General features: G+C 45.3%; 1 protein-coding gene and 2 long non-coding RNA genes across 3 annotated transcripts; 2 read left to right on the top strand and 1 right to left on the bottom strand.

The window, feature by feature from the left end:
• The first annotated feature begins 287 nt into the window (after nt 1–287).
• On the top strand, nt 288–56,705 carry LOC121003313 (branched-chain-amino-acid aminotransferase, cytosolic-like). The gene is made up of 11 exons (XM_040435053.1): nt 288–596; nt 35,697–35,774; nt 35,868–36,068; nt 43,580–43,690; nt 46,116–46,235; nt 47,870–48,033; nt 50,254–50,396; nt 52,927–53,012; nt 54,751–54,891; nt 55,605–55,679; nt 56,185–56,705. Exons 1-11 carry the CDS (start codon nt 522–524, stop codon nt 56,221–56,223), a joined length of 1,233 nt encoding a protein of 410 aa, XP_040290987.1. The 5' UTR covers nt 288–521; the 3' UTR covers nt 56,224–56,705.
• On the top strand, nt 14,921–27,226 carry LOC121003327. Its single transcript, XR_005779462.1, has 3 exons — nt 14,921–14,932; nt 24,944–24,948; nt 27,122–27,226. It is a non-coding gene; the product is annotated as an uncharacterized LOC121003327 (long non-coding RNA).
• On the bottom strand, nt 16,064–32,980 carry LOC121003322. Its single transcript, XR_005779461.1, has 3 exons — nt 32,888–32,980; nt 19,593–19,737; nt 16,064–16,109 (listed from the first exon to the last, which is right to left on the bottom strand). It is a non-coding gene; the product is annotated as an uncharacterized LOC121003322 (long non-coding RNA).
• Nucleotides 56,706–144,179: the final 87,474 nt, after the last annotated feature.

The raw sequence follows: 144,179 nt of genomic DNA on the forward strand, positions 1-144,179 counted from the left end.
AGCACAGGGGTTATATTACAGCACGGGGGGGTGGGGTGTAGTGCAGCACATGGGTTATATTACAGCACAGGGGAGTGGGGTGTAGTGCAGCACAGGGGTTATATTACAGCACAGGGGGAGTGGGGTGTAGTGCAGGACAGGGGTAATATTACAGCACAGGGGGTTATATTACAGCACAGGAGGAGTGGGGTGCTAGTGCAGCACAGGGGTTATATTACAGCACAGGAGGAGTGGGGTGTAGTGCAGTACAGGGGGAGTGGGGTGTAGTGCAGCCACAGGGTGAGTGGGTGTAGTGCAGCACAGGGGTTATATTACAGCACAGGGGGAGTGGGGTGTAGTGCAGCACAGGGGTTATATTACAGCACAGGGGGAGTGGGGTGTAGTGCAGCACAGGGGTTATATTACAGCACAGGGGGAGTGGGGTGTAGTGCAGCCCTCCGTAGACATGTGTGGCTGGCTCTGGCTCCGCCCGCCTCTTTCTCTCCAGTCTCCTGGGGCTCGGACAGGCGGGTAGAAATCTTATGAGCGGCTCAGAACACGGATCCTGCAGGCGCACTCACGGACATGGCAGCCGGGGCAGCTCTATCGGAGCGAAGGTGAGTGCTGACAGCACGGAGGGCACCGGATGCCAGGGATCCCGGGGGGAGAATGATCCGGTGCACAGGAAGGAGGGGGTCTGCCCGGTCCAGTCCATACAAGTTCACAGAGGGGCACCCGGGTACTCGGCACTCGCCACATCCGATCTGCTCTCAATAGACATTGTCACCTCCATGGCTGATTCACTGGATGATAAGCAGAGGTGACCAGGGAGCAGTTAGGATTAGGTGGTGACTACACAAGAACTGCCCCTCCCCCACACAGGTCTGGTCCCCAAGTTCATAGATGCCTGTGTTTCTGACATTTCCCAGGTCCCATGCTGCTCATCTATGTGATAGGGTTGGTTAGTTAACTGTTAGTACATGGCGTGCTCATACACATAGGGGCTCATGCACAAAGGCATGTTTTTTGTCTGCATCCAATTTGCATCTTTTGCAGGTTGGATGTGGATCCATTCACTTCAATGGGTGCTGCAAAAGATGCCCGGACAGTACAGAGTGTGCTGTCCGCATCCGTGTGTTGTTCCATGGCCCCGCCAAAAAATAGATCACGTCTTTTCTGGTCCCCTTCCCTGCCTGCCATTGGCTGCCCCCCGACATCGGATGTTTTCATCCGCACATGGGGAGAAGCAGGTGCGGCGAGCCAGGTGAGTAGAATTAGTCTGAGGGGAATTTGTTAGTGTTGGATAACCCCTTTAAGGCTACTTTCACACTAGCGGCACGGACCTCCGGCAGGCTGTTCCGTCTACCGCTAGTGACCGTGTGCCTCCGGACTGCCCGCTCCGTCCCCATTGACTATAGCGGGGGCGGAGTTCCGGCGAGGCACGGCGAAGAGGCTGCCAATGGGAACGGAGCGGCAGTCCGGGGGCGCTCGGTCACTAGCGGCAGGACGGATCCGACAGGCTGTTCACCCGACGGAACAGCCTGCCGGAGGTCTGTGCCGCTAGTGTGAAAGTAGCTAAGTCCACTTTCTACCCTTCCATTTTGGGGTAGGTTCACACCTCGATTTAACCGCCGGACCCTATTGGACTATAATGAGATCTGGGCCTGGTTTTGGCCCGGACAAACACCACTACATGCAACGTCCGGAAACTGCCTGGATCTCATCATGGTCAATGGGGTCCGGCAGTGAATGGCGGTATCTGGCTAGGCCGAATCCGGTTCTCTTCTGTTCTCAGCCTGCAGGATCAGTTAAAGGGCTCATGCACACGACTGTTGTGGATCCACAAAATACGGATGACATCCGTGTGCATTCCACATTTTGCGGAACGGAAGGGCTGGCCCCTAATAGAACAGTTTTATCCTTGTCCGTAATGCGAACAGTAAAAGGACATGTTCTATTTTTTTGCGCAACGGTCATACGGACACGGAGTGCACACTGAGTCATTTCCTTTTTTTGCGGCTCAATTGAAGTGAATGGTACCGCATACGGGCCACAAAAATAACGGAATGAGCACGGAAAAAAAATGTGTGTGTGCGTGAGCCCAAACAGAGGTGTGAACCGACCTTTAGGGCTGAAGCACACGACTGTATGTATTTTGCAGTCTGCAAAACACGGATCTGCCCAAAAAAACGGATGACATCCATGTTGCATCCATATATATTTTTATTTTTTTGCGTTATCCATTGTAACAATGCCTGTCCTTGTCCGCAAAATGGACAAGAACAGGACATCTGATTATTTTTCTTGCGGAACGGACATATGGACACTGAATGTCATTTCTTTTTTTCAAGCCCCATTGAAATGAATGGTTCCGCATACGGACCTATAAAAAGTTGTGTGTCATTCGGGACTTATATGGAGTAAAAGCCGCGCATGCCATGCAAATGGCAACACAAAATCCAGCATGTCTGGTTTGGGGATGCGCCTAATCTATGTCAGAAAACTGGCATAAACAAAGATAAATGTGCCAGGACTGCTGACCACGCCCCCTTTCCAAAAGAGAAGGGAAGGTGGCATAGAAAAGCCACTTGCGACAAAATTTGGTCACAATGGCATAAAATTCCTCAAAATATGAGTCTTCGTGGGCTGAATGCGGGCTTCTAAGAACCTGTACACTGACAGGTGCCAACTTAGGCCACTTTCACATCAGCGTTTTGCATTTTGGTTTGGAGATCCGGCAGAGGATCACAAAACCTTCCGTTTTTTCCCCTTCCTTGTGAATGGGGACAAAACAGAACAAACCAGATCAGGATGCATTCCGTTCCAGTTTGTTCAGTTTTTGGAACAAACCGGATCTGGAATGAAATGAATGTAGGTCAGTGGTGCCGGATAATTATTTTTTTTCCGGTATAGAAAAAAACGGATCTGGCACCCTTTGACTTGGGCCTCATGCACACGGCCATTGCCCAGCTGTGGCCGTATTGCTGCCCACAAACAGCGGGTCCCATTCACTTGAATTCTAATTTTAAGTTGCATTACTGAAATAAATTTTGCACGATTATTCTAATTTTTCGAGTTTCACTGTAGTCGGCTGACAGTGGATTAATGCGTTCACACAATGGTGTAAAGTAGACCTGGCTTAGTTTCCCAAAGCAACCAATCAGATTCCACCTTTCATTTTTCACAGCTCCTTTGGAAATGAAAGGAGGAATCTGATTGGTTGCTATGGGCAACTAAGCCAGTTCTAATTTACACCAGTTTGATCAATTCTCCCCCAGTTTGATCAATTCTCCCCCAGTTTGTTCCAGAAAATCCGTTCACTGCTTTTGAACAATGTTATTTCTGCAAGCCCCGTACCAATGAATGGAACAGTTGCAGAAATTTCTGCAAGGAAAATCTGCTTGTGTGAATATACACGGATTTCCTGTAAGCACAGCCTTGTTATACATGTGTATTTAACTACAGGTGAATTGCATCGGGCAAGATTTATCAAAACTGGTGTAAAGGAAAACGGTTTAGTTGCCCATAGCAACCAATCAGATTCCACCTTACATTTTCCAGAGGGCTCTGTAAGGTGGATCTGATTGGTTGCTATGGGTTTTCTGTTACACCGGTCTCCCCCGTTGAGTCGTCACTTCTCCTGTAACGACGTCTCTGATGAGACATTCCAGTGTATTCTCGTGACTGCTCTGCCTATGGTTGTCATAGGTCACTGGCTGTAAAACTGAACACAGCCTTCGAGGACTTCCTGAAGGTCACCCTTTAGCTGAGGCATACTACCGGGAGCTGCTATATATATATATATATATATATATATGGTACATGTGATACAAGCAGTAATTACTACCTATTTCCCTGTGTACTGACTGACCTACAAGTTGGATCCTGCTGCATACACATGAGCCCACTGGTAGCTGGGGTTGTTCCTTCTGTGTGGTACGGCTCTAGCTGAATTATAATAAACTGATTACTAATTACATATTATATAACTGTTGGCTGAATTCCTGTTTGGCTGCCAGCTATTACTCCGCTCTCAGTAGAGACAGGTGAATTAAAGGGGTTCTGCACTTTGTTTCAACTGATGATCTATCCTCTGGATAGATCATCAGCTTCTATAGATCATCAGCTTCTGATCGGCGGGGGTCCGACACCTGGGACCCCCCGCCAATTAGCTGTTTGAGAAGGCAGCGGCGCTCCAGGAGCGTTGCGGCCTTCTCGCTGTTTTACCGCTTGCCTAGTGAGGTCGCAACTAGTATCACTGGCTGGGCGGGGCTAAGCTCCATTCAAGTGAGCAGAGCTTAACTAGTCATGACGTCAGTGGGCCGGTGGTAAACAGTGAGAAGGCCCGGCGCTACTGGAGCGCCGCTGCCTTCTCAAACAGCTGATCGGCAGGTGTCGGACCCCCGCCGATCAGAAGCTGATGATCTATCCAGAGGATAGATCATCAGTTAAAACAAAGTGCAGAACCCCTTTAAGCCTTAGGCCTCATGCACACGAACATTGTTTTTGGTCTGCATCGAGACGCAGTTTTGGCTGCTCGGATGCAGACTCATTCACTCCAATGGGGCCGCAAAAGATGTGGACAGCACTCCGTGTGCTGTCCGTTCCGTGGTCCGCAAAAAAAAAATAACATGTTCTATTCTTGTCCATTTTGCGGACAAGAATAAGCAGTTGTATTAATGGCTGTCCGTGCTGTTCCGCAAATTGCAGAACACACCCGGACGCCATCCGTGTTTTGCGGACTGCAAAACACACAACGGTCGTGTGCATGAGGCCTTATTCACACAGTCAGTGTTTTGATCAGTGATTGTGAGCCAGAAGCAGAACCTACACAGAGATGAGGTATAAGGGAAAGATTACTGACTGTGGTTCAGTAAAAAATAAATAAAATCAGAGGCATACACTACGTTGGTCCGTGATGTGGATCAAACACACCCATTGAAGTCTATAGGTTCGTGAAAATTCACTACCACAAAACGGATAGTGAAAGGAAGAACATCCCTCGGCGCAAAGAACCAACCAGGTGCAGATGAAGAATCTTCAAAATGTTTATTGCAGAATCACTACGCGTTTCGGGGACCACTTCCCCTTCTTCAGGTGAATAATGTTGCATAAGAAACTTACCAAACAACCTGGATATATATACACTCGAATAAAGAATTATTAGGAACACCTGTTCTATTTCTCATTAATGCAATTATCTGGTCAACAATCACATGGCAGTTGCTTCAATGCATTTAGGGGGGTGGTCCTGGTCAAGACAATCTCCTGAACTCCAACTGAATGTCAGAATGGGAAAGAAAGGTGATTTAAGCAATTTTGAGCATGGCATGGTTATTGGTGCCAGACGGGCCGGTCTGAGTATTTCACAATCTGCTCAGTTACTGGGATTTTCACGCACAACCATTTCTAGGGTTTACAAAGAATGGTGTGAAAAGGGAAAAACATCCAGTATGCGGCAGTCCTGTGGGCAAAAATGCCTTGTGGATGCTAGAGGTCAGAGGAGAATGGGCCCGACTGATTCAAGCTGATAGAAGAGCAACGTTGACTGAAATAACCACTCGTTACAACCGAGGTATGCAGCAAAGCATTTGTGAAGCCACAACACGTACAACCTTGAGGCGGATGGGCTCCAACAGTAGAAGACCCCACCGAGGTACCACTCATCTCCCATTACAAATAGGAAAAGAGGCTACAATTTGCACGAGCTCACCAAAATTGGACTGTTGAAGACTGGAAAAATGTTGCCTGGTCTGATGAGTCTCGATTTCTGTTGAGACATTCAAATGGTAGAGTCCGAATTTGGCGTAAACAGAATGAGAACATGTATCCATCCTCTGATGGCTACTTCCAGCAGGATAATGCACCATGTCACAAAGCTTGAATCATTTCAAATTGGTTTCTTGAACATGACAATGAGTTCACTGTACTAAAATGGCCCCCACAGTCACCAGATCTCAACCCAATAGAGCATCTTTGGGATGTGGTGGAACGGGAGCTTCGTGCCTGGATGTGCATCCCTCAAATCTCCATCAACTGCAAGATTGCTATCCTACCAATATGGGCCAACATTTCTAAAGAATGCTATTAGCACCTTGTGGAATCAATGCCACGTAGAATTAAGGCAGTTCTGAAGGCAAAAGGGGGTCCAACACAGTATAAGTATGGTGTTCCTAATAATTCTTTAGGTGAGTGTACATACAACCCTATACAAACAATCAGGGTCAAAGGGGAGGTGGGCGGTTTCCAAAAAACAGCCCCAAAACTTATTACTGGAGACAATTTGTGAAACTATTAAACAAAGGCAGATACACATTGCCACAGGGGGCCTTTATGTTATGAAATATGTTTAATGTTGTTATGAACAAGGGTACCGCTACTATAAAGGTACTTGAACGTCACCCTTTGATACGGAGCATCACCGGGTCACATGATCGCAAACGTGGTCACGCAGAGTGATCATGTGATGCATCCGGCTCCCTAGCAACATGACGTTCCTGGGCTGGCAGAGCAGAGGGCCCGGCGCTCGGGAGGAAAACCGCGCCATATGCTTGCTGGGCTGCATGAAGCGATGGGAGCCGTTCGCCAGAGTTGGGGGCTGGGGGCGTCACGAAAGAGGTTGAGAATTAAAATAAAATATGAAGAGGGGTTGGTTGTCACGAATAGACTACAGACAAAGTCAATAGTATAATATTAAGACCTTACGAAATAGGCTAAATAAATACAGGTTTAACGTGAAGAGAAAATCTTTACAGCACAGTGTTTCACGCCATGCGGCTGAGCAACACGAGGTCGATTTTTTTCTGGTTTTAAAGTTACACCCAAACAGGTAGAATAACGAATGTCGTAATGTTATCCAGACCCTCAGGAGGCGAGAAATGTTCTGGATTTTCAAGCTAAACTGCCTTAACCCAAATGAAGCGTTTGAAATAAACCTATAATTTTATGTAACCTGACAAATGTATATGTGTATGCACAACCTTTTTATTATGATGATTCTTTTTAGGCCTCTTTCACACAGGCGTCGTGTGTGAGGGCCGGATAGGATGCGGGTGCGTCGCGGGGGGAAAATCGTGTGATTTATTTTTTTTGCCTGCGATTGCGGTGAGTTTTGTATGCGGTTGCGTTCTTCAGTTTTTCCGCACGAGTGCAATGCATTTGAATGTGGTACCCAGACTCAAACCCGGACTTCTTCACTGAAGTTCGGGTTTGGGTTCGGTATTCTGTAGATTTTAATATTTTCCCTTTATAACAGGCATCCTCAAACTACGGCCCTCCAGATGTTGCAAAACTACAACTCCCAGCATGCCCGAACAGCCTACAGGTATCAGCCTACAGCAGGGCATTGTGGGAGTTGTAGTTTTACAACAGCTGGAGGGCCGCAGTTTGAGGATGCCTGCCTTATAACATGGTTATAAGGGAAAATAATAGCATTCTTAATACAGAATGCATAGTAAAATAGGGATGGAGGGGTTAAAAATTTTTAAATTAAAAGCTCACCTCCTCCACTTGTTCGCGCAGCCCGACTTGTCTTCTTTCTTCTTTGAGGACCTGGGAGAAAAGGACCATGTGATGAGCGCAGGGATGTCGCCAAAGGTCCTTTTCTCTCAGGTCCTCAAAGAAGAAGAAAGAAGATAAGCCGGGCTGCGCGAAATAAGTGGATGAGGTGAGCTTTTAATTTTAATTTTTTTAACCCCTCCATTCCTAATTTACTTAGCATTCTGTATTAAGAATGCTATTATTTTCCCTTATAACCATGTTATAAGGGAAAATAATAAAGATCGGGTCCTTATCCCGATCGCCACCTAGCAACCGTGCGTGAAAATCGCACCGCATCCGCACTTGCTTGTGATTTTCACGCAGCCCCATTCACTTCTATGGGGCCTGCGTTTCGTGAAAAAACGCACAATATAGAGCTTGCTGCAATTTTCACGCAACGCACAAGTGAAGCGTGAAAATCACGGCTCATGTGCACAGCCCCATTGGAGTGAATGGGTCCGGATTCAGTGCGGGTGCAATGCCCGTGTGAAAGGGGCCTATCTATTATGGTACTATAATTTATTCATGCAGTTTTAGCTATGAAAAATACATTATGTATTTATTAATATTTATTATTTTTTATATGCATCCTGTATGACATTTAAAATCTTTTATTATTATTAATTATTATTCTTCCCCCCTTTTTGAGGTGGGTCACAAAGGATATGGGGGTCACTTTTTACATAAATATCACTCTTGAATTATGTTTTGTTTGTTTGGTTTACCCCCCTTATGAAGTTTTTTCATATACATTCTATATACATTTTTTTTTGTTTTCTCTTTTTCATTTCAAATATAATTTTTTAGCCCTCTCAATCTCACCCCTTCTAGTCTATTCTGCCCAGGAGCGTCATGTTGCTAGGAGCCGGATGCATCGCATGATCACGCTGCGTGACCGCGTTTGCGATCATGTGAGGCCGCGATGCTCCGGTATCAAAGGGTGACATTCAAGTACCTTTATAGTAGCGGTACCCTTGTTCATAACAACATTAAACATATTTCATAACATAGAGGCCCCCTGTGGCAATGTGTATCTGCCTTTGTTTAAAGGGATTCTGTCACCTCTCATAACACAAATTCGGATTTTAAACCAGTCATGCTCCACAGCTTACCTTGAATCGGCTGTGCTGTTCTATATTGTAATCCGTCCAGTAGTTTTGCAGAAAAACGACTTTTATAATTATGCAAATTAACCCTGAAGGTGCCCAGAGGGGCGTTATGTTCCCCTTTGTGTGCCCAGTAACGCCCCTCTTACAGTGCCCAATAACGCCTTCCTCCAGAATCCCTTGCGCCGAGCCCAGTGACGTCGATGCTCGCTCTTCCCTCAGTCTCCAGCAGATCGCACTGGCGCAGCCCTCAGTGGGTACTGCGTCTGCGCGAGACTTCGCTCGGCCGTCAGGGAGGGGGAGGAGAGGGATGAGACGCTGTGGGCGGTTAGGGATTTTGGAGGAAGGCGTTTTGGGCACTGTAAGAGGGGCGTTACTGGGCACACAAAGGGAACATAACGCCCCTCTGGGCACCCTCAGGGTTAATTTGCATAATTATAAAAGTCGTTTTTCTGCAAAACTACTGGACGGATTACAATATAGAACAGCACAGCCGATTCAAGGTAAGCTGTGGAGCATGACTGGTTTAAAATCTGAATTTGGGTTATGAGAGGTGACAGAATCCCTTTAATAGTTTCACAAACTGTCTCCAGTAATACGTTTTGGGGCTGTTTTTTGGAAACCGCCCACCTCCCCTTTGACCCTGATTGTTTGTATAGGGTTGTATGTATATCTATATCCAGGTTGTTTGGTAAGTTTCTTATGCAACATTATTCACCTGAAGAAGGGGAAGTGGTCCCCGAAACGCGTAGTGATTCTGCAATAAACATTTTAAAGATTCTTCATCTGCACCTGGTTGGTTCTTTGCGCCGAGGGATGTTTCTTCCTTTCACCATGTATTAATTCTCCGTGAGGGCCCAGGCACGCTCATCCGAGGAGACCTGCATCTGTGGCTGCATACCAACCTCTCTCTTGGGGATTGATTTTATTTCCTACACGCCGTCAGTAGTGTTGTGCCTATTGCTTCACCACCCTTTAGGCCTCTTTCACACAGGCGTTGCGGGAAAATGTGCAGGTGCGTTGCGGGAACACCCGCGATTTTTCAGCGCGAGTGCAAAACACTGTAATGCGTTTTGCACTCGCATGAGAAAAATCACGCATGTTTGGTACCCGAACTTCTTCACAGAAGTTCGGGCTTGGGATCGGTGTTCTGTAGATTGTATTATTTTCCCTTATAACATGGTTATAAGGGAAAATAATAGCATTCTGAATACAGAATGCAAAGTAAAATAGCGCTGGAGGGGTTAAAAAAAATAATAATTTTTTTTAACTCACCTTAGTCCACTTGATAGCGCAGCCGGCATCTCCTTCTGAATTCTTTCTTTAGGACCTGGGTAAAGGACCTTTTGATGACGTCACTCCGGTCATCACCATGGTAAAAGATCATGTGACGTACCATGTGATGACTGGAGTGATGTCATCAAAGGTCCTGTAACTGTATTTAATGCTCACCACAGGTCCTATTCAACAAAGGAGACACAAGGAGATGCCGGGCTCCGCGAGCAAGTGGATTAAGGTGAGGTAATTTAATTTATTTTTTTTAACCCCTCCAGCGCTATTTTACTTTGCATTCTGTATTCAGAATGCTATTATTTTCCCTTATAACCATGTCATAAGGGAAAATAATAAGGATCAGGTCTCCATCCTGATCGTCTCCTAGCAACCGTGCGTGAAAATCGCACCGCATCCGCACTTGCTTGCGGATGCTTGCGATTTTCACGCAACCCCATTCACTTCTATGGGGCCTGCGTTGCGTGAAAAACGCAGAATATAGAGCATGCTGCGATTTTCACGCAACGCATAAGTGATGCGTGAAAATCACCGCTCATCTGAACAGCCCCATAGAAATGAATGGGTCGGTATTCAGTGCGGGTGCAATGCGTTCACCTCACGCATCGCATCCGCGCGGAATACTCGCCCGTGTGAAAGGGGCCTTAAGGTGAGCCTCCAATTTGGAGTTTATTTTACCATTTCCTATGCATTTTCACCCTCTTTTTTTTTTGTTTATTTGGTAAACAAACGCCTGAGAATCTGATACCACAAAACGGATGGCATTCATGTTAAGTCGTTTTTCACTGATGGTAGGAGATGCTCTGGAAATTAAAGTAGCACTCCCACAAAAAAAATTATTCCCTGACCTGCTAGAAAGGTACATGATGTAATCTGTAGTGAATGTCATTTTCTTCCCAGTGACTGTATTTGTGAGTTATAACCTCCCATCTGATCCTCAGCTGTGTCATGTGACCAACACTCTGATCTCCAGCTGACACAGGACAGGAAGTCAGTTACTTCTCTATTCATTCCTATGAGACTAACATTGAGGCTCCGATAGGAATACATAGATAAGCTGACTTTCTGTCCACACATTAAAAGCTGTGCTAGTTGGAAAGTCAGAGTGTTGGTCACATGACACAGCTCTGGATCAGAAGGGAGGGGATAATTCTCAAATACAGTCACTGTTAGGCTCCATTCACACGTCCGTGGTGTGTTGCGGACCCCTCAACACACCCGCCCGGCACCCCTATAGAAATGCCTATTCTTGTCCGCAAGCTGCGAACAAGAATAGGACATGTTCTATCTTTTGCGGAGCTGCGGACCCGAAGATCGGGGCCGCGCTAAGCAAATTCGGATGCGGACAGCACAATGTGTGCTGTCCGCATCCATTTCGTCCCCATAGAAAATGAATGGGTCCGCACCCGTTCCGCAAAATTGCGGAACGGATGCGGACCCATTTGCGGACGTGTGAATGGAGACTTAAGAAGATTACATTCACTACAGATTATATATGTACCTATCAGGTCAGAGAATAAAATTTCTTATGGGAGTGCTACTTTAATTTTCAGCATGCTGAGCAGTGTCCGTGAAATACAGATGACACACAGACCAAACACTTATCCTTCACAGATATCAAACGGACACAGAAATGTGAACGAGGCCTGTCGATGTGAAAGTAACCTTAGCCATTGCCAGTCATCTCTGGAGGAGACTTATCTCCCTGAGAACAAAAAGAATGGATATGTTGAAATCCAACTTGTTCAACCCTCGTCTGTCTGGACATCGGCTGTCTGGGGATAGACCCCATAAACACCAGATGGTCAGCTGTGTAAATCAATGAGGCCAGCCTGAAGGGGTTATAACAAGTTATCCCCTATCCACAGGGCATAATAACTATCAGATTGGTGGGGCTCCCACCACTTGGACCTCCACCAATCACTAGGATGGAGGCACTGTACACTGTGGAGTCCCCCTGAAATGGACGGAGTAGCTGGTTGGAAATGCACCACCGCTCCATTCTTATCTATGGGAGTGCCGTAGATAGACACGCGCTGTACTCGGCTATCTCCAACGCTCCCACTGAAATTAATAGAGCGGTGGCACGCATTTCCACCCAGCTACCCTGTCCATTTCAGAGGGCTCCACAGGGTATGGGGGCCCTATTCTAGGTGGGGGTCACAGTGGTAGGACCCTCACTGATCTGATAGTTATCCCATATCCTTTAGGGGATAACTTGTTATAACCGGAATTCCCCTTTAACCACTGACTCGGGCAGTGGGAAAAGCAGTTAACTGTTTTCTCCCCTGGTAATAGTTAACTGTTCTGCCCGAGCTGGGCTCAGGCAGAAAGTGTAGGGGGAATGGCTGCTTTAGCTGCTGCTATCTTCTGAATAGTAGCAGGTAGGAACATGCGACTGGTCTTGTTTGAAAGCTGACATTCAAGAGGAGGAGATGAGATATCAATGTTAGGGCTCTTTCACACTTGCGTTCTTGTCTTCCGGCATAGAGTTCCGTCGTCGGGCTCTATGCCGGAAGAATCCTGATCAGGATTATCCTAATGCATTCTGAATGGAGAGAAATCCGTTCAGGATGCATCAGGATGTCTTCAGTTCCGGAACGGAACGTTTTTTGGCCGGAGAAAATACTGCAGCATGCTGCGCTTTTTGCTCCGGCCAAAAATCCGGAACACTTGCCGCAAGGCCGGATCCGGAATTAATGCCCATTGAAAGGCATTGATCCGGATCCGGCCTTAAGCTAAACGTCGTTTCGGCGCATTGCCGGAGCCGACATTTAGCTTTTTCAGAGTGGTTACCATGGCTGCCGGACGCTAAAGTCCTGGCAGCCATGGTAAAGTGTAGTGGGGAGCGGGGGAGCAGCATACTTACCGTCCGTGCGGCTCCCCGGGCGCTCCAGAGTGACGTCAGGGCGCCCCAAGCGCATGGATCATGTGATCACATGGATCACGTCATCCATGCGCATGGGGCGCTCTGACGTCACTCTGGAGCGCCCCGGGAGCCGCACGGACTGTAAGTATACTGCTCCCCCGCTCCCCGCTCCTACTATGGCAACCAGGACTTTAATAGCGTCCTGGGTGCCATAGTAAACACTGAACGCATTTGGAAGACGGTTCCGTCTTCAAATGCTTTCAGTACACTTGCGTTTTTCCGGATCCGGCGTGTAATTCCGGCAAGTGGAGTACACGCCGGATCCAGACAACGCAAGTGTGAAAGAGGCCTTAGAAATCAAGTCTGGAATAATCGTGGGTCAAACCTGCTTATACTTTCACTTTCAGTTGCATTCACTGCATCCCGATTTCTATCAGTGATATCTTCTCATGTACTTAGGATATTGCTGTCATTCTGGTATTTTCATTCTGGAAAGCTTGGAATGTCAGCTTTCAAATAAGGGCTCTTTCACACTTGCGTTGTCCGGATCCGGCGTGTACTCCATTTGCCGGAGGTGCCCGCCGGATCCGGAAAAACGCAAGTGAACTGAAAGCATTTGAAGACGGATCAGTCTTCAAAATGCGTTCAGTGTTACTATGGCAGCCAAGACGCTATTAAAGTCCTGGCTGCCAAAGTAGTAGTGGGGAGTGGGGGAGCAGTATACTTACCGTCCGTGCGGCTCCCGGGGCGCTCCAGAATGACGTCAGAGCGCCCCATGCGCATGGATGACGTGTTCCATGCGATCATGTCATCCATGAGCGTGGGGCGCCCTGGCGTCACTCTGGAGCGCCCGGGGAGCCGCACGGACGGTAAGTATACTGCTCCCCCGCTCCCCACTACACTTTACCATGGCTGCCAGGACTTTAGCGTCTTGGCAGCCATGGTAACCATTCAGAAAAAGCTAAACGTCTGATCCGGCAATGCGCCGAAACGACGTTTAGCTTAAGGCCGGATCCGGATTAATGCCTTTCAATGGGCATTAATTCCGGATCCGGCCTTGCGGCAAGTGTTCAGGATTTTTGGCCGGAGCAAAAAGCTCAGCATGCTGCGGTATTTTCTCCGGCCAAAAAACGTTCCGGTCCGGAACTGAAGACATCCTGATGCATCCTGAACGGATTTCTCTCCATTCAGAATGCATTAGGATAAAACTGATCAGGATTCTTCCGGGATAGAGCCCCGACGACGGAACTCTATGCCGGAAGAAAAGAACGCAAGGGTGAAAGAGCCCTAAACCAGAGATATGGGCAGTTAAAGCAGCTGCCCCCCCCCCCCCCCCCCCCCCCCCCCCCCCCCCCCCCCCACCCCCCCCCCCCCCCCCCCGTCAGTCTGCAGGAGAACAAGGGAGCAGCTGCAGAGCTGACAGCCTGCAGGAGGAAAGGAAAAATAGTAAAAATATATAGAAATGTAACATTATCATCACTGTACGGACCTACATAATAAAATTGTTACTTTTACCACACAGTGAACACCGTAAATAAATTCCACAAAATAATGTAAATTTTTTTTTTTTTATTGTTCCCACTAAAAATTAAATAATGAAAGTTATTTAGTACACTATATATGCCCCAAAATAAAATAAAAATTTTAGAAGAATTTTTTTAAAAGTTTATCACTGCTGGAGCACAAAGGTGGAAAATAATATTATTCGTCCTTAAGGCTAAAATTAACCCCTTCACTACCGAGCCACTTTTCACGTTAAATCCCAGGCTGATTTTTTGCAAATCTGCCATGCGTCACTTTATGTACTAATAACTTTGGAACGCTTTTACTTATCCAAGCTGTTCTGAGATTGTGTTCTCGTGACACATTGTACTTCATGACAGTGGTAAATTTGAGTCGATATATTTTACCTTTGTTCATAAAAGAATCCAAAATTTACCAAAAATTTGAAAAAATTCACAATTTTCTAAATTAGAATTTCTCTACTTTTTAAGACAGATAGTAATACCTCATAAAATAGTTATTAGTAAACATTTCCCATATGTCTGCTTTATTTTGGTAAATGTAATTTATTTTTTATTTTTTGAATTTTAGAAGCAATTTTTCAAATCTTTAACAAAATTGTTTTAAGCACCAATTCAGTTATACAGTGATTTTGAGGTGTTTTCGTAATGGAAACCACCCATAGATGACCCAATTTTATAATGGTTTTATAAACTACACCCCTCAAATTATTGATGTTACAAACTTTGTTAACCCTTGACGTGTTTCACAAGAATTAAAGGAAAAATGGAGGTGAATTTTCTAAATTTCATTTTTTTTTGTAAATTATTTTTGTTAATCATTTTTTTTTCTTGCAAGATGGCAAGAGTTAACAGCAAAATAAACCTCAATATACAGTGGATATAAAAAGTCTACACACCCCTGTTAGAAATGTCAGGTTTCTGTGCTGTAAAAAAAAGAGACAAATATAAATCATTTCAGAACTTTTTCCACCCTTAATGTGACCTATAAACTGTACAACTCAATTGAAAAACAAACTGAAATCTTTTAGGTGGAGGAAAGAAAACAAAAAAAAAAACTAAAATAATGTGGTTGCATAAGTGTGCACACCCTCTTATAACTGGGGATGTAGCTGTGTTCAGAATTATGTAATATATATATTATGTATATAATATGTCTGGGCTATGGGGTAGAGTGGCAAGACAAAAGTATTTTCTTACGAAGAAAAACATCCAAGCCAGGCTACATTTTGCAAAAACACATCTGAAGTCTCCCAAAAGCATGTGGGAAAAGGTGTTATGGCCTGATGAAACCAAGGTTGAACTTTTTGGCTATAATTCCAAAAGATATTTTTGGTGCAAAAACAACACTGCACATCACCAAAAGAACACCATACCCACAGTGAAGCATGGTGGTGGCAGCATCATGCTTTGGTTTTTCTTCAGCTGGAACTGGGGCCTTAGTTAAGCTAGAGGGAATTATGAACAGTTCCAAATACCAGTCAATATTGGCGCAAAACACTTCTGCTAGAAAGCTGAACATGAAGAGGAACGTCATCTTTCAGCATGACAACGACCCAAAGCATACATCCAAGTCAACAAAGGAATGGCTTCACCAGAAGAAGATTCAAGTTTTGGAATGGCCCAGCCAGAGCCCAGAACTGAATCCGATTTGAAAATCTGTGGGGCGATCTGAAGAGGGCTGTGCACAGGAGATGCCCTCGCAATCTGACAGATTTAGAGTGTTTTTGCAAAGAAGAGTGGCAAATCTTGCCAAGTCAAAATGTGCCATGCTAATAGACTCATACCCAAAAAGACTGAGTGCTGTAATAAAATCAAAAGGTGCTTCAACAAAGTATTAGTTTAAGGGTGTGCACACGTATGCAACCATATTAATTTTATTTTTATATTTTTTCTTCCCTCTACCTAAAAGATTTCAGTTTGTTTTTCAATTGAGTTGTACAGTTAATAGGTCACATTAAAGGTGGAAAAAGTTCTGAAATGATTTATCTTTGTCTCATTTTTTTTTACATCACAGAAACCTGACATTTTAACAGGGGTTTGTAGACTTTTTATATCCACTGTGCATCACTCTGATTCTGCAGTTTACAGAAATACCCCATATGTGGCTCTATGGGCACTTGGTAGTGGTCAGAAGGAAAGGAGCGTCATATGGATTTTGGAGGCAGGTTTTGCTAGAATGGTTTTTAGGCACCATTTTGTATTTGAAGAGACCCTGACGTACCTCCTACAGTGGAAACCCTCAAGTGACCATTTTGGAAACTACACCCCTTAAAATATTAAAGGGAATCTGTCACGTTCTTTTAGCATTTTAAGCTTTCAACATTGCCATGTTCAATAAAGTACCTTATTTCTTGCAGTGGTCTTCTTACTTTATTTCGTTTTGTCATTTTGATAAAAAAAAGCTATTTTTCTGATATGCTAATGAAGCTCCAAGGCGCCCAGAGGGGCTTTTTTTCCCCCTCTCTGGAGCCCAGTAACGCCCCCCTGCAGTGCCCAGCCCGCCTTAATTTGAATCCCAAAAACGCCTCCTGATCCTGAAATAACCTCCCACAGCCTCGGAAAACGGTTCCGCCCCCTCGCCACGTCATCATCTTCTACCTTCAAGAAATGCCCCGTTCTTCTTCCTGTTGGCTGCCAGAAATCTCGCGCAGGCGCAGTACCGCCTGCAGCCTGCGCCTGCGCGATCATCAAGCTCCTGAGGGCAACAGCCTCAGGAGCTTGATGATTGCGTAGGCCGCAGGCGGTACTGCGCCTGCGCAAGATTTACAGGAAGAAGAATGGGGCATTTCTTGAAGGTAGAAGATGACGTGGCGAGGGGGTGGAACTGTTTGCCGGGGCTGTGGGAGGTTATTTCAGGATCAGAAGGCGTTCTTGGGATTCAAATTAAGGCGGGCTGGGCACTGCAGGGGGGCGTTACTGGGCTCCAGAGAGGAAAAAAAACGCCCCTCTGGGCGCCTTGGAGCTTCATTAGCATATCAGAAAAAGAGCTTTTTTAATCAAAATTACAAAACGAAATAAAGTAAGAAGACCAATGCAGGAAATAAGGTACTTTATTGAACATGGCAATGTTGAAAGCTTAAAATGCTAACAGCAGGTGACAGATTCCCTTTAAAGGGGTACTGAGGACTTTGACCCACTAAGCGTTTTACAGAAGTTGGAAACCCTTGGCTGTGAAAATAAAAAGTTTCATTTGTTCCAATAAAATGTTGCTTTAGCCCCAAAGAAAAAGCACCCCATAATTTGTTACCCATTTTCTCCTAAATACGGCAACACCCCATGTGTAGTGGTAAACTGCAGTGGGGACACATGGCAGGACTCGGAACGGTAGGAGCCCCATATGGCTTTTGAAGCAGATTTTGATGGATTGGTTTATGGGTGCCATTGGTTTTTATTTTTTGAGTGATTTGTCTTATGTGGGAGTTCATTTTTTGCAGGATGAGGTGAAGTTTTCATTGGTACCATTTTGGAGTACATAAGACTTTTTGATCGCTTGGTATTACACTTTTTGTAAGGAAAGGTGACAAAAATAGCTGTTTTGGCATAGTTTTTACGTCGTTCACCTGACTGGGTGGATGATGGGATATTTTCATAGAGCCGGTCGATATGGACACGGCGTTACCTAATATGCCTAAAGAAGGCATCAGGCTGCCGTCCCAGTTATCAGGTCAGAGCATCGCGGGGCCCTGATGGCAGCTCCCTCCACAGACATTGCACATGCCGCGGTCAGCGCTGACCGCGGCACATATGCCCCGGCATCAGTGTTTTCAGGAAGCACAGTGTGCATGAGGTAAGAAGCAGCCTGGCCATCTTGGATAGCTTAGGTAAAACTAGAAAATAACGAGAAAAAAAATAAAATAATTTTTGTGGAGGGCAAAACCACCCATCCCTACATTCTTGGTAGGCATGTCCTGGTAGTTTATGTTACCGCTTATGCCAGTGGACATCATCGTCACAGTAATATCGGACCACTCAGACACTGAATTCATATAAAGGGTCTGATTTGCTGTGCACTCAGGGCAGTCACTGAGTACGGTATGGCCCACAAGCTGCACTTGTGGGGGCCTGTGAGGGTTTTTTGCCCCTGCAGACCTGCTTAAAGGGAGTCTGTCATCACAGTTTCACCTTTTTAACCCTTATAGCTTTCTAGCAGCATTACAGTTGATAAAAACATTACCTTTATAAGCAATCGTGGACTTATAAAACTGGCAAAAATCATCTTATTAGGATATGCAAATGAGGGCTCGCAAGTGCCCAGGGGCGGCGTCAACCTCGTAGGTGCCCAGGCAGCTCTGCCTTATCGTCGCTTCCCCCCGCCCAGTCTTTCCCTCTGCCCGCCCATCTTCTTACTTCTCTCGCCGAGATCCCGCGCCTGCGCGATGAGTCCGTCGGCCGGCGCATGTGCACTGCGATGTCCATTCCTGGTACGGCATCACAGTAATTAATGCGCATGCGCCAGCTAACTGGGAAGGGTTAAAAAGGTGAAACTGTTTCCCTTTAATCACTGGGTCCTTAAAGGGCTTACAGGATAGAATAGGATATTAGATTGGTGGGGGTCCTACCGCTGGAACTCGCACCGACCATGAGAACAGGGGCCCTGTAGCCCCTGCAGCCCCCCTTGAAGTGAACGGAGCGATCGCTCGCACGTACGTGTGATCGCTTCATTAATTTCTATGGGAATTCTGTAGATAGCCGAGTACAGTGCTCCACTATATCCGGAATTCCCATAGAAATGAATGGAGCTGCCGTGCGACTGGCCGCTCCGTTCATTTCAGGGTGGCTGAAGGGGGTACGGGCCCCTGTTCACGTGATTGGGGGGGATCCCAGCGGTAAGACCATCACTGACCTTAGGCCTCTTGCACACAAACTTATTCGTTCCGTGCATTGTGGACCGCAATGTCCGTGATCCGTCCGTTCCGCAAAAAGATATAACAAGTTCTATTTTTTTTTTTTTTGTGGAACGGAAGCACGGAACGGAACCACACGGAAGCACTCCGTAGTGCTTCCGTGGGGTTCCGTTCTGCACCGCATCTCCGGATTTGCGGACCCATTCTAGTGAATGGGTCATCATCCGTGATGCGGAATGCACACGGCTGATTCTCCGTGTATTACGGAACCGCTATATGCGGCCTGCAATACGGCCACGGAACGCATACGTTCGTGGGGAAGAGGCCTTATAGTTATCTCCTATCCTGTGGCTAGGGATAGCTTGATACAACCGGAATAGCTGTTGCTGCATTACCTTTGCATTGATGTAGGTATTTTTTTTTACACTCATATACTCACTTTTTCCCCAATTATAAAAGTTCCACAGCGTTATGAAAATAGCCTTGGCTCGAGCTGATTTCTGTTACATGCTTCAAAGGAAGCATTGCATTGCCATTTCTGCAGATCCAGATTGCTGTCTTCAGAGGCTTCATCATTTCTGTTTCTGCAGGAAAAAAAAAAAACATGAGAGAACGCCTTGAAGTGATTTCTGTGTCCCAGCTTCCCTTATATATTATTTCTTTCTTTGTTTTTTTTATTGCCATGGTTGAACATAAACAATATAACTGGTGACGTCCTCCTGTTGACATCAGATCCTTGCGGTCATATGATAATTTCCATGCGATATGCGGGTATAGCATCAGAGCCTCTGGACGAGGAGGTCATGTGATTGACTGGAGATGGATGGCACATAACCAGGGTGTGTAGTTACCACTTCACCATGGCCTCTGAACAGAGTATAGCGGGCAGAATCCCTACTACGCCAATACTGGTAAATGACCTATTTTTGTCCTTTTCTGTTAGAAGGTTTTTATGAAATGCTAAGATCATGGGTAAGTATGGGAGTGCACAGATTGCTGCAAGTGAACAGGCATGCATGGATCGGCCAGAGGTTAAGTGACTACCAGTCAATAGGAATTTTCATAGACTTCAACGGAAACGGCTCATGAAGTTAGCAAATTTCAAAGCATGTTAGGGCCCTATTACACTGGCCAACGTTCGGCCAGTACGAGTGCCGATGGATGATAATGCATTAAGTGGCGCTCATTTGCGCTGGTCTGATTACGCAGGACAATGAAAACTGATTGTTGGAGGAATGATCGCTACCGCGGTTGTTCCTGCCTTGTTCTGTTCAGGTCATTATCGGCAGCACATCCCTGATTACACATGTAGATGTGCTGCTGCTGATCGGGCATCTTTCATTCTGGTGAAAGATGCCAGTCAGCCGATGAACGGGCAAACGGCTGATCGGTGGCTCAATTATAGGGCCTATAAAAAAGGGAGGACAGCGTTACTGGGGGTGTGATGCCACGTCCCGCCCACAGTGCACCTAAGACTAGTTTTAGACGAGCGTTTCCACGTCTGAGCGATACTTCCTAGCCAGAGCACTGATCCTGTGACACGGATTTATGGCATTCTAATAATCTATAATACTGTGGGTTCCTGCCCAACCCGTGCTGTAATGCATTGTACTCGCATGAAGCCATCCCTACAGTTCATTAACAGTGGAGGCTGGGCAGAAACCCACAGGATTATCAATAATTATAATGCCATGAGTTCGTGCCACAGGAGCAATGGTTCCGCATTAAAAAAAGAGAAATCTCATTAAAGAAATCTCACCCACTTTGCTGGTACTGCACAAAAATCCCACGTGTGCAGACAAATTGAAAGCAAGATTAATTTCGGGTTTACGGGACAGCATTTTCACAATAAGGGCTCATGCACATGACCGTTGGATGTTTTGCGATCTGTACGTTTCGTATCCGCAAAACACGGATACCGACCGTGTGCGTTCCATATTTTGCGGAACAGAACAGCTGGCCCCTAATAGAACAGTCTTATCCTTGTCAGTAATGCGGACAATAATAGGACATGTTCTATGTATTTGCGGAATGGACATACGGAAAAACGGAATGCACACAGAGTTGTTTCCGTTTTTTTGCGGCCCTATTGAAGTGAATGGTTCTGTATACGGGCCACAAAATGAAACTGAACAGACAGGAAAAAAAACGTCCGTGTGCATGACCCCTAAGGGTAAGTTTTTTTTTTTTTTTCCAGGCACCTACGCTACGTATGCTTATTAAGATACTTTTTTTGGGGGAGCTGACAGTCTCCCTTAAAGGGCTCATGCACACGAACGTGTGCCGGCCATTCTGTGCATATCAGCCAGTCAATGAGCCTTTAGCCAATCAAATGGTCATGTGATCCAAGCCGGGATCGCAGAATCGGCAGATCAACTAACTGAAGGGTAAGTAACTGCTGAAAGTGTATTCTCGCCACAGGCCTGGAGAACCCGTTTGAAGGGGTATTCCAGTAGGTACAAGTTAGCCCATATCCTACCGCTGGGACACACACTGATCAGGAGAACCGGGGCCTCGTACCCCTGCAGGCTCCTTGCTGCTCCCCTAAAATGTCCAGAGTGGCCGGTTGCACATGCGTGCAGCCGCTCCGTTATTCTATGTCTCTGTGGGAGTTCCGGAGATAGGTGACAATACTCCGGAACTCCCGTGGAAATTAATGGAGCGCCGCACCACTCTGGTAATTTTAGGGGAGCACCAAGGGGCCTGCAGGAGGTACGGAGCCCCCAGTTCTCCTGATCATTGGGGGCCCTAGCGGTAGGACCACCACCTATCTGATAGTTATCCCCAATCCTGTGGATAGGGGATAACTTGTACCTACCGGAATACCCCTTTAAGTCCTTCCTTTTTCCTCATGGTAAGTTATATATGTACTGTATAATGCCTCATTTACTGTCAGTGTTCGGTCAGTGATTTCCATCAGTGATTGTGAGCCAAAACCAGGTGTGGCTCTAAAGACAGAACAGGTGCAGATCTTTCCCTTAGGGCTCATGCACACAAACGTATTTTCTTTCCGCTTCCGTTTCCGGGCTTTTTGCGGGCCGTATGCGGAACCATTCACTACAATGGGGCTGTAGAAAATACAGAAGTTACTCCGTGTGCATTCCGTTTCCGTTTGTCTGCATGGCCGTTCCGCAAAAAAGTAGTGCATGTCCTATTATTGTCTGCATATCACAGTCCGGGGCCCCATTCAAGTCAATGGGTCCACAAAAAATACGGAACGCACACGGAACACATCCATATGTCATCCGTATTTTGCGGATCCATACTGTAGAAATGCTATGCCCAGCCAATATTGCTTATGTGTTTGGTGATTAATAAGTTACAGTTTCTGTATACGACCTGCAAAAAGCGGATCAAATACAGAAACCATACGGATATGTTTTGTTCAATAACGGAACAGAAGAGGACTTAAATCAGAGAGATAAAACCTCAGATACGGAACAACGGATCAGTGAAAAACAGACCGCAAAACCACAACGGTCGTGTGCATGAGCCCTTATACCTTATGTCTTTGGAGGCTCCAGTCCTGGTTTTGGCTCACAATTACTGATGACTGACATGTGAATGAGTCTTCATACAGTACAGATGACCATGCACGTGTGTGACTATCTTCATTGAAGTTTATGGGAGCACTGAAACTTTTGGCTAATTCAGCATTTCACATAATCTACAAGTGCAGAGCGCCCTCTAGTGGTGTTAACTGCATATGTAATTACAGAGCTGAACACTAGAGGGAAGCATTGTTACCAGTTTCCAGTCTGTTCCTCTAGTCCAGGGATCGGCAAACTGCGGCACTCCAGCTGTTGTAAAACTACAACGCCCAGTCTGCCTACAGCAGGGCATGATGGGATTTGTAGTTTTACAACGGTTGGACAGCTGCAGTTTGCCCATCACTGCTCTAGTCTAACTACACTCAGGTCTTGTTGACATTGACATACAATACTTCCTATCTGTATTTGCAAGGTCCTGAATAAATGTCATCAAATTGGTAAAATCTCGATTTTTATACACAGTCTACATTTCTAGATCACCATTCTTTATCACGTTGCCTTAAACCAAACCTATATTCTCCCATAGAAGTTCTGGAAGTGTGTTATATCAATATATCACTGCACAACTGAGATACAACCACGGTGTATGAACATGATGGACCTGCTGGATTTCCCTGTAATCCTCAGTGACGGCTGTGCTGTCTTTCTTTCTCTCCAGGCCTCCCCTGTTCGGCCGCCATGAGTGCTGTTAATGTCGATGCCCAATAGCAGTGAATTGTCAATGGCTGAGGTGGCATTCATTGATGTTGGGGAACGCCCATCTGAAAGTTCACTGCTATCGAGCGCTGAGGCTAATGCGACCGATAGTGGCCGAACAGAACATAAGTCAGTGATGATGGGTATGGTATGTGAGAACGTGCCCAGTCCCCTTTAAGGCTACCTGCTGACATTGTAGATTGGGATACTTTCACAAATGCGTTGTTATTTCCGGTTATTGACATCCGGCAGAGGATCTCAATACCGGAATTAAACGGATCCGTTTAGATTTTGCACATCAGGATGCATGCGTTCCATTTAGATGTGGTTGTGTGAAATCAAAATGGAAAAAAACTGATCCGTCACCATTGACTTACGGTTGCGTTTTTTTTTTCTTCTTTTTTTTGACCGCAGCTTGCAGCAGTTTTGTGTCCGGTCACAAAACAGAATGCTGACTGAACGGAAGACATCCTGATTCGTCCTGAACGTATCTCTTTCCATTCAGAATGCGTGAGGACTAAACGGAAATTTTTTATTTTATTTTTTCCCCCGGTACTGAAATCCTCTGCCGAGTCTCAATATCGGTAAAACGACGACGCAAGTGTGAAAGGCTTACACAGATTTTCCGCACAGATTTTCAGTTTTATGGAAAAAATGCAGCGTAATACAGTTACCAGCAAAGTGTACGAGATTAGACAAATCGCATGTACACGGCTTTTTTCTTCTATGCAGTAATTGACCTGCCTGGCGGATTTTGATATCTGCAGCTTGTCAATTCTTTGTGCGATTTTTAGTGCGGCTTTCACACTCTTCAGTGGGAGGGTGAGACCTGTGGCAAAATCGCATCAAATCCGCAAAAAATATCCACAAGTAACATTTACAAATTTGGTGTGGAGATGCACCGTTATCTGCACGGAAATTCATGCACACGACCGTTGTGTGTTTTGCGGTCCGCAAACCACGGATCAGCAAAACACGAATGGCGTCCGTGCGGAACGGCACGGACAGCCATTAATATAACTGCCTATTCTTGTCCGCAAAACGCAGACAAGAATAGGACCGGTTATATATTTTTTTTGCGGACCACGGAACAGAGCAAAGGATGTGGACAGAACACGGAGTGCTGTCCGCATCTTTTGCGGTCCCATTGAAGTGAATGGGTCAGCATCCGAGCCTCCAAAACGTCCGTGTGCATGAGGCCTAAGGCTCGGTTTACATCCCAGTTTCGTTTTTTCGTTCTAACAGGAACAGCAAAAGATGGGCATAACATGGGGGGGGGGGGGGGGGTCCTGACCAGAGTAGATTTCAGGTTCAGGTGCACCAACAGTGGAATATGCGGTACATTTCTGTAGAGTACCCTTTTGTCCTCCGTTCTGCCTACGTCAGTATACTGCAGAAAACCAGCATGGAATAGTGTAGTAGACTGCGCTATTCCATCCTGCAGTGTCCTGTAAACAAAAGGATCTGTAATGGAGGCCATAATAGCCTGGGGGTGACGGATGTCTCTGTATGGCACCCGTCACTGGCCAAACCCTTCTGAGAGCTCCAGTGACGTCTCTGCCCATAAAGGAACTCCCGAGGCAGGCAGACTGCAGAGGAGAAGGCAACCCTGGGGCCCGAACACTGGTCATCCCTGGGAAGAAGAGCAATATTTTTATTTATTTATCTATTTATTTTTATTAAAAACTAAGATATGTGTGGGAATGCAGAAACCTCCCATCTCCCTCTCCGCTGTGCTGCTTGTTCAGATCCCGGTGTAGAAGAACAGCCTGTTCTGCTTTCCACACAGCGATTTGCAGATGCTTCTCAATAAATTAGAATATCATTGAAAAGTTAATTTATTCCAGTATTTCAATTAAAAAAGTGAAACTCATATTATATAGATTCATTACACACAGAGTGATCTATTTCAAGCTAGTATTTCTTTTAATGTTGATGATTATGGTGTACGGATAATGAAAGCCCAAACATTAAGCCACGGTCATCATGGTTTTAAGGTGCGTTGCGGGAAAATGCGCGATTTTTTTTCCGCGCAAGTGCAAAACGTTGTAATGCGTTTTGCACGCGCGTGAGAAAAATCAGCATGTTTGGTACCCGAACCCGGACTTCTTCACAGAAGTTTGGGTTAGGTGTTGTGTAGATTTTATTATTTTCCCTTAGAACATGATTATAAAGGAAAATAATAGCATTCTTTATACAGAATGCTAAGTACAATAGGGCTGGAGGGGTTATATAATAATTTAACTCGCCTTAATCTACTTGTTCGCGCAGCCTGGCTTCTCTTCTGTCTTCTTCATTGCTGTGCAGTAGGAATAGGACCTTTTGATGATGTCACTGCGCTCATCACATGGTCCATCACATGATCTTTTACATGATGATGGATCATGTGACGGACCATGTGATGAGCGCAGTGACGTCACCACAGATCCTTTTCCTGTGCACAGCAAAGATGAAGACAGAAGAGAAGCCGGGCTGCGCGAACAAGTGGATTAAGGTGAGTTAAATTATTATTATTATTATTTTTTTTTTAACCCCTCCAGCCCTATTTTACTAAGCATTCTGTATTAAGAATGCTATTATTTTCCCTTATAACCATGTTATAAGGGAAAATAATAATGATCGGGACCCCATCCCGATCGTCTCCTAGCAACTGTGCGTGAAACTCGCACCGTATCCGCACTTGCTTGCGGATGCTTGCGATTTTCACGCAGCCCCATTCACTTCTATGGGGCTTGCGTTGCGTGAAAAACGCACAAAATAGAACATGCTGCGATTTTCACGCAACGCACAAGTGATGCGTGAAAATCACTGCTCATGTGCACAGCCCCATAGAAATGAATGGGTCAGGATTCAGTGCGGGTGCAATGCGTTCACCTCACGCATTGCACCCGCGCTGAAATTTAGCCCGTGTGAAAGGGGCCTTAGTATCTCAGAAAATTAGAATATTACCGTATTTTTCGCCTTATAAGAAGCACCTGCCCACAAAACGCACCTAGGTTTTAGATGAGGAAAATGAGAAAAAGTATATTTTTCATCAGACCCCCAATGTTAATCAGTCCACGGCTCAGACCCCCAATGTTAATCAGACCTTAGATCAGACCCCCAGTGTTAATTAGACCTTTGTTTAAACCCCCAATGTTAATCAGACCCTTAAACAGACCACCAGTCAGACCCGTAATGTGAATTAGACCCCCAAACATACCTCAGATCAGTCTGCAAGCAGCTGGCAGCAGGTAAGTATGAAAAGGCACCATGGGAATACCCCTTTAATTAGATCTCTGCTCAGACATCCAATGTTGATCAGACTCCCGAACAGACATTAGATCAGATACCCAAGTTTAATTAGACCCTGACTAAGACCCCCCAGTCAGACCTCAGATCAGACCCCCCAATGTTAATCTGACCTCATATCATCATACAAAAACCGCTCCTGACATCCAGCACTCTTCCTGCCGTGTTATGTTCCGACATCGCACAGCGTGAGGTCACGGAACGTGCCCATGTCCTTGCGCTGTATTCACCGCTCCCTGGACTGACTTGTACAAATAAGCACTTCCTTAAAGGAAGCGCTCATTACTATTCGCTTCATAAGACGCAATGACTTTCCCCCCATTTTGGGGGAAAAATATTGCATCTTATAAGGCGAAAAAGAGGATATATAAGAACAATAAAAAAAGAAATATTTTTAAAACAGAAATTTTGGCCTACTGAAAATGCACAGTACTTTTTTGGGGCTCCTTTTGCACGAATTACTGCATCAGTGCGGCGTGGCATAGAGGCGATCAGCCGGTGGCACTGCTGAGGTGTCATGAAAGCCCAGGTTGCTCTGCATTGTTGGGTCTGGTGTCTATTCTCTTCCTCGTGACAATACCCCGTAGATTCTCTATGGGGTTCAGGTCAGGCAAATTTGCTGGCCAATCAAGCACAGTGATACTGTGGTTATTAAACCTGGTATTGGTACTTTTGACAGTGTGGATAGGTGCCAAGTCCTGCTGGAAAATAAAATCTGCATCTCCATAAATCTTGTCAGCAGAGGGAAGCATGAAGTGCTCTAAAATTTCCTTGTAGATGGCAACGCTTTGTACTTGATATAACACAGTGGACCAACATCCGCAGATGGCATGGCTCCCCAAACCATCACTGACTGGAAACTTTACACTGGATCTCAAGCAACTTGGATTGTGTCTCTCTTCCTCCCGACATTGGGCCATTGATTTTCCAAATGAAATGTAAAACTTACTTTCATCTGAAAACAGGACCACTGAGCAACAGTCCTTTTTCTCCTTAGGGTACTTTCACACTTGCGTTTTTCTTTTCCGGCACCGAGTTCCGTCAAAAGGGCTCAATGCCGGAAAAGAACTGATCAGTTATATCCCCATGCATTCTGAATGGAGAGCAATCCATTCAGGATGACTGATCAGGCAAAAGATAAAACCGCAGCATGCTACGGTTTTATCTTCAGCCAAAAAAACTGAAGACTTGCCTGAATGCCGGATCCGTAATTTTTTTCTATAGGAATGTATTAGTGCCGGCATTCAAAATACTGGAATGCCGGATCCTGCGCAGACCGAAAAAAAGGTGAAAAAAATAAATGCCGGGTCCGTTTTGCCGGATGACACCGGAAAGATCGATCCGGCATTTCAATGCATTTTTCTGACTGATCAGGCATTTTTAAGACTGATCAGGATCCTGATCTGTCTTACAAATGCCATCAGTTGGCATACGTTTTGCCGGATCACTCTGCCGCAAGTGTGAAAGTACCCTTAGTCCAGGTAAGACCTTTCTACCATAGTCTCTAGGTCATGAGTGGCTTGACACAAGAATTGCCACAGTTGTAGTCCATGTCCTGGATACGTCTGTGTGTGGTGGCTCTTGGAGCACTGACTCCAGCCGCAGCCCACTACTTGTGAATCTACCCCAAATTCTTGAATGGCATTTCTTGACCATCCTTTCAAGGCTGCGGTTATACCTGTTGCTTGTACACCTTTTTCTACCACACATTTTCCTTCCGCTCAACGTTCCATTAATATGCTTGGATACATCACTCTGTGAACAGTCAGCTTCTTTAGCAATGACCTGTTGTGGCTTACCATCTGTGTGAAGGGTGTCAATGACTGTCTTCTGGACAACTGTCAAGTCAGCAGTCTTGCCCCTTATTGTGTAGCCTCCTGAACCAGACTGAGGGACCATTTAAAGGCTTAGGAAACCTTTGCAGGTGTTTTGTGTCCATTAGAGTGTGACACCATGTGGTAGATTTATCAAAACTGATGTAGAGCAGAACTGGCTTAGTTGCCCATTGCAGCCAGTCAGTTTCCACCTGTCATTTTTCAGAGCTCCTTTAGAAAATGAAAGGTGGATTCTGATTGGTTGCTATGGATAACTATGCCATTTTTCCTCTGCACCATTTTGATAAATCCCCCCCCCCCCCATGAGTCTACAATATTGAACTTTTTCACAATATTAAAATTTTCTGAGATTCTGACTTTTGGGTTTTCATTAGCAGTAAGCCATAATCCTCAACATTAAAAGAAATAAATGCTTGAAATAGATCACTCTGTGTGTTATTAATCTATAGAATATATGAGTTTTTACTTTTTGAAATGAATTACTGAAATAGATTAACTCTTTGATATTCTAATTTATTGAGATGCACCTGTACACATTTCCAGGGTTGCGGTAGGAGGATAGAGGAGATATAAATCCTCACTGTATTTCCGAAGGTGGGGGAGGGGGAGGGGGGGGTCTCAGAGCGTGAACACACTTCATCTGCTGCAGATGGTGGTAAGGCAGACTGAGTGAGGGCACCATTGGAAGATAATGACCGAGGTCAAGCTGGTCATCTTCCATGAGGGAGAAGCTTGGAATGCCCTGCAATCCTGTGCTGCTGATGGCTTAGGACTGGTAAAGAGGTGGAGGGGATGTATGAGCCATGTATCGATCAATACGTTACAGCCTTCTGTTAGAGGTACACGTCGGGTGTCCTCCTGGCTTCAAAAACTGCAGCAAGAAACCTGCCTGTGTGACCATACCCTAAAGACGTTTTTGCCATGTATATATTCTGTATATTGTGACACCAGTGCGGGATTGGTTGTGGAGGATAAGTATTTTTCTCCAAGATTCCTTTCCTGTTAGGAAAAGTATGAAGTAGCAGGCGAGAGACTCTTAGGCCCCTTTCACACGAGCGAGTATTCCACGCGGGTGCAATGCGTGATGCGAACGCATTGCGTCGGCACTGAATCCGGACCCATTCATTTCAATGGGTCTGTGTACATGAGCGTTGTTTTTCACGCATCACTTGTGCGTTGCGTGAAAATGCGGATGCAATGTGTTTTTCATGGATGGTTGCTGAGAGATGTTGTTTGTATACCTTCAGTTTTTTTATCACGCGTGTACCAAACGCATTAAATCGCATTGCACCCACACGATAAAAACTGATACAAAACGGAATGACCTTGCTTGCGAAATCGCGCATTTTTCACATTTTTTTAACGCATCCGGACCTAATCCTCTGCAAGGGGCCTTACCTGTGAGGTAATTAATGCAGGGGATGGATATTTAAAGGGGTTATGCCAAAATTGATGAAAAAAATAAAATAAAATCAGACATCATGTAGTACATGACAATCTATTTTTAATAAAGCTAGACCCACCAGAGCTCCCCCTTTCATTGCTCCAGTTCCTCTGCTAGATTTATTTCAGGCTGTGTTCTTTTCAAGGGGCATGTACTTTCTGCTGCAGCTCTTTCCCTGTATCTGCTAAAGAAGATATGGCTGGTGGCAGTTGAAGATAGGCCCCATTCATACAACTGTATTGCGGATCGGATGCGGACCTATTCATTTGAATGGGGCTGCAAAAAAATGTGGACAGCACAATGTCTGCATCCGTGTGTCTGTTCTGCAGTCCCGCAAATAGATAGAACATGTCTTATTCTTGTCTGTTTTGCAGAATAGGCATTGTAACAAACACTGATGCAACATGGACGTCAAACGGACGTTATCCGTATTTTTTGCAGATCCGCAAAAACATACGGTCGTGTCAATGCACCCTTAGGTCTCATGCAAATCCGCAAATCACAGATGCCGACCATGTGCGCTACATAATATATGGAACAACCCATGATAGAAATGCCTATTCTTGTCTGCAAAATGGACAATAGGTCATGTTTTATATATAATAAAAATTGCAGGGCCACATAACGGAGCAATGAAGTGAATGGGTCCGCATCCAAGCCGCAAAAAATGCGGACCCAAACAACGGTCGTGTGCATGAGAGAGTGAGACTGAGGCGAGCAAGAAATCAGGAAAAGAACAAACAGCAGGTGGCGCTGTACAGATACATTTTATAAAACGGCAGTGGCTGTCCAAAAGTTTATTATATACAATTACAAAAGTATTCTGATTCGGGTGCTGGTTTGAAAAATGTATCATTTTCTTTTGGACAGCCCCTTTAACAGCGCCAGGAGGGCAGTTAGCGCACTATCTGTGTGAGAGTTAGGCCTCATGCACCGACTGTGGGGCCGCCGCCGCATGTGGATGGCTGACCCATTCACTTTGATGCAGGGTGCACACGGCCAGTGGCCGTATTGCAGCCCGCAAAAGCCCGCAAAAGCCGTGTGCATGAGCCCTTAAGTATGAGTGAAAGGTTGCTGGAAGTCTTTATCTGCGCTAGCAGAGAGACGCGCTCCAGCTATAAGGCCTTATGCACACGACAGTATTATGCGTTCAGTATACTGGCTGTTTTTTGAGTTCAGTATGCGGTACATATACTGAACCATTCATTTCAATGGTTCAGCAAAAAAAATTGAAGTGTCTCCGTGTGCATTGCGTTTCAGTATTTCCGTACCGTGAAAAGATAGAACATGTCCTATTCTCGTCCGCAAATCACGGTGCTTGGCTCCATTCAAGTCAATGGGTCCGCAAAAATAAACGGAACACATACGGAAATGCATCCGTATGTCTTCCGTATCCGTTACGTTTTTGCTGAACCATCTATTGAAAATGTTATGCCCAGCCCAATTTTTTTATGTAATTACTGTATACTTTATACTGTATATGGCATACGGAAATACAACGGATCCGTGAAAAACGGACCGCAAAACACTGAAAAAGCCATACTGTCGTGTGCATGAGCCCTTTGTATAGTAAGTGCTGGACAGGCCAGGATTTGTTTTGCTGTTTTTTGATTTCTTTTATGCTTGTTTCTGAATAAAACCTGACTACGTGTCAGCTTGCACTGATAACTTGCCATTGGCTTACTTTGGATGGCGCAGATACATGTCCTTTTTCCCAGCAAAGGACCATCCTGAGGAAATCTCACAAAATGTATATTTCAGATTTATTGGATTAGCACTGGTGTTAGAAAATGTGGCGAGCCTGTCGCCCGCCCAGCAAACAGGACTGTGAACAGAGCAATCTGTTTTCCAAGGTCGCAGCGCCCGATCACAGGTTGTCTGCCTTCCATACAGTCTCTTATCTGCCTTGGTTTGGAAACAGATTCACACACTGAACCAGCGAGCAGAACACATGTATTTAGTAGTTGATCTTAAAGGGGTTCTCTGGGAATTGTATATTGATGACCTATCAGGATAGGTCGGGGTCCAACTCCCGGGACCTCCACCAATTAGCTGTTTGTAGAGGCCACAGCGCTCCGTGAACGCTTAGGCCAGTGACCTCTTCTTCATCGATTACATGGCCTAGGCGCAGCTCTGTCCTATTCAAGTGACTGGAGCTGGGCTGCAATACCAAGCACAGCCGCTATACAATGGATGGCGCTGTGCTTGCTGAGCAGTGAGGAGCGCCACAGCTGATTGGCGGGGGTGCCAGGAGTCGGACCCCCGCTGATCTTATATTGAACGATATTCTGAGGATAGGCCATTAATATCAAATTCTTGGATAACCCCTTTAAGTTGAAACTCCAGGTTTGGCCAAACACCCTCAAGTTTAGCAGAGCAAAGAAACGTGTTGGGGGTCATCATTTTACGCCGGTCTTTGACTCATCCCTGCGCTGACAGAGTATGTACATGATTTATGACCGCATAAATTAGACGCGTACGGCAGTCCATACGCCTCACGTGAAAATCTCCCGCACTCCCTGTGGCCAGTCGGGCCTGTGCGCAGCCTCGCCATTCATTTCTGTGGGCGTTCTGGAGTACAATGCACATAGTGGAAGCCCCCAGAGGAATAATCTTTGAGGAGACATGCGCTGTGATATATGTATCTGTACTGTATAGATGATTTAGTTTCTCATGGCATGCTGCTGTCACAATATGCTGGGAGTTGTAGTTTTGCAATGACTGGAAAGCAGCACCTCGGTTCTATTTCACGCAGGTGTGGATTTCCTGCTGTCATATACAGCTTATAATAATGTTACTATTCACATCAGATGTCTTTATCGCGGGCCACATTATCCCCGACATATATTTAGTGGATGCCCTGTTCCCTATAGAAGCCGTGAGCGTCCTGTCTGGTGCTATGTAATAATGTACTTACCTTCCTCCTGCCTGTAGCTCCTTTCCTATTCTCCATCACTGCCAGGTGACCAGACTCCAGGGGAGTGCGCATCTGTCAGCTCCTAGGGTCCAGAGTCCAGGATACTGAGTAAGCTATGAACACCGTCCTCTGGTTGATTGGCTTGGGTGGAGGAGAGCCCTTCCACAGCCCACCTTAAAGGAGGAGTCTGCATGTCAAGGGGCTGCTTCTCACGCCACTAAACTTGCTGAGCTGTACAGAATGCAAATCAGCCATTTTGCCTTTTGTACCCTGTCTGCCAGTGGGACATTACCTCAGTGTGCTGCCAGAACTATAATTAATGCGTCGCTGTTAATCCCTCTGTGGAAAATTAGGCCAAATTCCTCCAGCCATAGTTGGAGCGCCCACAGAGTGAGAGACGTCGACATTTAAGCTAAAGTGTTGGGCCTGGGTCACATTGTGGGAGTATTTTATAGCATCCGGCACTCCAGCTGTTCTGAAACTACAACTCCCAGCATGCTCCATTCACTACAAGTACAGCATAGTACGTGTGCATGCTGGGAGTTGTAGTTTCACAGCATCTGGAGTGCGGAAGGTTGCTGACCCCTGTTATAGTTTATTCACTCTTTTCCCCTGTGGTGGTGATGCATGCTGTAGGTGTTTTTCCTCTTTAAAGGGAACCGGTCATGAAGATTTAGGCCCCAAATCACCAATAACCTGTTATCCAGAACGGTGACCGCTTCACAAAGATATTCAGAGAGATTTGGCGTACCGCAGGAAAAGGAGTCGCATGGGTAGAGCCACAAGTCACACTGGCTGGTCCTTATTTTGGTCTAATTGATGTCCCACAGGCCAAGTGTGTCATCTTGAGCCACCTCCTGTGGCATCCGACACGTGCACAGTAAAGTCAGGTGTACGGCCCTCTGCTTCTTCATATGCACACTGCACATGCGCCAGATGAAGCTGTGGGGCCTGTCAAGTTGCCACAATTTTTTGAGGGAATCTGGGAACGAGGCTCTACAGATGTGAACAAAGCCTAACCGAGTACCTTGATATGAGTGCCTTCCTTCAGCCTCCATACGTATAATACAAACCTTGTGATTACCAAGATACCATCAACTCTAAAATCACATGGTGGATACCCTGAGCCGACTGATGTAACATAGGAAAGAGCGAATAATGGGGGAGATTTTTCATCCCTCTACTCCACTCCAGTAAAAAGATGGCAAACCGTGGGTTGGCGACTCTTTAAATCACATAACACAAGTGGCATTTCTACGCCGCCTTTGCCACTTTCTGAAAAGGAGTGGTGTGGATGGGGCCATGATGACTCAAATCTATACGCTCGGAATTTAAGGCTAGGGCTACACGGCGACACTAGTCGCCAACAGGATCATGATTAGCAGTGATCCCATAGAAATGATTGGGATCGCCTCGACCGTTGCAAAAAATCGGGCAGTGTTGGAATTTTTTGCGACTGTTGCAGCAATCCCGTTTATTTGTATGCGATCACCGCTATTCAGCAATCCTTCACCACATCTGTTGCACGACCAGTGTCGCAGTGTAGCCCTAGCCTAAGAGGAGACGTGCGTCTCATCCTAAATGAAATGCTTCCTTCAGTGCAGTAGGGAAGATCATCATACAAATGTCGGTCTTGATAAATGACCCCTCTTGTGTAATGTTTACAATGAAGAAAGTGAGTTTGAGGGTCCTCACACATATGAAAATTGTAAAAATGTCAGAATAAGGTCTCATGCACACTGCCGTGGTCCGCAGTGTTCGGGCACCAACCGTAGGGCCGTCGTATGTGGACGCAGGGTCCATTCACTTGAATGGTGTCCGCATCCAACGGTCTGCGCTGCAGAAAAGTAGTTCATGTACTACTTTTATACGGTGCGGAAGCAGGGACAGGAAACCCACGGAAGCAATCCATGGTGTTCGGTGGGGTTCCTTGCCTCCGTACCACACGGCACCTTCCGGCACACAGTTTGAGAGATTTATCAAATCGGTGTAAAGGAAAACTGGCTTAGTTACCCATCGCAACCAATCAGATTTCACCTTTCATTTTACAAAGGAGCTGTGAAAAATGAAGGTTGGAATCTGACTGATTGCTACGGGCAACTACACCAGTTTTGATTAAATCTACCTCAGTCTGTCTTACCACACGTTTTCTTCATGGTATTGTCAATATGCCTGAAAAACGCCAAACGCTACAGCCTGCTGTGAAAAAAAAGCCAGAAAGACCAAAAAGGTTGCCTAATTAACAAAAATGTGAGTAGCAAAAAAACACTTGTGTGTCCTGTGTTTCATATTTCCCATAAATCGTCAGCTAACAACCGGACTCTTCCCCCTCCCCCCAAGTAGCAGATGTCAGGAGAAAGAAGGGTTGACTTTAAAAATGACCAATTATTCTGTTCTCTTCAGGGGAGATAATCTGCCAGCAGAGGTTTCTGGCAGTGGAGGCTAGGCATGCATGTGTCCACCAACAGTTGTCTAATGGGTATAGCCGGCTTTACACCTTTAAGCTACTTGCACACAAACGTATTTTTTGTTTTCGTGTCCGTTTTTGTTTTTTTGCGGATAGGATGTGGACCCATTCATTTCAATGGGTCCGCAAAAAATGCTGTGCTGTCCGCATCAGTATGTCCGTTCCGTAGCTAAGCAAAAAAAAAAAAAATAGAACGTGTCCTATTCTTGTCCATTTAGCATATGGATGTCATCCGTTTTTATTTTTTTCGGATCCACAATTTGCGGACCGCAAAACACATACGGTCGTGTGCAATATCTGTATATTATTTACCTATACCTTAATTTTGCTCTCCTTCCTTAGGTTTTGGGTAGACAACTAATATCTGTTCAGCGCAGTTGGCCTATTACCTCATGGAGAGCGGCAAGCACAACATTTAAGGTGAGGAGTGCAATGTGGACATAGCTGGAGATAATGGAAGTGTGTGTGGAGTCACGTTCACAAGAATGTCTCCTTGTCCCTTCTTCAATTTAGTCGGCAGACCTGAAAGTGGAACTGAACAAACATCCTAAGAAGAAGCCGGCGGTGTCAGACTTGGTGTTTGGAAAAACATTTACTGACCATATGCTGACCATAGAATGGACCAACGAGAAAGGCTGGGGAAAGCCACTCATTAAGCCCTTCCAAAACCTTTCCCTTCACCCCGCTACTTCTGCACTGCACTACTCAGTGGAGGTAAGATGTCAGGATCCAGGACGTAATGGCATGGAAATGGAGCCTTCTCCGGTGTAGTGGCAGAATCTGATTTCAGTGGTCGGTCACTGAAGAGTTAAAGAGGACCTGTCACCTCTCCAGACATGTCTGTTTTAGTAGCATCCCCCAAATAATAACAGTTCTGGAGCATCTGATCTTATGTCATTGATGTGACATTCCTTTATGCTAGAAGTTATGAATGAATTTCTAGCGGGTTGCAGTGAAGGTCTAGATGGATGTTACCAACTGGGGATGTGTCCCTGCACAGTCTGACACTGGCAGCACGATTGCCTGGAGTCAGACAGTGCAGGGACAAGGTGAATACAAGTAGTAGCTAAGACAGACATGTCGGGAGAGGTTACAGGTTCTCTTTAACCTGAAGGAGTTTCTGAGAACTCACAAGTTAAACCATGCAGCGCACGGGTTGCTCTACAGCAGGGGTGCACAACGTTTCCTGGTTGGGGGCCACATTGCCAGAATGAACCAATGACGAGGGCCGAAATTAAAATTTAAAGGTGTATTAAAAACTGAAATATTGTACTTATGGCATATTGAACACACATTGTATACCATTAATGTCCAGTTACACTTCCAGGACTCCCATCTAATGGCAGAAATACATGTAAGCAGCCACAAGACATAGGCATACAAGTCTGTTACCAGATGGTTGGGGGCCGCACAGAATGGTATCAAGGGCCGCATGTGGCCCCCGGGCCGCAGGTGGCCCCCGGGCCGCAGGTTGTGCACCCCTGCTCTACAGCAAGCAGTTTAAAGGGATTCTGTCACCAAGTTATAGGCTATAGAGCTGCGGACATGCACGGTTAGATCGCCACTAGCATGTCCGCAATATACCTGTCCTATAGGGATGTGTGCTTTTATTTTCTTTAAAATAGGATTTTAGAGATATGTAAATTAGTCTTGTAAGGTGCCCAAGGGTCTGTACGAACCTTCCTGGTGTCCAGCCATGCCCGCCTGTGAAGGAGCCCAGCACCGCCTATGTCCTCCGAATCTCCTCCTTTGGTCACCGATAGATTGCCATAATCCCGCGATGTGCGAGCTCGCGCATGCGCAGTGCCGGTATAGTGTTCCTTCCCTGTGCTGGCATCAGCCTCAGGGAAGGAACTGCGCATGCGCAAGCTCGCGCATCGCGAGATTACGGCAATCTATCGGTGACGAAAGGAGGAGATTCGGAGGACATAGGCGGTGCTGGGCTCCTTCACAGGCGGGCGTGGGCACCAGGAAGGTTCGTACAGACCCTTGGGCACCTCACAAGACTAATTTACATATCTCCTTTTTTAAAGAAAATAAAAGCACACAGCCCTATAGGACAGGTATATTGTGGCGATCTAGCCGTGCACGTCCGTATCTCTATAGCCTAAAACTTGGTGACAGAATCCCTTTAATGAATATGAAAGACCTGCAGCTTCCCCTACCTTCCAGCTGATCTTTCTCCATAGGCAAGTGGGCTGGGCTTCACTGGAAAGGAGGCTTGGTGTAAGATGCACCATTTTGCACCAGAATTTTGGTGCATTTCTGGCATAAAAATCAGTCTCATTTTAGGCCAACCAGTAGCTGGTATAGAGTCTGTGAAATGTGTCTATTCCTGCACCAGATTTATCATCCAGCCTGAGCCCCTGTGATAAATCTGGTGCAGTCTAGACAGCCGGTCTAAGGTTACACCATCTATAGGATTAGTAAAGCTCGGCCTTTCTAGTGGCATTTGGGGAAAAGTATGATTAGTGTTCGCTATTTTTGTGGTGTACAAAAGTTGCATATATGTTGCAAATGCCATTTTGCTGCAAAACTTGCAACTTTTTCTCCTTCTCTGCCACCCTTACCACTTTACAAAAAGTGGGCATTAAAAAAGGGTGAAATCCACAGAAACAATAGACATGCTGCAGATTTCTAAATCCATATAACACAATAAGAATGGAGGGCTCAAACACCCTGAGGAATGGATAGCGGTAGGTTCACTGCCAACTGGGTCACCTACCCAGTGATAAAGAGAAATTCAAAAGATGCAAACAGGCAGGCACACCACATTAAAAGATTATTTATTGGTAAACAATCAATAATAAAATTGAATCAACATATACATGATTGTGAAAGACTAAAAAAAAAAATTTAAAAATACTATACTGAACACCTTAAAATAAAATAAAATACACACCCTACAATGTAACAGTATAGTGCACTATACATTCGCTGGTGAGGTAAGTATATAAGTAGCTCATGCAGATATATCATGTAAACATACTCCTAGGTATATAAAAATCACACCATGTTGGGCAATATATCACAAGCCGTAATCCATATCTATATAGTCACTTGACTGTCACTTCCTGAAGGAAGATGGTATATCAAATATATATCAGGTGATTGCGACAAAAGTTTCCAGTAATAGATAAAGGCAGATCAAAAGGGTTTGTTAATAGTTCAATGTATAAGACTTGCTGTTACATTCACAGTTTGTTGGGGTCAGTTCACCATCTCTTTCAATAGATGTTCACTGTATTATTTAATAAATTGTTGCCTCTTTGAGGCGAGGACGCTGTGCTACGATCTCACGCTATTTCCGCGATGTCTCGTTCTCACACAGCAGTCACGTAGTTTGTTCAGCTGACCCGGTCACGTGATTCGGTCAGCTGACCCAGTCATGTGATGAATTTTTGGTCAGGTGATCTTTTCTGAAGGTCCTGCTCACAGGTCCTTGTAGGTTGGTCTCACCCTTATTGAAGAGTAAGGTTAAATCTTTACTGGCAAAAATGTGAAACATAAAGAACAGCTGTATTCTTATTCCTTTTGGTCCGGACCAGTAGAAGAAATATGGCGATGGAGCACAAACTTAGACGCGTTTCGAGGCTACTTGCCTCTTCCTCAGTGGCTACAGAACTGTGCTCCTCTTTGTATTCTTTTATAGGCCTCATAATTAAGACACCCATAAGACCCGGGATGGATCCATACAAAATTCATGGAAAATGTGGTTTGGAGTTTCATTCATTCTATTTTCACTTGTTATCTGCATCTTTTGTATACTTATCTCAGCTTCGTATACATTAGTAGTCCTATGGTCAAAACAGCCTTGTATTCTAAATATATTTATTTGACTGGTGAATACCAGGCTGTTTTGACCATAGGACTACAAATGTATACGAAGCTGAGATAAGTATACAAAAGATGCAGATTACAAGTGAAAAATGGAATGAATGAAACTCCAAACCACATTTTCCATGAATTTTGTATGGATCCGTCCCAGATCTTATGGGTGTCTTAATTAGGAGGCCTATAAAAGAATACAAAGAGGAGCACAGTTCTGTAGCCACTGAGGAAGAGGCAAGTAGCCTTGAAACGCGTCTGTAAGTTTGTGCGTCATCGCCATATTTCTTCTACTGGTCCGGACCAAAAGGAATAAGAATACAGCTGTTCTTTATGTTTCACATTTTTGCCAGTAAAGATTTAACCTTACTCTTCAATAAGGGCGAGACCAACCTACAAGGACCTGTGAGCAGGACCTTCAGAAAAGATCACCTGACCAAGAATTCATCACATGACCGGGTCAGCTGACCAAACTTACGTGACTGCTGTGTGAGAACGAAACATCGCGGAAATAGCGTGAGATCGTAGCACAGCGTCCTCGCCACATGAAATTATATCCTGAAAAACTACACGAGTGTGATGCCCTATTAAAGACCTGATATACCACGGAACAACCATAGTGGTAAGAGCCTCAAAGAGGCAACAATTTATTAAATAATACAGTGAACATCTATTGAAAGAGATGGTGAACTGACCCCAACAAACTGTGAATGTAACAGCAAGTCTTATACATTGAACTATTAACAAACCCTTTTGATCTGCCTTTATCTATTACTGGAAACTTTTGGCGCAATCACCTGATATATATTTGATATACCATCTTCCTTCAGGAAGTGACAGTCAAGTGACTATATAGATATGGATTACGGCTTGTGATATATTGCCCAACATGGTGTGATTTTTTATATACCTAGGAGTATGTTTACATGATATATCTGCATGAGCTACTTATATACTTACCTCACCAGCGAATGTATAGTGCACTATACTGTTACATTGTAGGGTGTGTATTTTATTTTATTTTAAGGTGTTCAGTATATATATATATATATTTTTTGTATATGTTGATTCAATTTTATTATTGATTGTTTACCAATAAATAATCTTTTATCTAACACAAGCGACAAAAGGTGGCGTGCCTGCCTATTTACATCTTTTGAAGATTTCAAAATCCGCACGGCAGGTCAATCTCCACGCGGAAAATATGTGCAAAGTGTAACTTTTCCAGCTCACCTGTCCGGTCTTTATTACTCCCGACTTCTGATGCCTTGGGTGAGTCCCAGGTACGACAGTGCAAAAAATGAAGAAAGCGGCTTCAGAATAGAATGAAAATTCTCTTAAAACTTCTCCTTTTATTGCAATATATATAACAGCAAACACATCCACATCGTATGCAGTGATCGTTAACGCGTTTCAGACATCTCGTCCTTAATCTTAACAATGTATCGCCGTTGAGAGCTATATTTAAATGTGTACTAACCCTTCCTCTCAGAAACCGAGGGGAGGAAAGAAACGACTCCATTGGTCACTCCATCATGATAACACCTGTTACCTATATACACACACATTACATTGCAGGTGCTCTTCACACTGAGCTCAGGTTTTCCACCAGGTTAACCCTTGCCTTCAATTAATCTCTGGGACATGAACTGCTGTCTCCACATTCGGGCTTCAATATCCTGGCTAAACAACAACCGCACAGTGTGAACAGCAACATCCCATATTATAATAAAAAAACATAGTAACTAACCCTTCAATGGCCTAATTCTACACCATATAAACTTATATAGGGATCCATATAACCAGCTTGGAGCAAATTCTCTTACATTTATTTCAAATTATTGATATACATACATGAGTTCTTTGTTTCAAGTTCAAACCCTCAGGAACCCTGGTATTGAGCCTAAAAATCCAATAAGCCTCACGAAGGAGGAGTTTTTTGCGGTGGTCACCACCTCGCAATGGTGCAAAAACTGTTTGCCAATTTTATATGACGATGAGATATTATATGATGCATTGAAATCTGGATGTCATATAGTCTCAAGGAGGGCTCCAACTTTGTCTAACACCCTATCGCCTTCTCTATTCTCATCCAAAAAAAATATTAATAAGGAAAGTAACTGGTTAAGTTACAGTGGTTTCACCAAATGTGGTAGTAGCCCTTTTTTAAACGTGTAATTATGTTATCTCAACCAAAAACTTTGAGAATTTTGATCATTCTTCTACATTTTTGATCAAAAGCTATATAAACTGTAATACTACTGGTGTGGTGTACGTTATCCGTTGTGTAGAATGCGACCTTATGTATGTGGGAAGCACCATACGTAAATTTTTTAAATAGGATACTAGAACATCTCAATTATATTACAAATCCCACTGCTATAAATATTTCCAATGTAGCTAGACATTTTATACAGGTTCACGCCCGTAGGACAAAGGGTTTTTGTGCCTTTGCGGTGGAAAAGGTTTTTGCACCATTGCGAGGTGGTGACCACCGCAAAAAACTCCTCCTTCGTGAGGCGTATTGGATTTTTAGGCTCAATGCCAGGGTTCCTGCGGGTTTGAACTTGGCAAAAAGAACTCATGTATGTACAGTACAGACCAAAAGTTTGGACACACCTTCTCATTCAAAGAGTTTTCTTTATTTTCATGACTATGAAAATTGTAGATTCACACTGAAGGCATCAAAAATATGAATTAACACATGTGGAATTATATACATAACAAACAAGTGTGAAACAACTGAAAATATGTCATATTTTAGGTTCTTCAAAGTAGCCACCTTTTGCTTTGATTACTGCTTTGCACACTCTTGGCATTCTCTTGATGAGCTTCAAGAGGTAGTCCCCTGAAATGGTTTTCACTTCACAGGTGTGCCCTGTCAGGTTTAATAAGTGGGATTTCTTGCCTTATAAATGGGGTTGGGACCATCAGTTGCGTTGAGGAGAAGTCAGGTGGATACACAGCTGATAGTCCTACTGAATAGACTGTTAGAATTTGTATTATGGCAAGAAAAAAGCAGCTATGTAAAGAAAAACGAGTGGCCATCATTACTTTTCCGAAAAATTGGGAAAACTTTAAAAGTGAGGGCTATTTGACCATGAAGGAGGGTGATGGGGTGCTGCGCCAGATGACCTGGCCTCCACAGTCACCGGACCTGAACCCAATCGAGATGGTTTGGGGTGAGCTGGACCGCAGAGTGAAGGCAAAAGGGCCAACAAGTGCTAAGCATCTCTGGGAACTCCTTCAAGACTGTTGGAAGACCATTTCAGGGGACTACCTCTTGAAGCTCATCAAGAGAATGCCAAGAGTGTGCAAAGCAGTAATCAAAGCAAAAGGTGGCTACTTTGAAGAATCTAGAATATGACATGTTTTCAGTTGTTTCACACTTGTTTGTTATGTATATAATTCCACATGTGTTAATTCATAGTTTTGATGTCTTCATAGTCATGAAAATAAAGAAAACTCTTTGAATGAGAAGGTGTCCAAACTTTTGGTCTGTACTGTATATCAATAATTTGAAATAAATGTAAGAGAATTTGCTCCAAGCTGGTTATATGGATCCCTATATAAGTTTATATGGTGTAGAATTAGGCCATTGAAGGGTTAGTTACTATGTTTTTTTAATTATAATATGGGATGTTGCTGTTCACACTGTGCGGTTGTTGTCTAGCCAGGATATTGAAGCCCGAATGTGGAGACAGTTCATGTCCCAGAGACTAATTGAAGGCAAGGGTTAACCTGGTGGAAAACCTGAGCTCAGTGTGAAGAGCACCTGCAATGTAATGTGTGTGTATATAGGTAACAGGTGTTATCATGATGGAGTGACCAATGGAGTTGTTTCTTCCCTCCCCTCGGTTTCTGAGAGGAAGGGTCAGTACACATTTAAATATAGCTCTCCACGGTGATACATTGTTACGATTAAGGACGAGATGTCTGAAACGCGTTAACGATCACTGCATACGATGTGGATGTGTTTGCTGTTATATATATATATATATATATATATATTGCAATAAAGGAGAAGTTTTAAGAGAATTTTCATTCTATTCTGAAGCCGTTTGCTTCATTTTTTGCACTGTAAATGAGATTTGTCAGATCTCATTCACTTTGCTGGCGCTGTATTACCTCTAAAGTCTGCACATGACCCACAACGTGTGCGGGTACCCTCCCTGTTTCCGGCACCTCCTCAGAGGTGTCATCATATGCCCCTTCATCTGGTGAGGAATAGCCTTTCATAGAGGGGCAGATTTCTTTTTACAGATGTGTGGGTGAATCATGGCCGGCACTGAGGGTGCCATATCTGGGTGCTCTTCACATCATGGAGATCCAGTGTACGTAGGGTTGTAGCCTGCATTTTTCTTTTGTACTGCAAAGTTTCTCTGTGTCTTTTGTAGCTCTTTGAGGGTATGAAAGCTTATAGAGGAGAGGACAATCAGGTTCGTCTTTTCCGACCTATGTTGAACATGGAGAGGATGCATCGGACGGCACTACGAGCTTGTCTACCTGTAAGTCTTTGACTGTATGTTCTCAGATAAAAGAATCACTGATCTGTGTTATTTAACCTCTTCATGACATACAAAAGGAGAGTTTGAGGGGATACAATCAGGGCTTATGGACACAAAGCACTGGGTCCACTGAAGGGCCTCAAAACTGTTTGACCATATTCCCAGTTGTTAGGGTATGGTTAGCTACACCACAATTACTGCCATTGTGTTGATAGGCTAATGTATTGCTATATAGCTATATGTAAGTATGTTAAAAAAAAATTTAATGAATGAAAAGGTCATGTTAGTTTTCTTAGTTTTTTTTCCAGTTTTTTTTAAGCTTTAAAATCAAACGCTATGTCTAAAGACATAACATAGTATACACTTAGCCTGTGCAATAAATGCTTATGATCAGTGCATGCTGTAATAGTTTTTTTTTCCAGCATTTTTGCCAGTATGAATATTAATATAGATTAAATGGTAATCCAATACTGTAACATGGCACCTACATAAAGTACCGCTCATCCTGAAAAAAAAACGTACAGCTACGTAAACCCCCCCCCCCCCCATAAAATCATTATGGGGGAGATTTATCAAAACTGGCTTAGTTGCCATTAGCAACCAATCAGATTCTGGGCTCATTCAGACAACCGTATGTTGCTTTTTGCATCTAATCCGCATTAGATGCGGACCCATTCACTTCTATGGGGCCCTTTTCTGCCGGTCCATGGCCCCGCAAAACAAATAAAACATGTGCTATACTTGTCTTCCATCTATATGTAATATACAGCATATACAGTCCTGATCAAAAGTTTAAGACCACTTGACAAGGTTCCAAGTAGAGCTTTAACATGCAACAAGAAGAAATGGGAGTGAGACAAAACATTTTTTAAGAATTCAATTTAATGAAAACAACGAATAAACTGAAAAGTTTAGGACCACACCTCCAAAAAATAACTAAACCCCCCCCCCCCCCCCTCCCCAAAACAGAAATCCAACTTCCAAACATGAACTCAGTAATGAGTAGCTCCGCCGTTATTGTTTATCACTTCAAAAATTTGTTTTGGCATGCTTGATGCAAGCGTTTCCATGAGGTGAGTGGGAACATTTCTCCAAGTGGTGAAGACGGCCGCACGAAGGCCATCTACTGTCTGGAACTGTTGTCCATTTTTGTAAACTTCCCTTGCCATCCATCCCCAAAGGTTCTCCATTGGATTTAGATCAGGGGAACATGCAGGATGGGCCAAAAGAGTGATGTCATTCTCCTGGAAGAAGTCCCTTGTCCTGCGGGCATTGTGTACTGTAGCGTTGTTCTGTTGAAAAACCCAGTCGTTACCACACAGACGAGGGCCCTCAGTCATGAGGAATGCTCTCTGCAACATCTGGACATAGCCAGCGGCCGTTTGACGCCCCTGCACTTCCTGAAGCTCCATTGTTCCACTGAAGGAAAAAGCACCCCATACCATTATGGTACCCCCTCCACTGTGGTGCGTAGAAAACATCTCAGGTGGGATCTGCTTGTCATGCCAGTAACGTTGGAAACCATCAGGACCATCAAGGTTACATTTTTTCTCATCAGAGAATAAAACTTTCTTCCACCTTTTGAATTTCCCATGTTTGGTGCTCTCTTGCAAAGTCCAAACGAGCAGTTCTGTGGCGTTCAAGGAGACGAGGTCTTTGAAGACGGTTTTGGTTTTTGAAGCCCTTCAGTCTCAGATGCCGTCTGATGGTTATGGGGCTGCAGTCAGCACCAGTAAGGGCCTTAATTTGGGTCAAGGATCGTCCAGTGTCTTGACGGACAGCCAACTGGATCCTCCGGCTCAGTGCTGATGAAATTTTTTTGGGTCTTCCACTTGACTTTTTTGTTCCATAACCCTCAGGATCATTTAAGAAATTCCAAATGACTTACTGCGTCCCACCTTAGCAGTGATGGCGCGCTGTGAGACACCCTGCTTATGCAGTTCAACAACCCGACCACGTTCAAAAAGGGAGAGTTTTTTTTTGCCTTTGCCATCACAACGTGTGACTACCTGACAGAAAATGACAATGAATCCACATCTTTGCACAGATTTCGCCTTTTAAAGGCATGTGGTCCTAAAATTTGGATAAGCTGAAAAACAGCCTGTTTCAGTTTAATCGTTATTTTCAATTAATTGAATGCTCAAAAAATGTTTTGCCTCACTCTCATTTCTTCTTGTTGCATGTTGAAGCTCTACTTGGAACCTTGTTAAGATCCAACAATGTAAAATATGATTGTAATATATAACCTAAAGATAAGGCCTAAAAACCAAATATAATCAGGTGATCAGTAAAGGCCTTGTCCTTCCATTTGACTTACTCTTGCCCCATTGGAAGCAGTTATGTCCATTTTTTGTTTTCTTGTAAAATATGCTGAAAAAGAATAGTGTCCCATCAATGATATTCAGTCTCCTGTATCTTTTCTCAGTCCTTTGACAATGCAGAACTTCTAGAATGCCTAAGAAGACTTATTGACCTCGACAGAGACTGGGCTCCTAAATCTACTACCGCTAGTCTCTACATTCGACCCACCTTTATTGGCACAGAGGTAGATTTTGCTTTTACTGTTATACTATTTATGTATTGCTTTTGATAACCTCCCTTGGTGGCACAGTGTTCTGCATTTTGTGAAGGACGGCACGTCACCTCTTTGCTGCATGTCAGGAGAGGGCAGTTTGGAGTCTATGAGGTTGATGTCACTTTGGAAGGTCACAGTTTTTGTTCCATTTACTACAAAGTGAGGTGTATGAATATAACCAACTTATATGATATTTGTTTGTTTTATTTTTTCCTGTTTGTTAGAATTTATAGCTTTCATGGTCATTGTATGACATTTTGGATGTTGTATGTGTTTGTATTGTAAGCACACCCACAATTTTTTTTTCTTTATTTTTAGAACAGTTAGGACCTGATAAAATAAATCTCCTTGTGCTCAATTTCCCTTTAATTATTATTAAAGCATTTGTGCAGGGGTTATATATATTGGTGACCTATCTTCAGGACAGGTCACCAATATTTGATCAGCGGGGGTCCAACAACCGGCACCCCTGTCGATCAGCTGCTTGAAGAGGAGGTGACGCTCCATGCGAGCGCTGCTTCCTGGTCATTAGGGTCCATTTACACATCCGTGTGTGTTTTGCGGATCCGCAAAACACGGACACTGGCAATGTGCGTTCCGCACATCGTCGGCACTTAATAGAAAATGCCTATTCTTGTCCGCAATTGCGGACAAGAATAGGACATGTTCTATTTTTTCGGGATTGGAATTGCGGACCCGGAAGTGCGGGTCCACATTTCCTGATCCGGGCAGCACATCATGCGGCCCCATAGAAATGAATGGGTCCACAATTCCGTTCCGCAAAATGCGGAACGGAATTGCGGATGTGTGAATGAACCCTTCCTGCGCGTAGTCTCCCCTTGTACGGTGGTGCAGTGTAATTAAAAGTACTCGCTCCATTCATGTTTATGTCTGTCAAATCATTAGAAATAAGCATATTAGCTCATGTCAGCCAAACCAGAGACTCGTCTAAATGTAAGAGTGACCTGTTTGTGAAAGCTGTTTTGGGTTTTCTTGGCCTTCATCAGTACAGAGCAGGTTAGTCGTTGGCTGGATGAGATGACTCTTTGAAGAGACCCAGCAGATGTATGAAGACTTCTTTTCAACGGGTACCCTGTCCTGTACTGACAGAGGGCAAGAACTTTAAAACATCTGTCTACAAATGGAAATCTCTGGTTTGGTTTGACGTGAACTAATTTTTATATATTTTCTCATGGACCATTGTCTGATAAAAAAAAAAAATACTTCATATACATAAGACTTTTGTCATCTGAACTTGACGTTTGTGGTGGCACCAGCCTAAACACGCATAAGTGGAGCTCCTGACTCTTCCCAACCATCTATCAGGGTAGAGAGGGATCAGTGTTCTTTTGGCTTTCTCCTCTCTCCTCAATGAAAACACATACATGCTTGACCAGGTGTGTAAGTGTATGGAGCAGTTGGCAGCATTCAGGGGACAGCTGTTGAAGGTGTATGGGCACCTTAAGTCTCCATACGCCTGCTAGGTCTCTTCTCAATGAGGACTATTCCCCCCCCCCCCCCCCCTCTCTTATCCAAGTATTGATATAGGCTTCACAGGAAAAACAGAATTTGCCTCCTTAAATGACTCTGCTGTCTTCCTACAGCCATCTCTAGGTGTCGCAAAGTCCAACCATGCATTACTGTATGTCATCGTTGGACCTGTAGGACCATACTTTCCATCCGGAGGATTTAGTCCAATTTCACTTTTGGCAGATCCAAAATATGTGCGTGCCTGGATGGGTGGAGTAGGGAACTATAAACTGGGTGGGTAAGTAACACTTTTTGCTTTACTTTTTTGCTGTTTAATATGAATATGCTACATTAAATTTCCCCGATAGTTTGTGGAAAACAAAAAAAGTTGCACTGTATTTCAAAACTGCGGTAACCCTTGTTTAACACTGCAGTTATTAATGTCCGCCCACTGTCCATTATGGCATATCATTTGCATAATTATTTTTAATAAGCTTTCCTTTTTCTCATGAGAACCCCAGACAACTGGATATATGGCCAGTATTTGTTATTGTTAACCCGTTAACGTTTTTTATTTTACGTTTTTTACTTCCAGCCTTCTTAAAGCCATAACTTTTTTTTATTTTTTCATTCACATGAGGGCTTGTTTTTTTTTGCGGGACAAGATGCACTTTCTAATGGCACCATATACGGTTGCATAAAATGTGGTGGGAAGTGGGGGAAAAAAATTGCTAATGAGGTGGAACTATGACAAGTAATCATCAGATAGCTTGTCTCATTAGCATTGGCGTCAATGAGAATTTCACAATGTTCCTATGGAGCCCTGCCACAGCCAGGAGCTCCATAGAAACTAAGATGCAGCAGCCTCCTGTCACACAGGAGGACAGTGGCTGCCACATATACGCTCGATAGGGGGAACTGGAGCACACCCCGAAGCATGCTTCTGGGTTATAGGGCATCTGAAGGGTTAAAAGCCTGCGACCGGCATTACCGCTGGTCTCAACATTAGTGTTGGGTGTCTGCTGTATAAATACACATGCAGGTGGGCGCCATTTTTAAATGCCCGGCCAACGACGTAAATTTATCTTGGGCGGTTAGGAAAGGTTTAAAGCGTTTTTTCGGGGGTAGTATATTGATGACCTATCCTCGGGGAAGGTCGTAAATATCAGATCATTGGGTGTCTAATACCCGGCAGTGCTGGGTGTCAGAACCCCACCGATTAGATATTGATATTTCATCAATATTCTACTCTGGAAAAGGCTCTTTAACCCTTTATTTTTTTGTTCAATTGTCTTTTATAAAGAAATATACCAGAGTAATGCCTGTTCTATACATTTTCCAAACAAAGAAGTATTATGAGACATAAGTATTATGAGAGACTCTTTAACCCTTTAATGCTCTCCAACACACCTTTTTTTGTAATCACTAAAGGACTTTATTCTGTTGCAACCTCCTTTTTACAGTGCTCTGGTGTCCTGCGCTGGGTGGAGCAAGTGTTTGATCCCAGTCCTTAAAGGGGTTGTGTCACCATAATTATTATTATTGTACTCCCTTATATAGTGCTGACATATTCCGCAGCGCTTTACAGGCATTAGAATCAAGCTGTTCCCAATGGGGCTCACAATCTAAGTTCCCTATCAGTATGTCTTTGAAGTGTGGGAGGAAACCAGAGTACCCGGAGGAAACCCACACAGACACGAGGAGAACATACAAACTCCATGCAGATGTTGTCCTTGGTCGGAACCCCAGCGATACAAGGCAACAGTGCAAAGCACAGAGCCACCATCCTAACACCAGGATGCCACCTGCACCTAGAATAGGGACCCCAAAGTGAACGAGAGCACACCGTATATGCGTCACATGCTGTCCATTCACTTCTATAGGTGCTGCGAAAATAGCTGAGTGAGCATGCCCGGCTATTTTCACGAGTCCCATAGGAATGAGTGGAGAGTACTCCACGCAAGTGCAGCCACCACTTTGTTCACATCTAGGGGACTGCTAGAAGTAGCGGGGCCAGCTTTGCTATTTTCAGGACTCCCATAGAAATAAATGGGTGACCGCGCATGCGAGGCTGTTCTCCATACACTTCGGGAGGCTCATTCTGGTGATTGGGGCCGGTCCCAGAGGTGGGACCGGCCCCGATCTGACTTTGGTGACGTATCTTGCCTGAGGTGAGACAACCCTTTCTTGCTTTTTGGATGTCATGTTCAAAGATCCCAAGTAAAAGAAAAACTACACATACAGTAATAGGTACAGCCGCATGTGTAACAACCACGTTATTTGCCCTGCATGGAAAATGCCGTAAATAAAAAATAATAAAGCTGTTAGAATTGCTGTTTTTTGTACATATCGCTTTCCAAAAAATACAGTAAAGAACAATCATATATGTCCCAAAATGATAGCAGTGAAACACATATGTTGGTAGGAGACTCTGCACTAAAAAAAGATTAATAATTGGTTTTGCATCTAGTGAACATTTTATTTTATTCTTGACCCCTGAATATTTACTTCCACACAGAAACTATGGACCCACAATTTATGTGCAACATGAAGCAACAAAGGAAGGATGTCAGCAAGTACTATGGCTATACGGTGATGACCACCAAGTGACTGAAGCTGGTACTATGAACTTCTTCATGTACTGGATCAATGAGCAAGGAGGCAAGTCCTGTCTGTCAAGGGATGGGCCAGTTTGAACAGCCGTTTTACCTCTACAGTTATTAATATTAATAGTACTAGCTGAAGGACCCGGCTTCACGCGGGTATATTTAATCTATTTCATTTAATGTTTGTGTGTGTTGTTCGAAGATATCGACAGTATCCACTATAACAGTGACATCTACAGCACCTCGCCTCCTAAACAGTGACCTCCACAGCCCCAAACCCCTTAAGACTGCCCCCCCCAACAGTGTCCCATTTCCTTAAAATGGGACCTCCACAGCAGCCCACCCCCTTGACAGTGACCTCCACAGGGGCCCGCCCCCTTGACAGTGACCTCTACAGCACCAGCCCCTTAACACTGACCCTACGTTACAGTCCCCTTAGCTGACCTCCACCATTCCTGGCCCCCTTAGCAGAGACCTCCACAGCGACTGCCCCTTTAACAGTGACCTCCACAGCACTCCGCTCCCTTAAATGTCATCCACAGCGAGCTTTTGTTGGTTGATAAAGGACATATGACCGTGTGTATGGCAGTTGGGATATGAAGAGAAAGACCTGCAGGCTTCTATTGGCTAATGTAGGTCATGTGATGTGCCATTATTGCATGTTTTTGGAAATATCTCAGGAACGGTACGTGCTAGAGAGCGGAGACCCGGTCTAAAACATTCCCGGACACCTGATGTACCTGTGTGCCAAATTTCGTGATTGTAAATGCGATGGTGTGGATACCTTTAGCAGACATGCAAACATACACTCAGCTTTATATATTAAATAGTATATTAATAATAATATTAATTAGTATACTAACGTCCTATAAATAGGATAAATGTAAATCATGCTTTAATTCTCTGTGTAGTAAAACTCAAAGCCTCCTGTTAAAGATACCCCTTGAGATTAGCTTTTGTCTTTTAAGGGTGTATTAGACACCCTGATCAGGCAGACGATTGTCGGGAGGGAAGCATTCCTTCCTGGCAATCGCCTGCTCACTAGCAGAGAAGACGGCTGCTATTACATGCAGCGATCTCTGCAGCATGGGGAGAAGCGATCACTATGCCATCATTCGTCTCCATGTTGTACAGTGGTTTGCCGGCGGCAGATCATAATTAGGCAGCACAGTCTGCTGCAGGCAAATCCTGATCGGGCAATTGGCGGCAGTATTACACTGCAAGATGATCGCTAACGAGCGTTCATGCGAACGCTCGTTAGCGATCATCGGGTAGAAAATCTGCCCATTTTAATACATCCTTTAGTTTCCTAAAAATATTTGAATAAGCACAGTCGTTTCAACAGATGTTACAAGTGAAGATACTTTATCATATATCTTGTTAGAGAAAAATGCCTGTGTTCCCCCTTAGAAGCTACTTCTCCTCTATCTTCTGCACTCCTCATTCACTCTCAGGAGAGACAGAGACAAGATGGATTTTTCTCACTGAGGGATCAGGTTATAGCTGGTTCTCTTAGAAGTCAATGGAGAGGGCAGAGGCAGGAGCAGGCTGCAGAGATGGAGACACTGCTGCAAGTTCTATTGAGTGTTTTACTGTCTCATCCCGATGCTGATTTTGCTGCTACACTACTCAGTACTGTAATATAATGTTCCCAATGCTGCTCTACCTGTCCTGTGTATGGGAGATATTATAGCAGCTAGTCTCCACCCCTAATAGGAAAAGATGCACACATAAAATGACCAGAAATGGTGTTCTCCCTTATATACACACAAGTAATGACTGATTCTGAAAAGTCAAATGAAACAGCAAGTATGTTTTTAAGGAATTGTCTATGAGTAGAAAAACATGGCTACTTTCTTCCAGAAACGGCAAGATGTTAAACATAACTCTGTACTTCTCAATTTGTGATGTGCGCAAAAAATATTTAATGCATACAACAGAAAACGGTTACAAAATGTAATGGCTGATTTACATGGCCCCATACTGTGGAGACGATCACTACATGTAAATGCAGCTCTTCACCTCCACTGATGAGTACGCAGTTGTAGTGAAGGAACACTTCCTTCCCAAGAATAGTCTGCTAGTCAGAGCAGTGTAAATGCACCAGATAATCACTAATGAGTGTTAATAGGAACGCACGTTAGCAATTATCTGGCGGTGTAAAGGTGCCGCACATTACACGATGAACAAGTAATTGGATCGCAGGCACTTAAATCGTCGTTTGCCGGCAGCAGATCGTGCTGTCTAAACACGCCTGGCTGCCAGCAGACAATGATTCAATATGGGGGACAAGCGATGGCAATAATGATCGCTCCCCCCATACTGTGGATGAGATCGCTGCATGTAAATGCGTCTCCTCCAAGGACGAGCAGGCGGTTGTCGGAACGGAACGCTTCTTTCCCGACAATCGTCTGCTCAATTGTCCCATCTAAAAGGACCATTACAGTACATAGTAAAAGATATAAAATAGCACATGGAAAGTGACTAGCAGGCGGCAGAGGGTACAAGTGTGTGTGTGAATGAGAGTATAGCTGTTTTTGGAAGAAAGCAGCCAAGTTTGTCATGGTTTTTCCCTTTGGTTGTAGAACAAGAACTTGTAACGCCACCACTAAGCGGGCTAATCCTCCCCGGAGTGACAAGACAAAGTCTGCTGGATCTGGCACGGCAGTGGGTGAGTTTCAAATGCACAGGACAATTTCTATCTACAGTGGCGGAAATAATTATTTGACCCCTCACTGATTTTGTAAGTTTGTCCAATGACAAAGAAATGAAAAGTCTCAGAACAGTATCATTTCAATGGTAGGTTTATTGTAACAGTGGCAGATAGCACATCAAAAGGAAAATCGAAAAAATAACTTTAAATAAAAGATAGCAACTGATTTGCATTTCATTGAGTGAAATAAGTATTTGAACCCTCTAACAAAAAAAGACTTAATACTTGGTGGAAAAACCCTTGTTTGCAAGCACAGAGGTCAAACGTTTCTTGTAATTGATGACCAAGTTTGCGCACATTTTAGGAGGAATGTTGGTCCACTCCTCTTTGCAGATCATCTCTAAATCCCTAAGGTTTCGAGGCTGTCTCTGTGCAACTCTGAGCTTGAGCTCCCTCCATAGGTTTTCGATTGGATTAAGGTCCGGAGACTGACTAGGCCACTCCATGACCTTAATGTGCTTCTTCTTGAGCCACTCCTTTGTTGCCTTTGCTGTATGTTTTGGGTCATTGTCGTGCTGGAACACCCATCCACGACCCATTTTCAGTTTCCTGGCAGAGGGAAGGAGGTTGTCGCTCAGGATTTCACGATACATGGCTCCGTCCATTTTCCCGTTTATGCGAATAAGTTGTCCTGTGCCCTTAGCAGAAAAACACCCCCAAAGCAAAATGTTTCCACCCCCATGCTTGACGGTGGGGACGGTGTTTTGGGGGTCATAGGCAGCATTTTTCTTCCTCCAAACACAGCGAGTTGAGTTAATGCCAAAGAGCTCTATTTTGGTCTCATCAGACCACAGCACCTTCTCCCAGTCACTCTCTGAATCATTCAGGTGTTCATTGGCAAACTTCAGACGGGCCTGCACATGTGCCTTCCTGAGCAGGGGGACCTTGCGAGCCCTGCAGGATTTTAATCCATTGCGGTGTAATGTGTTTCCAATGGTTTTCTTGGTGACTGTGGTCCCTGCTAATTTGAGGTCATTAACTAACTCCTCCCGTGTAGTTCTAGGATGCTTTTTCACCTTTCTCAGAACCATTGACACCCCACGAGGTGAGATCTTGCGTGGAGCCCCAGAGCGAGGTCGATTGATGGTCATTTTGTGCTCCTTCCATTTTCGAACAATCGCACCAACAGTTGTCACCTTCTCTCCCAGCTTCTTGCTAATGGTTTTGTAGCCCATTCCAGCCTTGTGCAGGTCTACAATTTTGTCTCTGACATCCTTGGACAGCTCTTTGGTCTTTCCCATGTTGGAGAGTTTGGAGTCTGCTTGATTGATTGATTCTGTGGACAGGTGTCTTTTATACAGGTGACTAGTTAAGACAGGTGTCCTTAATGAGGGTGACTAATTGAGTAGAAGTGTCTAACCACTCTGTGGGAGCCAGAACTCTTAATGGTTGGTAGGGGTTCAAATACTTATTTCACTCAATGAAATGCAAATCAGTTGCTATCTTTTATTTAAAGTTATTTTTTCGATTTTCCTTTTGATGTGCTATCTGCCACTGTTACAATAAACCTACCATTGAAATGATACTGTTCTGAGACTTTTCATTTCTTTGTCATTGGACAAACTTACAAAATCAGTGAGGGGTCAAATAATTATTTCCCCCACTGTATATGCCATAGATGTCTATAGCAGGAAACCCCCTCTAGTAATACATTGTTAAACTGCTGTACTATTCTTGTCAATCTTGTCTCCTGCAGGGTGAGTTTAAGGTTTCCGAACGTTCGTTTACCATGACTGACGTGGTGAAAGGGCTGCAAGAGAACAGAATAAAGGAGATCTTTGGCGCAGGAACCGCCTGTGTGGTTTGTCCTGTTAACCGGATACTTTACAATGGAGAAGTGAGTGCTAAATGCTTATTTTAACCCGTTTATGACTGGGTGATTTTTCCATATTTTTCTTCCCCTGCTTTTGTTTTTTTACTCCCAGCCTTTCCAAAACCATAATTTTTACATTTTTCCATTCACATAGCCATATGAGGTTGTACTTTCTAATGGCGCCATTTAATATTGCATACAGTGTAGTGGGAAGCAGGAAAAAAAAATCCAAATTGGACGGAATTATAAAAAACAAAACAAAAAAAAAAACACAGTTCTGCCACAGTTTTCTGGGTTTTATTTTTACGTTTCCTGTGTGGTAAAACTGATCTGTTACTTTGCATTCTTCAGATCAGTACGTTTACAACAATACCACATGTGTATCGTTTTTCTTGTGTTTTAATACTGAAAAAAAATTTAAAAAAATCTTTGCATCCCCATATTCTGACCCCCATAACTAGGAGTGCACGCTTCTGGTTCTTCACCTCCCAGACGCCATGGTCACATTTGAGCATTTCATCTGAGGGGTTAAATGTGTGTGATCTACGTTATCGTCGACCGCCTACATTAGTCCCAGGTGCCTGCTGTTTAAATTGTAATTTTACCTTTGAAATTAAAGGCCAAATCTGGACTTTAAATGGATGAGTGTGTTCTATGGAATGCCTCACCACACATTGTATGTTATGCAAGGCTGTATTCCTCTGATCTGATGGCTGACTGGTATACCCTTTTTTCAGAATTACCTCATACCCACCATGGAAAATGGACCTGACATAGCAAAACGCTTCTTAAAAGAGCTTACAGACATTCAGGTATGTTTCCTTCTAAACCCTCCCAAAAGAGAACGTGCCAGCTAAAGATGAGCGAATTTCATGTTATGAAATTCGTTCACACTTCATTTGGTGGTAAAAGCAGAATTGCGTTATGGATTCCGTTACCACGGACCATAATGCTATTCTATGACGGAAGGTATAACGGAATGCCTTTGGAAGCATTCCATTATTCATTCCGTCATAAAAGAAGTCTATGGGCTGCAAAACGGATCCGTCCCGTTTCCATTATGCAGGGGACGAATCCGTTATACAGGCCATAGACTTTTTTATTATGACGGAATGCCTCCCGTCATAGAATTGCGTTATGGTCCGTGGTAACTGAATCCATGACGCAATTCTGCTTTTACCACCAAATGAGCTGACATATTGAAGGTGGCCTCCTTCTACACAGATGAGCTGTCACTTTCTTTCATAGACTGACAATGTTGATGAGAATAATGTTTGTGTAAAGTAGTATCACAGTCTTCTCTCTGTCTTTTTCCAGTATGGCCGCACTCCCAGTGACTGGGTATACCTTGTGTGATGCAGATGAGACCTCACGAAGACTTGTCCATTCCAAAGCATCAAATTTATCAACCTCTTGGATTTTATTAATGTGTTTTTACTTAGGGCTCATCAAGAAATGGTAAAACAAGAGTGTCTACCTCCAGCATTGAAGTCTCTTCATCCATCGTTTTCTAGTCCTCCCAATATGACGAACACGCGGCCTCTTGTAATTTATCGTATTCAATTGTATTATGAAATTATTATCTTAGATGATCTAGGAATACTGTGTGACAGTAGATTAGTAGAGGCTATGATGGTGGTGCGGGCTTTGCTCTCTTACGTGTGCTGTATTCTCTGTAGTCTACACGCATGGATGGTGCTACAGGAATACAACTTCAACAACAGATCTTCCTCCTTGCCTCTGCGCACAAGGCTCTGTTCTCCCAGCAATATGATAAAGAACTGAGGTTTTCTCAATCCTATTTACACTCCGCTATTAAACTGCGCAAGTCACTTTCACTGGTATCCTGTTTGTAATATGTCCTGGCTCTTCCCATGTTGCGCTTTTTTTTTTGTGTGCGCAAACTCACAAACTAACACTAGAGGGAGCACTTGGTAAGTAAGTGAGAATACCTGGACTATGAATGGTCTTGCAGATGCATGTGGCTTATTTCAGTTAACAACTTTTAAAACCCAGTTTAACAAGGAAAAAGTATAGTCCTGGAGTAATTTAGTGGTGATATATTAGATATGGAGACCATGGAGCTATCTTTGTTACTCATGAGCAATCCATCACAGCGCAGCTTTCTTTTTTCAAGGGCATAATATGAACTGAAAGCTGTGCTATCATTGGTCGCTTTGGGCAGCAAAAACGTTTTTTTTCTTCAGTTTTATAACTCTTCCGTTTGCTTTCAAAACGTGTCCTCTGATATGCCCACATATAGCTGAAATGCTGCAGATTTTTCAGACCGATTTGCAGATAACTAAAGTAGCAGCAAAGAAGATGAGAGTTAAATAAATATCATCAATGTGCTGCGGAAAGATAACCAGACATGGAGTGACATGCGGACTTGAAATTCACAGCATGCCAGTTATTTCTGCAGATTTCACACTTTGTAATGCATAGGCCCAAGGGATGGGGTACTCCTCTGATGAGGTTGCATTACATAGTGATCATTTATAATGCTGTGTGACCCTGAGAGACCTGTATCTACTGAATTACACTGTCAGCATTATGTCAGAACAGTTCAGCAGATTCAAGGTCTGGTAGAGACACCGCATTATACATCATTATAATACCGTGCAATCCTGTCTCAGGAGCAGAGGTCAGAATGGGAACCACACTTACACATGCAGCGTTCTCACATTGAACTTGCTTGTCTGAAACTAGCCTTATGTTGCACTTTTCTTACGAGCTATGGGCGCCCATGAGTCCATGACAGTATAGTTGATTAGTGTCTACAACAGTGCTCAATAACACTGCTAGATGCCCACAGTTTCCCTGTAACAGCGCTAGCCTCAGTGGCTTATAGCAGTATATGAGACAGAGAATGGTGCTGATCATGTACAACACAGGTAATAGTGGTATCTGAACCAGGGGCTGGTACTGCTCATGTACAATACAGGTAATAATGTATATGATCTTGGGACTGGTACTGCTCATGTACAATACAGGTAATAGAAATATATATATGAGCCCTGGGCACTGGTACTGCTCATGTACAACACAGGTGATAGAAATATATATGAGCTGGACACTGGTACTGCTCATGTACAATACAGGTAATAATATATCTGATCCAGGGACTGGTACTGTTCATGTACAACACAGGTAATAGAAATATATGTGAGCCGGGCACTGGTACTGCTCATGTACTACACAGGTAATAGAAATATATATGAGCCGGGCACTGGTACTGCTCATGTACTACACAGGTAATAGAAATATATATGAGCCGGGCACTGGTACTGCTCATGTACAATACAGGTAATAGAAATATATATGAGCTGGGCACTGGTACTGCTCATGTACAATACAGGTAATAGAAATATATATGAGCTGGGCACTGGTACTGCTCATGTACAATACAGGTAATAGAAATATATATGAGCTGGGCACTGGTACTGCTCATGTACTACACAGGTAATAGAAATATATATGAGCTGGGCACTGGTACTGCTCATGCACAATACAGGTAATAATGTATATGATCTTGGGACTGGTACTGCTTATGTACAACACAGGTAATAGAAATATATACCAGACAGGGACTGGTACTGCTCATGTACAATACAGGTAATAATATATCTGATCCAGGGACTGGTACTGTTCATGTACAACACAGGTAATAGAAATATATGTGAGCTGGGCACTGGTACTGCTCATGTACAACACAGGTAATAGAAATATATGTGAGCCAGGGACCGGTGCTGGTGATGCACCACACAGGTAATAACATTATTTGTACCAAGCACTGTATTTAACATCTACATTCACATGAAGATAAAGTGTAGTTTGTTCTTTACAGCTGCTGAGTTGCAGACATTTCTGTTAGGCCTCATGCACACGACTGTATTTTGTTTCCTTGTCCGTTCAGTTTTTTTTGCGGATAGGATGCGGACCCATTCATTTCAATGGGTCCGCAAAAGACGCGGACAGCACACCGTGTGCTATCTGCATCAGTATGTCCGTTCCGTTGCTCCGCCCAAAAAATAGTGCATGTCCTATTTTTTTTCTAGTTTGTGGACAAGGATAGGCATTATTACAATGGATCCACAAAAAAAACTGATGCCATACAGAACGTCATCTGTTTTTTTTGTGGACCGCAAAACACATACAGTCGTGTGCATGTAGCCTTAAACAGTCGGATTGCAGAAATTGAGGAGTTAGGCCTCATTCACACATACGTGGATCACGGTCCGTGAAAACCCGTCCTGCTGAGTGCACGAGCGCACGGCATCATTGGTTGCTATGACAACGTGCGCTTTGTTCCGCTGTACAGTAATACACTCGTATGAGCTATACGAGTGTATTACTGTGCGGCGGCGGCATAGCAACCAATGACGCCGTGCGCTTGTGCACTCAGCAGGACGGGTTTTCACGGACCGTGGTCCACGTATGTGTAAATGAGGCCTTAATCCGTCCATTATGCTTTACTAATTTTCTATTAAAGTGGAAGCATCTTGTTTTCTAACCCTGGATCCCTTCTGTTGCTAATTAACAGAAGAAGAGACCTGGTCAGTGGTGGAAGTTTAACTGATTTAATAGACTGCAATCAAACTGCAACTTTCACACCACAGCCAGGGGCGGATTGGCCATAGATCTTGCAGGGAAATTTCCTGGTGGGCTAATGCCTAGGGGGCCACCCAAGACCTGCTCTCTGCTGCTGACTGGGAACATAATGAGCTCTCAACAGTAATTAACGTTTTGAGAATCTGCACATGCCCTCCTGAATTAAACTGCTACGGCCACATCTCCCCTCCTAAACCCCCTGCTCCATATCTTAATCAAAGACAACTGGAGGTTTAGGACAGAAAATGGCATCGACTGATGACTACCGCAGAGAAAGAGAGAGCTTTTGGGACAATATATTGTGCTGCACCGTGGTACATAGTTCTGCTGGGACGGCCCTACAATATGGGGGCACTTTCCAGGGCCATTTTAAGTTCCCTGACCACAGCTACTAGATCTGAAACTGCTGGTGTCATATACACAGCAAAGCCATATATCTGAAAAGCATGTGGAATACCTAATGTTCTGAGCTGTAGGTACTCCCTATGGCATGACACCATGGATGTGTTAAAGCGGTTGGATGGTATCTACTGTGATGAGGGGGTATGGCTGGCAAGCCTGGATGTAGAGGCCCTGTACACCTCTATACCCCATGAATTGGGATGTGAAGCCGTAGGGACCTTTCTCCAACAGAGAGGTGAACACTGTTGCCGCCATAATACCTTCATAATGCAACTCCTGAGATTTATTCTCACACGTAATATCTTCCTCTTTGACCAACGCATCTACCACCAGCTCAGGGGGGTTGCGATGGGCAGTCCTTGTGCCCCAACTTTCGCAAACCTCTACCTGGGCTGGTGGGAGAAGGAGGTAGTGTTCACCAATATGATGGAACAGTACACATCTTGTATCCAACTGTGGATTAGATATATAGATGACGTGCTGATACTATGGAATGGCACCAGAACCAGCTTTATGCATTTTGTGGAAACCCTGAATATTAACCAACTGGGTCTATTCTTTACATCTGAGATGCAGGAGAGCCAGATTATCTTCCTGGACCTTACTATTTCAATAGGTAGGGACAGGAGAATTACCCCCAAACTATTCAGAAAACAAACTTCCACTAATAGTCTCCTGCACTGGGAGAGTGGACATCCCCTGGCCCTGTCAAGTGGCATTCCGAAAGGACAGTATCTCAGGGCCAGAAGGAATTGCTCTGAGTTGGGCGAGTTCAAGGCAGCGGCTTCTGATTTAAGATCCAGATTTGAAAATCGAGGGTATCCTCAGCATACTTTGAAAAAGGCATATCATCATGCCATGAGTGCGAATCGGAGTGAACTATTGGTCCCAAACATAAGGGCCAACACTGACTCCACCCCTCGGATCATAGCTACTTTTGACAAAGCTCATCGACAGGTCCGTGAGATTTTGCAGAATCACTGGTCCATTCTTCAGTCCAATCCAGACATTGGGTCATCTATATCTGACCGTCCATCTGTCACGTATCGACGTGGTTCTAATCTACGCGATCGATTGGTGCGGTGCACAGCCTCTACACACGTCCTACATCTGGTACATGGCTTAAAAATACAGCTAAAGGCTCCTTCCCCTGTGGTTCCTGCATTATATGCAAGCACATCATGAAAGGAGATTTCTTCACCAGTTTTTCGACTGGTGAGAGATATAATATCCGTTCCTTCATTAGATGTACCTCAGTGGGTTTGGTGTACCTGATTACCTGTAAGTGCGGCCTACAGTATGTAGGCAAGACCTAACGTGAGCTTAGGAGGAGAATAGGCGAACACCTATCTGATATTTGCAATTCACGGGACACAACTGTGTCACGTCATGTACGTGAGGTACATGACGGGGATCCCGATGTTCTGCGGGTACAAGGGATTGTACTGATTAACAGATCCATACGCGGCGGAGACATTGACACACTGCTACTCCGTAAAGAAGCAATGTGGATCTTTAAGTTGCAAACTATTCATCCGAGAGGCTTGAATGAAGATATTTCATATGCTTGCTTCATCTAATCCAACTGAGTGCAAAACATAAGTGAGGTGTCTTCCACTACTACTAACTTAGTGCATGTACATACAGTAATATGATGTTGTCCCCTTCCGTTTGCCCTCCCCGATGTCTCTACCCTCCTCTCTGTGAGTGGCATCTGATCGCAGAGAGCAGGCATGGAGATTGATATGCAGGGAGGTTTGGTGACACATTGTTTTAGGTCTAGTCTGTTTTCTTTTCAATTAGTGGTTTGAGATGTGATGCAGATGTATTCTGATTTGTTACTGTAGTGTCCCACTAGGTGAATGTGGGCACTACACAAGGGTCAATTGGGCCACGTCGTACTCCACCTCCTGTGGAACAGTGGCAGTGTATTTCACAGTACATTTTAATGTGTATTTAATGTGTATTTTTCCCTGTGATATATGCAGCAGGCCTATTAGGGTGTAGTTAGGCATCATAGGCACTAGGGGGAGCCAGTGCACACTTAGTATAAATACTTAGACCCAGACAAGGGGGAGTTAGTCTGTAGTCAGGAGTCTGTGGAGACAGAAGTGAGAGGGCACCAGCCAGAGATATGCTGAGGGCCTCCTACTGACATGCAGCTAGATAGTCCAGGCTTCTAGTTGCTACCAGGAGGCTAGTGAAGGATTATAGCCTGCCTGAAGTTTCCTGAGCCTATGTTAGCTCAGAAGATTCACCCCAAGAGAAGAGTTTGCCTCCTGGGAGAAAACCTGCAGTTCCCACCAAGTCAAGCAGAGCCAGTGTTTCCAGCTAGTACAAGTAAGCTGAAGGGCAGAAGGATTATAAATGTGAAGCAAGGATAAATACGGGAGGAAGATTGTTTACCAAGGATAAAAGCCAGCATTGGGGCATCCGGGCCTTGGGATAAAACCAGACAGGAGTTCTAAGGAGCAGTGTACACTATTTCTGAGGAGAAGGTACAGCCTGATTCTGAGTGTGTTGTTGTTTTCCCTCTGAGTATCTTGCAAGGAAACAGTATACCTGCCATTGATATGAAAGCCTGCTTGTGAAGTGTATCTAATATGTGGAACTGAATTGACATCCAACTGTATAAAGTTGAACTGGTTCTCAGTAAAGCAAAGTTTGGTTCACCATAACATCTGTGTACCTCACTTATTACAACTATAAATCGGTGTTCCACCGTTACAGACACTGGCGTCACGAATCTTAAAGGGACCTTGCCCCAGGCACATAAAACACCTGCAACATCCAGGGCACCTCATCCACCACCAGGCCTGGTCCCTAAATACAGAGTGTGCCCCAGAGGACTCCTGTGCCAGCCTCTCCTTCACTGCTGTACGCCTGCCCAGGGTTTTCCTACAGAACTGTGAGTAACCCTCGCTTGCCCAAAAACCGTGACCTCACAATCGCAATACCCTGCAGGTCTGGCGTGCTGCATTACCCTTAAGGGTTTCCCATTATACCCACATAGGTACGAGGCGAATTGAAGACATATTCGCCACAGTTTTCGGTTCCCCCAATACAGTAGCGCATTCTGCGCAATCGTGAGGAGGTGGATGCATTCACCAGGGTACTGGGCTGGTCAAGGGGCGGATGTCAGATGACGCTCCAAGCTTTGATTCGTGGTAGTACTGGTACACACCTCCCTGTAGGCGGGGATTGTCTGATATCCTTTCGGCGCTTATGCGCCCGCGTACGGCCGTCATAGCGCCGGAGCCTTGATACGCAAAAGTGTGGGGCACTTTTCCTCTACAGGCTTACCTTTATTGAGAGACTTTCGCTCCTGATGACACGGGGCAGACGATGTCAGTAGAAACGCGTTGAGCCAGTGACACGGCTCTGTAGGCAGGGTGCATACTAAATGTCAGGCAGCGCACCAGCTGACCTGGTAGTGTGAATGCGGTCCGATACCTAGACCCAGTGTGTTTCCGCATGAGTGGGTAGGCAGAATAGGCAGCTAAGTGAGCGTCTACAACAACATTCAACACTGTGTCGATGCTATATGTTGGGCTGCCCTGATAGGGTGTGTGAGCTATTTCACATACCAATAGTCTTTGAGATTGGAAGACAACACAGACTCCACTCTCAACAGGGCCTCCAGCCTTTATTCACTATAAGCTGCTGTTTAAGGCTAGGTAGGACTGCAAACGAACGCACCTGTGCTTGGTTCAAATATAAGAACCGTGCCCTGATTCCTTCTCCAGCAGATAATAGCACAAACGTGCCAGCAGGATTAGGATTTAGTCCAGACTATATGTAATGCAGCGGGTCTATTATCTTCCTGGACTGCATTACTTCAGTCTGGAGCCTGAAATTCACGAAAGGGATGTACAGTAATTTCCCGTTTTAATGAGACATTAATAAATATTTTATTGTTTTCTTTTAAATACGTTCTTCAGGCAGTGTGAAATAACTCCCTATGTTCATGCCATAGTATAGTGCCGCCATACTCCTGTGCTTTACTGTAATACTGTGTCTAAAAATAATTTAGGCTACTTTCACACTAGCGTTCGGGTGTCCGCTCGTGCGCTCCGTTTGAAGGGGCTCACGAGCGGCCCCGAACGCATCCGTCTGGCCCTAATGCATTCTCAGTGGAGGCAGATCCGCTCAGAATGCATCAGTCTGCCAGCGTTCAGCCTCCGCTCCGCTCAGTGAGCGGACACCTGAACGCTGCTTGCAGCGTTCGGGTGTCCGCCTGGCCGTGCGGAGGCGAGCGGATCCGTCCAGACTTATAATGGAAGTCAATGGGGACGGATCCGCTTGAAGATGACACTATATGGCTCAATCTTCAAGCGGATCCGTTCCCCATTGACTTTCAATGTAAAGTCTGAACGGATCCGCTCAGGCTACTTTCTGACTTACAAAATTTTCTAAGTAATAATGCAAACGGATCCGTTCTGAACGGATGCAAACGTCTGCATTATCGGAGCGGATCCGTCTGATGAAACATCAGACGGATCCGCTCCGAACGCTAGTGTGAAAGTAGCCTTAATTATGTTTTCTGTTAGCTTCATGTGGAACCATGCATTTCTGCACTGAACCTTCCCCTGCCAGTATATCCTTGAACTTTAAACTGCCAGTGAAGTAACAGTGTTTTATAATGTGGGCATTGTGTTGTGTCATCCAGTGCCTGACCTGATGTTGTGTAGCTGAAGCCACATGGAGTGAGAGTTTAGGCATATATGGACATGTATGAGTTAGAAGAAGAGGATGCTTAGCTGAGAACCAGTTATACCTACTACTACTACTACTACTAACGGAAATAGCTGAGATGGCAAATCATAATGAAGTCATTATTATGAGGGACTTTAACTACCCAGATACAGACTGGGAAACTGAAAGCTGTGGATGTCATAAAGGTTCTTGGCAATCTTGCCTAACTGGTTTAAGATACGACTAGGACAGTACCATACTAGATTTAGTATTAACCAATAGAGGTGCAGGCTGGGGGACACTTTGGAAATAGTAACCATAATATAATAAACTTTCAGCTGTCATTCAAAATGATATTTTTTCTGAGAGGCAAAAAAACGCTTAGGGGGTCATTTATCAAGATCAGCATTTTAGACGCCGGTCTTGATAATCCCTATATCTGGTGGTGGATCTGCCGAAGTTATGAAGAGGCACATGACTCTACATAGCTTCGGCGCATCCAGCACCAGTCAATGTTAGCCAGCTTCCTAGCTGTCTTAGATTAAGACCATTTTCTACGCCTAAAACAGGCAAAGAAAATGATGAATGAGACGGGCCTGTTGGCCTATGGCTGGCCACACCCTGTCCACTTTTTTTAGACCTGGCGTGAGCAGGGAAAAGTCGCAGATTGCGACGCAACTAATCGTATTTCTGGTGTATTTATGGATAATAAATGACCCCCTTAAAGTCTGAAAAAAAACAATCAGCTTAGTCCAAAATTACAGATGCAAAATGGAATATTTTTTGAAAGCATCCTAAATTTTCATTGTGAGAGTTACATACCTTAGGACAGGCATGCTCAACCTGCGTCCCTCCAGCGGTTGTAAAACTTCAACTCCCACGATGCCCTTCTGTAAGATGATAGCTGTAGGCTGTCAGGGAATGATGGGAGTTGTAGTTTTGCAACAGCTGGAGGGCCCCAGGTTGAGCATGCCTGCCTTAGGAGAATGAAAGGGTCAGGAACAGGAACATAGAAATGTTAAAGGGAACCTGTCACCTCTACTATGCTACCCTCACTGAGCGTTTCTAAATGTTCATTGTTTTACCCTAATCATATAAATTACACTTTTAATTTCATTTGCAGACGAATTCAATAAGTATTATGCATTTTTGTACTTCCCGCCTTTTATGCAAATTAACATAAAAGAGTCATATCTCACTTGTGTGACCAGAGAAGAGTCATATTTTCAAGCTCTGACTCATCTCAGGTTAATTTGCATATCTATCAAATCGTTTTTTTTTTACACAATAAAAGCACACAGAGCTATGGGGACTGGGTATTGCGGATGTGGTAGTGGCGATCTAGCAACCCATGTCCTCAGCTCTATACCCAAAATCCAGGTGACAGGTTCCCTTTAAGAGGCCAATACATAACACAAAGAAAGTGTTGCCCTTTTAAGGAGTGATGAAGGAGGAGTTGTAGAGAGAAAGTGAATTTATTATATATTTTTTTCTCCACTGTATTCACCAAAAGAAAGGAAATGATGAAATGCAGAATAAAGTAATGTAATTGACCCTTATTTCTGATGTTTAAGGACTCTTTAATGACAGAGTCTGTTCCACAGGATTGATGCTTAGCAAATATGGTGCCAATATTCAAAAAGGGGTCAAAAACTGAACCTGGAAATTATAGGCCGGTAACTTTTAAAGGGTTTTCAGAGATATTTTTTATTGATGACCTATCTTCTGGATAGGTAAATCAGTTTCTGATCAGTGGGGGTCCAGCACCTTGGGCCCCTGCTGATCAGCCATTTCAGAAGGCCCCGATGCACCCAGTAGTGCCGCTGCCTTCTCAGAGCTTTCCCTAGGCCATGTGACATCACATTCATTGGTCACATAGCATAGGCGGAGCTCATCCCCGTGAAAGGGCTGAGCTGCGATACCAAGCACAGCCGCTATTAAATGGACGGCATTGTGCTTGGCGATCAGAGAGAAGATGAGGTGCTACAACGGGGATTGGTGCCTTCTCACACAGCTGATTGGAGGGGTCCCAGGTGTCAGACGCCCATCTATCAGATACTGATGACCTATTCAGACGCTAGGTCATCAGTAAAAATATCTCGGAAAACCCCTTTAATATCTGTTGTGGGTAAACTATTTTTTAAGAGATTCTATCCTGGATTGTCTCAATGAAAATAAGTGTATAATGCCATTGGTCCTGTCAAACTAATCTAATCAGTTTTTACAAGGAGGTTCTAGACTGGACCAGGGTGCGTCGTTGGATGTTCTATATCTTGACTTCTTCTGTTTACTTAACTGTAGAGACACGCTCCACACTCACTGCTGCTGCCCTCACTTCCTCTCTACATTTATATTTATACAGTATCTCACAAAAGTGAGTACACCCCTCATATTTGTATATATATGTATATGTGGAGACAGATGGTGAGGGCAGCAGCAGTAGTCAGTATGGAGCATGTCTCCACAGTAAGGTAAACAGAAGACAGGGAGCATTGCTAAGGCACAAAATAGGCCACTTAAGAGCTACCGTATTTTCCGGCGTATAAGATGACTTTCTAACACTATAAATTATTTTCAAAAGTTGGGGGTCGTCTAATACGCCGGGTATAAGGCATCACAGGGGAGAAGGAAGCAGTCGCTCCCTCCCCTCTGTGCTGCCGTGCCCTGAATCCTGGATCCCAGCGCCGCTCCTCTCTTAATTTATTTACTGTAGGGATGCAACGATTAATCAACGTTATTGATAATATTCATTAACGGATTTCGTTGTCGTCAAATCCCATTATCGAATAATCGGCTGATTCGTTGCTATGCGGACAGGAGCACCGCCGCAGTTAAGTCCCTGATTAGAGTTGAGCGAACACCTGGATGTTCGGGTTCGAGAAGTTCGGCCGAACTTCCCGGAAATGTTCGGGTTCGGGATCCGAACCCGACCCGAACTTCGTCCCGAACCCGAACCCCATTGAAGTCAATGGGGACCCGAACTTTTCGGCACTAAAAAGGCTGTAAAACAGCCCAGGAAAGAGCTAGAGGGCTGCAAAAGGCAGCAACATGTAGGTAAATCCCCTGCAAACAAATGTGGATAGGGAAATGAATTAAAATAAAAAATAAAAAAAATAAAAAATTAACCAATATCAATTGGACAGAGGTCCCATAGCAGAGAATCGGGCTTCACGTCAGCAGAGAATCAGTCTCTTCATGCCATAGCAGAGAATCTGTCTTCATGTCAGCAGAGAATCAGTCTCTTCATGCCATAGCAGAGAATCTGGCTTCATGTCAGCACAGAATCAGTCTTCATGTCATAGCAGAGAATCAGGCTTCATGTCCCCCACCACTGGAACAGGCCACTGTCACATATTTAGGCCCCGGCACCCAGACAGAGGAGAGAGGTCCCGTAACAGAGAATCTGGCTTCATGTCAGCACAGAATCAGTCTTCATGTCATAGCAGAGAATCAGGCTTCATGTCCCCCACCACTGGAACAGGCCACTGTCACATATTTAGGCCCCGGCACCCAGACAGAGGAGAGAGGTCCCGTAACAGAGAATCTGGCTTCATGTCAGCACAGAATCAGTCTTCATGTCATAGCAGAGAATCAGGGTTCACGTCACCCACCACTGGAAGAGGCCACTGTCACACATTTAGGCCCAGGCACCCAGGCAGAGGAGAGAGGTCCCGTAACAGAGATTCAGGCTTCATGTCAGCAGAGAATCAGTCTTCATGTCATAGCAGAGAATCAGGCTTCACGTCACCCACCACTGGAACAGGCCACTGTCACATATTTAGGCCCCGGCACCCAGACAGAGGAGAGAGGTCCCGTAACAGAGATTCAGGCTTCATGTCAGCAGAGAATCAGTCTTCATGTCATAGCAGAGAATCAGGCTTCACGTCATCCACCACTGGAACAGGCCACTGTCACATATTTAGGCCCAGGCACCCAGGCAGAGGAGAGAGGTCCCGTAACAGAGATTCAGGCTTCATGTCAGCACAGAATCAGTCTTCATGTCATAGCAGAGAATGAGGCTTCACGTCACCCACCACTGGAAGAGGCCACTGTCACACATTTAGGCCCAGGCACCCAGGCAGAGGAGAGAGGTCCCGTAACAGAGATTCAGGCTTCATGTCAGCAGAGAATCAGTCTTCATGTCATAGCAGAGAATCAGGCTTCACGTCACCCACCACTGGAACAGGCCACTGTCACATATTTAGGCCCCGGCACCCAGACAGAGGAGAGAGGTCCCGTAACAGAGAATCTGGCTTCATGTCAGCACAGAATCAGTCTTCATGTCATAGCAGAGAATCAGGCTTCACGTCACCCACCACTGGAACAGGCCACTGTCACATATTTAGGCCCAGGCACCGAGGCAGAGGAGAGAGGTCCCATAACAGAGATTCAGGCTTCATGTCAGCACAGAATCAGTCTTCATGTCATAGCAGAGAATCAGGGTTCACGTCACCCACCACTGGAAGAGGCCACTGTCACACATTTAGGCCCAGGCACCCAGGCAGAGGAGAGAGGTCCCGTAACAGAGATTCAGGCTTCATGTCAGCAGAGAATCAGTCTTCATGTCATAGCAGAGAATCAGGCTTCACGTCACCCACCACTGGAACAGGCCACTGTCACATATTTAGGCCCCGGCACCCAGACAGAGGAGAGAGGTCCCGTAACAGAGATTCAGGCTTCATGTCAGCAGAGAATCAGTCTTCATGTCATAGCAGAGAATCAGGCTTCACGTCACCCACCACTGGAACAGGCCACTGTCACATATTTAGGCCCAGGCACCCAGGCAGAGGAGAGAGGTCCCGTAACAGAGATTCAGGCTTCATGTCAGCACAGAATCAGTCTTCAAGTCATAGCAGAGAATCAGGCTTCACGTCACCCACCACTGGAACAGGCCACTGTCACATATTTAGGCCCAGGCAGAGGAGAGAGGTCCCGTAACAGAGATTCAGGCTTCATGTCAGCAGAAAATCAGTCTTCATGTCATAGCAGAGAATCAGGCTTCATGTCACCCACCACTGGAACAGGCCACTGTCACATATTTAGGCCCCGGCACCCAGACAGAGGAGAGAGGTCCCGTAACAGAGATTCAGGCTTCATGTCAGCAGAGAATCAGTCTTCATGTCATAGCAGAGAATCAGGCTTCACGTCACCCACCACTGGAACAGGCCACTGTCAAATATTTAGGCCCAGGCACCCAGGCAGAGGAGAGAGGTCCCGTAACAGAGATTCAGGCTTCATGTCAGCACAGAATCAGTCTTCATGTCATAGCAGAGAATCAGGCTTCACGTCACCCACCACTGGAACAGGCCACTGTCACATATTTAGGCCCAGGCACCCAGGCAGAGGAGAGAGGTCCCGTAACAGAGATTCAGGCTTCATGTCAGCACAGAATCAGTCTTCATGTCATAGCAGAGAATCAGGCTTCACGTCACCCACCACTGGAAGAGGCCACTGTCACATATTTAGGCCCAGGCACCCAGGCAGAGGAGAGAGGTCCCGTAACAGAGATTCCGGTTTTATGTCAGCACAGAATCAGTCTTCATGTCATAGCAGAGAATGAGGCTTCACGTCACCCACCACTGGAAGAGGCCACTGTCACACATTTAGGCCCAGGCACCCAGGCAGAGGAGAGAGGTCCCGTAACAGAGATTCAGGCTTCATGTCAGCAGAGAATCAGTCTTCATGTCATAGCAGAGAATCAGGCTTCACGTCACCCACCACTGGAACAGGCCACTGTCACATATTTAGGCCCCGGCACCCAGACAGAGGAGAGAGGTCCCGTAACAGAGAATCTGGCTTCATGTCAGCACAGAATCAGTCTTCATGTCATAGCAGAGAATCAGGCTTCACGTCACCCACCACTGGAACAGGCCACTGTCACATATTTAGGCCCAGGCACCCAGGCAGAAGAGAGAGGTCCCATAACAGAGATTCAGGCTTCATGTCAGCACAGAATCAGTCTTCATGTCATAGCAGAGAATCAGGCTTCACGTCACCCACCACTGGAACAGGCCACTGTCACATATTTAGGCCCAGGCACCCAGGCAGAGGAGAGAGGTCCCGTAACAGAGATTCAGAGAATCAGGCTTCACGTCACCCACCACTGGAACAGGCCACTGTCACACATTTAGGCCCCAGACAGAGGAGAGGTTCATTCAACTTTGGGTTGCCCCGCAATATAATGGTAAAATGAAAATAAAAATAGGATTGAATGAGGAAGTGCCCTGGAGTACAATAATATATTGTTAAGGGTAGGTAATTAATGTCTAATCTGCACAAGGGATGGACAGGTCCTGTGGGATCCATGCCTGGTTCATTTTTATGAACGTCAGCTTGTCCACATTGGCTGTAGACAGGCGGCTGCGTTTGTCTGTAATGACGCCCCCTGCCGTGCTGAATACACGTTCAGACAAAACGCTGGCCGCCGGGCAGGCCAGCACCTCCAAGGCATAAAAGGCTAGCTCTGGCCACGTGGACAATTTGGAGACCCAGAAGTTGAATGGGGCCGAACCATCAGTCAGTACGTGGAGGGGTGTGCACAGGTACTGTTCCACCATGTTAGTGAAATGTTGCCTCCTGCTAACACGTTCCGTATCAGGTGGTGGTGCAGTTAGCTGTGGCGTGGTGACAAAACTTTTCCACATCTCTGCCATGCTAACCCTGCCCTCAGAGGAGCTGGCCGTGACACAGCTGCGTTGGCGACCTCTTGCTCCTCCTCTGCCTTCGCCTTGGGCTTCCACTGGTTCCCCTGTGACATTTGGGAATGCTCTCAGTAGCACGTCTACCAACGTGCGCTTGTACTCGCGCATCTTCCTATCACGCTCCAGTGTAGGAAGTAAGGTGGGCACATTGTCTTTGTACCGGGGATCCAGCAGGGTGGCAACCCAGTAGTCCGCACACGTTAAAATGTGAGCAACTCTGCTGTCATTGCGCAGGCACTGCAGCATGTAGTCGCTCATGTGTGCCAGGCTGCCCAGAGGTAAGGACAAGCTGTCCTCTGTGGGAGGCGTATCGTCATCGTCCTGTGTTTCCCCCCAGCCACGCACCAGTGATGGGCCCGAGCTGCTTTGGGTGCCACCCTGCTGTGAACATGCTTCATCCTCATCCACCTCCACCTCCTCCTCATCCTCGTCCTCCTCGTCCTCCAGTAGTGGGCCCTGTCTGGCCACATTTGTACCTGGCCTCTGCTGTTGCAAAAAACCTCCCTCTGAGTCACTTTGAAGAGACTGGCCTGAAAGTGCTAAAAATGACCCCTCTTTCTCCTCTTCCTCCTGGGCCACCTCCTCTTCCATCATCGCCCTAAGTGTTTTCTCAAGGAGACATAGAAGTGGTATTGTAACGCTGATAATGGCGTCATCGCCACTGGCCATGTTGGTGGAGTACTCGAAACAGCGCAACAGGGCACACAGGTCTCGCATGGAGGCCCAGTCATTGGTGGTGAAGTGGTGCTGTTCCGCAGTGCGACTGACCCGTGCGTGCTGCAGCTGAAACTCCACTATGGCCTGCTGCTGCTCGCACAGTCTGTCCAGCATGTGCAAGGTGGAGTTCCACCTGGTGGGCACATCGCATATGAGGCGGTGAGCGGGAAGGCCGAAGTTACGCTGTAGCGCAGACAGGCGTGCAGCAGCAGGGTGTGAACGCCGGAAGCGCGAACAGACGGCCCGCACTTTATGCAGCAGCTCTGACATGTCGGGGTAGTTGCGAATGAACTTCTGCACCACCAAATTCAGCACATGCGCCAGGCAAGGGATGTGCGTCAAACCGGCTAGTCCCAGAGCTGCAATGAGATTTCGCCCATTATCGCACACCACCAGGCCGGGCTTGAGGCTCACCGGCAGCAACCACTCGTCGGTCTGTTGTTCTATACCCCACCACAACTCTTGTGCTGTGTGGGGCCTGTCCCCCAAACATATGAGTTTCAGAACGGCCTGCTGACGTTTACCCCGGGCTGTGCTGAAGTTGGTGGTGAAGGTGTGTGGCTGACTGGATGAGCAGGTGGAAGAAGAGGAGGAGGAAGCTGAGTATGAGGAGGAGGAGACAGGAGGCAAAGAATGTTGCCCTGCGATCCTTGGCGGCGGAAGGACGTGCGCCAAACAGCTCTCTGCCTGGGGCCCAGCCGCCACTACATTTACCCAGTGTGCAGTTGGGGAGATATAGCGTCCCTGGCCGTGCTTACTGGTCCACGTATCTGTGGTTAGGTGGACCTTGCCACAGATGGCATTGCGCAGTGCACACTTGATTTTATCGGACACTTGGTTGTGCAGGGAAGGCACTGCTCAATTGGAGAAGTAGTGGCGGCTGGGAACAACATACTGTGGGACAGCAAGCGACATGAGCTGTTTGAAGCTGTCTGTGTCCACCAGCCTAAATGACAGCATTTCATAGGCCAGTAGTTTAGAAATGCTGGCATTCAGGGCCAGGGATCGAGGGTGGCTAGGTGGGAATTTACGCTTTCTCTCAAATGTTTGTGAGATGGAGAGCTGAACGCTGCCGTGTGACATGGTTGAGATGCTTGGTGACGCAGGTGGTGGTGTTGGTGGTACATCCCATGTTTGCTGGGCGGCAGGTGCCAACGTTCCTCCAGAGGCGGAGGAAGAGGCCGAGGCGGCGGCAGCAGCAGAAGAGGCCGAGGCGGCAGCAGCAGAAGAGGTAGCAGGGGGATCCTGAGTGACTTCTTTGTTTTTAAGGTGTTTACTCCACTGCAGTTCATGCTTTGCATGCAGGTGCCTGGTCATGCAGGTTGTGCTAAGGTTCAGAACGTTAATGCCTCGCTTCAGGCTCTGATGGCACAGCGTGCAAACCACTCGGGTCTTGTCGTCAGCACATTGTTTAAAGAAGTGCCATGCCAGGGAACTCCTTGAAGCTGCCTTTGGGGTGCTCGGTCCCAGATGGCGGCGGTCAGTAGCAGGCGGAGTCTCTTGGCGGCGGGTGTTCTGATTTTGCCCACTGCTCCCTTTTTTGCTACGCTGTTGGCTCGGTCTCACCACTGCCTCTTCCTCCGAACTGTGAAAGTCAGTGGCACGACCTTCATTCCATGTGGGGTCTAGGAACTCATCGTCCCCTGCATCGTCTTCCACCCAGTCTTGATCCCTGGCCTCCTGTTCAGTCTGCACACTGCAGAAAGACGCAGCAGTTGGCACCTGTGTTTCGTCATCATCAGAGACGTGCTGAGGTGGTATTCCCATGTCCTCATCATCAGGAAACATAAGTGGTTGTGCGTTAGTGCATTATATCTCTTCCACCCCTGGGGAAGGGCTAGGTGGATGCCCTTGGGAAACCCTGGCAGCAGAGTCTTCAAACAGCATAAGAGACTGCTGCATAACTTGAGGCTCAGAGAGTTTCCCTGATATGCATGGGGGTGATGTGACAGACTGATGTGCTTGGTTTTCATGCGCCATCTGTGTGCTTTCTGCAGAAGACTGGGTGGGAGATAATGTGAACGTGCTGGATGCACTGTCGGCCACCCAATTGACTAATGCCTGTACCTGCTCAGGCCTTACCATCCTTAGAACGGCATTGGGCCCCACCAAATATCGCTGTAAATTCTGCTGGCTACTGGGACCTGAGGTAGTTGGTTCACTAGGACGTGTGGCAGAACGGCCACGTCCTCTCCCAGCACCAGAGGGTCCACTAACACCACCACGACCATTTCCACGTCCGCGTCCGCGTCCCTTATTAGATGTTTTCCTCATTGTTCCCGTTCACCACAATTTTGAAAATGGTAAATTTGGGAATAGTTTTTCAACCCAGAACAAAAACTGTGCTTTTACGGTCACTACAAATAATTTGACCAGCTAAAACAGTACAGATTTGGTTGAATAGAAATGTAAGGCCTATTTTTTACGCGCTGTGTGACAGATATACCTTTAATCACAGAATTAGACTTGTATCTGCACGGTAGCGTGTGTGTTAAGTTTTTCTGAATGACACTATCAGCACCTTGAATCTAAGATAACCTTTTTGGGATAGATTTAAAGTAGGCCTGATATAGCAGAAACTACTTATTTTGAGAATGGCAAATTTGGGAATAGTTTTTCAACCCAGAACAAAAACTGTGCTTTTATGGTCACTAAATATAACTTGACCAGCTAAAACTGTACTGATTTGGTTGAATAGAAATGTGAGGCCTATTTTTTACGCGCTGTGTGACAGATATACCTTTAATCACAGAATTAGACTTGTATCTGCACGGTAGCGTGTGTGTTAAGTTTTTCTGAATGACACTATCAGCACCTTGAATCTAAGATATCCTTTTTGGGATAGATTTAAAGTAGGCCTGATATAGCAGAAACTACTTATTTTGAGAATGGCAAATTTGGGAATAGTTTTTCAACCCAGAACAAAAACTGTGCTTTTACGGTCACTAAATATAACTTGACCAGCTAAAACTGTACTGATTTGGAGGAATAGAAATGTCAGGCCTATTTTTTAGGCGCTGGGTGACAGGCTCAACTTGCCCCTGATGTAGTATATGGCCAAAAAATAACCACACTATTGATGGTTAAATGCACTTGGGTGACACAGGCTCAACCTGCACTTGATGTAGTATATGGCCAAAAATTAACCACACTGTTGATGGTTAAATGCACTTGGGTGACACAGGCTCAGCCTGCACCTGATGTAGTATATGGCCAAAAAATAACCACACTGTTGATGGTTAAATGCACTTGGGTGACACAGGCTCAGCCTGCACCTGATGTAGTATATGGCCAAAAAATAACCACACTGTTGATGGTTAAATGCACTTCGGTGACACAGGCTCAGCCTGCAGCTGATGTAGGATATAGCAAAAAATAACCACACTATTGATGGTTAAAAGCACTTGGTGGTAGCTTGTGCTGGCGCACCACAAGCCACAAAATGGCCGCCGATCACCCCAGAAAAAAGTGATATAAAAACGCTCTGGGCAGCCTAAAAAAAGTGAGCAATTCAATATTAGCACTTCAATGATCCACAGCTGGAGATCGATCACTGAATTAAGTCTTTTGGAGGAGTTAATCTGCCTAATCTCGCCCTAACGTCGCAGCAGCAACCTCTCCCTATGCTTGAATCAGCAGAGTGACGTGCAGCGCTACGTGACCCAAGCTTATATAGAGGCTGGGTCACATGCTGCACTGGCCAATCACAGCCATGCCAATAGTAGGCAAGGCTGTGATGGCCTCTTGGGGCAAGTAGTATGACGCTTGTTGATTGGCTGCTTTGCAGCCTTTCAAAAAGCGCCAAGAAAGCGCCGAACACCGAACCCGAACCCGGACTTTTACGAAAATGTTCGGGTTCGGGTCCGTGTCACGGACACCCCAAAATTCGGTACGAACCCGAACTATACAGTTCGGGCTCGCTCATCCCTATCCCTGATACATCGCTGGCTGCGATGCTTCACAGCGCAGCGATGTATCAGCCGGGAGGTAGGAGGGGCTGGAGGCGGCAACTCGCAGCGGGGCCGGTGCAGTCGCTGTACTCTTACACCGGCCCCGCCGCTCACAGCAGTATAATATCTAAAGACTATTCCTTAAGCGGCAGTAACTTGAACTCAGCGGTATGATCTTTATTACCTTACAATGAAGCTCTGGTAACAGGCAGAGCGGGCGGCGGTGTAGCGTCACTCACTCATGTGACGCGCCTGCTCCGCCCACTTTATGAATAAAGCAGGCGGAGCAGACGCATTACATGAGTGACGTTACGCCGCCGCCTGCTCTGCCTGTTACCGGAACTTCATTGTAAGGTAATAAAGATCATAGCGCTGATTTAAAGTTCAAGTTACTGCCTGTTAAGGAATAGTCTTTAGATATGATACTGCTGTGAGCGGTGGGGCCAGTATATTGGGGGACACTGTTATGGGGAGATCTGTGAATGACACATATACAGTTGCAAGAAAAAGTATGTGAACCCTTTGGAATGATATGGATTTCTGCACAAATTGGTCATAAAATGTGATCTGATCTTCATCTAAGTCACAACAATAGACAATCACAGTCTGCTTAAACTAGTAACACACAAAGAATTAAATGTTCCTATGTTTTTATTGAACACACCATGTAAACATTAACAGTGCAGGTGGAAAAAGTATGTGAACCCCTGGACTAATGACATCTCCAAGAACTAATTGGAGTGAGGTGTCAGCCAACTGGAGTCCAATCAATGAGATGAGATTGGAGGTGTTGGTTACAGCTGCCCTGCCCTATAAAAAACACACACCAGTTCTGGTTTTGCTTTTCACAAGAAGCATTGCCTGATGTGAATGATGCCTCACACAAAAGAGCTCTCAGAAGACCTACGATTAAGAATTGTTGACTTGCATAAAGTTGGAAAGGGTTATAAAAGTATCTCCAAAAGCCTTGTTGTTCATCAGTCCACGGTAAGACAAATTGTCTATAAATGGAGAAAGTTCAGCACTGCTGCTACTCTCCCTAGGAGTGGCTGTCCTGTAAAGATGACTGCAAGAGCACAGCGCAGACTGCTCAATGAGGTAAAGAAGAATCCTAGAGTGTCAGTTAAAGACTTGCAAAAGTCTCTGGCATATGCTAACATCCCTGTTAGCGAATGTACGATATGTAAAACACTAAACAAGAATGGATTTCATGGGAGGATACCACAGAGGAAGCCACTGCTGTCCAAAAAAAACATTGCTGCACGTTTACAGTTTGCACAAGAGCACCTGGATGTTCCACAGCAGTACTGGCAAAATATTCTGTGGACAGATGAAACCAAAGTTGAGTTGTTTGGAAGAAACACAGAACACTATGTGTGGAGAAAAAGAGGCACAGCACACCAACATCAAAACCTTATCCCAACTGTGAAGTATAGTGGTGGGGGCATCATGGTTTGGGGCTGTGTCAGGGCCTGGACGGATTGCTATCATCGAAAGAAAAATTAATTCCCAAGTTTATCAAGACATTTTGCAAGAGAACTTAAGGCCATCTGTCCACCAGCTGAAGCTCAACAGAAGATGGGTGTTGCAACAGGACAACGACCCAAAGCATAGAAGTAAATCAACAACAGAATGGCCTAAACAGAAGAAAATACGCCTTCTGGAGTGGCCCAGTCAGAGTCCTGACCTCAACCCGATTGAGATGCTGTGGAATGACCTCAAGAAAGTGATTCACATGAGAAATGCCAAGAATATTGCTGAACTGAAACAGTTCTGTAAAGAGGAATGGTCAAGAATTACACCTGACCGTGGTGCACGTCTGATCTGCAACTACAGGAAACGTTTGGTTGAAGTTATTGCTCCCAAAAGAGGTTCAACCAGTTATTTAAATCCAAGGGTTCACATACTTTTTACATCTGCACTGTGAATGTTTATATAGTGTGTTCAATAAAAACATGGTAACATTTAACCACCTCAGCTCCCCTAGCTTAAACACCCTTAATGACCAGGCCACTTTTTACACTTCTGCCCTACACTATTTTCACGGTTTATTGCTCGGTCATGCAACTTATCACCCAAATGAATTTTACCTCCTTTTCTCCTCACTAATAGAGCTTTCATTTGGTGGTATTATATTGCTGCTTACATTTTTACTTTTTTTGGTATTAATCAAAATTTAACGAAATTTTTGCAAGAAAATGACATTTTTCACTTTCAGTTGGAATTTTTTTTTAAAAAAAACGACATCCATATATAAATTTTTCTCTAATTTTATTGTTCTACATGTCTTTGATAAAAAAAAATGTTTGGGTAAAAAAAAAATGGTTTGGGTAAAAGTTATAGCGTTTACAAACTATGGTACAAAAATGTGAATTTCCGCTTTTTGAAGCAGCTCTGACTTTCTGAGCACCTGTCATGTTTCCTGAGGTTCTACAATGCCCAGACAGTAGAAAAACCCCACAAATAACCCCATTTCGGAAAGTAGACACCCTAAGGTATTCGCTGATGGGCATCGTGAGTTCATAGAACTTTTTCTTTTTTGTCACAAGTTAGCGGAAAATGATGATTTTGTTTTTTTTCTTACAAAGTCTCATATTCCACTAACTTGTGACAAAAAATAAAAACTTCCATGAACTCACTATGCCCATCATGAAATACCTTGGGGTGTCTTCTTTCCAAAATGGGGTCACTTGTGGGGTAGTTATACTGCCCTGGCATTTTAGGGGCCCTAATGTGTGGGAAGTAGTTTGAAATCAAAATGTGTAAAAAATGCCCTGTGAAATCCTAAAGGTACTCTTTGGAATGTGGGCCCCTTTGCCCACCTAGGCTGCAAAAAAGTGTCACACATGTGGTATCGCCGTACTCAGGAGAAGTTGGGCAATGTGTTTTGGGGTGTCATTTTACATATACCCATGCTGGGTGAGATAAATATCTCGGTCAAATGCCAACTTTGTATAAAAAAAAAATGGGAAAAGTTGTCTTTTTCCGAGATATTTCTTTCACCCAGCATGGGTATATGTAAAAAGACACCCCAAAACACATTGCCCTACTTCTTCTGAGTACGGCGATACCAGATGTGTGACACTTTTTTGCAACCTAGGTGGGCAAATGGGCCCACATTCCAAAGAGCACCTTTCGGATTTCACAGGGCATTTTTTACACATTTTTATTTCAAACTACTTCTCACACATTAGGGCCCCTAAAATGCCAGGGCAGTATAACTACCCCACAAGTGACCCCATTTTGGAAAGAAGACACCCCAAGGTATTTCGTGATGGGCATAGTGAGTTCATGGAAGTTTTTATTTTTTGTCACAAGTTAGTGGAATATGAGACTTTGTAAGAAAAAAAAACTAATCTTCATTTTCCGCTAACTTGTGACAAAAAATAAAAAATTCTAGGAACTCGCCATGCCCCTCACGGAATACCTTGGGGTGTCTTCTTTCCAAAATGGGGTCACTTGTGAGGTAGTTATACTGGCCTGGCAATTTAGGGGCCCTAATGTGTGAGAAGTAGTTTGAAATCAAAATGTGTAAGAAATGCCCTGTGAAATCCGAAAGGTGCTCTTTGGAATGTGGACCCATTTGCCCACCTAGGCGGCAAAAAAGTGTCACACATCTGGTATCGCCGTACTCAGAAGAAGTAGGGCAATGTGTTTTGAGGTGTCTTTTTACATATACCCATGCTGGGTGAGAGAAATATCTCGGCAAAAGACAACTTTTCCCATTTTTTTTATACAAAGTTGGCATTTTACCAAGATATTTATCTCACCCAGCATGGGTATATGTAAAATTACACCCCAAAACACATTGCCCAACTTCTCCTGAGTACGGCGATACCACATGTGTGACACTTTTTTGCAGCCTAGATGCTCAAAGGGGCCCAAATTCCTTTTAGGAGGGCATTTTTAGACATTTGGATTTCAGACTTCTTCTCACGCTTTAGGGCCCCTAAAATGCCAGGGCAGTATAAATACCCCACATGTGAACCCATTTTGGAAAGAAGACACCCCAAGGTATTCAATGAGGGGCATGGCGAGTTCATAGAAAAAAAAAAATTTTGGCACAAGTTAGCGGAAATTGATTATTTTTATTTTTTTCTCACAAAGTCTCCCTTTCCGCTAACTTGGGACTAAAATTTCAATCTTTCATGGACTCAATATGCCCCTCACGGAATACCTTGGGGTGTCTTCTTTCCGAAATGTGGTCACATGTGGGGTATTTATACTGCCCTGGCATTTTAGGGGCCCTAAAGAGTGAGAAGAAGTCTGGAATATAAATGTCTAAAAAATTTTACGCATTTGGATTCCGTGAGGGGTATGGTGAGTTCATGTGAGATTTTATTTTTTGACACAAGTTAGTGGAATGAGACTTTGTAAGAAAAAACTAAAAAATAAATAAATAAATTTCCGCTAACTTGTGCCAAAAAAATGTCTGAATGGAGCCTTACAGGGGGGTGATCAATGACACTCTCTGATCACCCCCCTGTCATTGATCACCCCCCCTGTAAGGCTCCATTCAGACGTCCGTATGTGTTTTGTGGATCCGATCAATGGATCCGTGGATCCGTAAAACGCATACAGACATCTGAATGGAGCCTTACAGGGGCGTGATCAATGACAGTGGGGTGATCAATGACAGGGGGGTGATCAGGGAGTCTATATGGGGTGATCAGGGGTTAATAGGGGGTTAATAAGTGACAGGGGGGGTGTAGTGTAGTGGTTTTTGGTGCTACTTATTACTGAGCTGCCTTTGTCCTCTGGTGGTCGACCCAAGCAAAAGGGACCACCAGAGGACCAGGTAGCAGGTATATTAGACGCTGTTATCAAAACAGCGTCTAATATACCTGTTAGGGGTTAAAAAAATCGCATCTACAGCCTGCCAGCGAACAATCCTGTGAACGCGCGCGCCTGTGTGCGCCAGTTCACAGGAAATCTCGCGTCTCGCGAGATGACGCATAGATGCGTGACTCTGCCTGGAGCTGCCGCCTCCGGAACGCGATCCTGCGTTAAGCGGTCCGGAGGCGGTTAATTCCTTGTGTGTTATTAGTTTAAGCAGACTGTGATTGTCTATTGTTGTGACTTAGATGAAGATCAGATCACATTTCATGACCAATTTGTGCAGAAATCCATATCATTCCAAAGGGTTCACATACTTTTTCTTGCAATTGTAGCATAAGATGCTATATAGTGTCATCCATAGATCCCCCCCATAGCAGTGTCATCCACAGATTCCCCTCCCCATAGCAGTGTCATCCACAGATTCCCCCTCCCCATAACAGTCGCATCCACAGATCCCCCCCAATAACAGTGCCATCCACAGATCCCCCCCATAACAGTGCCATCCACAGACCCCACCCCCCAATAACAGTGCCATCCACAGATCCCCTCCATAACAGTGCCATCCACAGATCCCCCATGGCAATGGACTCACCATCTTTTCCCAGCCCCTAGTAGTTCCTATGTGGGAAACTGGGAATGCGAAAAGAAAAAGATAGGTTACCATGGCAGCCAGGATGCTACTGAAGCCCTGACTGCCATGGTCAGTTCCCTGGACTGGAGAAGATCGTCTTGGAGACAGGGAGGGCTGGGCAGGCAGGGGTAGTCTTATACGGCGAGTATAGCCCAAACCCTATATTTGAAATGGAAAATGTACGATTTCAGTAATTAAAGTATATTACAAAAATGGTTGGTATCACTGTCCCTACCAGGAAGAATAGATGCCTCGATTCTCTACAGTGATAGGTTGTGGCTGGAGTCCTGCATCTTTGGAAGGCGAAGCACAGCAAGATCACCGTGAGACCTGCGGGAGTCTACCTATACCACTACAGGCTGCTGCTGCAACCAAGACCAGAGCCGTTAATCCCAGGACTCTTGCATATGGGACTCCAAGGCAGACGGATGGTCACTGCACCTCTACTGACAAAGCATTGGAAGAAAAGGATTGCATTTTTTGTGGCAGTATCAGAAATGGAGCTTGGCTGATTGGCAAGGAGTTGCCTTCTCTGATGAGTTATGTTTTCTGCTTGATTGACCGAATGGATGTTGGCATGTCAGGCAAGAAACATCAAAGAACAAACACTGGGGAATGTTTTCGTAGTATTCTCTGTGCCCACTCATCTATGTGGAAGGCACTCTCAACTGATTTGGGTGTGAATCCATCCTTGCAGATCACATACACCCATACATACTGATTGCCTTCGTTAGGGTGGATGGGATCTTCCAGCAAGACAATGCGATGTATCACATGGCTAGAAATGTCCGACATGGATTGGAAGAGCATGACCCAGACTTCCAAGTACCACCCTGGCCCCCTAATTCCACAGACTTGAACCCAATTGAGCATCTGCGGGACCACCTTGATTGTCGTGTTCTCTCTATGGATCCCCCATGCACCCTCCAGCAGCTGTGGGATGCACTGCAGTCGGCTCCAGATACCCATGGCAACCTACCAGAACCTTATTGAGTCACTCTGAGCCTGTTGAGTTGCAGTCCGTGCTGCACGCGGCAGTTACTCTGGATATTAGCTGGTGGTCATAATAAGTGTTTAAAAGCATCAAACAATTGAATAAAAGCATCCAAAGAGAAATTCGATCCGGAGTTTAGGAAAAATTCAAGTTGCTGCAAAGCCGAATTTCCTCCCACTTTGTGGTAACAAATCAGATTTTTTCTAAAATGGCTGCTACATGTGTTACAAAGTGAAAGTAAGAAGCTATGGAATGTGATATGACCCTTAATCAGCAAATAGTCATTCCCTGTGATGTCACAGCCCTATGAAAAGTCTCATCCCGCTCATTCTCCGCTATTTCACTGTGAGCTGATCTTAGGGAGAGACGTGACAAGTGCTCATGCACTAGAGGCAGTATTGCTACAAACAGTTAAAAGAATATTCTAGAGGGAGAGTGCAGAGAGATCTTAAGGAGATTTTTTTTGAAACTGTAGGGAGAGCACAGTGAGACTGCCGGGACATAGCAGAATGCTGCGCCATTAATACTTTTTCTGTTCTGTTATATGTACACTTACTGTGCATCAGATTTAGTCTGAACAGGCAGTCTAATATATCTCCGCATTTATCTTGTTCACCTGCTGCAGCATTTATACTTAATCTGTACTTATTGTATATACAGTGGGGAAAATAAGTATTTGTTACAATGGCGATTTTGAAAGTTTTCCCACCTACAAAGAATGGAGAGGTCTGTAATTTTTATCGAAGGTAAACTGCAACTGTGAGAGACAGAATAAAAAAAATAAATTCAGAAAATCACATTGAGTGATTTTTAAATAATGAATTTGCATTTTATTGCATGAAATAAATGTTTGATCACCTACCAACCAGCAAGAATTCTAGCTCTCACAGACCTGTTAGTTTTTCTTTAACCCTTTTATGACCGGGCCTAAAAAGGCCTAAATGTCCAGGCAACTTTTTGTCATTTTGTGCACATGGTGGTTTAGTGACCGTAGCTTTTTTATTTGTTTGACTATAAAAATAATTTTTGCAAATTTTTTTACTTGACACTTAGGACTTTTTATTAAAATGTTTTTTTTTAGAGTTTTTATTTTTTAGGGTTCATTTGGAGGAAAACCGCTAATTATTATTAAAAAGTAATTTCTGTTTTAATTATAGCTTTTTATATCTTAAATATTAAAACTGACACAAAAATGAATTATTGCAATGGTTTCCCTATTTTGTGACAATCGTTTTCATATATAACATGTATAAGTTTGAGAGAACAGGGTGATTATAGTTGGAATTTTACTTACGTAATTATACTTTCTTCGAGTCCGAAGGCAGCACAGAAGGAATATTTCCCGTCCCAGTCACTCTATCATAGGACCGCCCACCTAGAAAAATCTAACAATTAAACAATTAACAATTAACAGAATTGACAATACCCTATATAAGACGCCAAGGCACTGCATCCATTGTGTAATAACGTAGACCAACTCATGCAAGTAAAATTTATTGGGAGGGTTAGTGTGCTGCCTTCGGACTCGAAGAAAGTATAATTACGTAAGTAAAATTCCAACTTTCTTCTTCGTCCTACAGCAGCACAGAAGGGATATAACATAGAAATTAAAGGGGGGGAAAGCGTTCTTTTACTGCTGACAAAACTGCTGTGCTGAAGGCTGAGTTCTCGGGTCCATTGCTGAGCCTCTAGTGATGAACAAACGTAGAGGATGAAGTCCAGGAAGCTGCATTGCAGATGTCTAAGAGATCAACTTGCTGTCTCTCGGCCCAAGATGTAGAAGTTGCTCTTGTGGAGTGGGCTCTTAATGGCCGAGGCGGTTCTTTACCATCTAAGATGTAGGCCTCCGAGATGGTTGTTTTAATCCAACGACCCAGTGTCTTTTGAGGCTTTCATGCCCTTCCTCGGACCAGAGAATAAAATGAACAAATTTTCTTCTTTCTGGAAATCTCTCAGCCTTTCAAGATAGCAAATTAATGCTCTACGAATGTCCAGAGTATGGAGTGTTCTTTCCTCATCTGACTTAGGGTCAGGGTAGAATACTGGAAGAACAGATTCTCTATTGATGTTAGTTGAAGACACAACTTTTGGCCTAAATGAAGGCATGGTTCTTAGTCTGACACCATTCGGCAAGATTTTCAAATATGGCTCTCTGGAGGACAAAGCCTGCAACTCCCCTAGCCTCTTTGCACATGTGATGGCAATGAGAAAAAGGATCTTGTAGGATAACCAGCTAAGATCCACTTCGGCAATAGGTTCAAAGGGAGGACCTGTAAGTCTATTTAGAACCAGTGATAATTCCCAGATGGGCATAGGTGGTCTCACAAAAGGCCTCAACTTCTTCAATGCTCTGAAAAATCTAGCTATTAAAGCGTCACCTGCATATTGGCCATCTGTCCAGGCATTAATGGCTGTCATGTGAACTCTTAATGTATTAGGCTTTAGGCCTTTTTCGTGCCCCTCTTGTAGGAATTGCAAAATGGAGTTGGTAGAGACTAGTAACTCTTTTTCCTGCAACCAGGAAGAAAACTTTCTCCATAATCTGTTGTAAACTGCAATAGTAGACTGCTTTCTGGAGGACAGTAAAGTAGAAATGACCTCATCTGAAAGGCCTTTCTCTTTTAATCTTTCCCTTTCAGGTGCCAAACGGTTAAATGCAACTTGTTCAGTTGAGGATGGCAAAGGTCTTCCTGTAGAAGAAGATCCGGGTACAGAGGCAAAGTCCAGTGATCGTTTTTCGAAAGTTGAGATACGACAGAAAACCAAGCCCTGCGGGGCCAATATGGGGCTATTAGTATTGCTTCCGGTGCTTCTGAGAGGAGTTTCGGTATGATCTGAGGTAATATTGGTATGGGAGGAAACAGGTAGACAAACTTGTGGCTCCAATTCAGAGAGAAGGCATCCAGACAGTTGGGTCTGTCCGTTCTCCTGAGAGAACAAAACTTCAGGGCTTTCTTGTTCTTCCTCATTGCAAACAGATCCCATTCTGGACGACCCCACTTCTCCACTATTCGGGCGAAATATTTCGGGTTCAATTCCCATTCTCCTGGACACACCTTCTGTTGATTGAGTCGATCTGCTCTGATATTCTCGGAGCCCTTGATGTGAACTGCCATTAGGCTGTGTAGGACTGGCTCTGCCCAAGATATTATTCCGTCGCAAATGGACTGTAGAGAGAGACAACGCGTTCCCCCTTGTTTGTTTACATAATATGCTGCTGTTGCGTTGTCTGTCTGCAGGAGAACTGCTCTGTGGTAGAGATAAGGTTCGAAATGCTGCAGGGCTAGTTGAATGGCTTTCAATTCCCTGAAGTTTGAGGATCTCTTCATCGTGGTTGAGGGCCATTCCCCTTGAATCCATCGATCTCCCATGTGCGCACCCCAACCTTTGCGGGAAGCATCTGTGGTTATCACTACTCTTTGAACGACTCGGAATTCTCTTCCTTTTTTCCAGATTTTCTTCTCTTGTCCACCAAAGAAGCCCTCTGCGTGTTGCATATGATATGTTCATCATAGTGGTTAGAGATTTTGGACTCTTGTCCCAACAGTGGAGAATTTCCCTTTGCAGGTCTCTCATATGAGCCTTCGCCTATGGAACCACCTCTATAGCGGCTGTCAATAACCCGAGGGTACTCATTGCCGAACGGATGGATATCTTCGTTGTAGAGATCAGCAACTGAATTCTGTGAACAATCTGAGCCACTTTGAGAGGAGGAAGAAATACCTTCATTACTTCTGAGTCTATCAAAAGACCCAGGAACTGGATTCTTGTAGTGGGGACAAGCTGCGACTTCTTTTGGTTGACAATGAACCCGACTTGCTGAAGTAGATTCAGGGCAGTGTGAAGATCCGACTTCAGAATCTCCTCGGAAGCTGCAATAAGCAACCAGTCGTCCAGATATGGCACTATCCTTAGACCTTGAACCCTCAGAGCTGCAATTAGGACAACCACAACCTTCGTGAAGATACTAGGTGCTGGAGATAGCCCGAAGGGCAGAGCCCTGAATTGATAGTGCCAAGTCTGACCTAGAGTCTTGACCGCTACCCTGAGAAATCTCCTTGATTCTATGTGGATAGGTATGTGAAGGTATGCATCTTTTAGATCTATGGATGCCATTACCTCTCCAGGTTGCAGGATGCTCAGGACAGATCTTATGTTGTCCATCTTGAATTTTACCTTCTTTAAATGGTTGTTTAAAAACCTTAAATCTATGAAGAGGCGCCACCTGCCGTCTGGTTTCGGAACGGGAAACACTCTCGAATAGACCCCTGAATATACTTCCTCTTCTGGAACTCTCTCCAGAGCATTCATCTGTAGGAACTCCTGAAGAAGAGGCATGATTCTTGGATCCTCCGTGTTGTTTAACAGGATCCTTTCCCTTGGAAGATGAATGAATTCGAGTGAATACCCGTTCCTGATGATATTCCGAACCCAGTTGTCTGAAGTGACACTCTCCCATTTCATATAAAAGCTTTTTAACCTTGCGCCTACAGTGAGGGCAGGCTTGACGTCAGAATTTTGAACTGGAGGCAGGGGCTTCAGAGGGTTTCTTCTTTCCCTTGTCCTGGTAGCGGGAGCGAAACTTTTGCCCTTGCTCTTGTCTATTACGACCCCGAAAAAAAGATCTTCCCCTTTGCGTACGAAATCTGGTAGATCTGGGCCTGAAAGTTTGCGGAAAAGTTAAAGCCTTCTCTTTTTTATTTTCTTCCAGGATTTTATCCAACTGGGATCCTATTAATTTTCCCGGTTCAAATGGGAGAGCGCAAAAGTTGGATTTAGAGGAAGCATCTCCCGTCCAAAGTTTTAACCAAATGGATCTTCTTGTGGAGTTCGCTAAAGCCATGTTCTTGGCTGAGATCTTTATAACATCAAGCGGAAAATCACAGAGGAATTCCGCAGCCGTCTTAAGGGTCGATACTTGATCCAGCAGTTCAGGCCTTGATACTCCCGCTTGGATGTCTCTGGTTAGTTCGCTGAGCCAGACTCTTAAAGCTCTTGCCACAGGCACTGAGGACATAGCTGCCTTCTGCAGGGAAGCCAGGTTGCAATGAGCTCTTTTAAGGAAGGTGTCAGCTTTCCGATCCATCGGATCTTTTAATAGAGAAGAATCATCTGATGGAAAAAATGATCTTTTGGACAGACGTGCAATGGCTAGATCAACTTTCGACGGTAATTCCCACTCCTCTGATGCTGCTGGATCTAATTTGTATAGGGACTTGAAACGAGGTCCTAAGTCCAGGCGTTTATCGGGTCTCTTCCATTCCCTTTCCATAATGGTCTTTAAAACCGGATGAGCGGGAAGGACTCTAGATTTCTTCTTAGGGAAGTAATACAGGTTACCTTTATCTTGCACTATATCTTCTTCCTCATTAGTTTCCAGACAACGTTTTACGCGTCTAACGAGCTTTTCTGCTGAATCCTTTTTCAATAGAAAAAATTCCTCGCTGCCTGCATCAGAATCCGAATATAGGTCAGATTGAGAAACAATCGCTGATGACTGAGACACGTCATCTGAATGATGATGATGATGGTGACTTTTTTCCCCTTTGCTACCAGAAGAAGAAAGAACATTCTGCATATTTTCTTTGAACCAGGAAAAAAACTTTTTTGCTTCTTCCGCTAACGAATCCTGTGGGCTACAATCCATACAGATATTGGATACTGTTTCTGGTGATAAGGGCTGCAGACAAGTGATGCAAAGCTTAGATCTTGCAGGCTGCAGAACAGGCGTGCGTAACTTCTCTGCACAGAGATCACAGATGTCGTCTTGTAAATCATCTGGAAGCGGCAACTTACAACCTGCACAAGCACGGTGCTTTATCTTTTTATGGCTCTTCCGGCTCGACATCTATAAAAGACAAAACTTTAATTAGATGCATTGAAGTGACACTCTCATAAGGGAGGCTAAACAGGCAGCAATACCTTTAGAGACTCAGAACTCGGCTGCCTGGCACAGCAGACATTTGCAAACAGCCTCTGAGTCTCTAAATAGGTTCCAGGATTTGAATTTGCCGCTCAAAACACGCCCCCAGCGTGATGACGTCACCGGGACTAGACGCGCCTATACAAGTCCGCGGGGCAGAATCAGAAGAAGAGGTAAGTTTTAACCCTTCCTGAAAACTTACCGGAAAATAAACAGAGTAGAGCCAGGCAAGCGCCGGCAGACAGCCCAATACTCACCCGGCTGTCACTCTCTGTAAACCCGGAAGTAGGTCAGCCAGGCAGACGCACTGGACACCGACCGGCGACCTGCTACAGGCATTACCAGGCAAACGCACTGGCAGGCAAAAGCCACAATACACTATAGCAGGTCTGGGCTAGGAACCCACTAGCCAAACCGAAGGAGCCTGAACAACGCAAGGCTCAAGTCCTTTCCAGGTGGGCAGCAAGGTGAGACAATCACCTGCTAGAGTAAGGACTAGAAAAAACACAATGGATGCAGTGCCTTGGCGTCTTACATAGGGTACCTAGGGTATTGTCAATTCTGTTAATGGTTAATTGTTTAATTGTTAGATTTTTCTAGGTGGGCGGTCCTATGATAGAGTGACTGGGACGGGAAATATCCCTTCTGTGCTGCTGTAGGACGAAGAAGAAAGTGACTGTTTCTGTTAGAGACTGCATTTTGATTTTCTTTTTTACATTTTTTTTATTTGTATTTTTTATTGATTTTTTTTTTTTTTTTTACTTATACTTAAAAAAAAAAATTGGCACATAATATGTTCCATTCAGGAAGTCATTAAAAGACCTCTGGAGGACACAGACTTTTTTTTTTTTTTACTTTTTTCCCCACAGTTTCCCCTGTAACTGGGGCATCCACAGGAGCCCCAGTTACAGGGGAAAACAGCCCCTGTGGGGGCATGACACACAGGCAGAGCTGATCAGGGTCTCCTTAGACCCTGCAGCTCTGCCCCTGCTCCAGACACCCCTCAGCGGTCACGTGACCACCGGGACTAACAGGGGAAGCCGCACTTCTGCTTCCAGCTCCCTCCACGATGTGCTCAGGTACCGCTCTCCTGCCGACACAGGAAAAGACAGAAGAGGTAATAAACTGCTCCTGTCTTCTCCTCAGGGTCCCTGCTTTATCTGTCAGCCGGGGCCTGACCTGCTCCTGCTTGATTGCAGGAGGAGGAGCTTTAATCAGCGCTAGGATTAAAGTGCTGCCAGCACGTGTATATACGTGCTAGCTGCACAGGGCATGTGCAGATAGCATGTATATAGCCGTATGGCAGTCGGGAAGGGGTTAAGGAACCCTCCTACTCTGCACTCATTACCTGCATTAATTGCACCTGTTTGAACTTGTTACCTGTATAAAAGACACCTTTCCACACACTCAACCAATCACACTTCAACCTCAAAGACCAAAGAGCTGTCTATTGATACCAGGGACAAAATTGTAGACCTGCACAAGGCTAGGATGAGCTACAGGACAATAAGTAAACAGCTTGGTGAGAAGGCAATAACTGTTGGCGCAATTATTAGAAAGAAGATGACTGTCAATCTTCCTCGGTCTGGGGCTCCATGCAAGATCTTGCCTCGCTCTGTAAGTATGATTCTGAGGACAGGAATCAGCCCAGAACTACACAGGAGGACCTGGTCAATGTCCTGAAGAGATCTGGGACCACAGTTTCAAATATTCCCATTGGTAACACACTACGCTGTCATGGATTAAAATCCTGCAGGGCAAGCGAGATCCCCCTGCTCATGCCAGCACATGTCCAGGCCCATTTGAAATTTGCCAATAACCATCTGGATGATCCAGAGGAGGCATCGGAGAAGGTCATGTGGTCAGATGAGACCAAAATATAACCTTTTGGTATCAACTCCACTCGCCGTGTTTGGAACACCGTCCCAACCGTGAAGCATGGGGGTGGAAACATCATACTTTGGGGGTGGTTTTCTGCAAAGGGGACAGGATGACTGCACCATATTGAAGGGAGGATGGATGGGGCCATGTATCACGAGATTTTGGCCAACAACCTCCTTCCCTCAGTAAGAGCATTGAAGATGGGTCATTGCTGGGTAAGAAGCATTTCAACGTCCTGGAGTGGCCTAGCCAGTCTCCAGACCTGAACCCAATTGAAAATTTTTGGAGGGAGCTGAAACTCAATGTAGCCCAGCAACACCCCTGTAACCTGGAGAAGATCTGTATGGAGGAGTGGGCCAAAATCCCTGCTGCAGTGTGTGCAAACTTGATCAAGAACTACAGGAAATGTCTGACCTCTGTAATTGCAAAGGTTTCTGTACCAAATATAAAGTTCTGTTTTTCTATTGTATCAAATTCTTATTTCATGCAATAAAACACAAATGAATCATTTAAAAATCATACAATGTGATTTTTTTTAGGTTCTGACTCTCAAAAAATCAAATACTTATTTGCCCCACTGTGTACCACTCCTGCACCCTGTTACTATCTCCAATGGGTAACACATTGTCACCTTAGGGTACTTTCACACTAGCGCTATTCTTTTCCGGTATTGAGTTCCGTCCTAGGGGCTCAATACTGGAAAAAACGCTTCAGTTTTATCCTAATGCATTCTGAATGGAAAGTATTCAGTTCAGTATGCATCAGGATGCATCAGTTCAGTCACTCTTACGGTATTTTCTCTGGCCACAATTCCGTAACACTTGCTGGAACGCCGGATCCAGCATTAATTTCCATTGAAAAGTATTAATGCTGGATCCGGTACCTAGTGTTCCGGCAAACCTTTAAAAATGCCAAAAAAATAAATACCGGATCTGTTTTTCCGGATGACACCAGAGAGACGCATCCGGAATTTCAATGCATTTGTCAGATGGATCCGCATCCGGATCCGTCTACAAATGATATCTGTTTGCATACGGATTTCCAGATCCGGCAGGCAGCTCCGGCAACGGAACTGCCTACCGGATCCTCACAACGCAAGTGTGAAAGTACCCTTACGTATTTTGTTTCAGGTCCTCCACAATGTGTATCTATAATATTGTTATGCAACTGTTCATATGTAATGTACCTGGTTCACCAGCAGGTGGCAGCAAACTTCCTGAACAAAGGGTGGGGCCAGTTAGAGCTAGTCTAGTTTATCCCCAGCAAGGGTAAGGGTTTCCAGGGGCACGTCTCTGCTAAGCTCTGCTGGTGTCACGACGGGGAGTGGGGGAAACCCCCCACCGTGCGGTATCAAAGGGATAAAGGGTAGCTGCTAGGCCAGGACGCCGGGATCAGGGAGCAGGTCACCTCCTATTGCATCCCTAATCCTCTCCCTAGCTCCTAACCGTGTGAGCCAACCCAGATGGTAGGAGGGCTCATACTCCGGAACCTCGGGGCCCTACTAAACCTCAAGAAATCCATGGACTAGGAGCAGGGTAAAGACGACCTGTTCCTCCACAACACGGAGGAACAGGAGTCTCTAAAGACCTAGCTGCAAGGAGAGGGTAACACATACAGCATATGGAGATGGCAGGTAAGGGAAACCAGTAACACACTTACCTGCCACAGACACACTGACTGGAACCCGTGCAAAAGTGCTAGTGTCCACACCAACATTAAAGGACACAGCACACACCACGGACCACACAGGGACCCAGGACTCTCATAGCTGCATAAATGTGAGACAGGGGAATGTCTCAAAAACATGCTGGACACCAAACACTACCAGACATGTAACACCAAAAATAGACATACCAACACCCTGATCAAAACCCACTCCATACACAAAGGGACAGGAAGGGAAGGAGACACCGGAATAACATTGAACATCTATGACCACAAGGGTAGCCCTCACTGGACAGATGGAATATGAAGACCAGGAGGATAGCTCCAGCATACACCATGGCTGGAGTACCCCTCAGCTTCAGGCATCCAGCAGAGGCTAAATAGCCCAAGCAGCCACACCCACACACACACACATAAACCCAGTGTTAACAAAACACTAGGGAGGGAGTTTACCCTTCCAACACCAGACAAGGGAAGGGAGCCACTTAAAGGGGAAGTGCACACACAAGCAAACAAAACCACACGTTGCTGCAGGCAACAACATGCGTGGCAACAGTGTCACAGCGCACACCATAGGCTGTGACAGCTGGCCATGGAGGCAGAAGCTTGAAGCCTCAGAAGCCAAGAGCATAGTCCTATGGCAGAACTAAGTCAGACTAAGGAGAGAAGTGCAGCATAAAGAAGGAATCAAAGTCACTAAGCTAGCTTGTCAGTACAGCAGAAGGAAAGAGATAAAGCAGAGTTGAGGTTGCCTGCCAGTTCATGCTAAAGCCTGCTGGAACCAAGACAAAGCCAGAAAACTGTTTGGAGAAACGTTTCAGCTGCCATTGAACTTCATCTCAAGGTCTGGACTCAAGTTATTCTTTCAAATCCCTCAATTATTCCCCCTATTTATTGCTTTGGAGCCAAATCCTGGGGTCCAGAGGTATCCAGGTAACAGCACCGTTACACACTTACAGAGACATTTAGGCCACACTACACCACTCAGCATTTCCTACACCTAGGACCCTATAGAGGGCCCTGGGGGAAGGCTGCCCATTGCACAAGTAGCAGCGGAAGGAGGGTTGGTGGTAGCAGCAGCAACCCGCAGCAACAGACCAGAGCCGCCACTGTCATCCAGCGTTCATGTTTTGACCAACAATCCAGCTTTACTGGAATGGTTGACTTGCTCTTCAACATCATCTCAAGTGACAACAGATACACACAGCTAGGAATCGGTGAGATCCTCTCACACCGTGCTTAGTTGGCATAGCCAAGGAACTGCCTCTGAGCCCACACCAGTCCTGAACCTGCCTCTTGGTTTTGCTGCTCCTTCTGCTAGCTAAGTAAGGTATGCTGCCCGCTCTGCTCCGCTTTTCAGCGAGGATGATTTTTTTGACGACACTTACAGGCCAGCACAGACTTGGAGGAGAGGTCCGCTGCAGACTCCTCTAGGCATGCAACTACCGATGATGATAAACACCAATCATATATTGTGGGCTAAACCATTGTTCCGGAACATGCCCTAATATAAACACCAAAAATAGCTGCCAGAGTCTCAAAATCATATACGCTAAATTCTTTATTATGATACAATATTAAAATACACATAAAACACAATAGTTAATGGTGGTGAAGAAAATCATGTGACCTGTCAGGGCATCTTATCCTTGATTTTTTTCACCACCATTAACTATTGTGTTTTATGTATATTTTAATATTGTATCATAATAAAGAATTTTGTGTATATGATTTTGGCAGATATTTTTTGTGTTTACCGATGATGATAGTTAAGTGGGAACACATGTTGCGAGAGGTCAGGGACGTACTCAAAAGACAGGTGAGGGGGACATTAGTGAGGAACAAACTGATGTAGATTATGTTGTCGTTTGCACGTGGGAGCCGGGTGAAGAGAGGGCATCGTTATCATCAGGGGGAGAGGGTTGCAGTGTGCCTGTGAGAAAGCAGGGTGGAAGCGTGCCCGTGAGACAGCAGGATGGAAGCAGTGGAAGATCTGCAGCCAAATGTGGGTGGGGTCAGTGGCGTGCCCGGGGGGGGGTGCACCCCGGGTGCCGGCTCTGACGGGGGTGCCAGCAGGCCCAGAAGCAATGAGCGCTTCCATCAATACAGATGGAAGCGCTCATTGCTGAAGCGCTGACACCCGTGACCCAGTCCCACATACCGCGGCAGGGCAGGGAGCGGAGCGCCGATCACTGCCATAGGCTTCAGGCCTAGTAGGCCTGAAGCCTATGCAGTAGGGAAATTGTCGCGCCTGTGCCGGGACTCAGCAGCACAGTGTCGGGACTCTGCAAGCAAGCGCATGTAAGTATTTAGCTTTTAGAATTTCCTTCTTTTTTTTTTGTTTTCCTTTTATGTGCTAACTTTGGGGGGACATGGTGGGGCCGGGGTGCACAGAGGACGTGTGGGGGCAAACTTTTATTTTATATTATAATGTGGTAACTTTGGGGGACATGAGGGGGCCAGGGTGGACAGAGGACGTGTGGGGGCAAACTTTTATTTTATTTTATAATGTGGCAACTTTGGGGGACATGAGGTGGGTGCACACAGGAGGGCGTGGGGGGGATCATGGTGGGATACTGTGTGGCACAGTGGGGGGGGCAATTTATTATGGGAGGGATGGCAATGTGGGGGACACTACTGTGTGGGGGCAGCGTGGAGGACACTACTGTGTGGGGGGGCAGCATGGGGGACACTACTGTGTGGGGGACACTACTGTATGGGGGCAGTGTGGGGGACACTACTGTGTGGGGGGCAGCATGGGGGACACTACTGTGTGGGGGAAATTACTGTGTGGGGGGCAGCGTGGGGGACACTACTGTGTGGGGGGCAGTGTGGGGGAAATTGCTGTATGGGGGGACTACTGTGTGGGGGCAGTGTGGGGGAAATTGCTGTGTGGGGGACACTACTTTGTGGGGGGCAGCATGGGGGACACTACTGTGTGGGGGACACTACTGTGTGGGGGACAGTGTGGGGGAAATTACTGTGTGGGGGACACTACTGTGTGGAGGGCAGCGTGGGCGAAATTACTGTGTAGGGGACACTACTGTATGGGGCAGTGTGGGGGCCACTACTGTGTGGGGGGACTACTGTGTGGGGGCAGTGTGGGGGGACTACTGTGTGGGGGCAGTGTGGGGGAAATTACTGTGTGGGGGCAGCGTGGGGGACACTACTGTGTGGGGGGACTACTGTGTGGGGGGCAGTGTGCGGGAAATTACTGTGTAGTGGACACTACTGTGTGGGGGGCAGCATGGGGGCCTTGCTATTGGGGAGGCACTGTAGAGGCCAGTCTATTATTTCTGGGGACACTATCGAGGGATTATTACCTGGAGCACAATATAGGGTGTTATGATTATTACTGGGGGCATTCTAGGGGACGTTATAGCTGCTGTAGACACTATAGGAACATTTGGGGTAATTTATCAAACTGGTGTAAAGTAGAACTGGCTTAGTTGCCCATAGCAACCAATCAGATACCATCTTTCATTTTTACAACTCTTTTGGAAATCCAGTTCTACTTTACACCAGTTTGATAAAGGACTCAAATTATGTCTATTAGGATCACTATTTTTTTCAGACGTATAGTACCTGGGGCATTGGGGGGCACAACGGGCACAGGTATTGGGGGTGGCAGCAGGATGACACTGTGGGGACACTAGGACGGAGAGGTTGATGGAAAAATTTAGAAATCTAACGTGTCTGTGTTACAAACTCTGTAGAGACGAGATGCGGCTGAAAGAACTTCTCATGGCGGTCTAACGGAGGAGAAGAGGAAAGAGAAGGTCTGCATGACAGGAGATGTCCCTGGATGTAAGAGGTACAGTACAGACCAAAAGTTTGGACACACCTTCTCATTCAAAGAGTTTTCTTTATTTTCATGACTATGACAATTGTAGATTCACACTGAAGGCATCAAAACTATGAATTAACACATGTGGAATTATATGAATAACAAACAAGGGTGAAACAACTGAAAATATGTCATATTCTAGGTTCTTCAAAGTAGCCACCTTTTGCTTTGATTACTGCTTTGCACACTCTTGGCATTCTCTTGATGAGCTTCAAGAGGTAGTCCCCTGAAATGGTTTTTACTTCACAGGTGCGCCCTGTCAGGTTTAATAAGTGGGATTTCTTGCCTTATAAATGGGGTTGGGACCATCAGTTGCGTTGAGGAGAAGTCAGGTGGATACACAGCTGATAGTCCTACTTAATAGACTGTTAGAATTTGTATTATGGCAAGAAAAAAGCAGCTAAGTAAAGAAAAACGAGTGGCCATCATTACTTTAAGAAATGAAGGTCAGTCAGTCAGCCGAAAAATTGGGAAAACTTTGAAAGTAAGGGCTATTTGACCATGAAGGAGAGTGATGGGGTGCTGCGCCAGATGACCTGGCCTCCACAGTCACCGGACCTGAACCCAATCGAGATGGTTTGGGGTGAGCTGGACCGCAGAGTGAAGGCAAAAGGGCCAACAAGTGCTAAGCATCTCTGGGAACTCCTTCAAGACTGTTGGAAGACCATTTCAGCGGACTACCTCTTGAAGCTCATCAAGAGAATGCCAAGAGTGTGCAAAGCAGTAATCAAAGCAAAAGGTGGCTACTTTGAAGAACCTAGAATATGACATATTTTCAGTTGTTTCACACTTGTTTGTTATGTATATAATTCCACATGTGTTAATTCATAGTTTTGATGCCTTCATAGTCATGAAAATAAAGAAAACTCTTTGAATGAGAAGGTGTGTCCAAACTTTTGGTCTGTACTGTATGTGGTCAAGTATTGGGGGGAAGGGTGCCAGAGAAATGACCCGCCCCCGGGTGCTAAACACCCTGGGCACGCCACTGGGTGGGGTAGACTGTCTGCTACTCAGGAGACTACCTGTGAGGAACCCAATTACAGTGCACAGGTTCATAAAAACAGCGGCAGACCGTTATCACGCAATGGTGGAGGGAAGGTTCCATACTCTGCATTGTGGAAATTTTTTAGCAAGCCACTGGGGGGCGTTAGCGTGATGGTATGCCGGATATGTGGGCAGAAGGTGCATTGCAGCCAGGGTGCTAATGTTGTCATGACGGCCCGGTTTCAACACATGGAGCGTCACCATAAAGTGGTGTGGGAAAACCGTACCATTCATTTAGTCTTACAGCCTAATACAGCAACTGCTGCATCTACAGCCGCCCCACACCCCCTCTCCAACTGTCAGAGCTCGCCAACATCAGCAGAAGGAAGCTGTCATTCCTTGCCATCGACTTCAACGTCATCTATAGCTCCTGATGCTCCTCCTCCTCCTCACTTGTTTTGACAGCAATCAATCACCAAGGCAATTGCTAAAAGTCAACAGTATGTGTGCACTCATCCAATGGCGCAGAAGCTAAATTTGCACCTGGGCAAGTTGCTGGTGCTACAGTCCTTCCCCTTCCATTACCAGTTCTGCATGTTGAGCAGAAGGTGGGGCAGTACTTGGGCCTTTTGGTTTCCAGTAGAGTTAACGCTAACGCTAACGTATAGCATTGCAACTATGATCAAGAACAATATATGTTGTTCACTGCCCACTGGGTAGATGTGGTTCCGGACCAGGCACACCAACAACTTAGCCAGGTGATGGCAATGTCGCCTCTGTGTGGTAATGCTGCGATTTCTGTGCCAATGTCCTTCTCTGCCTTTTCATCCTCCACCTTGTCCTAATCCACCAATGTAGAAGCAGTTCACAGTGGTCCTCTAGCTTATCACCTATGCAAAGCTAGCGTTGTCACGCGGTTGTGCACCTGGTCAGTCTGGGTGAATGGATCCACACCGGGGAGGAACTGCTTATCGTTATCAATAAAGAAATCGCACACTTTCTGTCTCCTCACCAACTGAAGATTGGAAACATGGTTACTTATAACGGGAAGAACATTTTTTTCTGTGCTGCATCAGGGAGGGCTGACCCATGCGTCCTGTATGGCGCACGTCTTCAATCTTGTTGTTACCTGGTTCCTCAAGTCTTCCACTGAACTGCAAGAGCTGTTAAAATGTCCAGGAAACTGTGCATGCAGTTCAGCCACTCTTACCATGCAAAACACACCCTCCTTGAGCTGCAAACGCAAAATGCTCTTCCCCAACATCGCTTGATATGCAACATTTCCACCTGTTGGAACTCCACGCTACATATGTTAGACCACCTGTATGAGCAGAGGAAGACGGTCAATAATTTCTTAATGCAGCGGACGGACAGGTCTACTCCCCGTTGTAACTTCCACGTTAGCCAGTGGCAGCTCATGCGTGACACATGCCGTTTGCTCAGGCCCTTTGAGTAGGACACTTCATTTGTCAGTTGGAAGAACTACGAGATGAATGATGTCATTCCGCTCCTTCACATCCTGGAGGGGATTGACAAATATGATTGGCAAGGGGACAGAAGACGTGGCACCTACATCTCATGGCCACCTGATCCCTGAGGAGAATAAAGACGAGGAGAAGAACATAAATGCCCAGGATTTATATACACAACTAGGTGGTTTATCTGCCCAAGCAACAGAGGAGGAGCAGGAGAAATAGAGGGTGAGGACGAAGACAGACCGTGGCAGTATGCAGTGGAGACGGAAGCAGGGAGGCCCTCTGAGTCCCTTGCACAAATAGCCACTGCAACTGCTGCCAACACCATCCCCACTCTGTCATGGCGCCACTACTACTATTTCTGCTGTGGCCACCACCATCCCCACTCTGTCATGGGGCCACTACTGCTACTGCTGCTGCCACTGTACCCCTTTTGTCATGGGGCCACTTTTGTCATGGTTACTGACACTGCTGCTGCCAACCTCCCCACTCTGTCATGGGGCCACTTTTTTCACTGTAACTCCCACTGCTCCTGCCACTCTCCCCCTTCTGTCATGGGGCCACTACTTGAATCTTGGGGCACTGCATGGTTAAGTCCACTGCGATAAATTAGACCTGATGCTAACAGTGACCTGTAATACTGACATACAGTGATTCAACAGCTAACAGAACAGAAAAAAAGTGTGTGTGTTTGCACTTCCACAACATGCATTAAAAGAACATTTTTTTCCACCACTTTATTGCCGCTGCCTCCATTTCTTTATTTTGTTCCTCTAAGGAGACATTTGGACATAGCTCCTGCAGGGGTGCGCACATTTTATTTGCTTTACTGAAGGTTGCTGTATGCTTTTCTTTTTGTTCAACAGAAGAGATTATCTATGAATCTTGGTGCCCTGCACAGTGATATAGTTGATGAATTACAACTCCCTGTAATACTGACAGGCGCACTAGAACATAATACACACAGCGCTACACTCTGCCTGCACTCTCCCTGCAGTTTAAGTTCTAAGCCTTCACACTGAGTTTGGGCCACCAAGTGGGATGAATATGATTAGGCAGAGTGGCCTGAGTATACCTGATTTATTGCGATTTGTGATGAATTAATTTGTAACAAATCAAATTTCTTGTTGAAGTTTGGCGAATTGACCAAATAGAATTTTCTCTCATCACTAGTCATAGTAATGTGACTCGACTGTGTATTACAGGTCGTAGTTATTAGAATTCTGGAGATGGGTTGTTGATCCAGGGAGTTAGGCCTCATGCACACGACCGATTTTTTTTCGGTCCGCAAAAACGGGTTCCGTAGTTCCGTGATCCGTGTCCGTTTTTTCTTCCATGGGTCTTCCTTGATTTTGGAGGATCCACGAACATGAAGGAAAAAGTCGTTTTGGTGTGGCCGTGCCTGGCCGTGCCTGGCCGTGCGGAGCCAAATGGATCCGTCCTGACTTACAATGCAAGTCAATGGGGACGGATCCGTTTGACATTGACACAATATGGTGCAATTGCAAACGGATCCGTCCCCCATTGACTTTCAATGTAAAGTCAGGAGTCCCTATTAATATACCATCGAGGCGTTCCTATAGTGATGGGGACGCTTCAAGTTAGAATATACTAAGAACTGTGTACATGACTGCCCCCTGCTGCCTGGCAGCACCCAATCTCTTACAGTTGGCTGTGATCAGCACAATTAGCCGCTCAGGTGCCGCACCTGAGGGGTTAATTGGGCGTATCATAGCCCCCTGTAAGAGATCAGGTGCTGCCAGGCAGCAGGGGGCAGACCCCCCTCTCTCCCCAGTTTTAAATTCATTGGTGGCCAGTGCAGCCCCCCCAGCCTCCCTCCCCTGTATTAAATTCATTGGTGGCCAGTGCGGTCTCCCCTCTCCCCCCCCTAATTAAAATCACTTCCCCCCCATCATTAGAGTTCCGATCGGAGTCCCAGTTTAATCGCTGGGGCTCCGATCGGTTACCATGGAAACCAGGACGCTACTGCAGTTTTAGCAAAGCAATTTTAGAAGCATTATACTTACCTGCGCTGTCTGTGACCGGCCGGGCGCTCCTCCTACTGGTAAGTGACAGGTCTGTGCTATAAGCAATGCGCCGCACAGACCTGTCACTTACCAGTAGGAGGAGCGCCCGGCAGATCACAGACAGTGCAGGTAAGTATAATGCTTCTAAAATTGCTAAGTAACCATGGCAGCCAGTACTGCAGTAGCGTCCTGGTTGCCATGGTAACCGATCGGAGCCCCAGCGATTAAACTGGGACTCCGATCGGAACTCTCCGCTGCCACCAATGATGGGGGGGGGGAAAATTTAATTAGGGGGGGAGGGGAGGCCGCACTGGCCATCAATAAATTTAATACAGGGGAGGGAGGGAGGGGGGGGCCGCACTGGCCACCAATGAATTTAATACAGGGGAGGGAGAGAGGAGGGGCCGCACTGGCCACCAATGAATTTAATACAGGAGAGGGAGGGAGGGGAGGCCGCACTGGCCACCAATAAATTTAATATGGGGGAGGGAGGGGGGCCGCACTGGCCACCAATGAATTTAATACAGGGGAGGGAGGGGGGTCTGCCCCCTGCTGCCTGGCAGCACCCGATCTCTTACAGGGGGCTATGATACGCACAATTAACCCCTCAGGTGCTGCACCTGAGGGGTTAATTGTGCGGATCACAGCCCCCTGTAAGAGATCGGGTGCTGCCAGGCAGCAGGGGGCAGTTATGTCCACATTTCTTAGTATATTCTAACTTGAAGCGTCCCAATCACCATGGCAACGCTTCTGTGTTAGAATATACTGTCGGATCTGAGTTTTCACGATGTAAAAACTCAGATCTGAAAAAGCTCTATGCAGACGGATCTGCGGATCCGTCTGTGTGAAAGTAGTCTACGGACACGGATCACGGACGCAGATGACAATCTTGTGTGCATCCGTTTTTTTTCACGGACCCATTGACTTGAATGGGTCCGCGAACCGTTGTCCGTCAAGAAAATAGGACAGGTCATATTTTTTGGACGGACAGGAAACATGGATCACGGACGCGGATGAACAACGGTGCATTTTCCAAGTTTTCAACGGACCCATTGAAAGTCAATGGGTCCGCAGAAAGTCACGGAAAACGGAACAACGCACACGGTCGCATGCATGAGGCCTTATTCTGATTGTCTGATTGGAGTTGGGAAGGATTTTTTCCCCCTAAAATGAAGAAAATTGTCTTCTACCTCAATGAGTATTTTTGCCTTCCTCTGCATAATAGGCTGAATTGACCGGACGTTTCTCTTTTTTCAGCCTTTTAAACTATTCTTTGCTACTATATTTATATATTTGTCACTTTCTCTAACATATTTTATGAATACTTGTGTTATTTTTATAGAAATATTCATAGAAACATTTAATAGAAATATTCATTCACAAGATTATAAACTCATTTGTTATGAGAAAATAATGTCAAATGTCTGCAAACCAGATATTTTCCAGACATAAGAGTGCATCAGATATTACGTGCAGTGACGTACGTGGTCAAGAACACAGCTGACTCTTTGCAGGCTGAATTATGACAAGTACAGAACACATGCACCATTTCCTAGGATGCAAAAAGTTTTAAAATGCACCTGTCACTTATGTGTGGCAAAGAAATGACTGCTGGGAACTGTTAACATCGCTAAAGTATGACGCATTTATGCGGTTTTACAGGATTACATGAATATTATATCTACCTATAATAACATCTTCTGATGAACCTATGGATGAAGGAGAGCTGAATTTGCAGTTTGAAGAATTTTCCCAGAAAGAGTGGTAAAACTTTTCTAATAAAAAAATAAAAACTGAAAAGTGAATGAATATGTACTCATCCTCTTTGCTATAATAGTAAAGTCTGGTTTATCCCCGTTGTGACCACCAATATGCCTTTTTACAGCAGTCACTAAGGTGGCTTAGGCTGGGCTGCCACCTTTTTACAGTGGCCCAGTCCAAGCTCTGCATGGGGCTGCTTAACTCTTTGCATGCCGCTGGCAATGGCGCCCGCTGCATGTAAGCTGTTACAGTGGGAACAGGGGTGCCGATGTGTGTGTACACAGGCCGGGGCGCCAAGCATGAATCCAGTGTTTCCCAGCAGGATGCGCCTCTCTGCCGCAGCCTGCTGGTCAATGTCAGTATGGCACTAACATATATTGTATTTTAGAATCGATCAGAAGATCGCCTTGTGGGACTATTAAATGGTTGAAAAAAGTTTAAAAAAAAAACATTTATAAAAAAAGTATTTTTCCATTGAAAAAATGTTTTTCAATGGAAAGATCGACCCGCACTATGCAAATATCATGTAAATCATCCTGTACAGTGAACACCACAAAAAAGACAACAAAAATGCCAGAATTGCTGCTTTTTTAAAATCCGCCAACAAAAATAAAAAGTTATCAAATAGTGTACCCCAAAATGAAACCAATGAAAAACTACAAGTTGTACAACAAAAATAAGTCCCTCACACAGCTCCATAAAAATAAAAATAAAAAAGTTATGGTTCTTGGAATGCGGTGATGGAAAAACATTTTTTATTTCTTTTTAAAAAGGGTTTTTATTGCACAGAAGTAGTAAAACCTGAAAAATTTTGTATTTGTATACTGACCCAGAGAATAGGTGTCACTTCTTTGTACAGATAACTTTGCTGCAGTTACCTGCTTATTTCTCATTCTTATCCCACCTATAATGATATCCCCTCTGTGTATAGATATGTCAGGATCCACCATTCACAATAGGTTATTGTCAGAGTTTATCTATTCTTTCCTTGTACAATGACCCCTGTACAGGTCACAGAGCATACCTTGAAAACTCTCCCATGGAAGTAAATAGGGTCTCCTCCTGTGCATTGTCTATGGACCATGGAGCTACTATAAATACATTTTTAATGCTTTTTAAATGCTGTTAACAACAGATCAGGGAAGATGGTCACCCCAAAATCATGTTCAGGAAATAGAATTTTTTTAAAAATGCAATCAAAATATAAAAATGGATTACAAAATAAGAATACATGTTGCTATCTGATTTTAACTAGGAGAAAAAAAATGTGATCACACATTTCCTTTAAGCTCAGTAGGGCTTAATAGGCAGACTGCAGAATCCCTATAGACTGCCTGCAACAGTAAACTATTGCAGTCTGTTATAAATATGTTATTAAAGAGAACCTGTCACCATGAATAAGTAAAGTAATTTTCAGGCAGCATGAGAAGACTGATATATTGCTTTATGTGAAAAGATTCTGTATAACTTGTAATTTATACATTTAAATTCCTGCTCATTCTAGGCCTTGAAGTGCTGGAGGCGGGCCTATGAGTGATTGACAGCCTTCCATCTATGACTGTGTATACAGAGATAGCTGTCAATCACTGATAGGACTGCCTCTTTGGCTTCAAAGTCCAGAATGAGCAGGAATTTTAAGGAATGAAATACAAGTCACACTGAATCTTTTCCTACAAAACAACATATTAATCTGCTCAGCTCCTCCTGCTCTATAACATATTGCCTTCTAGAGATGAATGAATTTTTCAGAAATTCGATTCGCCGGTTCGCCAAATATGTCGGGAAAAATTCGGTTAGATCCCAATAAATGTGTGGCAAATTACGTTAAAAACGTCTATTTCCTGGCTGCTGAGAACCTTTATAGTGGTGTAGAACACTGTGCCTTGTAGTAACACACATAGGGAGTCTGTTTTGGTAGTGAAATAATACTGTTAGTCTGTATGACATGCAGATGACCAGTGTCGCTCTTAGAATCACTGCACACATATTAGGGCAGTCACTGGGCCTAACCTGACCAAATAACTCAAGTATGAACTCAGCCTTACAGGTCGATGTTAGTGCCAAGAAGAAGCGCACTCCTTTTACACAGTCGCCAGCTTATTCCACATACCGTAAATGTTTTCAGAACCTGTTCTATTAAACGCGTATACAAGTAGAGCCCCCTGAACAGACTCACTGATTAATTTGCCCTTCCTCTGATCCGTCAGAACAATAACCCACAAAAAACAGATCCTGTCTGTGGAGCATACGCCTTTACTCGGTCAGCATTTTCTCAATAATCCATCAGTATTGCTAATGGCAAAAAAAAACAGGAGTGGATGTAAAACAGAGATGACACGTAAATGGAATATTTGCATGTCTTCTGTGTTTTCTACCCACTCCTGCTTTTGGCTACCAAATCATGAGCCAATTTTGATGGGAACATACAGGCCTTACAGCTGCTACACAGACAGGATCCATTGTTCATCTCATTTTTCCTTCCTTCTGACAGAGCAGAAGAAAGGTCAAATAAACAATGATGTCAGCTAGACCGAAAGGCAAAATAGTGGACCAGTCATGAAGTGGGGAGGGTGGGAACAGCATGAGAAGTCCACAGAGTGGACCTTTGACATAGTGTTGAGGTGGAAGCAGCATGAGGATACCACAGAGTGGCCCAATGACTGTCACGGTGGGGAGAGGGGAAAACCCCCCACCATACGATGACTGGGGGATAAGGAAAGCAACTAGGCCTGAACACAAGGATAAGGGAGCAGGTAACTTCCTAATGCACCCCTATACCTAACTCCTCACTGTATGAGAGGACCTGGATGGTAGGACGGCTCATACCCTGGATACCTGAGGCCTTGAGTGGCCCTGAGAATCCCTCACAAAGGAGCTGAGGAGAGGCGCCCTGTTCTTCCAGGACACGGAAGAACAGGAGTCTCAAAAGGCCTACAAGCAGGGAAAGGAAAAGACCATATGCAGCAAGAGAATCGTCAGGTAAGAAAACAAGACAACACACTTACCTCCCGCTGCCACCACAACTGGAACCCGTGAATACGTACCAGAGCCCTAACACCAAACAGGACACCATACCAGCAACTCACACAGGTATCCAGCACACCAGACTCCGCTAGGACCCCCATGCCGCAAGGTGCATAGCAGCCCCAGGCGGCACTGCATACAGGCTTGAGGTTCAATTAAAACACACCAAATCAAAGCCCCACACCAAACATACAACACATGTAAGGGGCGGAAGACATCGCTGGAGACCTCGATATCCCACTAGGTGGCCCTCACTCTGGGAGATGAAACATGAAGACCAGGAGCATAACTCCAACACACACCATGGCTGGAGTACCACAGACTCCTGGCCTCTAGCCACAGGTAAGATGAAGCACCTAGTGACTACGCCCAACAAGGTGGTTAACCCCTCCAGCACTGGACAGAGGAGGAAACAACTGAAAGGGGAAGTGTACACACCAGCATAAAAAGCTACACGTTGCCACAGGCAACAACATGCAAGGCAACCATGTCACGGCACACACCACAAAGGCCGTGATACTGCCCCCGCATGCTGAAACAGCAAAACGTTGCCACAGGCAACAGCAAGCGTGGCATATGTGTCACAGCGCACACCAAAGGCCGTGACAAAGTCTGGAGGTGGCGGCAGTATGAGGATGCCACCGGTGGCATCAGGAGAAAGCCACCGGGTGGCAAAATGACAGAGTCTGTAAATGGCAGCAGTATGATGAGGCCACCAAGTGGCACAATGACAATGAGTCTGGAGGTCATTGCTTTCATATACTTTTTGTATATTTGTTGTTTCATTATATATATTTTCCTCACACTTTCAGACGTCACACGACCTCACACGACGTCATTCGATCCATACAGCAAAAGGAGTTTTTCAGTCACCCATAATTTTTACCGAAAAAACACTTAAAAAGAGTGGCACAATGACAGAGTCTGTAGATGGCAGCAGCATGAGAAGACCACAGAGTGGCAAGGTGACATAGTGTAGAGATGGCAGCAGCAGCCTCAGGAGACCACAGAGTGGCAAGGGGACATAGTTTGGAGGTGGCGGCAGCATCAGGATGCCACAGAGGGGCAAGGTGACATAGCGTGGAGATGGCAGCAGCAGGATACCACAGAGTGGTAAGGTGACATAATGTGGAAATGGCAGCAGCAATTAGGAGGCCGCAGAGAGGTAAGGTGACATAGTTTGGAGGTGGCAGAAGCATCAGGAGGCCACAGAGTTGCAAGGTGACATAGTTTGGATATGGCAGAAGCAGCAGGATACCACAGAGTGGCAAGGTGACATAGTGTGGAGATAGCAGCAGCATGAGGAGAACACAGAGTGGCAAGGTGACATAGGGTGGAGATGGTAGCAGCAGCAGCATGAGGAGGCCACAGAGTGGCAAGGTGACATAGTCTTGAGGTGGCGGCAGCATGAGGAGACCACAGAGTGTCAAGATGACATAGTGTGGAGATGGCAGCAGCAGTGTAACACAGAATGGCAGGGTGACATAGTGTGGAGATTGCAGCAGTAGGATACCAGAGAGTAGCAAGGTGACATAGTGTGAAGATAGATAAAAATAAAAATAATTGGATTGGCTCACCCTCCAAACAGTCTGGAGTGGGTGCTCCCCCTAAGTGAAGATATCCCCAATCTTCTAAATTGTGGTAACTAAAAAAATAGGTGAGAGGGGCACACCTGCATATGGAAATCAGATGGAGTTACAGCCAATGCGTTTAATACCATTTATTTGTGTTCTCAATAAAATCAATTCACAATAAAATATAATATATATATCTCTGCACAATAAAATAGATTATATAAATATGAGGTACCTCAATCGATTGCTAAAATACAATTATAACATAGATATCCACACGTGTAGGCTCAATATATTCGCCACTATTGGTATCACTGGTGGCCAGTAGGAATCGTAGATTGGTGCAAATTCCAATGCGCAAATGGGGTGCGCTATGTCTCTGCTAGTGTTAAATGGTATCTAGCAACTGTCGCTAATATGTAGCAATTGCAAACAAAGTCTCATAATGTTGCTGATTTGTCTTTACAGCAGATCAATTGGAGTGTTATAAACCTTATTGTGTGCGAACACACTACTCACAGTTTTAGAAGCGGTGGAATAACTGTTTGTTCGTGCTTAGCGTGGCGTCCCACGTGTTGTAGCACTGAAGGTCTTAGTTCCGGTCCGCTCCCGATGTGAGTATGCAGGGTATCGTAGCTAGGAAGGAAACTGTCCGTTTAGGTGCCGGGGTCTAAGTACTGTGACCCACTGAATTGTCGGCGTTACTTTAGTGTCTGTAGGTATCGACACACAGGGACTTGGATTTCTTCCTTTCTGCTATAGAAAAAACCACTGAGGAAGGAGTCATTGCCAACTCCGAAACGCGTCTGGTGCACAAGTCTCGAGAAACCGCAGCATATGAACCGCAGCATACAACCTGCGCAACCTCTGGAATCTTTGGAAGCGCTTTTTCTATAGCAGAAAGGAAGAAATCCAAGTCCCTGTGTGTCGATACCTACAGACACTAAAGTAACGCCGACAATTCAGTGGGTCACAGTACTTAGACCCCGGCGCCTAAACGGACAGTTTCCTTCCTAGCTACGATACCCTGCATACTCACATCGGGAGCGGACCGGAACTAAGACCTTCAGTGCTACAACACGTGGGACGCCACGCTAAGCACGAACAAACAGTTATTCCACCGCTTCTAAAACTGTGAGTAGTGTGTTCGCACACAATAAGGTTTATAACACTCCAATTGATCTGCTGTAAAGACAAATCAGCAACATTATGAGACTTTGTTTGCAATTGCTACATACTAGCGACAGTTGCTAGATACCATTTAACACTAGCAGAGACATAGCTCACCCCATTTGCGCATTGGAATTTGCACCAATCTACGATTCCTACTGGCCACCAGTGATACCAATACACTGGCGAATATATTGAGCCTACACGTGTGGATATCTATGTTATAATTGTATTTTAGCAATCGATTGAGGTACCTCATATTTATATAATCTATTTTATTGTGCAGAGATATATATATTATATTTTATTGTGAATTGATTTTATTGAGAACACAAATAAATGGTATTAAACGCATTGGCTGTAACTCCATCTGATTTCCATATGCAGGTGTGCCCCTCTCACCTATTTTTTTATAGTGTGAAGATAGCAGCAGCATGAGGAGGCCACAGAGTGGCATGGTGACATCGTTTGGAAATGGCAGCAGCATCAGGAGACCACAGAGTGGCAAGGTGACATACGGTAGTGTGGATATGGCAGTAGCAGAAGGATACCACAGAGTGGCAAGGTGACATAGTGTGGAGATGGCAGCAGCATGAGGAGACCACAGAGTGGCAAGGTGACATAGTTTGGAGATGACAGCAGCATGAGGAGGCCACAGAGTGGCAAGGTGACAAAGTTTAGAGGTGGCCGCAGCATCAGGAGGCCAAAAAGTGGCAAGGTGACATAGTGTGGATATGGCAGCTGGAGCAGAATACCACAGAGTGGCAAGATGACATAGTGTGGAGATGGCAGCAGCAGCAAGATACCACAGAGTGGCAAGGTGACATAGTGTGGAGATGGCAGAAGCATAAGGAGACCACAGAGTGGCAAGGTGACATAGTGTGGAGATGGCAGCAGCAGCATCAGGAGACCACAGAGTGACAAGGGGACATATTTTGGAGGTGGTGGGAGCATCAAGAGGCCACAGAGTGGCAAGGTGAGAGAGTGTGGAGATGGCAGCAGCATGAGGAGACCACAGAGTGGCAAGATGACATAGTGTGGAGATGGCAGCAGCAGCAAGATACCACAGAGTGGCAAGGTGACATAGTGTGGAAAAGGCGCCAGCAATTAGGTGGCCCCAGAGTGGCAAGATTACATAGTTTGGAGGTGGCAGAAGCATCAGGAGTCGACAGAGTGGCAAGGTGACATAGTGTGGATATGGCAGAAGCAGCAGGATACCGCAGAGTAGAAAGGTGACATGATGTGGAGATAGCAGCAACATGAGGAGACCACAGAGTGGCAAGGTGACATAGGGTGGAGATGGCAGCAACAGTAGCATTAGGAGGCTACAGAGTGGCATGGTGACATAGTCTTGAGGTGGCGGCAGCATTAGGAGACCACAGAGTGTCAAGATGACATAGTGTGGAGATGGCAGCAGCAGGGTAACACAGAATGGCAGGGTGACATAGTGTGGAGATGGCAGCAGCATTAGGATACCAGAGAGTGGCAAGGTGACATAGTGTGGAGATGACAGCAGCATGAGGAGGCCACAGAGTGGCAAGGTGACATAGTTTGGAAATGGCGGCAGCATCAGTAGACCACAGAGTGGCAAGGTGACATAGTGTGGATATGGCAGCAGCAGGATACCAAAGAGTGGCAAGGTGACATAGTGTGGAGATGGCAGCAGCATGAGGAGACCACAGAGTGGCAAGGTGACATAGTGTGGAGATGACAGCAGCATGAGGAAGCCACAGAGTGGCAAGGTGACATAGTTTAGAGGTGGCAGCAGCATCAGGAGGTCAAAGAGTGGCAAAGTGACATAGTGTGGATATGGCAGCTGGAGCAGTATACCACAAAGTGGCAAGGTGACATAGTGTGGAGATGGCTGCAGCATGAGGAGCCCACAGAGTGGCAAGATGACATAGTATGGAGATGGCAGCAGCAGCAGCAAGATACCACAGAGTGGCAAGGTGACATACTGTGGAAAAGGCTCAAGCAATTAGGCGGCCCCAGAGTGGCAAGATGACATAGTTTGGAGGTGGCAGAAGCATCAGGAGGCGACAGAGTGGCAAGGTGACATAGTGTGGATATGGCAGAAGCAGCAGGATACTGCAGAGTGGAAAGGTGACATGGTGTGGAGATAGCAGCAGCATGAGGAGACCACAGAGTGGCAAGGCGACATAGTTTGGAGATGGCAGCAGCAGCATCAGGAGATCCAAGAGTGGCAAGGTGACATAGTTTGGAAGAGGCGGCAGCATCAGGAGACCACAGAGTGGCAAGGTGAAATAGTGTGGATATGGCAGCAGCAGTAACAGGATACCACAGAGTGGTAAGGTGAGATAGTGTGGAGATGGCAGAAGCAGGATACCACAGAGTGGCAAGATGACATAGTGTGGAGAAAGCAGCAGCAGCATCATCATCATCAGAAGACCACAGAGTGACAAGGGTACATAGTTTGAAGGTGGCGGCAGCATCAGGAGGACACAGAGTGGCAAGGTGACATAGTTTGTAGATGGCAGCAGCAGCATTAAGAGACCACAGAGTGGCAAGGTGACATAGTTTGGAGCTGGCGGCAGCATCAGGAGGCCACAGAGTGGCAAGGTGACATAGTGTGGATATGGCAGCAGCAGTAACAGGATACCACAGAGTGGTAAGGTAAGATAGTGTGGAGATGGCAGCAGCAGGATACCACAGAGTGGCAAGATGACATAGTGTAGAGATAGCAGCAGCAGCATCATCAGAAGACCACAGAGTGACAAGGGTACATAGTTTGGAGGTGGCGGCAGCATCAGGAGGACACAGAGTGGCAAGGTGACATAGTGTGAAGATGGCAGCAGCACGAGGAGACCACAGAGTGGCAAGGTGACATAGTGTGGATATGGCAGCAGCAGCATCAGAAGAGCACAGAGTGACAAGTAGACATAGTTTGGAGGTGGCGGCAGCATCAGGAGGCCAAAGTTTGGCAAGGTGACAGAGTTTGGAGATGGCAGCAGCATGAGGAGACCACAGAGTGGCAAGGTGACATAGTGTGGAGATGGCAGCAGCATCAGGAGACCACAGAGTGGCAAGGTGACATAGTTTGGAGGTGGCCGCAGCATCAGGAGGCCACAGAGTGGTAAGGTGACATCATGTGAAGATGTCAGCAGCAGCAGGATACCCCAGAGTGGCAAGGGGATATAATTTGGAGATGGCAGCAACATGAGGAGACCACAGAGTGGCAAGTTGACATACAAACCGGATTCCAAAAAAGTTGGGACACTATACAAATCGTGAATAAAAACTGAATGCAATGATGTGGAGGTGCCAACTTCTAATATTTTATTCAGAATAGAACATAAATCACAGAACAAAAGTTTAAACTGAGAAAATGTACCTTTTTAAGGGAAAAATATGTTGAATCAGAATTTCATGGTGTCAACAAATCCCAAAAAAGTTGGGACAAGGCCATTTTTACCACTGTGTGGCATCTCCCCTTCTTCTTACAACACTCAACAGACGTCTGGGGACCGAGGAGACCAGTTTCTCAAGTTTAGAAATAGGAATGCTCTCCCATTCTTGTCTAATACAGGCCTCTAACTGTTCAATCGTCTTGGGCCTTCTTTGTTGCACCTTCCTCTTTATGATGCGCCAAATGTTCTCTATAGGTGAAAGATCTGGACTGCAGACTGGCCATTTCAGTACCCGAATCCTTCTCCTACGCAGCCATGATGTTGTGATTGATGCAGAATGTGGCCTGGCATTATCTTGTTGAAAAATGCAGGGTCTTCCCTGAAAGAGATGACGTCTGGATGGGAGCATATGTTGTTCTAGAACCTGAATATATTTTTCTGCATTGATGGTGCCTTTCCAGACATGCAAGCTGCCCATGCCACACGCACTCATGCAACCCCATACCATCAGAGATGCAGGCTTCTGAACTGAGCGTTGATAACAACTTGGGTTGTCATTGTCCTCTTTGGTCCGGATGACATGGCGTCCCAGATTTCCAAAAAGAACTTCGAATCGTGACTCGTCTGACCACAGAACAGTCTTCCATTTTGCCACACTCCATTTTAAATGATCCCTGGCCCAGTGAAAATGCCTGAGCTTGTGGATCTTGCTTAGAAATGGCTTCTTCTTTGCACTGTAGAGTTTCAGCTGGCAACGGCGGATGGCACGGTGGATTGTGTTCACTGACAATGGTTTCTGGAAGTATTCCCGAGCCCATTCTGTGATTTCCTTTACAGTAGCATTCCTGTTTGTGGTGCAGTGTCGTTTAAGGGCCCAGAGATCACGGGCATCCAGTATGGTTTTACGGCCTTGACCCTTACGCACAGAGATTGTTCCAGATTCTCTGAATCTTCGGATGATGTTATGCACAGTTGATGATGATAGATGCAAAGTCTTTGCAATTTTTCGCTGGGTAACACCTTTCTGATATTGCTCCACTATCTTTCTGCGCAACATTGTGGGAATTGGTGATCCTCTACCCATCTTGGCTTCTGAGAGACACTGCCACTCTGAGAAGCTCTTTTTATACCTAATCATGTTGCCAATTGACCTAATTAGTGTTAATTGGTCTTCCAGCTCTTCGTTATGCTCAAATTTACTTTTTCCAGCCTCTTATTGCTACTTGTCCCAACTTTTTGGGGATTTGTTGACACAGTGAAAATTGGAATCAACGTATTTTTCCTTTAAAATTATACATTTACTCGGATTAAACGTTTGATCTGTCATCTACGTTCTATTACAAATAAAATATTGACATATGCCATATCCACATCATTGCATTCAGTTTTTATTCACAATTTGTTTAATGTCCCAACTTTTTTGGAATCCGGTTTGTAAATGGAAAGGTGTTTAAAGTTTACATCTATTTTATACTCCCTCATATGTCTATACACCGCCGAGGCGGATTGTTTTTGATGAATTTATGGTGATTTGAGTATGGCAGGATTTCCTAAAGGACCTATTAATACAGACAGCTGGTTGGAAGAGGAGGAGGAGGTATTCTCAGAGAAGGAAGGCACACGTGAAAAGAGTGGTAATTTTTCACTTAAAACTGTATTTAAAGATTTATATGATGATTACAAAGAAAATCTGAAGTCTTGGTGGGTGACACGTACCTTAGAGAACTATATTAAAAACAGGATTGTACCAAAGGGCTTGAGGATACAATTGATCCCTGCCTTAAGATCCAGCTCTCCACGACTATTGGAGAAATGGGAAAAGGAATCTATTGATAGTTCTATTAGATTTATGAGGGTACTGCTAGAAGAGGAGAAAGAAATCCTCCTTAATACTTGCAGTAAACTCAATAAACAAATAGAACTAGCACTTACACTGAAATGTGACCCTGATTTTAATAGGAGGGAGGCCACTGTGCAGACTTCAGACCCAGCTTAAGGATAGAAAACACATTCAGGGAAAAGAGAGCATTTGATTTTCTTAGAGAGAAATCAGAAGGTAGAGGTATTGAGGACTCTAGCACAGATATTGATTCTTCCGATACAGAGAGGCTCACAAGGGCAAAACTGTCTGATAGGGGCCGAAACAGAGGTGGTTCACGTCCTAGAGGAGGAAGGAGATGGCAACAACGAAATAGCAGAGGATATGCCTCCTCCTCATCAGATATTGCTGTTGGGGGGACGGGGTGGACAAGGGGGGGGGGGGGGACATCTGTTGGTTTTTAAGAGAAAGGAGGGGAGGACCAAGTAGGTCCGCCCTATCATCTGAGGGACAGAGACCATTTACAGAAGGAGGAAAAACGCAAATAGATGAGAAATGTGTCGTCAATCTCACAAATCGAACATTGACATCTGATGAACTGCAGGTCCTTTCTAAAGGACTGTCTTTTGTCCCTACTGTGAACTTTGACGCATTCTTATGGGTGAAAGACCTGAGCCTTTTAACTCGGAAGAAAGTTTTGCCCTTGTGAGCCTCTCTGTATCGGAAGAATCAATATCTGTGCTAGAGTCCTCAATACCTCCACTTTCTGATTTCTCTCTAAGAAAATCAAATGCTCTATTTTCCCTGAATGTGGTTAGATCAGTAATAAACTGTCTGTGTTTTCTATCCTTAAGCTGGGTCTAAAATTGTTTGACTGAGGTCTGCACAGTGGCCTCCCTCCTATTAAAGTCAGGGTCACTTTTCAGTGTAAGTGCTAGTTCTATTTGTTTATTGAGTTTACTGCAAGTATTACTGAGGATTTCTTTCTCCTCTTCTAGCAGTACCCTCATAAATCTAATAGAACTATCAATAGATTCCTTTTCTCATTTCTCCAATACTCGTGGAGATCTGGATCTTAAGGCAGTGATCAATCGTATCCTCAAGCCCTTTGGTACAATCCTGTTTTTAATATAGTTCTCTAAGGCAGCAGCTTGAGGAGACCACAGAGTGGCAAGGTGACATAGTGTGGAGATGGCAGCAGAATTATCAGGAGACCACAGAGTGACAAGGGGACATAGTGTGGAAATGGCAGCAGCATCATCAGGAGACCACAGAGTGGCAAGGTGACATAGTGTGGAGATGGCAGCAGCATGAGGAGACCACAGAGTGGCAAGGTGACATAGTGTAGAGATGGCAGCATCAGGAGGCCAAATAGTGGCAAGGTGACATAGTGTGGATATGGCAGCAGGATACCACAGAGTGGCTAGGTGACATAGTGTGGAGATGACAGCAGCATAAGAAGGCCACAGAGTGGCAAGGTGACATAGTTTGGAGGTGATGGCAGCATCAGGAGGCCACAGAGGGGCAAGGTGACATAGTGTGAATATGGCAGCAGCAGGAGCAGGATACCACAGAGTGGCAAGGTGACATTGTGTGGAGATGGCAGCAGCATGAGGAGGCCACAGAGTGGCAAGGTGACATTGTTTGGAGATGGTGGCAGCATCAGGAGGCCAAATAGTGTCATGGTGACATAGTGTGGATATGGCAGCAGCAGGATACCACAGAGTGGCTAGGTGACATAGTGTGGAGATGACAGCAGCATAAGGAGGCTACAGAGTTGCAAGGTGACATAGTGTGGATATGGCAGCAGCAGCAGGATACCACAGAGTGGCAAGGTGACATAGTGTGGAGATGGCAGCAGCATGAGGAGAGCACAGAGTGGCAAGCTGACATAGTGTGGAGATGGCAGCAGCAATAGCATGATACCACAGAGTGGCAAGGTGAAGTAGTTTGGAGATGACAGCAGCATGAGGAGACAACAGAGTGGCAAGGTGACACAGTGTGGAGATGGCAGCAGCAGCAGGATACCACAGAGTGGCAAGGTGACATTGTGTGGAGATGGCAGCAGCACTGCATCAGAAGACCACACATTTACCCGGTAACAGAGTAGTGCGATGGGTGGCAATACCAGTACCCGCTGACGAAGGTGGGTGCAAGAAGGAGCACTTGGCATCAGATGTGTGGCATCAGGCGGGTTGCAGCATCAGAGTGGTAACTGAGGCAGGTAGTCAGAAGAAACCGGTCTCTTTTATCAAAGTGTTGGTGTGGCACCATGGATGCATCAGGAATTGGTGGTTGGAAATCCTGGCTGATCCACGCCTGATTCATCTTGACAAAGGTCAGTCTCTCCACATTTTGGGTTGACAGGCGAGTCTCTATATACAAACCAACAGAAAAAATGGCGTGGTGTCAAACCCATATGCAGTTGTGCATGTGTATACAGGGGAGCAAATGCTGCACTTGTAGCCCGTTGCTAATGGCGATTCCTAGCAGAAATGTGGTCCGCTGTTGGCATCCTCCACTATATGCATTTTTGCTGGGGATCGCCATTAGCAACGGGCTACAAGTGCTGCATTTGCTCCCCTGTATACACATGCACAACTGCATATGGGTTTGAGCACTTCCTGCCTGTTTCACACTATGCCATTTTTTCTGTTGGTTTGTATATAGAGATGCTTGGAGGTGTATAAACTCCAATTTAAATGTGCCTGTTTTCCATCCACAGGCTACATTTAGGTACACCTGAGAGGCCTGGGCCATATCAGCCAGTCTTGAGTGGGACTCACAGACTCCTCCCATTGCAAGCCTGGCTACATTCTGGAGGTAACTGGTGAGTTGGCTATGAGTTGGACCTTATGCTCCTGTAATTCGCCCACTGGCTCCTGGTATTGCCCATATGGCACAGGTCAGTGTTAGGTCCCGAGCTACTTGTGAAATCTTGGCGCGGTGCTCGGGGTCAGACAAGTCCTCCACAGTAGGATATGTTGGCTAATCTCTCAATTTTAACATCAGTTTGAGGGTTTAGTAAGACCGCAGAGTGCACCTGTCTTTGCAAATGTTATTATATTGTTATATTGGTTATCACATCCACATAATTGCTATCTTGTGTAGGATGTCTATTGTGGTACTTGTGGTCCGCTGCGGGCATCCTCCACTGTATGCATTTTTGCTGGGGAGCACCATTAGCAATGGGCTACAAGTGCAAGATTTGCTCCCCTGTATACACATGCACAACTGCATATGGGTTTGAGCACTTCCTGCCTGTTTAACACCACGCCATTTTTTCTGTTGGTTTATATATAGAGATTCTTGGAGGTGTATAAACTACAATTTAAATGTGCCTGTTTTCCATCCACAGGCTACATCTAGGTACACCTGCAAGGCCTGGGCCATATCAGCCAGTCTTGAGTGGGACTCGCAGACACCTCCCTCCTCCCATTTACAGCATGGCTACATGCTGGAGGTAACTGGTGAGTTGGCTATGAGTCGGATCGTACGCTCCTGTAATTCGCCCACTGGCTCCTGGTATTGCCCATATGGCACAGGTAGGTCAGTGTTAGGTCCCATGCTACTTAAGAAACCTTGGCGCGGTGCTCGGGCTCAGACATGTCCTCCACAGTAGGATATGTTGGCTAATCTCTCAATTTTAACATCAGTATGAGGGTTTAGTAAGACCACAGAGTGAACCTGTCTTTGCAAATGTTATTATACAGGAGAGTTCTCCTTGGGGTAACTATGGCCCCTGCCGCACTGAACACCCACTCTGATGCCACACTACTGGCCAGGCAGGACAGATTTTCCAGGTCAAACTCTGCTAGTTGCAACCACAAATCCAGTTTGGGTACCCAGTAGTCCAGCGGATCTTCAATGTGGGGTGGCAGGGTGCTGTCCAAATAGGCAATAGTGTGGAGATGGCAGCAGCAGCAACATCTGGAGACCACACAGTGACAAGGTGACATAGTTTGGAGGTGGCGGCAGCATCAGGAGGGCACAGAGTGTCAAGGTGACATAGTGTGGATATGGCAGCAGCTGCAGGATACCAAAAAGTGGTAAGGTGACATAGTGTGGAGATGGCAGCAGCAGCAGAAGGATACCACAGAGTGGCAAGGTGATATAGTGTTGAGATGGCAGCAGCATAAAGAGACCACAGAGTGGCAAGGCGACATAATGTGGAGATGGCAGCATGAGGAGGCCACTGAGTGGCAAGGTGACATAGTTTGGAGGTGGCGGCAGCATTAGAAGGCCACAGAGTGGCAAGGTGACAAAGTGTGGATATGGCAGCAGCAGGATACCACAGAGTGGCTAGGTGACATAGTTTGGAGATGTCAGCAGCATGAGGAGGCAACAGAGTGGCAAGGTGACAACGTTTGGAGATGGCGGCAGCATCAGGAGGCCACAGAGTGGCAAGGTGACATGGTGTGAAGATGGCAGCAGCAGCAGGATACCACAGAGTGGCAAGGTGACATAGTGTGGAGATGGCAGCAGCATGATGAGGCCACAGAGTGGCAAAGTGACATAGTTTGGAGGTGGCGGCAGCATCAGGCGGCCACAGAGTGGCAAGGTGACATAGTGTAGATATGGCAGCAGCATGATACTACAGAGTGGCAAGGTGACATAGTGTGGAGATGGCAGCAGCATGAGGAGACCACAGAGTGGACAGGTGACATAATGTGGAAATGGCAGCAGCATGAGGAGACCACAGAGTGGCAAGGTGATATACTGTGGAAATGGCAACAGCATGAGGTGGCCACAGAGTGGCAAGATGATATAGTTTGGAGTTGCCAGGGCCCTTCAAAGGAACGGACAGTGGCAAAAATGTTGCTGTAGCCAGCACAAGTAGCAGCAGAAGAATGGGTGGTGGTAGCAGCAGCCGCAGCAACAGGAAGAGCTGCCTGTGTCATCCAGCAGTCATGTTTTGATGACCAATCCTGCTGTCCTTGAATGGTTGGTTTGGTCTTCAACATCATCTCAACTGACATCAGACACACACAGCCAGAAGTTTGGGTTTCTCTGACACCACACTTAGTTGGAATGGCCCAGGAACTGCCTCTCTGCCCTCACCTGTCCTGAACCTGCCTCTTTCCTTTGCTACTCTTTCTGCCAGGCAAGTAATGTATGCCACCGGCTCTGATCTGCTTATCAATGGGGACGAGCTTATTAAGGACTTTTAGCAGCTACTGGCCAGCCCAGATTTTGAGGTTTGCAGCTTCCTCCTGTAGGAGAAGGTGTTGTGAGTGGTCAGTGATGCAACCATAAGACTGGTGAGGGTGACATAAGTGAAGAGAAGACAGTAGCAGATGATGATGTAGCTGATCGCACTTTGGAGCTGGGTGAAGAGGGGGCTTCATCATCATCATCATCATGGGGTGAGAGTGGCAACTTGCCCATGAGACAGTGGCAGGGTGGCAACTTTCCACTGAGCCATCAGGGTGCAAGCGTGGTCGGGGTAGACCGTCTGCTACTCAGGAGTCAACCTATTCAGAAACAACTAGCGGTGCACGGACTCACGGTTTCAGTCACTGGAGGTTGTCAGCATGGCCGTATGTAGGATCTGTGGGCAGAAGGTGAAGCATGACCAGGGTGCCAATTTTGGCACCACAGCCCTGCATTAGCACATGAAGCATCACCATAAAGTAGCCTGGGAAAACCATGGCAGTAATGTAGTGGTACAGCCTGATGTATCTCCCAGGCACACCAACAACTTGGCCCAGTGATGGCAATGCCTGTTCTGCACCTGGCCAGCCTGGGTGAACCGAGTCACGCGGGGGAGGAACTGTTCTGCGTCCTTCATCAAGAAATCAAATCCTGGCTGTCTCCACCCCAACTGAAGATCGGAGCCATAGTCACTTATTAAGAGAAGAACATTCATTCGGTGCTACGTCAGTGATGGCTGACCCATGCACCCTGCATGGCGCACATCTTTAATCTGGTTGTAACCTAGTTCCTGAAGTCTTCCACTTAACTGCAAGACGTCTTGAAAATGGCCAAAAAACTGTGCATGCACTTCCGCCACTATTACCGTGCAAAACACGCCCTCCTTGAGCAGCAAAGGCAGAATGGTGTTTCCAGGCTCGGAATTGCCCACAGGGGTACAGGTGAATCCCCTGGTGGGCCCCCGAGCAAGGTGGTCCCCTAGTCTCCCACCCCCTGCACAAGTGGCACATAACATAGTAAACTTACTGCACTACATACATATATATTCGATGTATAGCACCTCATCCAGCCTATATGCATATAAAAAAACTTGATAGATTATTAAAGAAACTCCCCAGTTTATAATTATAGACACGATCAGATAGCTGAGATGACTACTAGGTATATAGGAAAGCTAGCCAGTATCTTCTTTTCCCCAGGACCTACCTTCTCAAAGTTGCTGCAGGGACCCGCATATTCAATCATCTGGTAGCATCTTGCTGCTGTGTGAGCAGGTAATATTTGAAAGTATCCGTATGGTGGCCCCCAAAATAAATTTTTCTTGTGGGGCCTAGACACCCCAGTCCAACACTGGGTGTTCCCCAATATTGCCTCATATGTGACATTTTTACATGTTGGAACTCCACATGTTGGACCAACTATATGAGCAGAGGAAGGCCGTGAACGATTTATTGATGATTCAGGTGGACAGGAGTACACCCATGTGTAACTTGGACGTTAGCCAGTGGCAGCTCATGCGTGACACCAGCTGTTTATTTGGGCCATTTGAGGAGGCCACTTTATTTGTCAATCGCCAAGACTACGGGATAAATGGACGTTATTCCACTCCTTCATGTCCTGGAGCAGATACGCCTACAGGCGCCTACATCTCACGGGCATCTGAGCCCTGTGGGGGCTGAACTGGCCAAGGAGGAGGAGGATGAGGACGAGGAGGAGGACATTAACGACCAGGAATTATACACAGAAATGGTGGTTTATGTGCCCAAGCGACAGGAGAGGAACAGGAGGAGCATGATTAGCTGGAGGATGATGAGGAAGACCAGAAAGATGACCCTGACACACCATGACCCTGCAATAGAGATGGAGGAAGGGAATCCCTCTGATTCCCTTGCTCAAATGGGCAGATGCATGCTGAGTTGCTTGCGTATTGACAGCCACATTATCACCATTTGGCAGAAGGATGACTGCTGGCTCTCCACGATGTTAGACCCCTGCTACCTGTTGAGAGGGATGATAACCTCAACTACTATCGAGACATCCTATGTAGTCAGTCACTGCCCGTTACTTCTGGCCACGTGCTTCAGTCACTATTCTGATGCTGCCACCATCCTGATGCCAGACACCTGTTGCCTCTTCTGCCATCTTCTATTACTGCCAACTTCTTGTGCTGTTACTGCAGCCCCTTCCCCACTCTGTGACTGGACCACTATGTTGACTCCTAATGCGGTTGCCACCCTCCCCACTCTGTAACAGGGCCACTAGTGTCCCTGTTTGGCCTTTTTGACATCACCATTTATTTTACCCTTCTTCTGATCTGTCAGAAGAACCAAAAAATGGAAAACACTATGAGTTCTGTCTTTGGAGCATCCATAAGGCCTTGATCACACGGTCAGTATTTTGCATCAGGATTTCATCATGATTTGGAAGCCAAACGCAGGAGTAGGTCTAAAACACAGAAGACATGCAAATATTTCCATCAGATGTCATCTCTACTTTGGACCCACTCCTGTTTTCGCCTTACAAATACTGATCAATTACTGACCAAATACCAACTGTGTGAAGGCGGATGCTCAAAAAACAGGATCTGCTTTTTTGTTGTTGTTGTTCTTCTGATGGATCAGAAGAAGGGAAAAATATACAGTGACGTCAACATAAATTTACTGCTTACATTCTCCCTTCTCTGCCATGAGGCCACTACTTGTATCAGTGGCTAACAAAATAGGTTAGCTATCAATCTATGTGGAAACAGCAGACGGTGTAAAAAGAGACAGCCCTTTGCCACTATAGTGGAATCAGTGGCTAAAAGAACAGGTTATCTATAAAGTCATTCTTCAGGTAACAGAAGTGATTCAAAAGTATGTGTTTGCACTGCCACAACATGGATTAAAAAAACTTTTTTTTTCCTCCACTACTTTATTGTAGTGGGAGAATTTATCCACAGTACAACTATTAGTCATGAGAAGGGTATAATGTGATGGAAAAATTAATCAAGCCAGCAAAGGAGGCAATATGGACAAACAAGATATATTAGTGACTTGTTTTAACTTTGTCTACATGATAAATGCCATTTGCTGAAGTGAGACAACCATTTAACAACTATCTGTAGGATAGCTGATAAGTGTCCGATCAATAGTAGTCCGACTTTTGGGACAACAGCTGCTCAGGTTGAGTTTCCAAAGTGAAAAGAGCTACAGTCATGCTTGTGCTCTACCGTTTCATTTATTCTCATGCGACTGCCATATGGATAAGTGTTAGGTTCTTATGGTGGGACAACCCCTTTTATCACCTCAGAGGGAAGGAATGTAAATTTAAAGTGGCCATGGGAAAAAAATTAAAAGTGGTGCCATCTTATAAGCGGGTCCAAATTGACAGATGGCAGGGCCAACACAAGTAGGTGGGCCAGCAATACTACAGTGAAGTGCAAGATATTTCCCTAGCAGAACAAAATAACTCTTCAGAAGCTGCATCTTTGCAGTGGCCAGTGGCACCTACATCATCCTCCCCCACTTGTCTCTAATTAAGATATGGAGGAGAGAAAGGAACAGGTGAGACATAGGCCACAGCATAGAGCCAGCCTTTCCTTCAGTGCAGACAGTAAGTCACGATGACATCATTATGCTACATCTCAATACATACAATTGCAATGACATCATTGCTTTGCAACCATCTGCACTAGTTTAGTGCCTCATAGGCCTCAGGCTTACAGACCTCCCATGTGTCCCTCTTTTGGAGGGACAGTCCTTCTATTTGACCTAAGTTCCTCTGTCCCTCTTTGCTCCTTAAATGTCCCTCTTTTTGATCTGAGGTATAGATTTGCATTATTACATTCAGAGTATTGACCCAGAAAGTGTTTCTCTGGTACCTCTTTGTATATTAGAGACCCTCTTTTATATTATTTAATTATGTAATGCTGTTGGGATTTTGGAAATTTCTATATTAAGATTATTTTTGCACTATTTCGCTAGAGAAAACTATTAAAGTGCATAGATATACAGGAAAAATGGATCTTTCACACAATGAACCCTAAGGCCCCTTTCACACGGGCGAGTATTTCGTGCGGATGCGATGCGTGAGTTGAACGCATTACACCCGCACTGAATACCGACCCATTCATTTCTATGGGGCTGTTCACATGAGCGTTGATTTTCACGCATCACTTGTGCGTTGCGTGAAAATCGCAGCATGCTCTATATTCTGCGTTTTTCACGCAATGCATGCCCCATAGAAGTGAATGGAGTTGCGTGAAAATCGCAAGCATCCGCAAGCAAGTGCAGATGCGGTGCGATTTTCACGCACGGTTGCTAGGAGACGATCGGGATGGAGACCCGATCATTATTATTTTCCCTTATAACATGGTTATAAGGGAAAATAATAGCATTCTGAATACAGAATGCATAGTAAAATAGCGCTGGAGGGGTTAAAAAATAAAATAAAAATTTAACTCACCTTAATCCACTTGCTCGCGCTGCCAGCATCTTGTCTGTCTCCTTCTTTGCTGAACAGGACCTGTGGTGAGCATTCATTCCAGGACCTGTGGTGACGTCACTCCGGTCATCACATGATCCATCAGATGATCTTTTACCATGGTGATGGGTCATGTGATGGATCATGTGATGACCGGAGTGATGTCACCACAGGTCCTGGAATGAATGCTCACCACAGGTCCTGTTCAGCAAAGAAGGAGACAGACGAGATGCCGGCAGCGCCAGCAAGTTGATTAAGGTGAGTTAAATTATTATTATTTTTTTTAACCCCTCCAGCACTATTTTACTATGCATTCTGTATTCAGAATGCTATTATTTTTCCTTATAACCATGTTATAAGGGAAAATAATACAATCTACAGAACACCGATCCCAAGCCCGAACTTCTGTGAAGAAGTTCGGGTTTGGGTACCAAACATGCGCGATTTTTCTCACGCGAGTGCAAAATGCACTACAATGCTTTGCACTCGTGCGGAAAAATCCCGGGTGTTCCCGTAACGCACATTTTCCCGCAACCCCCGTGTGAAAGAGGCCTAAGTATCCCTCTTTAACCACCTCCGGACCGCCTAACGCAGGATTGCGTTCCGGAGGTGGCAGCGCTGCGCAGAGTCACGCATATACGCGTCATCTCGCGAGACGCGAGATTTCGCTCCAAGCCGGCCCGCGCATGCGCATCGCGGGCCGGCAAAATTCAAAGAACAAGTTCGTCACCAGCCTGCCAGCAACGATCATTGGCTGGCAGGCTGGCGATTTTCAAAAAATCCAATCCAAAGTCATATAACAGATCATATTAGTAAATATGATCTGTTATATGGCTTGTCTGCTCCTGTGCTGGTCCTTTTCGTCGGTTGGATCCAGCACAGGAGCAGACTGAACTGTGAGTACACCAACACTACACCTTAGCCCCAGATCACCCACCTGCACCCCAATTAACCCTTTGATCACCCCTTTGATCGCCCCTGTCAATCACTAGTGAAAGGAAAAAAAGTGATCAGTGTAAACTGTCACTTTTTTTTTTTCACTGGTATTGGCTGTTAGGTTTTAGGGATAGTTTAGGCCCCTTGGTTAGGTAGTTAGCGTCAGTTAGCGCCCACCCCACCGCACCGCAGTCACTTTTATTCGCTGTTTAGCGTATCGCTAATCAGCATTTGTACTTTTATAGTATCTGTAAGTGATCAAAACTGATCACGGTCAGATCTATAATAGTATTAGTGTCACCTTAGCTCGCCCTCCACCCAAAACGCAGTGTTTGCCCGATCAGGCCTGATCGGTCGCCCACACGTGCGTTCACCCACGCCCGCCCCACCGCAGTGACAAAAAATTATTATTTTTTGATCACTGCACATTCATTTTACACGCACTGCGGCGATAAAAAAATCAGTTTTGATATTTTTTATCAACCGCAGCAGCCTCCGGTACTTCGCTAGCCTCCCCTTTGTAAGACAGGTTTGCTTTTTTTCTTGGGTAGTCTCAGGGAATACCCCTAAATTTAGTAGTCCAAAATGTCAAACAGGGGGTATTCTTCTGAAGAGGCCTACAGGATTCTGACCCAGTCGGATGAGGAGTGGGAACCCTCATCTGACGAATCTAGCGGGTCAGAATATGAACCTGTGGAAAGCAGTGGCTCTCTGACCCAAAGTTCGGACGAGGAGGTGGAGGTCCCTGGCAGCACCAGGCGTACCCGGCCCCATGTCGCTAGACCACAGGTTACGCAGGATCCGCTTCAAGAGCAGCAGAGTGGGGCTGTCGCTGCCGGATCACGTGGTGAGGCATACACCAGCAGCGCAGCCCTTCCTGGACCTAGTACCAGCACTGCCGTACAACCTGGTGAAGTAGCGAGCACCAGAAGGGCAGTTGAAGCTGGTACGGTGGCACGTGCAATAGTTACCCCGTCGCAGCCACCGCAAAGACGGGCCCGTAGAGCCCCTAGAGTCCCTGAGGTGCTGGCAAATCCTGATTGGCAGTCACCAACTTCAGCCGCACCAGTAGTTCCCCCTTTCACCGCCCAGTCTGGAGTTCGGGTTGAGACGGCTCAAATCGGTTCGGCCCTGGGATTTTTTGAGCTGTTCTTGACTGCGGAGCTCTTGGACTTAGTCGTGGCAGAGACCAACCAGTATGCCACACAATTTATAACCGCTAACCCGGGAAGCTATTATGCCCAGCCTTTCCGGTGGAAACCAGTCCAAGTTTCCGAGCTTAAAATTTTTTTGGGCCTTCTCCTCAACATGGGCCTGACAAAAAAGCATGAATTGCGGTCATATTGGTCAACGCACCCAATTCATCACATGCCCATGTTCTCTGCTGCTATGTCCAGGACACGATTTGAGACCATCCTACGTTTTCTGCATTTTAGCGACAATACCACCTCCCGTCCCAGAGGCCACCCTGCTTTTGACCGGCTCCACAAAATTCGGCCCCTCATAGACCATTTCAACCTGAAATTTGCAGATTTGTATACCCCTGAGCAAAACATCTGCGTAGACGAGTCCCTAATACATTTTACCGGGCGCCTTGGCTTCAAACAATACATCCCAAGCAAGCGTGCCCGGTATGGGGTCAAATTGTATAAGCTCTGTGAAAGGGCCACAGGCTATACCCACAAATTTCGGATCTATGAGGGAAAAGATCAGACCCTGGAGCCGGTCGGTTGCCCTGACTACCTGGGGAGCAGTGGGAAGACAGTCTGGGACTTGGTGTCACCCTTATTCGGCAAGGGGTACCATCTTTATGTGGACAATTTCTACACAAGTGTGGCCCTCTTTAGGCATTTGTTTCTAGAACGGATTTGCGCCTGTGGCACCATGCGAACTAGTCGCGTGGGCTTCCCCCAACGGCTTGTAACCACCCGTCTTGCAAGGGGGCAGAGGGCTGCCTTGTGTAACGAAGAACTGCTCGCGGTGAAATGGAGAGACAAGCGTGACGTTTACATGCTCTCCTCCATTCACGCAGACACGACAATCCAAATTGAGCGAGCAACCCGTGTCATTGAAAAGCCCCTCTGTGTCCACGACTATAATGCGCTCATGGGAGGGGTGGACTTCAATGACCAGATGTTGTCTCCGTATTTAGTTTCCCGCAGAACCAGACGCTGGTATAAGAAGGTGTCTGTATATTTAATTCAATTGGCGCTCTACAATAGTTTTGTTCTCTACAGTAAGGCTGGGAGAACAGGATCCTTCCTCAAATTCCAGGAAGAGATCATCGAGAACCTCCTTTACCCAGGAGGTTCCGTGGCCCCATCCACCAGTGTAGTTAGCCGTCTACACGAGCGACATTTCCCCAGTGTCGTTCCTGGTACCTCAACCCAACCGTCACCCCGAAAAAGATGTCGTGTCTGTAGCAGGAGTGGAATAAGGCGTGACACCCGCTATTTCTGTCCTGACTGTGCTGACCACCCTGCCCTATGCTATGGAGAGTGTTTCCGGAAGTACCACACACAGGTACACTTAGCATAGGGATCACATCTCACCAGGACAGGCACACAGGGCTATTAGGGCCCTTTTACTCACAGCTGCTGCAAACCTCTCCTTTCACCTGGGATAAAGTGCATAATGTACTTCGCCACATCTTTGGGCGATTTGCGCTTTGCACATTGTCCCATGGGGAAGGAGAGGTTTGTTCTATAAAAGGTAAAAAAAACTAAACAAAAAACAAAATACCGGTAAGTAAAAAAGTTAAATGTTCAGTTAAAAAAGTTTAAAAAAAGTTTCTATGTTCTGTTCAACAGTTAATAAAGTTATTGCTTTGCGGCCTGGTTTTTTCTTTTTTGTTTTGTTTTTTTTACCTTTCAGGTGGACCAACCGATCGACTAGCTGCAGCACTGATGTGCATTCGGACAGAAGCATTGCGCTGCTGTCAGATTACACGCAAGTCGGTGTATGCGGCGCTGCAAGACGAGATTTCTCCTCTGCAGTAAAAGATACGTTTGCCGAGGCATATGAGCTGAGGAGGTGGCGGTGTTCATATACTTTGGCAAACACTTTGTATATATAAAAAAAAAAATCCCGGCAATGATTTATTCATCCACATCGATTGATGTGAATGGAGAAATCTGGTTTGCCAGGGCATACGAGCTGAAGTGGGTATGGATGTTGGGCGGAGCTCCTATGTCCTGGCAGACGCCTTTCCCCTCCTTTTTCTTTTTTTAGCAGAGATTTTTTCATCCACATTGATCGATGCGAATGAAGAAATCTGTGCCGTTCATTTTTTTCTTTCAGCCCAGAGGCTGAACGGAAAAAAAAAATCTCATTACCCGTATGCTCAATATAAGGAGAATAGCAGAAACTCCTAATGCTGGGCATACATGTAATGATTGCGGAGACCCTCAAATGCCAGGGCAGTACAAACACCCCACAAATAACACCATTTTGGAAAGAAGACACCCCAAGGTATTCGCTGAGGGGCATATTGAGTCCATGAAAGATTGAAATTTTTGTCCCAAGTTAGCGGAAAGGGAGACTTTGTGAGAACAAAATCAAAAAAATCAATTTCCGCTAACTTGTGCCAAATTTTTTTTTTTTCAATGAACTCGCCATGCCCCTCATTGAATACCTTGGGGTGTCTTCTTTCCAAAATGGGGTCACATGTGGGGTATTTATACTGCCCTGGCATTTTAGGGGCCCCAAAGCGTGAGAAGAAGTCTGGTATCCAAATGTCTAAAAATGCCCTCCTAAAAGGAATTTGGGCACCTTTGCCCACCTAGGCTGCAAAAAAGTGTCACACATGTGGTATCTCCGTATTCAGCAGAAGTTGGGGAATATGTTTTGGGGTGTCATTTTACATATACCCATGCTGGGTGAGATAAATATCTTGGTCAAATGCCAACTTTGTATAAAAAAAATGGGAAAAGTTGTCTTTTGCCAAGATATTTCTCTCACCCAGCATGGGTATATGTAAAAAGACACCCCAAAACACATTCCCCACCTTCTCCTGAATACGGAGATACCACATGTGTGACACTTTTTTGCAGCCTAGGTGGGCAAAGGGGCCCACATTCCAAAGAGCACCTTTCGGATTTCACAGGTCATTTACCTACTTACCAGACATTAGGGCCCCTGGAAAATGCCAGGGCAGTATAACTACCCCACAAGTGACCCCATTTTGGAAAGAAGACACCCCAAGGTATTCCGTGAGGGGCATGGCAAGTTCCTAGAATTTTTTATTTTTTGTCACAAGTTAGTGGAAAATGATGATTTTTTTTTTTTTTTTTTTTTTTTCATACAAAGTCTCATATTCCACTAACTTGTGACAAAAAATAAAAATTTCCATGAACTCACTATGCCTATCAGCGAATACCTTGGGGTCTCTTCTTTCCAAAATGGGGTCACTTGTGGGGTAGTTATACTGCCCTGGCATTCTAGGGGCCCAAATGTGTGGTAAGGAGTTTGAAATCAAATTCAGTAAAAAATGACCTATGAAATCCAAAAGGTGCTCTTTGGAATGTGGGCCCCTTTGCCCACCTAGGCTGCAAAAAAGTGTCACACATCTGGTATCCCCGTACTCAGGAGAAGTTGAGGAATGTGTTTTGGGGTGTCTTTTTACATATACCCATGCTGGGTGAGATAAATATCTTGGTCAAATGCCAACTTTGTATAAAAAAATGGGAAAAGTTGTCTTTTGCCAAGATATTTCTCTCACCCAGCATGGGTATATGTAAAATGACACCCCAAAACACATTCCCCACCTTCTCCTGAGTACGGAGATACCAGATGTGTGACACTTTTTTGCAGCCTAGGTGGGCAAAGGGGCCCATATTCCAAAGAGCACCTTTCGGATTTGACAGGTCATTTTTTTCAGAATTTGATTTCAAACTCCTTACCACACATTTGGGCCCCTAGAATGCCAGGGCAGTATAACTACCCCACAAGTGACCCCATTTTGGAAAGAAGACACCCCAAGGTATTCCGTGAGGGGCATGGCAAGTTCCTAGAATTTTTTATTTTTTGTCACAAGTTAGTGGAAAATGATGATTTTTTTTTTTTTTTTTTTTTTCATACAAAGTCTCATATTCCACTAACTTGTGACAAAAAATAAAAATTTCCATGAACTCACTATGCCCATCAGCGAATACCTTGGGGTGTCTTCTTTCCAAAATGGGGTCACTTGTGGGGTAGTTATACTGCCCTGGCATTCTAGGGGCCCAAATGTGTGGTAAGGAGTTTGAAATCAAATTCTGAAAAAAATGACCTGTCAAATCCGAAAGGTGCTCTTTGGAATATGGGCCCCTTTGCCCACCTAGGCTGCAAAAAAGTGTCACACATCTGGTATCTCCGTACTCAGGAGAAGGTGGGGAATGTGTTTTGGGGTGTCATTTTACATATACCCATGCTGGGTGAGAGAAATATCTTGGCAAAAGACAACTTTTCCCATTTTTTTATACAAAGTTGGCATTTGACCAAGATATTTATCTCACCCAGCATGGGTATATGTAAAAAGACACCCCAAAACACATTCCTCAACTTCTCCTGAGTACGGGGATACCAGATGTGTGACACTTTTTTGCAGCCTAGGTGGGCAAAGGGGCCCACATTCCAAAGAGCACCTTTTGGATTTCATAGGTCATTTTTTACTGAATTTGATTTCAAACTCCTTACCACACATTTGGGCCCCTAGAATGCCAGGGCAGTATAACTACCCCACAAGTGACCCCATTTTGGAAAGAAGAGACCCCAAGGTATTCGCTGATGGGCATAGTGAGTTCATGGAAGTTTTTATTTTTTGTCACAAGTTAGTGGAATATGAGACTTTGTATGAAAAAAAAAAAAAAAAAAAAAATCATAATTTTCCACTAACTTGTGACAAAAAATAAAAAATTCTAGGAACTCGCCATGCCCCTCACGGAATACCTTGGGGTGTCTTCTTTCCAAAATGGGGTCACTTGTGGGGTAGTTATACTGCCCTGTCATTCTAGGGTCCCAAATGTGTGGTAAGGAGTTTGAAATCAAATTCTGAAAAAAATGACCTGTCAAATCCGAAAGGTGCTCTTTGGAATATGGGCCCCTTTGCCCACCTAGGCTGCAAAAAAGTGTCACACATCTGGTATCTCCGTACTCAGGAGAAGGTGGGGAATGTGTTTTGGGGTGTCATTTTATATATACCCATGCTGGGTGAGATAAATATCTTGGTCAAATGCCAACTTTGTATAAAAAAATGGGAAAAGTTGTCTTTTGCCAAGATATTTCTCTCACCCAGCATGGGTATATATAAAATGACACCCCAAAACACATTCCCCACCTTCTCCTGAGTACGGAGATACCAGATGTGTGACACTTTTTTGCAGCCTAGGTGGGCAAAGGGGCCCATATTCCAAAGAGCACCTTTCGGATTTGACAGGTCATTTTTTTCAGAATTTGATTTCAAACTCCTTACCACACATTTGGGCCCCTAGAATGCCAGGGCAGTATAACTACCCCACAAGTGACCCCATTTTGGAAAGAAGAGACCCCAAGGTATTTCGTTATGGGCATAGTGAGTTCATAGAAGTTTTTATTTTTTGTCACAAGTTAGTGGAATATGAGACTTTGTAAGAAAAAAAAAAAAAAAATCATCATTTTCCGCTAACTTGTGACAAAAAATAAAAAGTTCTATGAACTCACTATGCCCATCAGCGAATACCTTAGGGTGTGTACTTTCCGAAATGGGGTCATTTGTGGGGTGTTTGTACTGTCTGGCCATTGTAGAACCTCAGGAAACATGACAGGTGCTCAGAAAGTCAGAGCTGCTTCAAAAAGCGGAAATTCACATTTTTGTACCATAGTTTGTAAACGCTATAACTTTTACCCAAACCATTTTTTTTTTACCCAAACATTTTTTTTTTATCAAAGACATGTAGAACTATAAATTTAGAGCAAAATTTCTATATGGATCTCGTTTTTTTTGCAAAATTTTACAACTGAAAGTGAAAAATGTCATTTTTTTGCAAAAAAATCGTTAAATTTCGATTAATAACAAAAAAAGTAAAAATGTCAGCAGCAATGAAATACCACCAAATGAAAGCTCTATTAGTGAGAAGAAAAGGAGGTAAAATTCATTTGGGTGGTAAGTTGCATGACCGAGCAATAAACGGTGAAAGTAGTGTAGGTCAGAAGTGTAAAAAGTGGCCTGGTCTTTCAGGGTGTTTAAGCACTGGGGGCTGAGGTGGTTAAACGTCCAAAAAGTTGGGAGGTATGGGCTTATGAAGGTGTAGGGAAACATTGCCTCTAATTCCTTGTGGCCGGCCTAGGTTCTATGGCCAGTCCACCTCTGGCATATCCACTTTATGAAAATGGGATAATAATGAAGGAAATAGTAATAAAAAGCCTAAAAAGTGCTTTTTAAAAGCTGTTGTGATGTGGCCACTTGGGGCTCAGCTGTGCTGGTGCTGTAGAAAGTGCATCATGCATTGGCAGCTCATGATATGAATTTTTAAAGAAATAAGCAGTATTAAGCACTCTAAAGCAAGGATCAGCAACCTCCGGCACTCCAGCTGTTCTGAAACTACAGCTCCCAGAATACTCTGTGAATGCTGAGCAAATGTGAATGCTGGGAGTTGTATTTTTACAGCAGCTGGCGTGCTGAAGGATGCTGACCCTTGCTCTAAAGGGTAAAGCAAACAGAGCATGCTATATATGTTTCCTTTGAGGTAAAGCGGCTGTTTGCCAGCTACTGTAGTTGAATATACACTGGGGTTCACTCTAGTTTTGTTTGCTCTAAGGTTGATGTCTACATTTTTCCTTTTGCATCAGCTTCGTTTACTCTTTTGAAATACATTAAATTTTACAGACCTTTTCTTTTTCTTCTAATCTGAATAATATAGCAGAGCCTGATATAGAAAGATTGCTGCAGTTTTCAAATAACTATGTATGCAAGCTTACATGGAGAGCACCTCCAGGATGACAGTCCACAATTAGGGCTCATGCACACGACCGCTGTCACCAGGTGCCTGTATGGCGGCGTGCAAACAGAGGGTCTACAATATATGGGCACTGGCCATTTGCGCACTGCATCATGGATGCGGACCCATTTACTTGAATAGGTCTGCAATCTGGAAAGTGCAGTGTGAAACGGAAGCAAGGAACCCCAGGGAAGCACGAATATTACTGCCGGATATCTGCTGTTTTAAAGAGCAGACACCCGGCAGTGATGTCCCTATACCAGCAACAGTCCCTATTTATCACCATCTTATATGGCAGCTAGTTTTCGGACTCCTGTTCCTTATGGCAATAATACAGCGGCCATATTTGGTCCATCCACTATGTTCGGCCCATCTGTTGTTAACCCAAATACATGTTGAAAGCAAAATACTATTTGGGTCATAGTATGGGGGGATCCCAGACCTTATGTAGGGATCTACATGGGTTAAAATTTTGCACTTCACAGTGACGTAGAATTTGTTTAAAATTTGTTGAGTGATGCAGAATAAAATTTTTGCTAACTGAACCTGTTAGCTAGCAGTGATGAATGTGGGTCCAGTTGGTGGAGCGATTTGTCTGGTAATGTCGTTGTAGTTCCGACCAAATGACAAATTTTTTTTCTGAAAGAACTTATTAGCTATGATGAATTTGGGTCGAGTTGATGGAGCAATTTGTGTGGTTCATTCCGATAACCGACGAGACTCCTCCATACTAAGTAGTTATTTGAGCCCAGGCGGTCAGCAACAGCCTCTGTTTGGTCATCATCTTATATGGCAGCTAGTTTTCAGGCGATCCACGTCCAACATCTTCGAAGGACATGTGGCTTTCAGCAATAACAGGTCTGTGATGACCTTAGATGTCCTGGGCTGCACGCACGCTACACTGAAGGGATTGCTGTGTGTCTACTGAGTTCGGTTTCAAGTTTTAAAGTGGTTTTCCCAACTTTGAAAATAACTTACTTTGGCGCATCAAAGCCTATACATTTTAATACTGTACGGAGACGGATCTCTGTACCGTATTATTCCGAAGTTTTGAACAAAGTGACTTTGGATGAAGCATCCGAAGCTCGCTTCGCTCAACACTAATTAAAATAATGGACTAACTCTGAATGTCGGTGGAGTAGAACATGATGCACCCAGCGATATATTACACCTACAGCTTCAGTAATTAAAGCTCCAGCGTGTATTAAACATTCATGAAGTTAAGAACCTCGTAGGTGGATCTTTAACTGCGATGCTATGTAATGCTACAGCTAACAGAAGCCATTCACTATGATAAATTACGCTCCACTGCACAAGTGAACAAGGTGAAATATTTAACCGTGGCCTAATACTGACACTATGTAATTCAACAGCTAACAGAATGCCTTCTCTAAGATAAATTTGGCTCCATTGCACAGTTGAACAGGGCAAAATATTACACTGTCCTGGAAAACAGATGCAACGTAACTATTTTGCTAACATAACAGATTAACTGTGAATGTGGGCCCAGTAGAATTTGCTGCACATGGCGATACACTCAACCTGCAGCCTCCCTACTGTCTCCTTACAGTCTCCTTACAGTCTCTCTGCACTGTCCCTGCACTCGCCCTCTCGAATATTGTTTTTTAAACCAGTTTTCAGCAACACTGTCCCTAGCTCATGAGAGCTATGCTCAGCTCACAGTGAAATTGTGAAGACTGCGCAGGATGAGAATTTTATAGTGCTGTATAAACAAGATAAAAGGAGGTGATATTAGACCGCCTGTTAAGAATGAGTCTGACGCACTGTTAATATATATTTATATATATTAACAGATTAAGTATGAATGCTGCAGCAGGAGAACAAGATAAACGCGATGATATATTAGACCACCTGTAGAGACTAAGTCTGATGGACAGTAAGTGTGTGTATAAGAGAACAGATTAAGGCCTCATGCACACGACCGTTCCATTTTTTGCGGTCCGCAAACCGCGGATCCGCAAAAAACGGAAGCCGCCCGTGTGCCTTCCGCAATTTCCGGAACGGAACAGGCGGCCCATTGTAGAAATGCCTATTCTTGTCTGCAAAATGGACAAGAATAGGACATGTTCTATTTTTCTTGCGGGGCCACGGAACGGAGCAACGGATGCGGACAGCACACGGAGTGCTTGAATGAAGGAAGGAACCGGCACTCCTTTGTACTGTAATTATATCAGGTTTATTCGCCTGCTCATATTGTTTTGATAAAGGCACTTGCATGTGCCGAAACGCGCGTGACCTCTTCTATGAGTGGCGAATAAATCTGATATAATCGCAGTACAAAGGAGTGCCGGTTCCTTCCTTCATTCAAGCATCCGGGGTGACGTCCGCTAACCGCGCACCCATACCTTCACGCAGTGCCGCCCGACTATTTGTAACCAGCACACGGAGTGCTGTCCGCATCTTTTGCGGCCCCATTGAAGTGAATGGGTCCGCACCCAAGCCACAAAAACTGCGGCTCAGATGCGGACCCGAACAACGGTCGTGTGTATGAGGCCTAAGTATGAATGGTGCAGCAGGTGATTACACTCATCCTGCACTGTCCCTGCAGTCTTCCTATGCTCTCCCTATTCCCTCTAAAAAAAACTCTCCCTACAATCTCCCTGCATTCACTCTCCAATATTATTTCTTTAACAGTTTTCTGCAACACGTTCCCTAGCGCATAAGTGCTTGCCACTTCTCAGCTCAAAGTGAAATGACTGAGACTGCACGGGATGAGGCTTTGCTGCCCGGCATTATGGTTCATAACACATTCCCAGGCTTTTTAAAAAAAATATGATTTGTTACCACAAACCGCAAGGAAATTTGGGTTCACGGTGAATCAAATTTTTCCTAAACTTCAGATCGAATTCCACTTTGGATGCTTCGATTCGCTCAACATTAATAAAAAGCTTAATTATTAGAGGTAGGACGAATCCAAATTTTTTCGAATCCGAATCCGAATCCGAAAAGGTTCTCGAATATATCGAATCTTTCGAATCTCGAATCCTACGAATCCTGTACATAATTGTGTGAACACACGGTGTAAGAAACAAAGTCAGACCGCGTCAGTTTGTCTGAACCTCCACCTCCCAGTCACGGTCGCACCCTATATGACCGCGATGACCCCTGCTCCTATCACTACAGAACATACAGGGTAATACAGCCACATACCTCTTACATCCAGTGACGTCTCTTGTAGATGTTCTCTTTCCTCATCTTCTCCTTTCAGACCTTCAGACCAGACACCAGTTTTCAGCCATTTTTCGTCTCTGCAGCTTGACAAAAAAAAAAAATCTTAGTTTACTACTTTTCCATCATCCTCCCATCTTCTGGACAAATCATCCTAACACCCCCAATACTGTGCCGCTTTGCTCCCCAATACTATACTGCAGAAACTACCCCTGATAATACTAGTACCACACAGAGCCCCCCATATAAAATACCCCTTCTTTGTGGCCTCAGTAGATGCCCCCACAGTGCCACCCAATAATGTGCCAGTAAGTGTCCCCATAGATGCCCCCCTAATCATGTGCCAGTATCAAGTGCGGAGTGCCTCTCTCCTCCCCCCATGTGCCGGTATCATAGTGCCATCTCCCCCCCAATGTGCCCGTATCATAGTGCCACCTCCCCCCATAATGTGCCCGTATCATAGTGCCATCTCCCCCCATAATGTGCCCGTATCATAGTGCCATCTCCCCCCATAATGTGCCCGTATCATAGTGCCTCCCCCCAATGTGCCAGTAGTATCATAGTGCCTCTCACCTCTCCCCCTGGCATTCACAGACCCCCCCACCCCATAACAGTGCCATCCACAGACCCCCCCCCCACCCCATAACAGTGCTATCCACAGACCCCCCCACCCCATAACAGTGCCATCCACAGACCCCCCACCCCAAAACAGTGCCATCCACAGACCCCCTCACCCCATAACAGTGGCATCCACAGACCCCCCCACCCCATAACAGTGGCATCCACAGGCCCCCAACCCCATAACAGTGCCATCCACAGACCCCCCCACCCCATAACAGTGCCATCCACAGACCCCCCCACCCCATAACAGTGCCATCCACAGACCCCCCATCCTATAACAGTGCCATCCACACCCCATAACAGTGCCATCCACACCCCATAACAGTGCCATCCACACCCCATAACAGTGCCATCCACACCCCATAACAGTGCCATCCACAGACCCCCCCCACCCCATAACAGTGTAATCCACAGACCCCCCCACCCCATAACAGTGCCATCCACAGACCCCCCCCACCCCATAACAGTGCCATCCACAGACGCCCCCACCCCATAACAGAGCCATCCACAGACCCCCCCACCCCATAACAGTGCCATCCACAGACCCCCCATCCTATAACAGTGCCATCCACACCCCATAACAGTGCCATCCACACCCCATAACAGTGCCATCCACAGACCCCCCCCACCCCATAACAGTGCCATCCACAGACCCACCCACCCCATAACAGTGCCATCCACAGACCCCCCCACCCCATAACAGTGCCATCCACAGACCCCCCCACCCCATAACAGTGCCATCCACAGACCCCCCCATCCTATAACAGTGCCATCCACAGACCCACCACCCACCCCTTAACAGTGTCATCCACAGACCCCCCCATTGCCGCTCCAGTAGTTATATAATGTGTAATTGTGATTAATAATCATGCTGCCCCCTCTGTGTGTAGTATTACATTCAATAAATCTTACTTACAGCCGGCTACTGCTATAGTAACAGGCCGGCCGGGCAGACGAGCGGCAGCGTCACTGACTGACGTCACCTGCCTGAGCCGCCTGCTTTATGAATGAAGCGGCGCAAGCAGGTGACGTCAGTCAGTGACGCTGCCGCTCGTCTGCCCGGCCGGCCTGTTACGATAGCAGTAGCCCTGTAAGTAAGATTTATTGAATGTAATACTACACACAGAGGGGGCAGCATGATTATTAATCACAATTACACATTATATAACTACTGGAGCAGATGGGCCGGAGCACAGTGAACGCACCGGCCCCCAGCTCCGCCTCCCAGTCCCTCCCACCGGATTCGTCGGATTCGTTTCAGGCAAATTACGTCTGGATTCGAGTCCACGAATCCCACGAATCCAGCAAGATTCGAGGGATTTGTGGATTCGACGAATCCCCCGTCCCATCTCTATTAATTATGTTCCTTTCATACATGTGCCATATGCTTAGTGCAATTGTCATCCAAACGAGTGCTGGGATACCTTTCCAACCACATCAAGAAAGTCAAGTGGTACAAAAATGAATGTAATTAAAATCCTGCACATTTTATAGAATAAAAACATCCAGCTTTATTAATTTTCCATTAAAAGAGGTTGCAATATGTGTCCTATGCGTTTCGAACACTTATGTTCTTAGTCATCGCAGTCATAAGAACTATGACTAAGAACAGAACTGTTTGAAAAGCATGAGAAGGATAAATGGATACGTCACAACTTTTTTCTTAAAGGATATTTAATAAAGCTGGATGTTTTTAGTCTACATTCATTTTTGTATGAATGGCAGTGATAATTCAGTGCAGGAATGATGTAATGATCCCGGGTTTTTCCCTTGCTGGATCAGAGGAGGAGATGTTATGACATTCTGCAGTAGTCATTTCCTTCTGTCATCATATTTCCTCTATTCCTCCCACTTGACAGAATAACAATTTGTGTTCTCACAGCTGTACTATTACTATTAGGTATTTGTTAAAAGTGTTTTCTCTTTTAAGAAATATTTGTGATTTTCATTAGCTTATTAACGACAGCAAAGCTAAAAGTGGATATTATAAAAACCAGCTAACGTTAAGATTTATTTTTATTTTGACTTCTTGATTTTAGGCTAGAAATACAACTTTTCTCTTTATATTGGCTAATATTATGGTGGCACAGTGTGGGAATTACCTGCAAATAAATTTTTATAAACGTTTTTATAAAAAGCTTTTTTTATTAAAAGTTTTTATAAAACTACATTTTAAGATCAATAAAAAAAAGATTTGTTGTCAATATATATAAATCTAGTAAGATAGCATTTTTGAGCATCCATAATTCTCCAATTTCAAGAATTTGTTCTATTTTCCTGTGGGACGACCACAGCAGAAATGCAGCATTACTTACTGCCCACTCAAATCAATAGGATGTCTCAGCAATACAAGACAGAGAAAGTTTTCAAGACTGAGGCCATTTGAAGGGGTTTTATCATCTGGAACATTGGTGGCATATCACTAGAATAGGCCACCAATGTCAGGTGAGGGTCCCATCTCTGTGACCTGCACTTATCTCTAGAACGGAGCCCCCAAAGTGACCAAGAGCACACCATGCATGTGTGGCAGCCCTCCATTCATTTCTATGGGACTGCCACAAATATCCAAGTGCTGGCACAGCTATTTTTGGAAATCCCATTGAAATGAATGGAGTGCGCACTGTGCAAGCGCAGCAACCGCTCTTTTCTGACATTGTGGGATATCCTAGTGTTATGCCACCAATGTCTCAGGTGATAGAACCCTGTTAACTCCTTCAGGACTTGCCTATTTTAGGTCTTTAGGACCTAATTTTTTTTTTATATTGTCACATTCCAAGAACTATAATGTTTTTATTTTTCTGTCAAGGTTACCATATTGGGGCTTGTTTTTTGATGGGATGAGTTGTATTTCTTAATGGCACCATTTGGAGGATTAAAAGGGTTTCTGAGATTTAAATACCGATGACCTATCATCAGTATCTGATCGGTGGGGGTATGATACCCGTGACCCTTGTCGATCAGCTCTTTGAGAAGGTACCTGCGCTCCTTTAAGCACCACGGCCTTCTCACAGCTCACCAAAAACAGTACCGTACATTGCATAGTGGCTGTGCTTGGTATTGCAGCTCAGCTGAATTCACTTCTATGGTGTTGAGCTGCACCTAGGCCATGTGACCGATGAACATGTCGTTGTTCTGGTTCTGGCCAAGCTGCCAGTTCGGTTGATGTACTGCTCCAAATTAATTAATGTACGTGCACGGAGAGATCAAACTGAGACAACACACAGCTCGGAGTTATAACAGGATCTCTGGTTTATTTGAGGAATAGCAGACAGTATATAGGACGGAAAGGAATGGGGGGTGTAAGGTGGCGTGTATCTTTTCTATTGGCTATAAACTCTTAACTTTTCTGTAACATTGATGACAAGAGGAAGTTCCCCCCCTCCCCCCTTGCTGGTGAGTGAAACCGTTACTTCTTCTTTCTTTGAAACTGCTTGCTTGAGCTGAACGGAAACCACAAAGAAGCACATGATAAAACACAAAGTAACATTCTAGTTTATAGGTGTTGGCTGAATGCCTGGCCGCCATCTTAGCTAAACATAGTCCTCAACAAGCAAGTATCCATTTTGTATCAATAGTCCATAACATCGTCACTGGCCTAGGGAATGCAGCGAGAAGGCCGCTGTGCCACTGCGAGCTCCACTGCCTTCTCAAACATGTGATCGGCAGGGTTCTGGATGTCAGACCCCACCGATCAGATATGGTCTGAAGTTTAGGAAAACTTTGATTCTAAACAAATCAGAATTTCCTCCAGGTCTTAATGATGACCATCCTTATATTTTCCTGGCTTTTCCTTCAAAGTCTCCATGTCCTGGAAAAGTCAGCAAAATGCAGAGAGAGGAGGAGCTGGATGTTCCTGATGACATATTCTCATCGATATTAGATGATGTGAAAAAAGGGGAAAAACAGATGGCAGAAGAAGGGCTCTCACCTGTGCAGTGTTCTGTAATACACTGCAAAGCATTGGAAGTGTTACTATCACTGTATTTCATGTATTATGTGCATGTACTACAAATCCCATAAGATTGTATAGGAGTGGGAGGTCTCACGAGACTAGTCAGGGCTGGCTCCACACCTCCTCTCCAGGAGGAAAATTTTGGAATTAATGGATGACTGCTGAGGAATGAACACCTCAGAGCAGCAGGGTGCAGCTCCTGCAGGGATATTCCACTCCCCTACAGACCACAATGATCTTATGTACCAGCCCTCAAAAAGGAAAAGATCTATAGAAGGTTTAGCCGACCGAAAGGGATTGCAGATTTTGGCAAAGAAGGTAATCGCTGCAAATCTGGCTATAGCCTCCTCTGCATGTGGTGGAAACACAGTAGCTACAAGCTGCCCACCATAACCAAAGTACAGGAGGGCCCCTTGTTCAGACACTGTATTCCTCTGAAGATACTGAGGAGATCATATACTTATTTATATCTGATGATAGAGAAAGTGCATCACTTTAGGCCGGGAAAAGGAGAGATTGACCAGTCTGATTGAGAGAGAAGCTAGCCTCCATATACAACCCTTGGGAACTAACTTGAATCGACTGTAAAGACAAAATTTTATGTGACTAGTGTGCGCTTTGAGGTAACGAATTGGATTTTTTCCTAAAATTGCTGCTGGACATGTAAGGGTACATTCACACGACCGTGTGTAATTCTTTCCGGTTTGCGGTCCGCAAATAACGGAACTGTGTGTCAGCATTTTGCGGACAAATGACTTCCGTTTGTTTTCCCTATGTCTTCAGTTTTTTACGGTCTGCAAAAAATGGAAGGAAAAAAAGAGAGAGAGAGAAAAAAAGAATTACTAAGGCCTTCAAAACTATGGAAACGGTTCCACAAAAAAACGGATGACATACGGAAACCATTCCGTATGTCATCCGCAATCTGCGGATCCATTGACTTGAATAGGGCTGCGGACCGATCTGTGCGGACAATAGTAGTACAAGCTTCATATTTTTGCGGACTAGAAATGCGGAAACACAGATGCGGACAATGTTGTCCGCACATTTTATTCACCCATAGAAATGAATGGATCTGCATCTATTCCACATAATGCGGAACGGACGTGGATCAGATGCGGATAAAATTAAACGGTCGTGTGAATGTACCCTTAGAAAGAGAAAGTAAGAAGCCTGGGAATGAGGGATCATTCATAATGCCGTGCAGCCAGCCAATCAGCAGATAGCCAGCCCCCGTGATGTTACAGCACTATAAGAATCTTTATTCTGCCCTGTCTCCGCCATTTTCCAGTGAACTTAGTGCAGGTAGAGACGTTACCGGCACTAGGGACACTGCTAGGAAAGACTTTATTTCTAAAACATTATTTTTGAACAGTTCAGGGACAGCTTAGATAGTGTAGGGATCTAATAGGGAGGCTTTATCCACACTATAGGAGAGAGCAGGGGCCAATTGAACAGTGTAAGGCCCCTTTCACACGGGCGAGATTTCCGCGCGGGTGCAATGCGTGAGGTCAACGCATTGCACCCGCACTAAATCCGGACCCATTCATTTCTATGGGGCTGTGCACATGAGCTGTGATTTTCACGCATCACTTGTGCGTTGCGTGAAAATCGCAGCATGCTCCTCTTTGTGCGATTGCCACGCAACGCAGGCCCCATAGAGGTGAATGGGGCTGCGTGAAAATCGCAAGCATCCGCAAGCAAGTGCGGATGCAGAGTGATTTTCACGCACGGTTGCTAGGAGACGATCGGGATGGGGACCCGATCATTATTATTTTCCCTTATAACATGGTTATAAGGGAAAATAATAGCATTCTTAATACAGAATGCATAGTACAATAGGGCTGGAGGGGTTAAAAAAATATATAATAATTTAACTCACCTTAATCCACTTGCTCGCGCAGCCCGGCTTCTCTTCTGTCTTGATCTTTAATGTGCACAGGAAAAGGACCTGTGGTGACGTCACTGCGGTCATCACATGGTCCGTCACATGATCCATCACCACGGTGATGGATCATGTGATGGACCATGTGATGAGCGCAGTGACATCATCAAAGGTCCTATTCCTCAAAGAAGAAGACAGAAGAGAAGCCGGGCTGCGCGAGCAAGTGGATTAAGGTGAGTTAAATTTTATTTATTTTTTTTAACCCCTCCAGCCCTATTGTACTATGCATTCTGTATTAAGAATGCTATTATTTTCCCTTCTAACCATGTTATAAGGGAAAATAATAAAATCTCCACAACACCTAACCCCAAACCCGAACTTCTGTGAAGAAGTTCGGGTCTGGGTACCAAACATGCCGATTTTTCTCACGCGCGTGCAAAACGCATTACAATGTTTTGCACTCGCGCGGAAAAATCACGCATGTTCCCGCAACGCACCCGCAACTTTTTCCGCAATGCCCATGTGAAACCAGCCTAAAGCTTTGCTAATAGTTCAGCTATTATATTACACCTTGCTGCACTAATTGAGGTCAAAAAGCGTTCTAATACTACTGATTTTAGGTTGTTCACATTCTTTTATACATACTGTAAGTAATTATATTAATACTTGATTCTGTTATTGGAGTGAAATTGCGGTCTGATACTAATGATTTTGGGGTGTTCACATTCTTTTATACATAAGTAAATCCGTTAATCCTTGATTGTGTAATTGGGGTGAAATTGAGGTCTGATACTACAGATTTTGGGGGGTTTACGTTTTTTTATACATAAGTAAATCCATTCATCCTTGATTCTGGTTTGAAATTGTAGTCTGATACTAGAGATTTTGGAGTGTTCACGTTCAGTTATACATAAGTAAATCGGTCAATCCTTGATTGTGTAATTGGGGTGAAATTGCGGCCTGATACTACAGATTTTGGGGTGTTCACATTCTTTTATACATACGATCGAGCAGGGTTAGCACTCCAGCTCTTAACTCAAATTTCTTAACTCATCGCGTTATCTTGAGACAAAAGCCATTGAAAAGCAATTGAAGGTGTTTGCTTAGATTAGATAACACAACTCAGAAATCTCAGAAAACAGGAGTGTGTAAATCTGTTAATTATTAATTGTGTAATTGGGGTGAAATTGCCACCTGATACTACAGATTTTGGGGTGTTCACATTCTTTTATACATAAGTAAATCCGTTAATTCTTAATTGTGGAATTGGGGTAAAATTGGGGCCTGATACTACAGATTTTTTGGGGTTCACATTGTTACATAAATAATTCCATTCATCCTTGATTATGTAACTGGGGTGAAATTGCGGCCTGATACTACTATTTTTGAGGGAGTTCACGTTCTTTTATGCATAAGTAAATCCATTCATCCTTGATTCTGGGGTAAAATTGCAGACTGACCCTACTACTATTTTATACTTAAAGTTACTGTTACAGTACAATATGTCTGACAGACACGTGCCAGGGCCTTCTAAGGGAATGGGCAATGGGAAAAATATTTCTGGAGCTGGTGTTTTGGATCTCGTCAAGATACCAGGTAGGTTGATGTACTGCTCCAAATTAGTAGAAAATTATCTTAATGTGCACGGAGAAATCAAACTCTGATACTCGTCAAAGTAAAATCTCTACTTTATTGCAAGTGTTCACACAGAATATACCCCCCCCCCCCCCCCCCGGTGGGAGGTGACTAAATGTGGTGCATTTTTATTGGTTACTAGGAAATAATAGCAAGCATTTAATGGGTTAATCTTACACTTCTTTTCCATCAGGCTGACTTAAGATATCAGCTTCACAGGACAGCACCGCAACCCCCTCACTGTACCTAGGACCTTGGAATGCGCTCCTTCCCCCCTCCCATCTTCAAGATAGTGGAAAAGCTGTGTGCGCCTGGTACATCCATAAAGCAGAATTTTTCTACTAAGCGGTGGCTGAGCAGTGTATATAGAACAAGCAAGTATCCATACTGTTTAAGTAGTCCATAACACTGGCAGAAGTACCGGAATAAGAAGGAGGTGGTAGCAGTAGTCACAGCAACAGGCCAGAGCTGCCAGTGTCATCCAGCGGTCGTGTTTTGACCAGCAACCCAGCTGTCCTTAAATGGTTGACTAGGTCTTCAACATCATCTCAACTGACATCAGACACCCCCAGCCAGGAGTTGGTTTGTTCCTCTGACACAAGCTTAGTTTGCATGGCCTAGGAACAAGCTTCCTGCCCCCATCTGTCCTGAACCGGCCTCTTTCATTTTCTGTTCCTTCTTCTTAGGAAGTATTGTATGCTGTAGGCTCTGGACCACTTTTCAGCAAGAACGAGCTTATTGAGGACAGTCAGCGGGGAGGAGAGATCCGCTGCTTTCACCTGTAGCCGGACAATTAGCGATGATGAGAGTCTGTCGCTAATCTGTCCTGAACCGGCCTCTTTCATTTTCTGTTCCTTCTTCTCAGGAAGTATTGTATGCTGTAGGCTCTGGACCACTTTTCAGCAAGGACGAGCTTATTGAGGACAGTCAGCAGGGAGGAGAGATCCGCTGCTTTCTCCTGTAGCCGGGCAATTAGCGACGTTGAGAGTCGCATGGGATCAGGTGTTGCAAGCGGTCAGGCATGCGGCCCTTAGACTAGGTGAGGGTTACATCAGTGACGTGCAGACAGTAGTGGATGATGATGTAGCCAATTGCACGTGGGACCAGGGTGAAGAGGGGGCTTCATCATCATCAACATCAGGGGATGAGGGTGACAGCTTACACATAAGACAGTGGCTGAGCCAGAAGGGTGGTGGCGTGGCCATGAGTCAGCAGCGTGGAAGCAGTGTGAGGTCTCAGGAGTCTATCTGTCCGAAAACAAGTAGCGGTGCATGGGTTCATAGAGGCAGCGGCAACAGGCAGTCAGCACACAGTGGTGATAGAAAAATACCCTACTTACCGGTGTGGGAATTTTTCATCAAGTCACCAAAGGATGTCAGCATGGCCGTGTGGAGAATCTGTGGGCAGAAGCTGAAGCGTGGCCAGGGTCCACCAACACATGCAGCCTTCCCTGCACCAACACATGC

The sequence above is a fragment of the Bufo bufo genome, chromosome 1, assembly GCF_905171765.1.
Source record: "Bufo bufo chromosome 1, aBufBuf1.1, whole genome shotgun sequence".
NCBI lineage: Eukaryota > Metazoa > Chordata > Amphibia > Anura > Bufonidae > Bufo > Bufo bufo.

Excerpts from the sequence above, each read along its gene's own strand:
- LOC121003313 (XM_040435053.1), top strand. The coding sequence starts at position 522 with ATGAGCGGCTCAGAACACGGATCCTGCAGGCGCACTCACGGACATGGC. Across the intron at positions 53,013-54,750 it reads TGGATCTGGCACGGCAGTGG|GGTGAGTTTAAGGTTTCCGA; the intron begins GTGAGTTTCAAA and ends TGTCTCCTGCAG. Across the intron at positions 55,680-56,184 it reads AAGAGCTTACAGACATTCAG|TATGGCCGCACTCCCAGTGA; the intron begins GTATGTTTCCTT and ends GTCTTTTTCCAG.